The sequence below is a fragment of the Vigna unguiculata genome, chromosome 11 (genome assembly GCF_037176805.1).
Source record: "Vigna unguiculata cultivar grain cowpea cultivar isolate G323 ecotype 2 chromosome 11, ASM3717680v1, whole genome shotgun sequence".
In the NCBI taxonomy this organism is placed as follows: Eukaryota; Viridiplantae; Streptophyta; class Magnoliopsida; order Fabales; family Fabaceae; genus Vigna; species Vigna unguiculata.
This window is the reverse complement of record NC_140802.1, coordinates 42,636,943-42,773,221: the sequence shown is the minus strand read 5'-3', so window position 1 is coordinate 42,773,221 and position 136,279 is coordinate 42,636,943. Positions and strand designations below refer to the sequence as shown.

Sequence of the window (136,279 nt, the reverse complement as noted above, 5' to 3'; positions counted from 1 at the left end):
TTTCACACTATTATCAAACATCTCATTGTTATCCTGTTCAATGAAATTAATATTCGAAATATATTGAATTTATTAATAATGTATTATGTTTATTTAATATATATATATATATATATATATATATATATATATATATATATATATATATATATTATACACGAGAACATTTTGTTTTTCAAGACATCGTTGATGTACCACCAAACTCCGAAGACAGAACCACTTTGATTTGACCCAAGTTATAAAATATCTTTTTCTTTATCTCTAGCTATTTATTACTAAGTAATTAAGGTCCGAAAAATGGTTAAATTAAATTTAAATAAAACTAATTTTATCTCGAAAGCAGTTCAACTGAAATAAACTATATAATCATTTATGCAGAGGTAAAACACTGCATTGCAAATCAAGTTAAAAGAATTTCTTGAACTACCTTAATCACTTGACTATCATAAATAAACTCATTTTAAAATGTTTTCAATTTCAAATACTACGTTTTAGTTTATAAAGTTTTATTTAACATCAATTCCGTTTTTATAGACTAAATAAAAGAAGAAGTCTAAAATTTTCTTTTACGTATTACACTGTTTGATCTCATATCCTGTTTAACTTTATCTAGCTCGTGAGTTTTATTTTATTTTGAAAAAAAAAACCATATTTCCACTAATAATTTATAAATTGTGAAAGCAAACGAAAGTGTTGTGTCTCCAATGAGACAGAAGTGGCCGTAGTTTTCTTTTGTTGGCTTTGGTTGCTGATTCTCGATGGATTATGATAGTTAATTAAGACATGATTCAGTTAAAACTAGTCATTATGTCACTTTCATGCACAATTTTTTTTTTTCAGTTTATCATTGATGAGAATCACGTGTGAGATTCTAACTTTGGTATTCATTGAAAATATATAAATGAAAAAAGTAAATACTATTTAAAAAGTTATTTATAAATTTATTGTTTTAAGATTTTATATTAATTGTTTTATGTGAAATCAGATCAGTGTTTGATAAATGTTGTGTGCGGTGTATGATATTTCTTCTCAAACATTGTTAGAAATAATCAAAGTGTGAGTTAAAAATATTACATTAAATATAGTAGACAAAGTTAAACACTGTATAAGAATAAAGATCAATAACACTATTGTCTTAATATTTTGAAATAAAAATTGTGTTGAATGTCTTATATGGTAATACTAATGTTATATATATATATATATATATATATATATATATTTATATATCAACCATAATCTCTCAATGATTATAATCATGACCCATATGCCATAAAAATATAACCTATCAAATATGTAAAATAAGATCATCAATTACAAAATTATATATATTTACAGGAATTAAACAAAGAGGTATTTAATAATAGATATTTATTTATATGGCAATTAAAATAATAATTAGTGAGCATTATTAATTGGTGGAGAAAAGGCATTGTGCTTTATTTTTATCTGGACAGGACATCCTGATCCAGCTATAACATTTCTCATAATTGTTGATAAGTGGTGGAACATTTGACACCAATGGTCCCTTATTTTTCTTTTAACACCTCCACTAATAATGCACCTCTTTGGGGAGACACACCCCTACATGGTTAAGCAAAAAATCTTCCATCAAAACCTCTTTTCTTCATCACTTTCCACCTCTCACTCCCACGCATCATTCACACAATAAACAAAACTACCTTGCAAGCAACCCTCTGCATCATTCACAGTTTTTAATAAAACTTCCCAAGATTTCACCTCTCGGATTTGCCACAGAAATCTCCAACATGCCTCTGAACAAAATCCTGCACCTTTCGGATTAGTCTAGGAAAAAGGAATCTCTGTTGTTTTTTTCACAGATCCAAACCCACGTGTTCACATCATAAAAACAGCTCATGTTATTTATTCGTATAAATATGATCGAGTAGATAGATTTTTTTTCATAAAATTGCTTTAAAAGTAATGATTATAAGTTGGAGTTGTGGATACATAAATGTATAAGGTGACAATCGGTATAAATGAAAATGTAAAGTTTGATATATAAAGCTGTGTAAAATCCAGAGATGTAACAGGTTTACACAAGAATAGTTTGATTTGATGGACATAGGATTTATGAGTAAAAACTATGAAAAGGTGGGAAGTTTTGTGAAAGGTGTGGATGCAGGAATTGATAGTGAGGTAAATGAGAGTGTGGAGAAAAAAGTACAGAGGCATGTGTAATACCAATGATGTCTTGGTTTGACGCGAGTGTGGTGAAATTTGAGTCTTTGTCATTGAAAGGGAAGGACATAGGACATGCCATGTTATTAATGCAAATTAATACAAATGGTAAAAACACCGGTAGCTTTTCATACCAAAGTATAAATCAAGAAAGGCATGTGATGTACAAACCATGCATATGTATGCTTGCAACACCAAGACAGTTCAAATGTAAACCCCTCATCTTTGAAAAAACTTTCATATCATAAAATAATTTCATAATATAAGTGAATACAAATTCTAATTTATCTTTCATAATAATAAGAGAATAATGATGATAAAATAAAGAATAAATGTTTTTGTCCGATTAAGAACATGCTTATTCACTCTATTCCCGTAATAAAGAAACATATTTTCATTTATGAACTCATATAGAGAGTATAAATGTTAACAACAAGTCTTTCTTGATGAATACTCTTTAATATTACTTGTTTTGAATAATACATAAACTAGTTATAGAATGACAACCTCCAAGCGCAATCTCAAAGCGTAATCTCCAATTTTCAATTACAAATTATTCTCCAAGCTCAATTTCCTCTCTTCGCAAATCTTAATTGATGAATAAGAACCTCCACCACCTAAGAACCTTAATTTTTTCCTTTCTCACCAACCCTAATTTTTCCCTATCTCTCGACCACTCGAATGCCCAATTTCAGTTTTTCACTCAAGGATAACTCTCACTGCAGTAAACCCTCAATTCAAACTTTTTAATTTTTTTTACTTAACTATGTTTTATCTTTTTACGTGATTTATTTTCTTTTATTTTCCTAAAATATAACTAACGAAACACTATGTCAACGTGTGTCATCATATATTAAAAAATTTGACACGTAATTCAAACAGTTTCACTGTGTCACTGTGCCGCTAACAATTTTAACATTGTTTGTCAAAAGGACTCGATTGAATGCAATTTTACAAAAATGAGGACCAAATTGACCAAACAACGAAAATATGGACCAAATTGAATAATTTTGACAAAAATAGGGACCAAATGTATATTTAAGCCTAGATCCTTTTTTTTCACGACCCTTCAACTACAAACATTGAATACAACTACTACCAAATCATAACTAATGAACTTACATGTCATAATCATTACTAAAATCACTCTTAACCTTTGCAATCCCCTAACATAATTAATATAACATCTTATTATTATATGCAACTACTCACATATTTAAGTTTATCTAATAGTAAATTTGATTTTTAAACTTAATAGTTTGAAAAAACTCATCAATTCACATTATTTATTGTCATTCTTAAATAATGAAAAATAATCATCCTGAAGATATATAGGGAAAGAGTCTTTTTAATAATAATTTCGTAAGAAACATGAATAAAATAAGGGAGATACAATACCAGTCAAATATGAGTCCAATCAATATAAGAGATTATCATCACACCCAACTCAAAACAGTAAGATAATGGATTTATGAGTCTTCGTTCTTACATGATACTCAATTTTATTATTTTTATTTAATGTGAAATTTAAACTCGATTTCCAACACTAATAATAATTTAGACTCATTTAATCTAAATTAAAATAAACAATATATTATCACCATATTTCCGAAAAAAAAAAGAGATTATTTACTATTTGTTCCATTTCACAACAGTAGGATTTTGATCACGTAAGCCAAAACGTTTTTCTTTATCCAATTTCTAAAATTGTCTTCTTAAAAACGAAATGTAATACACGTGTTCAGACTCTACACGTGTGTGATCTAACATCAATTTTTATATCATTGATTATTAGAATTGGTTAATGTTTAATTTGAAGAAGTCTAGTATTGAACTAAAATCTTGAAATATTTGATATCTGGGAATAATGATTTCTTAAAAACAGTTAAACCTGATATTATGATAAACTTAATTCTGTTTTATTATTAAAAAATATAACTAGGAATATTTATGCAAGTTGTGCATATGTAAAAGAATGATGTGTTAAACATATTTTTATCCTTTAATTTCTGGTAAAAATTGAAATTATTCATTTTTTAAAAATTTTGTCTAATTTAGTTTATCAACTTTAGATATGTCAGAGTTTAATTATTTTAAGCAAAATTTGTTAAGTTTATTTGACATTTCAAACGTATTTTATGATAGTATTTGAGTTGTTTATACTGTTTGATAATTTTGTTTTCATATTAATTAAGAAACTATCATAAAACGTGTTTGAAAAGTCAAATAAACTAAATAAAATTGGATTAAAAAGACTAAATCCGTGCATTTTTAAGGTTAAATAACTAAATTGGACCAAAATTTTAGAGAGTTACTACTTTCAATCTTCGTGCAAAGTTAAAAAATCAAAAACATATTTGATTCAAAAATAATTAATACAATATTTTTATTAAAATATTTAATTTATTCTCTCATTAAATGATGTAATAGGAGTAAAATACGTGTTCTTGACAATGTTTTGAGTATAACTTTATACCCATTTTTTTATGAGAATTTTTTGTGGATAACTTAATATTGATCTTCTTACTATAATCTCAAGCCAATATTATTATAATAAGGTTTTAAATTGTGATAGCAGTTGTAGTCGCCATTGCGTTTCAATGCTGTTCGATCACGTAGTGACCAAACTTTTAAACTTTAATTGCTATGTGTTCTATGCTTAAATAAACTATTGAATTGTTAATGTATGTCGTGGACGCGATGCACACATTTGACAGTATTAACAATGTTATTTTAAAGAAATAAGAATGTTTTCATATATATAATACAATGACCGACCAATTTACAAGTTCTTCAACACATGCAAAACACGTAAAACGTTAGTATACTCAAAGAAGAAAACACTTAACTGAACACACAACGACATTCTCCAGACAAAAGAAAAGAAACATGTTGACACGCACTGATCCGAACCATAGTTTATAATAACAACAAGGATCGTAACAGCTACTATCATTTACTTTCAAATCCTTCCGTCACATATGACAAAACAAGTGCTCACCCCAATAATATGTCGGCAACATTTTTTTATCCACAAAGCAAAAAAAGATAGTTTTTTATTTTTCATTTTTTTTATTTTTTTTAAATATGCAAAATTAGACTCTTCATATATTTAACTTTAATAGGTAAATTTTATTGAATGACATACTAAAGCTATGAAGTTTAATTATTTGGTTGGCCCAATTGCTTTAGTCAGCCCGGCCCAATAACGTTATAGTTATCTCTTTGAATAAAAAAAAGGAGAAAGGATTTGTACAGTGTGCGAGGTTGGAGAAGGTAGAGAAAGGTTAAAGGTGTTAATTAGAAGCAGGTTCTAGAAGAGTGTGGTTTGAGCAGAGAGAGTGGTGGAAGATGTCGATTGTTCCGATGAACCAGGACGAGGGAAACGCCTTCAATCTCTTGGCTCAGTGGGATCCGTTCCTCGATTTTCCTCTCCCTCCATCCATCTCCAACTTCTTCCCCGGTTTCGAATTCGGATCCGGGTCGTCGGTGAAGACGCGTGTGGACTGGAGGGAGACACCCAGAGCACACCTGTGGGAGGTGGCGCTTCCCGGCTTCACCAACGAAGACGTGCTGGTGGAGCTCCAAGACGAGAGGGTGCTCCAAGTGAGCGTGGAGAGTGGGAACTTCACGACCAGGTTCAAGATCCCCGACAACGCGAACCTCGAACAACTCAAAGCCAACATGCGTCACGGGGTTCTGGTTGTAACCGTTCCCAAGGTTCACCAACCGCTTCCCCCACCGTCTAGTAGGAACATCAGGGTCGTTGAAATCGACGGCACCGACTGAACCCTTCACAAGACAACCTCAGTGAGCAAACTCTGTCTGTCTCTTCAATTTGTTCACTGTAAAAGTCCAAACGTTGTTTTTCTCGTTGTCTTTAACCATATCGTGTGGGTGTATGTGTCGGATACAACTCTGTTTTGTAAAACGTGTGCGATACCCTGCTCTGTTAAGTTAAACCAATGTAAATATTATATATATATATATATATATATATATATATATATGTATATGTATATGTATGCGCATGTTTGGAAAGTTTGGAAATGGATGCTCTATGTTTAGTACATGCTTAACATTGCAAACAAAGTTTATGAAACTGACATAGTTTTTTTCAGCGTCCTTAAATGGCTAATTTAAATTAACCTGCTGGAAGCAACAATCATAAGCCTCCAGTGGTATTAGCATACCCAAATGGTTTGTTGATTACGTTCATCAGAATTTTAGTTATTTTTATTCTGATAAACTTTTTGGACGGTGAATCCCAATGTACTAACAATAATTTCTCATTTTTCGTGATTTTATTTTTTTATATTGTCCTGATAGAAAAATGCACTTGGGTCTTGGGTCTTGTTCACTCAAAATCGTGTTTCCTGTATTGTCTCCAAATGAGGGAGTATGATACTGATATTGATAATGATGCGATACCGTATTGCATAACAAGACGGCATTGATGAACGTGTAGACTTTAGGATAAGCCTGCGTGAAAAGGCAATTGGAGAGAAGATTCTAGGTTGATGTGTATCAATTGGTTTTGTGTTTCTTCTCTGTACTTGTAGAAGAAAATTCGCATAAATGCTTGTAGTTGACTCTAATAAAAGGAAAAACATTAATTTACAACTTTCCTAACATTACAAATTTAGACCTCACTTTTAGTTATTTCCGTTTTCAAAAAAAGTTTTCTGGTCTTTTAGAAAGAGAAAAAAAAAACATACCAACGTCCCCTTGAGAGGATTTCCCTTTTCTAAAAGGGGCTTCTCTCACTCCTAAACCTTCTCTATCTCCAATAATTACCCTAATCAAAAGTATGAAACGAATTTCGATATCTGTTTCATAAATTTTCATGTTTTTTTGTGAAATAGATTTTGGAATCTGTTTTAGAAAAGTATGAAACGGATTCTGAAATCCGTTTCACAAAGAAAAATTAAAATTTGTGAAACGGATTTTGAAATTCGTTTCAGAAATGTATGAAACGGATTCAAAAAAAAATTAAAATTTGTGAAACGGATTTCAGAATCCGTTTCAGAAATGTATGAAACGAATTCTGAAATCCGTTTCACAACAAAAACATTAAAATTTGTGAAATAGATTTCGGAATCCGTTTAAGAAAAGTATGAAACGGATTTCGAAATCTGTTTCTAGAAAAAAAAATTAAAATTTGTGAAATAGATTTCGGAATCCGTTTCATACTTTTCTGAAACGGATTCTGAAATCCGTTTCACAAAAAAAAAGTATTAAAATTTGTGAAACGGATATCGAAATCTGTTTCAGAAAAATATGAAACAGATTCCGAAATCTGTTTCTAAACAAAATTAACATTAAAAATGTGATTGTCGTTGATGTCACTGAGGGAGGGTCGAAGGTAGTGTGACGAAGGAGGTTGAGCTGGGGGAGGCCCATGGAGAGGGCGGGGAAGTGGGTGGAGGAGGCGATGAGGAAGGCGAGACCTTCACCGGAGGGGCAGGAGGAAGAGGAGAGGATGGAGAAAGAGAAGTTGGAGGAGAAGGAGGCAATTGGTTTGGAGGTGAAGAAAACAGAGAGTCAAAAGGGTAATTATTGAGGGTACAGGAGAAGGTTTGGTGTATGGAGAACCCCCTTCTAAAATGAATGATGGAATAATTTTATTTGTTGAAGAGGAAATTTATAATTAATTTTTCAATGAATTTATGATCATTTGTTATTGATATGCAAGGGTTTATTTTTTTCATAAACAATTAAATTGGTTTACTTTTCTTTTTTATATTGATCACTTTTGAAAAGTCATCTAATTCTTTATATCTCAAATATTTGTTATATATGAATCGGAAGGAGTATTATATATTTGGGTTTGATTATGATGCATTAATGAATGAATTGAAAAGGAGTAAGTGTTAGTATTTGATAGGGACAAATGGTAGACAAATCTAATCCAAATTTAATGTTAATTGATATCCAAGATTTGATTTGGCTCGGTTGCACCAATGAAATCAGTGTTGCTTCATTCTTACGACTCCTAACTCCAATAATAGCGTCACAAAGATGTAGTTAGGCGCGAAGAAGAAAGGGACTCCTAAGATTGCATTGTTTGTGGTAGTGCTTTTCACTTACACCATGCAAATTTTGAGTTGTGTTAGGTGGTCTTCGACCATCTTTTCATGTTGAAAACTAAATAAAAGGTTAAATATCTTCGTGGTTTTTAAATTTAAATGTGAAATTATAATCTATCATTATTTTAAGTTTTCATATATATCTTGATACTCAAATTTAAAAAATAATACGTAAGATAGTTTTTTTTTTTAAATATTAAATAACTTTTCGACTGATATTTAAACCGAAGCATTTCAAATGTTATACATTCCTCAAATCTCAAACAACATTCTAACCTCTGTTTAACATACAAAAAGAAATATTTACGATAATTGTTTTAAGAGAATTATATTTATTATTTTTTAAAATTTAAAAATCAAATTATATCAAAATTTAAAACATGAATAAATTTTAATTTATGTCAAAGTTTAAAAATTAAAAAATATATTTAATTCTTAAAGAAAATTTAATAACAAGTCCAAATCTCAATTAAAATATTTTTTTTATGAATATGTTAATATTATGTGAGAAAAGTATATGAAATGTCAACAACATCTGATTAAAAAAAAAATTATGCATTTTTAAAATTAAAAAAATAAATTGAATCAAAATTTCTAAAAACAACTTATTTTAAATTTTATTTAAAAGAACCGTAAAATATTTAACCCTTCTTAAAATATACAAGACTGAAGGATAAGATTGTGAAAACAGTATAAAAAGATTACCCTATGCCAGCTTTAAATGTTAAAAATTTCTGCCTTCAAACTTGGTAACCTTTTACCAGCAAAAAAACCATACTCATATCTCTTGTTGTTCGCTTTATGCTATCACTAAAATGAAACAGCAAGTTTGTTTTTTCTCCTTCTTATCAACAACACACTGATCTGACCAAGTCAAACTCTTACAACTTCAACATCTGCAATGTATTTAATTCATCGTAACAAATCAAATTCATCTGTCTCGCTATATCTATTCTATTCTATTCTGAGCGGAACAAACTTTGCTTTATATTATGAATGAATATAATGTTTCACTTTAAAAATAATCTATCTGATAAAATTAAATTCTTCGATCTAATTATTAAATAACAAAAATATTATTTGAAAAAAATATCTATAACATTAATAGGTTATACGACAACTCATAGATCCGATATTATGCCGCTAATAAATTAATAAAATTGATTTACTATTTTTTTTTCTAGCCACACTTTTTATCATCATGTCTAACAAGTTAAAGGGTAGTGAATGACTTAAAAACTCATTTATTCTTTCATTCAGTTATACCTTGGTCAAGTTCATCATTTTATATAGAATCAAAAGAAGAGTTCATAGTTTGTTTCTTAATTAAAATACAATAATTAACTTGTTAACTATCTATAATATTAGTCTCATGTAAAAAAAAAAACAATTAAAATGCATTTTTAAGAATTTTATGATAAAAAACAATTGAAATGAAAAGATTGGTTGACATTAATTACTGAAATCTCTAGTATGACAACAAATCTTAATTTGAATTTATAAGAACCTTCTCATATTAATTACACAAGAAATAATAAAATAATAAACAGGACTTTATCCACACAAAACATGATGAAATAGATGTTGGACGTACGTAGCTATTTATCCCCAACATCTCCATCATCACAGAACCAACTCAAACTTTTTCACTCTTTATTACTACTTCATCAGTTTTTACAGCTTCTTCTACTCTGCAACTCAAGGTGATTATTTTACATTCACAGATAAGATACTCTTCACCAACCTATTCAAGGCATCATAGGAAGAACCACCTTTGACAGCTACCTTAATTTGATTCTTCAGTTTCAATGCTTTCTGCCTCATCTCCTTTCCTTCAGAATTCACCATCAATCTTCTCACAGCCACTTCTATTTCATCCCTTTCCATCACATTCGACCACTCTAAACCTACCTTCCATACATGGCTCAACAACCTCGCATTCACCCTCTGATCCCCAAAATGAGGTTGGCACATCATTGGCACTCCTTCACACAAACTCTCCAACGTAGAGTTCCAACCACAATGGCTCCAAAACCCTCCCACAGCTTCGTCTGCCAAAACCTCACCCTGAGGTGCCCATTTCACAATGCAACCCCTTTCTGCTATGGCCACTCTAACATCTTTACACAGTGATTCTACCCATTCTGAAACATCACTGATTGTCCCTGGTCTAATAACCCAAAGGAACTTCTGTTTGCTATTTGCTAACCCACAAGCTACTTCTCTCAGCTCTTTCTCTTCCCAGCTTGCTATGCTTCCCAAACTCACGTACAACACCGATTCTCTTGCTTGCTTTTTCAGCCACCCTATGCAGCTGTAATCTTCTTCCACAAAGCTACTACTGGAAGAATCTTCTTCTGCAATCATGTGTAAAGGGCCTATGGGGAACAGACTCACTTTGTACACATGGTGTAGCCTGTACAACGACTCCTCTTCCAGGCAATTCACTGTGTTGCAGATAACACCCAAAGAAGGTGTCACTTCCATTGTTTTAGCTATCTGTTTCTGCATATCACACGAATTGAACATTGGTAGGTCTTTGAATCGGAGTGGTTCTAGTTCTGGCACCAAGTCCAACGACATAGAATCTGCATGCAACGTTGAAACCATGGTGATGATCGACAAATTAAGGGACAAGAGTTTCTTTTCATTGGTTCTTTAAATTTTGGAATCATCATCATTTGGAGAAAAGTCAAATTTTAGATTTTTCTATGTAGAGTTAAACTTTTACTGGTCTTACTTACCGCACTCTAAACCAATTACTTTCTATCTATGCTTATGTAGAATACTACTTTTAACTTCAAATCAGTTCAATTATTTTCCACGTTAGCTCAATTATACATATCATTTGGCTAAGTGATAGGAGTTTATGATAATGAATACCTTGCAAGGGAAGGCAGCCACTGGTTTGTCTCTGAACAAATGCATGATAAGTGAGAAAATTAGTAGCACTGGTGGTTCTGAGGACTATGTTGGGTAGTTTCAGTTCTCTGGCCACAGAATCAATGGAATACATTAATCCATCGTAGATGACGCAAGCAATCTTTTCATGGTTTATCTTTGCTTTCTCAATCTGATCAACCAGTACCTCTTTGATTGGAGACACGCAGTTTTTATTTAAGGTTGCAGTAATATCTACAACATTCTTGGAGGAGATGTGAGTATCAGATAAACCATAGAACAAGGGAAGAAAACAAAAGTTAGGGTGGTTAGAAGGATCGGGGGAATTGAAATGGGCATGTGCCACAGTTATGGAAAACCCTTTTGAATGAAGGATGGTGGCTAGCTGAAGCATCGGAGTTAAGTGGCCTTGAAATGGTGGTGGTATCAGAACCAAACGGTGCCTTTGAATCTCCACCATTTTTCTAACTTCGACAAGAGTGTTGTGTGTGTGCTATGAAATTGGCGTGAAGAAACATATGGGTACTACCTCCTTATAAACAATTTCAGAGGTGCATGTATCTTTCACATAGTGAAAACATTGTCCCTTCTGTGTCTGTATTGACTTGTAATCAACGACTTCGAAACTTTAATCACCAATTCCACAGAATGATTCTCACACGCAACACCTATTACCTTGGTTTCAACGAGCCTATGCTGTGAAGGTGTACGACTCTGAAAACTCATGTTATATTCAGTCATCAAAATTATTTGACCAAACCTAGTCTTGAGTTGTTACTATCTAGACTGGTACAAGTAGCATCATGACTCATTTATTTAAGACCTTGTACGCGACATTGACATTCAAGTTCTGGTCACATCAATCCCGAATTTACCCAACGTTTGACCCTGTGTTTCACGATAGATGTTTGGAAAACCAAATTCTTACGTGGGCATTTAAGTACTTATGATATAACTGTTGAATTGATATAATTAATTTGCCTTCCAATCTTAATTAATATAATTTCCATGCATGTATATGAACATGATATCCTCTTTCAGGTGTTCCAGGTGTCTGTTTTCCATTTGGTTTGATCCTCTTTTCCACCGACTTAGTTAGCCCTTCATAATTACTTTGATTAAGGTGTTGTTTCAATAAGGTTTTAAAGTAAAGGGTGTTTCCTTACTTTTGTTATTTTCATAATGATGTTCAGGATATGACGAGGATTTCTCGATCCATTATTGCTCGTAGAGCTTTCCACCATGCTGATAGAGAACACACAACAGTCACCTTATGCTCGAACGGTATAAAACTTTACGAGTTAAATTTCATTTTATATTTTAATACATGCAGTTAATTTTAATAGCCTGAAATTAGGTTCAGCACGTGCTGTAGAAAATTCAACAGGAGGAACCCTAATTACAACCTCTAATAGCTAAGTCTGACAACAATTTGTCAAATTTCAAGAAGTTAATTACCACACAAATGTAATTTTCTTTTAAGTTATTGTATGTAGATTTGAAATAATGATGGGGAGATTACAATGAAAAAGTTATACTCTTGGATATAACTTTAAACTCTCTTATTTTCAACTATGTTAAAGTTGTGCACGACTTTTAATTTTTTTTTATTAAAGTTGTGTTTACTTGTACTATTTCTGTTTTTTTTTATTTAATTTGTTATATTTTGTACATTTTTTTCCCATTCAAAGTACGATTATTAAAGAAAAGTTGAAGCTATATTTGCAGGTATGACTTTAATAAAAAAAATGAACAACTGAATGTTGAAAAAAAGTTAAAGTCATTGTATGAAAACTTTTGGAAGTATGACTTACTCACATAACTGACTATTTTAAAATCTATTTATTCTGTTAGTTTAAAAAAAACTACACTTCGTGTTGTAAATTTACTATCCTTATTGCACAGTATATTTATAAGAAATATCAATATCCAAAAAATAATATATCATTTTTTTATGCACGATTAAATTATTTACTATATTATAGCAATATATGAATTACACAGTAATAACAACAGCAAAAGTAATACATTAGTTATTGAAATGAGTATCAATAATCATATTGATGGGTTGCAATGATGATGTCAACAACAATAGATACAAACACAATTATGATAATTATAATGTATAATTATTTTTTAAAATATAAATTTTTAGATTTGTAATAAAAGTAATTTTATTAAAATTGATTAGGGATGATTCCAGTAATTTACGTCACTAGTATGTACAGTAAGGGCTTTTGGTCCCGGTTATTTTTGATATTCTGTTCCGGTTCCAGAACTTAGACATATTAGGGTGAGGCCAAAAAGAATAGTTTTTGGCCTTGGATGTGAACCGAAGCCATAAATTTACTCTTCTGCCTCAATTCTAATGTGAACCGAAGCCATTGTGTCAAAAAAAAATTAATTAATTAAAAGCTCGCGACGACACATATGGAGCTCTTGAAGCAACGATGGTCGTGGTAGCGTCTGCAGTGGAGGCGTTCTCGTCGTGGTAGCGCGTTCGTGGCGGGGCTCGTGCCTCATGCACAACAGCAGTTGTCAGTGGTGGTTTGTGGATCTACAGGGATCGCGACAATATTTGCAGATCTGGTTTTTTGATTTGTAGGTTTCGCTATCGCCGATCTGGTTTGCGCAACCACTGATGGTGTTGTGTGAATGCGAGAGAGCTCACGATGGTAATGGCACTTCTTCTCTTGCAGTGTCTCTTTGTGACAGTGCAATGGTGTGTTTTGAACCCTAAATCTGTGAACCCCAAAGCAACACAAAGAAACCAAAACGCAAAATAAAAAAACGCAAAAGGAAACCCATTTTTCAAACTCACCGACAACGAGAGGCGCCAATGCAATCGGCGACAGTGGATGGCACGACGGAGGCGGCGACGCGCGATGGAACTAGACAGTGGTGGTGGTAGAGAGTGCAAAGGGTTCGCACAGAGAGAACTGTGAGAGATGATGAATAGTGGAAAGGGTTCGTGAATTGAAAATTATAACAGGCTTTATGGCCTCGGTTCAATTAATAACTGAGGCCTAAAGTATGTACTGCCTCAGTCCAATAATAACCGAGGCCAAAACATCTGACGCTGGTGGCATTTTTGAAATTTTATAACAGGCTTTATGACCTTGGTTCAATTAATAACTGAGGCCTAAAGTACTTACTGCCTCGGTCCAATAATAACCGAGGCTAAAACATCTGACGCTGGTGGCATTTTTGAAATTTTGGTTACTAGATTGCCTAATAGGCTTCGGTTCATTTGTAATCGAGGCATGAAACTACTTACTGCACCGCTTCTTAGGAGGAAAAAAAGTTCGACAAAATTGCAAAAATGTCACCGTCTCCTTATAGACTTCTATTCCGCTATAACCAAAGCCTATAAGGCGAGTTAAAAAGTCAAATTTGCACTAGTGCATGTGTGTGTGTGTGTGTATATATATATATATATATATATATATATATATATATATATTATATATATATATATATATGGGCGTCCAAAAAATTGGTATCTGCATAAAAAACTCGCAACGACTAAGAAATGGATAATGAAAATGGATACTCGTGGATAATGGGTACGAGTATTTTTTATATTCGCATGTTAACGGGGTGAGTACAAATATTATAGTATTCGTACCGTAGATACCCCTATTTGCTATACTCTAATTAAAATAAAAAAAAATAAAAAAATATTAAAATATTAACACATTGATTTTGAATGAGTTAATTTTATCAATTGGTTTTAAAACATCTCCATTTATTTGTAAACTGTCATTCAACACTATTTAAATAAGTTGCTTGACCTTTGTTTGAAATTTATAAATGTTATACATTGTATTTTTATTTGAATTTATAGTTCAAATTTGTTGTTAAATATTATTATTTTTATGTAAATACCCATAGATATCCGTGAATATTAAAAAAAATATGCGGATACCCGCACGAATATAGATACGGGTACGGAATGAATATTTAGCTAGCGGATAAAGCATGAAGGAACTACTACTCGTACCCTCCCTTCCCCGTTGACATCCCTATATATATCTAACTCTAAAATTTCATGTTTCTTTGAAGTTAGAAATAAAAGAATATCTTCAATATCTATTTTTAGAAGAAAATTATAGAAAATTAGTAGAAGATCGTTTAAAGCATACAATACTTTGATACGATGACTTAACAAGTATTATCATGATGATTTTGGTACAGTGAAAGTTTTAACACTAATAACAATAACTATGGTGATAGAAAATATAAAAAAAATTATAACAAAAGCAATAACTATAGATGAATTAATCTTCCCGTTTCAAATTTTAAATAACTTTAAAATAATAATTTGCGCAAACCATTTCATTAGAATTAGATTGTGATTGATTTAAGACTGCCTTTAAAATTCAACACCATTTTACTAAAAAATAACATCATTTTTTTTCACTCTCCACCTAGCATGTTAGTATCAATTATAAGTACTTTTTATGTGGGATTTTGGAACATATAATAATTTATTCTATATATTAGTAAATAAATATGGTCACCTTATTAACTTTCTCTTTTAACCCAAAAGCTTTCTCTAAGCCTATGGCGGACCGTTCTACTGGTTTTACTGCTTGAACACCTTGTTAAATTTTCAAAGAATTTAATTAATTTATTAAAAATATCATAAACTAATATTTAAAAAGAATAGAAGGATAAGATGCATTCAAAGAACTCTCTCATGTCCCACTTAACTCTTATCCTTTGCTGTAACAATCAGAGCTACCAAATAGGTCAATAACATGTTTCAAATCTGTTGAGTTCATTAGTCAAAATATAAAAAGTATGTTTGACTTTTCTCCAAGTTATCTAAATGAATTTTTGTGTAAATCTTTATGTTTTAACTTTTTTTTAAAAGGATGTTGTTTAACATTTTAATAATATACAAAATATTGTAATTAAAATATTTCAAAATCATTAATAACACCAACTGAACTTTCATTACAATTACATATAGGTAACGTTCAATGCTCTCATTTCAACTTATTATGTCTTTTTCATTTCTAGTGTCGATGAAAGTCTGTGAACTTTTCTAAAAGGCAGTGCATGTAATTTATCTTTTGACAATGTTCAAGTGGTATAGAATATACAAGTCTTTGTTTCAAATCAGATAATTATTCTTTATTTGCAACAATGGCCATCAGATAGATAATCATTCTTTATTGCTGGAGATAATATATTTTAGTGTTATGATTATTGTGAAATTCTCAAAATTGTAGTGTTGTCCGTCGTTGGAAGACGTGACTTTTATGACTTTAAAAATTTTAGATAATTTAGTTTATTAATATTTACCAATTTTTATTTTTAAATAAATATATGTAATTTTAGTTTTAATTTATTACTAATATTAAATAAAAAATTTATTATTGATAAACATCTAAAAGTCTAAAAATTAAGAACATATAAACAATATATAATTCAATAGAATTTGAAGAAAAAAAAATATTTATTAAAAACCGTTACCTATATTATTAACAAACATAAATTAAAAAATATGTTCATATCAAATAAACCAAAAATTGTATACCTCTAAGACTACTATTAAAAAAATATGAAATGAAAATAAATTATTTTTCATGTATACGTTAAATCGGTAAACGTCAAATTTAATTTCATACCGTATAAATTTTATTATTTATTTTTTTATAAATATTTTTTTTATTATTTCATACAATTAACAGAAGTTAAATAAATTATTCTAAATCATTTATATAGCATTTTATATTACTTTAACATCAGAGATATTTTGGTAATTTCATTTTTTTATCTATTAAATTTTTTTAATGTCACATCACACAATCTAATCACAGACTGGTCACGAACTTCACTCTCTAATCCACTCTAAAATCTAAAATCACGTCCTAATATCTCTTAAAAAGAACATCAACTTTACCCTCTAATTTCATCTCAAAAGAACACCGCATAAATTCCGTAAAAAAGATAGTATACAATTCATTCTCAAATTCCCTCGAATCTATCAATTTCCTCTCCCTCAAACATGTCAAAGTAATCACACCTATGAGACTAAGAAATTATTGTTGGCCAAAGGTGAAACTATTGTTGCTCTAACTGATAACGCTTAAGGTGTTAATAATTGCTTAAGCAGGAGTGAGACTTATTTCCTTCTTTTCTCTTTTCGTATTTATTTTATTTTTTAATTAATAGTTATCCTTCATTATGTGTTGTATATGTTGATGGGATATTTGGTGATTTTCTTTATCATGTACAATTAAGATAGTAATATTTTTAGTGAAGTGTTAATACATAGAATTAAATTGTAAATTTAAAATATAATTCAAGTAAAAATAAAGAAATGATTTATGTACTGTAAACATAACAGTGTCCATATCATTATGTATTTTGTTATAAATGATAACAAGGATTTCTAACACAAGATTCAAATCATAGCATCAAAAGTTGAAATTTAATCTTTATTGGCTAGAATACAATGAATTATTGACTTAAAAAGCAATTGCTTCTCGTACCCCTCAAATTTCGACCCGCACCTCCTTAATTGTGTGACATATTAGGCATAACTTTACGTATTGCCAAATTTAACTATTTTTTTTTTCTTTTCTTTTCGCTTCACCTGGTCTTTTCATTTTGCATTTCCATTCTCATTTTTCACTTGCTCCTTCTCCCTCCATTTTTATCCCAAATCATTGTTCTTTGTGGCCTTTATTACAATGGTGCTACTGCATTTAGAGAATTCAGAGACGAAATTTGTGATAGACCATTAGGATTACGACGGTTAAGGTACGAGATTTTTGTTATTTTATAGAATCATTGCCAGAGAAATTTCTACAAGATACAGCAGCTCCACGAACCATTGTCTCCTTCATGAAGGAGATTAGTTTCAAATGAAACTTAGAAGGATAAAATTGAAATTTCAAAAAATAAGGGGGTGCAAGTATAAATTGCTGAAGTGCACGAAGCCGTTGTCTAAAATTTCTGATGTGGCAGTATGAATATAAAATATAATAATTGCTGACCCACTCATTTTTTTTTTCTTAATCTTTCTTAAAATTTTATCTTAATTTGTATCAACAATTAAGATTTGGTGTTACATTAAAACTGATTTAACATATTTTAAACTTTATTATTCTTATGCACTATTGTTTAACAAGTATTTTATTTTATTTTTCACCATTATTTATTTATCTTTTAATTTTAGATGACACGGGGTCTTATTAGTATTTATGTATCTAAGCACATAAAAAAAATGTATAAACACTTTTATACAAGAAAGATAAAAATATTTGTAAATATTTATTATCAACAAATAATGAATATTTTATTATTCAAATATAAACAAATTGATTACGTATATCATATTATCATTATCAACAAACTAGATGCTATCGCGTCTGTATGTACACAATTTTTGATTTTGTATGATATTATATTAGTAGTTGATGATATTACAATGTTATTAAGTTAATAAACAAAATAAAATTATGTTTATAAAAAATAAAATGAAATGTATATAAAAGTTATGAAAAAATAATTGTTATGAATAAAAAAAAAGAAAGAAAGAAAGAAATAATTTTATAAAAACTTGTAAAAATAATCGTTAATTTTTTAAAATTTAACAAATAATTACATCATGAAAGATAAAGTTGAAATTATGAAAAGTGAATACAAAATAAAATTCTCTTTATATATAATATATAATATATAATATATAATATATAATAATTATAGATATCCGATGCGACAAAAGTCAGTACACAAAATACTTTTTAATCAATTATGTATTCTTCTAATTTCAAATTAAACAAAATTCAGTGATAGCAGATAAATTTAATTTAATTTCAATGTCAACTTCATATTCACGTCGCTTCTTTATTTATATAGTGAAAAATATAAAATTTGTCATTAAATATGAATTACAATTTTTTAAAGACGCCTAAAATATTTAAAAATATTTAATCATCATTGCAGAAATTTTCTAAGGGGATGGATCGCGCCCTTTTAGTGTACTTTTCATTTAAAAAAAAAAAGGAAATATAAAACAATGGAGAATATTTTTTAAATGTGGAGAAAAATATTTTCTTATTGAGAACAAAAAGCTAATTATTTTTAGGAGTTGAAGTTATTGAACTATTTTTATCTTTATACCCAAAATTAGAATGTGATAAACTTTTATACTCTTTAATTATGGCTTCATAACCTTCATGTTATCTTGAAAGTGTTTTATGCAAATTTCTCAACCTCTATTCAAGGTTACAACATGTAAATTTTATGTTTAAACCCCAACTATAAATGGAAACGATAATATTTTTGAGAGGGCAAACTTATTTGGTTTTTTCCTTTTTCTTTTTTCCTTAGTAACAAGGGGAGTGTATTTCTATTAAAGGGTAGGAATATATTGAAATCAGATTTGTCTATTTAGTAAAAAAAAATGGCTAAGGCTAAGAATTAATTTATGATGAAACCAATTTAAAGAACATACACATATTTTAGAAATATAAATGGATGAAATACATGTATCGCACCTATATCGGATAAGACACGTATCCGATATGTCGATGCATTTGTTTTTTAAATAATAGAATACGATATATGATAGATACGTAATATATAAATATTAAAAAGTATACAAATTATTCTTAAAATTATAATAAATATATCACTATTATATGTGAATCCAAATTAAAACAATATGTTTTAAATTCTTCAACACAAAAAATATAAATTATTGTCATCATAAAAGTACCAGTACAACAAAACTCTTAAACAATGATCAATTTTAATAACCAAATATATGTTAGAAAGAAATTATTTTGGTAGTTAAAACCTTAATAACTAATGTCAGTGACCAATTTATAAATCAGTTTATAATAGAAACGATTTTAGTTATCAATTTAGAAATCGATTATAATTTTTTGAACTATTTTAGTTATTAATAATGTTTAGTTTATAAATTGGTACCAACCTAAATTGATTATTATAATGACTAACTATTTTTTGTCACTAAAATTAGATCGTTGTTCAAATATTTTCTTATAATCTAATATGATTTTATAAATTAAATACTTCATTAATAAATATCAATAAAATATCATAAAATATCAAAATATATATATATATATATATATATATATATATATATTAAATATAAATACGTGATTCGTATTAAAATATAGATATATCATAAACTATCGATATATCATAAACGTCATAAATATAAAATTGGAAAAATATAAATAATTATACGAGTAAATACAAAAATTGCACGCATAACGTTGGACGTTTCATATCCACGTAAAGTCAAGTATCACCGCAGCATTGCCAAATCAAAATCTTATTTAAATCTTATCTATAGAGATTTTTTTTTTGCAAAATATTTTCCCTATCAATATATCCAGATATTTAAGTAAAGTTTGAGCTAAAATAAATCTGAATATTTATATTAAACTTTTTAATATTTTTAAGGCTTTAACGAGATAGGATGAATTTGTTGAAAAACATTTTTAATATTCGAAATTTGAAATTAGAGCAAAAATATGCTTTTTATTTATTTAATCAGTTATATGAGAGAAAAAATATACATATCATCATGACTATATTTAAGGATCTAAAAATAGGATTACATTTCGTTAATGAAAAATGATATTTTGATTATTAAATTTTGACTACTTATTTTTATAACATGATGTGAAATTTTTTAAGTGGTTTTGGAATACTGACAATAAGAAAATGAAGAAATGGAGAACCACTTAAAAAAAATCACCTAAAATTATAAAAAGAAAGTTGTCAAAATTGAGTAGTTAAAATACCATTATTTTTTTATTTTTATTCTTATATATACGTTGGAATCAGTTATACGTTGTTTTCTCATTAAATAGCAACGAAAATAAACATGAATTTCCGTGTTTTTGAAATTTAATCACGGAAAATAAATGATATTTTGCAATTTGATAACTTAAGATATGTTATATTCGAAATGATTTTGAAATATAGAAAAGTAAGATGGTAAAATGGGCTAATTTGATTTGCTCAATTCTTAATCTGCTAAAAACGAGTCGGAACCGGCTGTTTCACCATTTTCTTTTCTTAAATATTTTTTATTTTCTTTTAACTTTTTTAATTTTTGTTTATAAAATTTATATATATATATTTATATAATATAAAAAAATATATTTTTAATTATTTTTAATTTTTAAATAAGTAAAACAAAAGACAGATTAACTGATTGAAAATTCTAATTCGACTCAATTTTTTTATGACCGAAAATGTGAACTTCTTTAACATGTTTATAAAAAAAAATAATTATTTAAAATTATCATTTCAAATTATAGAAAGGAGTAATCAAAATTTATTTATTAAAAAATTATTCTCTTTTAATTAATTAAATTAAATTAAGGTTAACTGAATTAAATTGCGGCGTTACAGTACAATTAGAAATAACGTTTGGTTATAGAGTAATAATATGTAGTACCAGACACTGTTGTACTACTTTCTTCTCTCCCATTGCATTTAATTCATCCAACACACTCAACCACATCTCTTTTCTTCTTCACTCTCACAAATCAATTCCAAAACCTAAGCTTTAGATGGATGAACACATGCACGGGATGGGAGGGATGGCCCCGTCGCCGCCAACCGCCAACGACACCATGGGCACCATGATGCACCACAAGATGATGATGCACATGACCTTCTTCTGGGGCAAAGACACCGATATTCTCTTCCAAAACTGGCCCGGAGGCAAATCGAATATGTATGTATTGGCCCTCGTTTTCGTTTTCGTCATTTCGGTTTTCGTGCAGTTGCTCTCGCACACCCGTTTCATCAAACCCGGTTCAAACCATGTCGCCGCCGGTCTGTTCAAGACCCTCTTGTTCGCTTTCAGGGTTGGTCTCGCTTATCTGGTTATGCTTTCAATCATGTCTTTTAACGGTGGCGTTTTCTTGGTTGCTGTGTTAGGTCAGACCTTGGGGTTTCTCATTACCACATTCGCTTTCAACAACAAATCGCCCCATGACGAGGGTTTTGATCTTCCTCCAATTTCTTGTTGATTAGCTTATCTTCTATGTTTTTTTTTTTTTTGAGTTTTTCCCCCTTTTCTTAATTGCCTGTAACATTTGCACATGTAATGAAATTGGAGGTGTTTTTTGTGTTGAAACCTAAATTACAATGGAGTGCTTGTGTTTATGCGAATAAGGCTGTTGATGTTGTTGTTAATGAGTTCATTCTGTGTTTGTTTATGTCTACCACTGGAACCAACGATGGTGACAATATAATGAACGTGGCAGCACGCAGAAACATGGTGGTACCACACCTTTATTATTTTGGATGATTCTGTTCTATCCATCCATGGAATCTTGTGAGTTTTTTCACCAAGTAGCATCTAAATTTATTACTGCTGACAACGATGACCAACTACACACTGTTCTTGATTATTGTTTGATTTGGTCAAGCATGTGTGTTTGGATAATATGGATGGGATGATTCTCCACAACGTTTGGTTGTTATTCTTCGGGGGTTTATGTTTCTGCTGAATGATGATGCTATCTGGTAAGTGAAACTTAGTTGAGATTGAATATTTATCCAAGATTTTTAGGAGTACTATTCGATCGTTTGTTCCCATCTCCCTCTTATCTCTACTATGGTATAAAAGATATACTTTTTTGTGCTATCGATAATTTAATTATTTAATTAAATTATTAGTTATATATATATATATATGTAATAAAATAGTTTGTTTTCATTTTGTATCTCCTATTGGTTATAACACGTCAACATTAAATATAATTAATATAAACATTAAATGTAAATGAGTATAATGGGCATGGAAAAAAAATTATTAGAAAACAGATAATGCTGCAAAAAATAGAGGTTGTTTCATTTTAGTTATCTTGTGCCGTGTATAAACAGATATACCTCTTTTAGCTACTTTTAATGCTATTGGCAATTTAATTTTTTATAATTTGTTATTGTATTCGAAGAGATCTCTTTTCTCTTAAAAAACTGTCTTTTGACAATATTATAGAAGGTAAGAGAAAAGAGAAGACAAATTAATTTTAAAATTATCTTTTTTATTTTAAATATTTTTTAGAGAATAGGTTTTTTAGTATTAGAGGTCAACTTCACCTCTGGAATATAATGCCATTGGCACTTTTATTTATTATAATAGTGTTATTGTATTCGAAGAGATCTCTTTTCTCTTATAAAAATGTCTTTTGAAAATATTATAGAAGGTAAGAGAAAAGAGAAAAATTAAGTTTACGATTATCTTTTTTATTTAAATTTTTTTAGAAAATAGTTATTTTAGTATTAGTGGTCAACTTCACCTCTCGAATATCACTGATTTCAAAAAGAATATATTTATTCTAACCAAAAGCTTGAGTGAGAGATAATTTGAAATAAATTTATCGTATGTTTAAATCAACTCTAGCTTACATTAATACTTATATTTATTTCATATTATTTGATATTATGTTTGTTTGTATGGTTATTTAAAGCTTAAATAATTATGATTTAATTTGCATTTCTTTTATATATATTTTTTTTCTTCAACGAAAACTTATTATTTGGTATTAGAGTTTTAAGAAAGCAACAAATTTCTATTTTTTTTTCTTTTTTGGCGATATTGGCGATGTAAGGTGTCTTTAATCAATCATTAGTCATCTATTTGAAACTTTGGATTGTTTTATTTTGGAGATAAGTATAAGAGCATATACATTGCTCATGTTCTTGTAATCGCCAACAAAATGAGAGCAAATGTTGAAGATTTGGAAGATGTTGTCATTGTGGAAAAGAGTTTATGGTCCATGACATCCAAGTTTAAGTTCAATTGAAAGATCCATACAGGTATGCATGTTGGTAATTGATGAGTTGCAAAGCAATGTACTCGTGCATGAATAATGCATGAGTAACATTGTCCTTGAAGAATGCACTCTGAAGGTGAGGTCATGGAAACCATTATTTGGATCATGAAGAAGATGTAACAATTTTGGATTTATAGGGCATGGAAGAAGCATGCAATTCTTTGATAAAGCAATAATGGAATGTTATGCTTGCCACAAGCTTGGTCAATTTCAGTGAAAATGCAACAAAGGAGTAACAAATTTTGAAAAAAACAATCAAGTGGATAAGGAAGAAGACATGTTCGTGATGGCATATGTTGAAGATGTTGCAGGTGGTATCAATTGAGGCTAAGTGGACTAGGTCATAATCAAATCGTGACACTTGGGCTGTTACACTCTTAAGTAAAAAGAGTTGTGTCCTGACTAATGGTTATAACTTTGGTTTAATGATAAACGCTAGATCTTAACAATTGGTATCAGAGCCAATGTCACAAGTTCGATTACACAACGTAGACGTGTGGTTTCTCAACTATAGGTATAGTAATCACATGAGTGAAAAAAGACAATATCTTTTTGATCTTAATGAAAAATTGACATATTCAATGAAGTTGGGAAGTAATTCAACCTTAGTGGTTAATGGAAAGGGTAACATCAGACTAAAAGGTAATGGAAATGTTAGCATCATTTGTGGTGTCTTTTATGTTCCAAAATTGAAGAATAATCTACTAAGTCTAAGAAAATTGAAATACAAGGGTTGAATATTTTGTTTCAACAAAGGCAATGCAAAAAACGTGCTAACAAAAGGTTTGATCATAAATGTCTACGAACATAATGTTTATCTTGTTTCTAACATTCATTTATTTTAACATAATCACATAGGACACAATTGTGGCATTGCAGGTTTGGGTGTTTAAGCTTCAAAGGCTTACAAACTTTGCAACAAAAAGAAATGGTGAAAGTGTTACTATTTTCGAAGTTGCCCTCAAATGTCTATGAAGATTTTCTTGTGGGTAAACGACATTGAGACTTGTTTTCAATGACAGATTTCTTGGATAGCATCCCAAATTCTGCATCTCGTTCATGTCAGCATTTGAGGACAAATATAAGTTAGTCTCAAATAGAAATAAAATGGACTTTATTACATTTACTCATGATTTTAACCGAAAAAACATGGCCTATATTTTAGCAAAAAATTCAAAAGATTTTACGTTTTTAAGAGCTTTAAGATGCATTAGCAATAAATGAGTTTAGAGAAGGATTGCATATACATCGTGGTGGAGAGTTTACATCTTGAGAATTCATCAATTTATGCAAAGAATATGGGAAAATTGCTTACCACAATAAAATGTCTTTTAGAAAGTATCCAATGAGGTGTTGCAGCGTTTTCAAATGAATTAAAGCAATTCTATTTAAGTGCAATGATTTCCTTATTTTAAACTTTGAAAGGATGGAAATGGAATTAAGGTGGAAAAAACTCATTTCAAACAAATTATAGGTTTTCATGTCATTAAAAAAGAGAGATTAAGCCCAAATTATTGAGAATGTGGGTTGTGATACATATTTTATTCTTATATTTTAATTTCTGTATGATTCTTGATCACTAAGAACTATATGACAGACTTTCAGACTTATCTCTAAAAGAAAGAAGCAAAGCCTAAAAGAAGAGAAAACTATATCAATGTTGACTCGTCATTGAATCCATGTAAGAAGAATTTCCCATTTATTGATCCAGTGTCTTCAATCTTTCTTTGCTTCTCTTGACTTGCGGAAACTTGAATAATCAATAGGTCCATTCTTGAGGCAGAAGCATCTCATTCTGCATATGTGATTGTTGGTTGCGTGATTGAGTGTTTTGTAGTGAATACATGCCATCACTGGTACTCACTAAAACATCTGCAAACATAAAACTAACATAGCAACTCAATTTCATTCATCTGCATATGTTTATTAGCCAAGTTAATTAAAGTCAACTATAATTTCCCTAACCTTAATCCAATCGAACATCATATCAATTAAAGTTGAACTAATGAGATATTGATCCAGATTTAAAAAAAAATTAAAAAAGAAGAATAATTCTTAATTTTTAACTAAAATTTGAATTTTAAATAATGAGAAGGAGGTACCCTGCAGGGGAGGGAAGCCATGAGGTTTAGTAGGTCCACACGTGGCAGCCATTTGGTCAAAGTGGACTTGCAAAGCCTGCACCACTCTTGCCGGTATCAGAACTGTGGTGCTTCCTTTACCTTTTCAAATCACAAACATCAAAGAAAAATGTTCATTTTTTAATTCAGCTAAATGCAACAACCAACCCAAAAGTCTCAGACATGTGAACCAAATACTGGAAACAAACAATCGGGTACGGTGAGATTCTACATCAGGATTCACCTAAGTCAACGACCACTGAACAAACAACGTGTGACGCAAACGAAGAAGCGCCAAAAAATGTTATGTGAACCGAAACGATACCTGGTCTCTTACGTGACTCCAACGGGGCACCAGTTTCTCCACGTGGCAAGAAAACACCAGTTCCAGAATACGATGAGCCTCTTGAACCAGTTTGATGCTGTGAACGACCCTGCTGCCATGGTGGACGAATCCTTCTTCCGTAATCACACCCAACGTTAACTCCTTTACCTTTCTTTTCAAATTGCTGTGATATCTGCCCTTGAATTTTCCCTACATATGCTGTTGAGTCCTGTTTCCGAGACAGAATCTCCTCTTGTCTGATCCGAGACGACTATAATAAGGAAACAGACAACTCAAAAAACTATGTTGTTGGACGACAGAATTGGTTGTATGAATTAAATTTAACTGAAAGATTAACGCTTTTAATTTCTCGAGAAACAAATAGAAAAAGGGTGTGAGTGAAATCAATGTGAATGTTATCTCACTTGAATAGCTCGAATTTGTTCCTGAAGGAGTGAGTAGAATCCAACATTTGAGGTCTCCAACCTCTGATTCACGTAACCAGGATGATATTCGGAACTGTCGCTTTCGTCCAGCTTCATCTTCTCTAACATCTTCATGGTATCATAGTTGCTTTCCCAACAAAATTCATGGCCCGTAGGCGATGGTTCCTGAGAATAATAAGAAGGAGAAGAAGAAGAAGAAGAACCTTGAGGACTCCCCTGGATTGAGCTCACGGTTGACGATTTCGTTGACTGCGGCGAAGTATTTGAGTCCAATAGCTTCAGCAAGAGAAAAAGACATAAGCAAAAAAAAAAAAAAAACATGATAAGGCCATAGCTAGAAACCTGGGGGGAAAAGCATTTTTTTAAAATTTGGAGACACTGGCATGGTAGAAGAAATAGGAAGTTTACCGAATCCAAATGATGATGAGGATGAATGGCTGAGAAATGTAATTTGTGTTGGTGTTGAAGCATGGTGGTGTGTTTGGCGTGTGGCTGGGTGGAGCAGGGGAGTGAAATGGTGAAGGATTGAAATTGACAGGGAATGAAGTTGAGGCATGGGTTTAAATCTGGTCCGTTGGTGTGATGGGTGTCACGTGATGATGGGAGAATAGCCATGATATGATAAAGGGAGAGATTGTAGTTGTGCAGGAAGATGATGAATGAAAATGATGAGATAGGTAAGGTGGGACTTTAATGAGTTGCAATTATGGTTGTCAATGATTACTCAGACAAGGGAAGAGTAGACTCTGTGTGTTTGTGCGTGCCCCCAAATAATAGCACAAAGAAGGTTTTAAAAAGGAGAGGAAAAAACAGGCAACATAAATTGAGACGAATTTTAGGTTAAAGAGATGAGACATGTTTAGTGAAACAGTTGGAATGGAAGACTATTGTGCAAGACTTAAAAGTTAGAGTCCACGTCTGCACTGGAAAAGGAAAGGAAGTAAGGAAGAGGGAAATTAAGGAATAATAATGGAACATTATTTCAAATGTTTCGGCGTTAATTAATGCTGAACTTTATGAAGCGTAGCTCCAACTGCAGAAAATTGAAGTAAACAAAACGGCGTTTATTCTTTGCTATTCTACGAAGGTTCTCATTTAGTGCTCCAATGCGATATACTTACTACTCATTATGTAGTTTTGACTTTTAAGTGATGGTCGAATATTTGGCACTAAACAAAAGGTTTAAGTTTAAGGTGACAACAAAATCACCCACTTTAAAGCACGCCACAATTCTAATTAATTGCAAACACTAAAAGCCTTCTATTTGTTGACAAAACGTGTATTGTGGTGGATTGGCCGTGATGTGTACTCCTTTAAGACTTGTTATTTGTTTTTATTCACTTTATTATGTATGAAAATGTGTCTAATGAGAAAAAATTATATTGTGAACAAGATTGACCTATGATCCAATGGATTAGAATAAACCTGCAGGAAGAAAAAGTTTGAATCATCTGCTGTAATTTAAGGTCAATAGTAATGACATTGATATTATTATTTTCTCACTTTGATCCTTATATTTATACAACTCAATATTAAAATTCTTTGTCGAAATTGAAATAATATATGAGCTTTAAAAGAGAAGGTTGAATAAAATATTAATATTTTTTTTTGCAAAAGTTTTTAAAATATCGATATGGGTAAATAGCCATATGCAATCGTCATTAATTTAAAAATGTTCATAGAATACTTTCACAAATATGTACAAAGATATAAAATAGTACAAGTCTATGATGAAAATATCATTGAAGACTTATTTTGTATTGATTTACTCAAGTTTAATTACGTTAATTTCTTGTTCTTTTTAAAAAACTCTTCGAGGTTATTATGTAACTAAAATATATAAATTTAATTTGGAATATCCTTTTTATTTCCTTCTAATATAAATAATACAAATTTTCTTTCTTTACACTAAATCATTTATAGCACTCATATGAATTTTGCAATTGTCTCACTTTTTATTATACCCAAAAATATTGTATAAAACACGATTAATAAGTCTCTACAATAAATTTTAAACTCACCATTATTTACATAAATTTACAGGTACGAAAGATTTAGAGATAAAAATTTATTTTTAATCTTGAACGCAATCGAGATTTGACTCTATTCAATTTTATATAAGTCTATTACAACTTAACTATATGTGAGTTTAGTTGGCTTTAGGTAAGTCTGACTTAATTAAGTTAAGGTGGACTTGACTCAAATGCATTTGAGGAGGTTCAAATTGGCTCGACAAAAGGTAGGCTTAACTTAACTCAGCTCGATGTGAGCCTAAAATCACTCAATTCATGGTGGGTTCGACTTAACTCAGCCTAACATGAGCTCAATGTGGACTTTACTCGACTCAATTCAATGTGAGTCTGACTCTACTTGTCTAATATGGAATTAACTTTATTAGGCTCGACATGGGTTTGACTTAACTTGATTTGAATTGATTGGGCTTGAGTGACCCTACTCAACTTGGTCTGAGGTGCATCTAACTTACCTTGATCTGAGGTGTGCCTAACTCGACCCTAGGTGGATATGACTCGACTTGACTCTTTGTGGGCCCAATTGACTTGGCCTGACATTGACTCAACTCGACTTGGCTCGATTTGGGTTGGAATCAACTTTATCCAACGTACACTCAAATAAACTCAACACAATGTGGACCTTATCAACCTTGGATTGACTAGAATCCAATCTAAATCAAGTCAAACTCAAATGACTTACTTGATTTAGACCCAACTCAACCTTGTTATCTTAACATAAGATCAACTTGCATAGTTCTACTATCTACCCGACTTGACTTTACCTATATGCTACCTAACTATGCCAGCATGAGTCGAGCCCAACTTGCACAATCCAACCTTATTTTTCCTATCTTGTGTTCAATCCTACTCAACACAACTTGAACTAAACCTATCTTAGATTGATATGAACTTGATTTATCGACCTAACCTATAGGTCCATGTCAACCAACTTGATATGGTGCTAACCAAACCTAAATTAACCTGGCAGGCCTTTTTCATATTAAATTTGAATTTTGATCGAGTAAATGTTTTTTATGTGCATCAAGATTTTTTTTAGTAATGTTTATTTTAATTTCACTTTTACATAAGTTTTTTACTTTAAAAAGTGACACATGGGTTGCTTTTGACCATGAATCAAGTTTATAGGTTGTTGTCATTTTGATCATGTGGATTTTTTTCATATACAAGCTTTTAAAGTTCTGATTCATATGGTCAAAGTCAAACCATGGATCAAGTTTATAGGTTTAATTCTAAGAACCATTTTTATTTGGATCAGAGTGAAAAAAAAAAGAAAGAAAAGAAAAAACTAAAAATGTTTGTTTGTTTTTAACATAGACATAAATAGACTATTTTTATCCCTTCTCCAAATAATGTTCTATAAATAATTTAAAGTAGTTTATTTTAAAAACTTTTACTTATAGTTTTAAACACTTCAACTAGCTTCTTATTTATTTACTTTCATTTCATTATATTTCTTAGTGTTAAATATGTTGTCCCAATCACACCTCAGGCGCACGTGACACAACCTAACCGAGTTTATTTCCCCAAGATTGTCAGCGGTACACGGCCAACCAGACTCCCCAGGCCGAGAGCCGAGCCCTGCTTACTAAGAGCACCTCCAAGGCCCACAAATGTTAGCGGTGCATGACCACCAACCAAACTCCCTAGGCCGAGGGCCGAGCCCACGACCAGTAAGGATAAGGGCGCCCCCAGAGACAAGGATGTCAGCGGAGCACGACCTTTATCAAACTCCCTAGGCCGAGTACTAATCTCCGCACACCAAGGCACCTAAAACCTGACGGCCCCCAGTCAGCAGCAGCCTGAGCTAACCAAGGTAGCCCCAAGTGACCAATCCCTCAGATCCGCATGGCCGAATACCGAGCCCCCCCTTACTAAGAAGAAACTTATCACCCATACCCGTAACCAACACTCATGGCATAAACAACCCTCAAGGGCTTATTGGTATTTTCACCCCATACCAGTAAACCCCAAGAAAGGTAAATAGGTGTTTGGGCCTCCAAAGCCCATTGTAAGTAGGACCCACAGGTAAAATAGTATATATAGCACGTTATCCCATGCATTGGTTACGCATTAATATATTCTCTGAAAATCCTGACATCACCAGTGCTAACTTAGGCATCGGAGTGTCTTTTGCAGGTCCCCTGCGCCGCCCTTCATATTTGACCGAAGTAAAGGAAGGCAACCAGAGACCAGATATCCGGATACCTCAACGGATTTGTGGACTATAGCTTGGCCCTATAAGAACAATTGGCGCCCACCGTGGGACCGACAAGTATTTCGCAGATCTTGGCGGTAACTCCCGAGATAATGGTATCCACAAGAAGCAGAGTAGCTGAAGTTCCTACCGAGGCACCAAATGCAGAAGCTGGGGACCCCGGCCCCGCGTCAGAAATATCGCGCATCCTGGAGGCCCAGGCCCGCATGCAGCAAGAATTCGCAGAATATAAGAAGAGAAACGCAGACGAAATGGAGGCTCTACGAGAAGAGAATTCCCGCCTTCGAAGGAGGATCGAGGCAGACAAGGCAACAGCGGAGCCCCACCCCACGCACTCTCGGGTAGAGGTCCCTCCTACCGAAGACGAGAGCGAATATAGGCCCACTGGCAACACTATAGGCGGAAACTACAGCTCCCTGGCCTCCAGGGGAAACCGCCGTCATCCCTTTGTGGACGGCATCACTGAAACCCCCTACCCCATAAATGGAAGGCACCTACCGTCACTTACGATGGCTCGACCGACCCAGATGAGTTCGTATCCATTTACACGAACCAAATTAGCTTTTACTCTACAGACGATGCCATCCTGTGCAAGTCATTTTCGGTGGCGCTTAGAGGTTCTGCATTGGAATGGTTCATGAGCTTGCCACCCTACACCATTGATTCTTTCACCACGTTAACGACAACCTTCACCACCCAGTTTGACACCAGCCACCGCCACGACCTCACAACAATCTCCGACAGGAGGAGGGAGAGCCGCTCCGGGTCTTCATAGATAGATTCGGGGCCATCGCCATGAAGATCAAGGACCTGACCCCCAACCTAATCTTAACCTACATGATGACTTCCCTTAGACCAGGACCATTCGCCGATGAGTTAGCCATGTGCCCACCCCTAGGGATGCAAGAGCTCAGGAAGAGGGCAGCCATGTTCATCAGGGTCGAAGACATGCGACGGTATCAGGACAACGTCCAGTCGGCCCCAATCCAAGCGGAAGCTAAGAGGCCCGCGAGAGAGCCAGTATCGCGTGAGCCAAATCGCCCAAGAGAGCGGAAGCAGTCCAGGTTCACCAGTTACGCACCTCTAAACACCACCAAGTCCCGTATCCTAGATGAGGTCTTGCAGGCGGCGTTAATCCCACCACCCCGAAAATTTCAAAATCCACCCAACGCGGACATGAGCAGGTTCTGCCGGTATCACCGCAACAACGGGCACACAACCGAAGAGTGTGAAACGCTGCGAGATAAAATAGAGGAGTTGATACGCGCTGGTCACCTAAGACATTACATACGGGGCAAAGAAGGAGGATCCCGACCCCGTCACGACAAATCCGACGGTAGGAACTTTGAGCGAAGGGACGAAAGAAGACCTGAGCGTAGAGAGCCGCAGAAAGAACCAAGGAGAAACCAGAATGACGAACATAGGGCGGCGAACCAATAGGAAAGACAGCCTGACGACAGACCCCCCCTAAGAGGAACGATCAACACCATATCCGGCGGTTTCGCTGGCGGAGGATGCTCATCTTCTTCAAGAAAGAGACACTTGAGAGCCATCCAATATGTGCATGCTGTAGCCAACAGGCCACAAAGGAGAATGCCCCCATCACATTCACAGACCTAGACTTCGCAGGAACTGATCCAAACCAAGATGACCCCATGGTCATAATTGTCGAACTCCAAAATTTCGCGGTAAAGAAGGTACTAGTCGACCAAGGGAGTTCGATAGACATACTGTATTGGAAGACCTTCCGAAAGTTGCAGATACCCCCGGAAGATTTGACACCATACGATGACCCCATATACGGATTCGCCGGCGAAAGAGTTCCGACCAAAGGTTACGTTGACTTGCATACAACCTTTGGTGAGGGACAGGGAGTTAGAACCATACTGATCCGTTACTTGGTCGTCGACGCCCACACCTCATACAATGTGCTACTAGGACGTCCCTCCCTGAACGCAATAGGAGCAATAGTATCCACCCCACACCTGGCTATGAAATTTCCCTCGCCATCAGGAGACATCCTCACAGTGCATGGCGACCAAAAGGCAGCCAGGGAATGCTACATGGCCAGCCTAAAGTTGCCTCAGCCCCCCCTCACGGCTCACAACATCGAAACCACTCCCGAAGGAGCTCTCTTGGTTGGAGACGACCTCGACCCCAGAATCAATTCTGATTCTCGTGTGGAACCAATGGGAGAAACAAGGCAGTTTCCCCTGACTCGCGCAGCAAATAGAAAAGGTACTCCTCGACAATGCTGATCTATTCGCATGGACCGCTGCGGACCTCCCCGGGGTCCATCCCAGGATAGCTTCCCACAAGCTATCCGTTTTCAAAGAAGCCAAACCTGTCTCCCAGAAAAAACACAAACTAGGAGAAGAGCGGAGGCAAGCCGCCAAGGCCGAAGCAGAGAAGCTAAGACTGGCCGAATTTGTGGGCGAAGCCCGCTACACAACGTGGTTAGCCAATGTCGTTCTGGTCAAGAAACCTAACGGGAAGTGGCGAATGTGCGTCGACTACACTAACCTCAACAAGGCCTGCCCCAGAGACGCTTACCCCCTCTCCAGCATAGATTGACTCGTGGATGGAGCAGCAGGGCATGCAATGCTGAGTTTCTTAGATGCATATTCCGGGTATAACCAGATACCAATGGCCTAGGAGTACAAATTAAAGACTGCTTTCATCACCGAGGAAGCCAACCTCTTTTACAAAGTTATGCCCTTTGGCTTAAAGAACGCAAGAGCGACATATCAACGTTTAATGGATAGGGTTTTCGAACCACTCCTGGGAAAAAGCGTCGAGGTATTTGTGGACGACATAGTGGTAAAATCCCCCGACCCAGTGCAACACTCGTCTGACTTGGTAGACGTCTTCGAGGCAATCCGAGCATATAACTTAAGGCTAAACCCAGAAAAATGCACCTTTGGCGTCAACGACGGCAAGTTCCTAGGTTTCATGCTCACACAGAGGGGAATCGAAGCCAACCCGGAAAAATGTCAAGCAATCATCAATATGAGAAGCCCAGTCACTGTTAAAGAAGTTCAACGCCTGGTAGGCAGGCTAACGATAATATCCCGCTTCCTTCCTAAGCTCGCAGAGAAAACCAGACCAATGATCAAGTTACTCCAAAAGTCAACAAAGTTCGCATGGGACGACACCTGCCAGTAAAATTTTGACCAGTTGAAGCAACTACTCACCACCCCACCAATCTTAAGCAAACCCACCCCTGACGTACCCCTGGTAGTTTATATTTCAGCATCCGACAGCATCGTCAGCGCGGCGATTGTCCAAGAAATCGATAACCAGCAACAACCCATTTACTTCGTCAGTCGCGTGCTGCAAGACCCAGAGACACGTTATCAAATGGTAGAAAGAGTCGCCCTATCACTTGTCACAGCAGCAAGAAGGCTTAGACCATACTTTCAAAGTCATCCGATAATCGTAAGAACCGACTGCCCAATCCAAAAGATCTTACAAAAGCCCGATTTGGTCGGTCGTTTGTCGGCATGGTCGATCGAACTATCAGAATTCAGCATCCAGTACGAACTGCGCGGCGCGATCAAGGCCCAATGCCTGGCAGACTTCGCCAATGACTTGCAAAATTATACAGCTATCCAGAGCCGATGGTGGACCATGCACGTGGATGGTTCGTCCAACCCGCAAAGAGCAGGTGCGGGCGTCGTGCTGGAAGGACCAGGCAACGTCCTCATTGAACAATCCCTACAGTTCAAGTTCAAAACCTCCAACAACCAAGCAGAGTACGAGGCGGTCATCGCTGGCCTCCACCTGTCCAAAGAAGTTGGAGCAAAGCGACTCATATGCAAAACTGATTCCCGTCTAACCGTAGGCCACCTAACAGGCGAGTACCAAGTAAAGGACCCCCTGGTGGCGCAATACTACCACATAGTCACTGATATGATCAGCTACTTCGAAGACTTCAAAATCGAACATGTACCAAGGGCAGATAACGCCAGGGCGGACCTCCTATCCAAACTCGCCAGCACGAAGAAAAAAGGCAAGTACAAGTCACTCTTGCAACAAACCTTGGAGGCGCCATCCACCGAATGTGAGCCCCAATGCATGCAAATCACAACACGTGACACCTGGATGGACCCCTTCATCCAATACTTACAGAGCGGGACCATACCTAAAGAGGAGGAAAAGGGTTGGACAAGAAAAGCGGCACGTTACACGCTGATTGAAGGGGAACTCTTCCGAAGAGGCTTCAGCACCCCACTTTTGAAATGTATCACCGTCGGCAAAGCCGATTACGTCATGTGAGAAATACATGAAGGAACGTGCGGATACCACTCCGGCCCAAAAACTATGGCAGCCCGTATACTACGCGCGGGATAGTTCTGGCGAACGATGATTGAAGATTGTACCACATACACACAGAAATGCATCCCATGTCAAAAGCACGGCTCGGTGTCACACCTCCATCATGAAGAGTTGCACCACATCTGTTCCCCATGGCCATTCTCCAAATGGGGTATGGACATAATCAGACCATTCACACCCGGGAAAGGGCAAGTCAAACTCCTCCTAGTGGGCGTAGACTATTTCTCCAAGTGGATCGAGGCCGAACCATTGGCAATAATAACAGCAAATCAAATACAAAAGTTCGTATGGAAAAATATAATATGCAGATACGGTATTCCCCACACAATAATAACAGACAACGGTCGACAATTCATCGATCGAGGATTAGCAGAATTCTACCGCAACCTTAAAATCAAGCACATAACCAGCTCTGTTGAACACCCACAAACAAACGACCAAACTGAAGCAGCCAACAAAGTCATTCTGGGCCAATTAAAAAAGCGCCTCGACAACGCTAAGTGAAGATGGCCGGAAGAACTGCTCGAGATACTGTGGGCATATCGATGCACACCACAATCGTCAACCCGCGAAACACCCTACAGCCTGGTCTATGGCACGGACGCTTTGATACCCATCGAGATAGGCGAGCCGTCAGTAAGGCAAGAGCACCACAACCCGGAGGTCAATGAAGCACACATGCACACCCACCTAGACTTGCTCCAAGAGAAAAGAGAAAAGGCCAGCATCCGGGACATGGCCACCAAGCTTAGAGCAGCAAGGAAATATAACTCTAAGCTAGCACCGAGATCATTCCACAGAGGCGACCTGGTATGGAGAATGGCAAGCAAGGCACGCAAACACGACGAAAAGCTCTCTGCTAACTGGGAAGGACCATATCGAGTCCTATAGGAAGTGGGTAAAGGCGCCTATCGACTCGAGCGCCTATCTGGTGAGCCCATACCCAACACATGGAACGTCTTCCACCTGAAGTTTTACTTCAGTTAAACGCATCTTTTCTTCTCTTTTCATGTAACCGGGTGTACTCTTTCCTACCTTGGCATTTTTCCCTAGGGTTTTGGCCAGGAAGGTTTTAACGAGGCATCCATCTTTTTCCCATTTTAATAATACGATGCAGTTGCACAACCATGTCCACGATTATTAAACTCCTAGCCACTCCCCGCACGGCTAATCGAACTGGAAAAACTGCTAAATTCCCAACCATTAACCTAAGTGCCGTTGGTCGAAACATCAAAACACTAATTCCCAACCACTAACCTAAGTGTCGTTGGTCGAAACATCAAAACACTAATTCCCAACCACTAACCTAAGTGCCGTTGGTCGAAACATCCAAAACACTAATTCCCAACCACTAACCTAAGTGTCGTTGGTCGAAACATCAAAACACTAACTCCCAGCCACTAACCCTTGTGCCACTGGTCGAGCAATCACAAATCCCTCAGCCACTCACCATCAGCTAAACCCAAGGCATGACACTGGCTGCCAGCACACAATTAAAGTAACGAACACGCGAATCAATAACGAGCAACCTAAAACGTCATCTAGGCGAATTTGTATTAAACTTTGCAAACAATTAAGTTCCACGCACTGCAAGAAAGATAACAAGAAATGCGAATTTGTATTAAACTTTGCAAACAATTAAGTTCCACACATTGCAAGAAAGATAACAAGAAATGCGAATTTGTATTAACCTTGCAAACAACCATTACAAACAAGTAAATCTAGCAAAACCAAAAACGACGACCTCACCCCAAATCATCTTATACATTAAAAACAAAAAACATAGTCGGCGACCTCACCCCAATTACAAAAAACACACGCCCTCAAGCGTCCAAAGGCGGGCACCGAACAACACCATCTAATCACCTTCATTAACAGCCCCCTCATCCAATTCAGCACCCCCTAGCAACTCTTCCTCCGCCCCCTCTTCATCTCCGCCATCCTCCCCTGGACCCTCAATCTCCACATTCGGCGGGGTTGTCGCCAACGTCCCTTCCTCCCCTACCACATCCGCTTCAAACGCGGCCTTCAGACGACCAATCTCAGCCACATCCAGCATACGATTATAATAAACGTCAAGATTAACATTAAACCAGCAATCGGTAACGGACACTTCCCTATACAAAAATTCCGCTTGTCGTAGCGCTTTCTGGAATTCGTTTACATGTTCAGAATAGATGGCTTGTTGCAGCCCATCAATTTCGTTCGCCGCTTCCTCTGTCGCGGCGTTCTTCGCTGCGATGGCCTCGTCCAACTCCACCTGCTTCGTAGCCAATTTCTTCTCAGACCCCAAAACACTGAGCTTCAACTTCTTCACTTCACCCTCTAGTTTCTTCTTCTTCGCGTCCCACGCCTTCCGATCGCGTTCCCCTTGCGCCTTCAAGCCGGCAACCTCCTCAACAAGTTATTTCTTATCACCTGCCGCCAACTCCTCTTGAAGCATGGTGTTCACCCTCCTTCCTAGCACGAGTCCCCGGGCAAGGTATTCGCTCAACGCCCTCATAACCAACCTTGGGTCAGCCGCCTCCACCACACCCACCTCCTCGTCACTCAATTTTATCTCCACACCCTTCCTCATCTGCACCTTGTTCTTTTCAAAGCCACCAAGATCAGGGTTACTAGAACCACTGGAACCCACACCACCAGTTTTTGCCAACGCACGCAATCTCTTTCGATCCTTCCCAACTCCCTTCAGCTTAGAAGGGGCCGGTTTTTTCGCAGCAGCAGGCGCGTACGTGTCAACAACCGGCCTTGCTAAGTTCGGAGCATGCGATTGCCCCTCTGCCTTAGCCGCGTTCTCCAGCTTGTCTCGAATCTTGGCAAACAGGTCAACCTCTCCCCCAACCTTCCTCGCATGATGCGCCATCACACCTACACAAAACACAATTTTTAGATTAGTCCAACCACTGCAAACGGATAGAAGTACAAGCTTACCACATAAATCCCTAGCTGGGTTATCAGTCAGGTAACAACACACAACCCACTTCCCCGGAACCTTCGTGGGGAGTCTCTCAAGAATATCCACCACCCGCCTACTCTCCACATCAAGCATGTCTTTAGATAACGCATCTAGGCGTGCAGGCATCTCTATCCAGTAGAACGGGAACCTAGGAGACCTACTTTCATCATAATACAGTGCTCGACCTCCATCGAGCAACCGGACCCGAAAAAACCCATCCTTAAACTTCTTGAACGATTGAGTAAACCCATCCAGCAACCCAACCTTAGGTCGGCTAATTAGCGATAGCCACGAAATCGGATCCCTCGGCCGAGTCGTATAAAAGTAAAGGAAACTCTCAGGGGTCGGCACTAGATAAAGCGCCTTGCAAATTAGCTTGAACGCTTGCAAACTACCCCAACTGTTCGGATGGAGCTGAGTAGGGGCGACGTTGAGCCTCCGCAAAACCCCCATTGTAAACTCGTCAAAGGGCAGGCGCACGTGTAGCTTCATAAACATACAAGCGTACACATAAAAGAAGTCGTCCTCGAACCCTTCACGACCATGACAAACCGAATCAATGCCGCTCACTCGCTCGATGGACACAGCATTGATATCGGCACCCCTCTCAAACAGGTACACGCTCGCCAGCCACGATCGAAGGAGACGCGACCACCTATATTTTGAGAAACAGTTCCTCACCCCCTCATGGACCCACTCATACCCTTCCCTCTTCGGCCACGACGACTCAGTGTGGGCCGCCAAAGCTAGCACTTGAATCTCCGGAATTTGAACCACTAGATGAGGTCGACATACCTTAGCAACCGGCCACGAAAAAGAAGACCGCACCCAAGCAACTCCGGAAACCCACTCAGAGAACAAACAACAACACTTCAACACAAATCCAACAACTACCTAGAATTACAGCGAAGACCACATTTAAAGGCCACAAGAAACCTTTTCACCTTCAGTAAAAAAGCAAAATTCCTAAGGGCCCAAGGCCCAGCCATCACATCACCTCGAAAATCACATCCAGCAGTCACATCACCCAACAGTAACTGCCTCGAACATCACGCAAGCGTGCACGGTCGCACCATTCAGAAACAACCTAGCGTGCACGGTTCGCAACTGGGCAGCCCAACTTGCTAGCATACATTCAAACCAACCAACCACATCCCACACAACGCGGTCAAATACATAGCGGCACAAGCACACAAATCCCCCTAGCAATAGCCGCTCAGTCTATACGTCGCCATGCTCCTCAAGACTGGGGGGCTGGTATACCCGTAAGACACCACACCTCCAATTAAAAATTGCATTCACAAGGGAATACATAGCGGCACAAACACACACCTAACAATAACCGCTCAGTCTATACGTCACTACGCTCCTCAAGACTGGGGGGCTGATGTCCCAATCACACCTCAGGCGCACGTGACACAACCTAACCGAGTTTATTTCCCCAAGATTGTCAGCGGTACGCGGCCAACCAGACTCCCCAGGCCGAGAGCCAAGCCCTGCTTACTAAGAGCACCTCCAAGGCCCACAAATGTTAGCGGTGCATGACCACCAACCAAACTCCCTAGGCCGAGGGCCGAGCCCACGACCAGTAAGGATAAGGGCGCCCCCAGAGACAAGGATGTCAGCGGAGCACGACCTTTATCAAACTCCCTAGGCCGAGTACTAATCTCCGCACACCAAGGCACCTAAAACCTGACGGCCCCCAGTCAGCAGCAGCCTGAGCTAACCAAGGTAGCCCCAAGTGACCAATCCCTCAGATCCGCATGGCCGAATACCGAGCCCCCCTTACTAAGAAGAAACTTATCACCCATACCCGTAACCAACACTCATGGCATAAACAACCCTCAAGGGCTTATTGGTATTTTCACCCCATACTAGTAAACCCCAAGAAAGGTAAATAGGTGTTTGGGCCTCCAAAGCCCATTGTAAGTAGGACCCACAGGTAAAATAGTATATATAGCACGTTATCCCATGCATTGGTTACGCATTAATATTCTCTGAAAATCCTGACATCACCAGTGCTAACTTAGGCATCGGAGTGTCTTTTGCAGGTCCCCTGCGCCGCCCTTCATATTTGACCGAAGTAAAGGAAGGCAACCAGAGACCAGATATCCGGATACCTCAACGGATTTGTGGACTATAGCTTGGCCCTATAAGAACATATGTTTTGGTCCCTTATCTTTCAGTAAATTTTGGAATTAGTCCATTTCAAAACTTTAGATCAATTTATTCCTTCATATTTCAAAATGCGTGGATTTAGTCCTCTTAATCAAATTTTGTTAAGTTTATTTGACATTTCGAACGCATCTCATAATAGTATTTGACTTAACATTAAAGCAAAAATGTATTAAATAATATAAACAATTCAAATACAATCCTAATGCGTACGAAACATCAAATAAACCTAACAAAATTTGATTAAAAGGACTAAATTCACATATTTTGAAAGATGAATCACTAAATTGGTCCAAAGTTTCAAAATTAACTAATTCTAAAATTCACTGAAAGTTAAGAAACTAAAACATGTTTAACCCTATTTCTTATTACTTATGTATTTTTTTTATTACTTATTTTAATTTTATAAAGACAATTAATTATTTTACTATGTTTAGGATCTTCCTAGGTTACTTTCTAATTTTGTATATAGTTCAAATTAAAAAGAAAAATAACATTATAAATTCAAATTCTAATGTTTCAGCACAGAATACAACATGAAAATAACGTATAATGAAAATTTTGAAAAACAAATTCAATCTAAAATTAGTTAAAAAGGATTTTTCTAAAAAAGAGCTTTTAACAATAAATTAACTTTAAAAAATTAACAAAATACTTTTTCTCTCCCATCAACTTACAATTTTAGGCATAAAAGTTAGATTTTAAGTACATAAAAGTACACCCTATTTTTTTCCGTAAATTTTTATTTTTATTTATTCGAAATCTTCATATTAAACATTAAAAAAAAAATACAATCTCATGTAAAAGAAAAAAAAAAGTTAATCATAAATCTTAAAATATTTACTTAATGTGTTTGACAACCTTTAGAAAGGAATATATTCAATTAATTTACAAAAATATCGTCGGTGCAAACATAATATTGTTTAAAATAAAATAATCATACCACCACTATCAACATTGATCACGGCTTAATATTTCATAAAACAATAATGCTATATTATAAATTATAACAAAAAACATAGAAAATAGAACTTTAATTTTCTCAAGTAAACTTTTTTATATCATCTCAATTTTGTTTGATGGTTTATCTTGCTCATGAATCTTGCAACAAGAAAAAAAATTCTCCCTAAATCATCTCAAATTATTTTTACTATATCTTTTTAACTGTTTTAGTGCTTTAATCTTCAATTTTCTGTCTCTCTCTAAATTTAATAGATAATACTTTTAAAATATATCAATGATAAAAATAGTTTTTTTGTTAAAATTTAAATTATTTCTATAATATATACACCTAAAATATTTGTTTATTACAAGTATCATTTTAACTAAATAAAAACAAAACATTTATCTCGTTGATGGATGGAACACATGTTTTGACTTCCGACACGCGTGAACCGACACAAAAAAAAGAAACGTTATCATAAATTGGACAATTCCTCCCAACCGTGAAGCTCCAACAAAACATTTCAGAAGCTCAGTGAATTAAATAATCAAAAACACCAGAATTTGTTGAAACGATGAGCAGTGATAGGAGAATCGGGGTGGCCGTGGATTTCTCTAAAGGAAGTAAGATCGCTCTCAAATGGGCAATCGATAATCTTCTCCGCAACGGCGACACACTCTTCATCGTCCACATCAAGCACGCCCAAGGCAGTGAATCCCGAAATCTTCTCTGGTCCACCACTGGATCACGTAAGCTTCTATTTTTATTCTACCCTTATAATAAATTCAAATAATTTTTGTGGAATTTTGATCTTTGAGTTCTGATTGTGGTGTGGTGTGATGTGGGTGAAGCACTGATTCCGTTGTCGGAGTTTCGTGAGAAGGATGTGATGCATCACTATGAGGTGGATTCTGATGCCGAGGTGTTGGACCTGCTTGACACCGCTTCTAAGCAGAAACAGGTTTTTACTGTTTAACTTTACTAATTGATTTCTCTGCTAGTGTACTTAGTACCTTCTTGGATTGAGTTCTTAGGTTTTGATTTGATTTTGTTAAGGTTTTTGTATTCATATGTTGATTGTTGAGTGTGTTTGAACTTTCCTTGAATACAGGTGACTGTGGTGGCAAAGCTGTACTGGGGAGATGCAAGAGAGAAAATTTGTGAAGCTGTTGGGGATTTGAAGCTTCACTCTTTGGTCATGGGTAGCAGAGGCTTGGGTGCCATACAGAGGTGGTTTTTCTTTTTCCCTCTAGTTTAGAGATAAGTGCATGCAAATAATGGTTTAATTGTTTAAATTATGTGTAGTTTCTTAGATTCATTTGCTGTTGATCTCTAATTACAATTTGAAATGTCATCTTTATAATACGTGTTTACCTTTAATACAAATCTTTATTACATTAATTATTGAAATGAAATTCAAATTGTAATGGGTCAAAAAGTCCAGATTCTCTACTGATGTTTTCGGTGCTGTGCTGTCTTCTGCTGAGTATTAAAATATACTGGGTTGGTATTTTAAATATCTTTCTAATATATTTTAAAACGTCAAAATTAGTGATAAGTGTATTATGAAGACACAACATAGAAACAACACAACAGAAATCCAGTAGAGAATCCAAATTCGGGATCAACACTCAAAGCTCCCAAAGAAGTGCATCTATGGTTTTGTCCCATGTTAAATGCATCTTGACTCATGTTTTGGCTCTACTGGTAGTCTTGAGTCAACTCCAAAAATGAGGGGCTTCATTGGATTTGTCGACACCTAATGTTCTGGAGAGAGTTTTTTGTCTTTAACTACAAACAGTATAAACATTCTCATTTATCTTTCCATTGAAAAAATGGATTCCCAAACATATAAAACAGAAAACAAAAACATGGTTAGAAATTTATAAGTTGTATCGATGAACAAACAGAACAGTGATGATCTAATGATGTTTTTCAAAATTGGTTGATCGTAGGGTATTGCTGGGGAGTGTGACCAATTATGTCACCATAAATGCAAGTTGCCCTATAACGATTGTGAAAGACTCTGCTCCTTCCACTATCTGATATGCTACTGAATTTGATTGGTCTTGCAATCGTTTGTTCCATCTTCATCAGTGACCAGACTGTGTTTTTCTCCGTTCTCTTCCACATGTGTAGTTGGGATAATGAACACACTTGAAGATTAAGGATTCGCCAAGCAAAATGTCTAGTGTTAGCACTCTCTTTTAAGTGCTTGGTTATGGCAAAAATTGTGCTTATAAATAAGCTTTGTGTTGGATCTGTACTGAACTTACAAGTGTAAATGATGATGTGGTGGTGTGAAATGTTTGATATTCTACTTGATTTTTGCCGTCTTTAGTGCGTCACAATGAAGTGTTTATGGTGATCTTTAATATGGTAGCTTTCTTTAACTACATATTCATCCCTACTTTTGTCAATCAATTTAACCACAGTATACTGTTTTTACCTAATAATTCAACCACAATATTCCCTATGTAAAATGCATATGTAATGGAACGAGGAAAAAGTTAATATTTTTATGTGGGTTATGAAATTCTTAAATTATTTAAATGGAAAGTCACGCATTCTATGTATGAAAAAACGGAAACACTTCAAATAACATGACGATAATCTACACGTTATCGGACTATCTATTGCATCCGAATAAAATCTGAAAAAGAATAAAAGCATCAATCAATAGTGGGTGACTATGAATTTATTAGAAATTAATGTCAATTGTGATGACACTTGTTATTTGTTTTTATAAAAAAAGACATCTCTACTTAAATGTTTTAGTTATAATAGTGAGTTGGGATCCTTTGACAATGGATTTTTTTAGAGTATCATCCTTCTACACTTATGTTTATTAAGTAATTTAATTTATATTTGAATTAAATACTTCAATTTAATATTTTATTGTTAAAGTTAGTTTCCATTTGATTCTTTTAAAAATTTGATTGTAAATGTATTTTAATTGATAGGTTGCAGATTTTTTTTTGTTAAGGCTCTTGCGGAGTTTGTGCAGCTTCAACTAATTGGTTGCGAGTTTTTGGTTAAGCTTCTTGTGGAGTGTTTGGATATGAAGTTGTTAAAAATTTAAAATAAATTAAAAGTCTTGTATTAATTAAAAAAAAGTTGGATAAACAACGTATAAATAGATTAGTTTTAAGTTTTAGATTAAAAATAGTATAGTAATCTTTTACATAAATTTGTTCATGACTCAAACTTCAATGCCACTTAAAAAAAAATCTTTTATATAAAGTTTGTTCACAATGTATCGACTCGTTAATTCCCCAGCGCCGCAAGCAAGCCTAATCTCCCCAGTGAATCGTTAGATTATCAATTTTTACCATCTTCTTGGACTCAAGGGTGGAGAAAATGTGATCATCTGTATCATTCTTTTACTTGCTTCTTAACAATTGATAACAATTGGTACATTACTGACATGGATGATGAAACTGAACAAAGAACATTGGAATATTTCAAGCTAAGTTCAATCAGTTTCAATAGCAAAAGTTTATCTCCATTGTGCAAGGACTCGGTAAACAGTGTAAACCCTCAGGAAACTAATCATCCCAAAACCACACATTGAGCACAAATCTTAAGAATGAACGCAGCCTCAATCCTTAATTCCTACAACATCTGTAGTCGTTTGATGATCCAGCTCCTTCAGGAACACACCCTGTGGCCTGCGAAATATTAACAGAGGTGATAAGGTTTTTTATAAGCATTACTCAGTAACTCCTATAAAACTAAAGTAAAAGACTAATTATTGAAGCCTTTTTTTTATCTTAAACAAAAGTAGGTTTGATCCTCAAAGATGAATAGATGGTACATAGTAACATAATCTAAACAACCAAAGTACCAACGTCATAACATATCAGAGGATAATAACTGGAATTCGATGGCATTGTCATATTTTTAATTTCTAATGACATACATCATGCCAAGTTAAAATCCAGTCATTCTTCATTGATAAATTTCTCCGCACAGTTTTCATTCAAATAAGCAAGTTTCGTGCTATCAAATTTGACAATCTTCTCATCATCTATATGATGGAAAAATTGACTACCCGATTACACTAACATAGAACCTTTTGACCCACATTCTATCGAATTAAACTCATTAACTTTTTACTGTGCCCGTAAGTCAGCTCATGAGCACAACAAAAACTCCATTTTTATTTTAAAGCAAATAATCAAACTCTCGGGATGACAGAGTGAAGAGAGTTCAAACCTCAGCGCGCGCCAAATATCTCTTGTGGTGGATCATAGATATTTGAATCAGGAAAAATCTCCTCAAAATCTTGTTTCACTTTGTTTCTCAAAAGAGGATGTGGCAGCAGTCCTTTCAACAAAATTCTGAATGGCAACTCGTCAGGTGGATCCGGGGAATTCTTCATGTCCTCGTATATGTTCATCGCATCCGCAGGAGATCCATAGTTCAAGAAGCCCCTTATGACTTCAGTATAAGTCTGAGAATCAGGGAACAAATTTTCCTTTCGCATGCTTTCCCACAATTGCAACACTTCGTCCATTTTTTTGGACCTTGCCAATGCAATGATTAAGTCCTTATAGAGGAATGTATCAGGTTTGTACCAATCTTGCTTTTGCATAACCTTAAACATCTGAAAATTCATTCACTTAATCACTTGTAACCTCCGTACAATAAGCAGTGCACAGCTATAATGGAAGGTTTAATACATCAGTATGTCCAAAACTTGAATTTTTAATGAGGTCCTTAAATTGCAATTAGATACTTTGTTATACAAAATTATATGAGTCACTGAAGTTAATTTACGATGATTCAAATACCAGAAAAATAGTAATTTCAAAAGAGTTAGGATACGACTATAAAATATTTTAGTTTAGGACCAGATTAAAAATTTCCAAATGGTTCAAGAGACAGTGATGAATTAAACCTTGTAATAGTTGTCATAAATAATCACTATAACAAACAGGTTCGGACTAAGAAGCATTATGACAAACAGGTTATGGGCTAAAAACATGAAAATTAAAAATGCAAAAGAATTTGAAGAGTGAAAACCTTGAGAGCGAGAGAAACTTGTTCTTGACGCTCAAGTTCAGTGAGAACGGCGATCATGTCCATCTTCAAGAGTCTGAGAACGTGAGATTTCATGAACTTTTGAAGCTTATCCTCGTCATCCTTAAACCTCTTCAAGCCCAATATCACAAAGAGCGCTTCTTTGCCAATGAGCTTCTTTCCCCTCCAAAGGGGGCCTCTGGGCCTTCCGTCGTGGTATTGCCTCCAACACGACGTCGTTTTCAATGAAGTAGATTCAACGAAGGGCAGTGGAGCTGAACCGTGTTCGATAAGTTTAGTAGTTCTCGTAAGCTGTCCCACTAATAAAGAACGAAAATCACAGATTTTCGGAACTTTCGAGAAGGAACGACTAGCCATCACACTGCACTGCCACTGAAATACTCAAACCAAGGCTATGTTTTTTTGGTGATGAAGCATTTTGTAACTCCAAAGGGAAACCAGGGATGTGATACTTTCACGGTAACTAAAAAATATTTAACTTATCAACTTTAAATAATAATATTTTAGTTATATTTATTATATATTTTTAATTTAATATGTATAATTATTGTTTTTAAATGGCTGTATTTTTAAGGCTATCAAATTCCTATTTTTTTTATGCTCTCCTTTGGTCACGACCAAAAGATAAAAGTACATAAATACTTAAAACACCTCCGAATTGGTTTGTTCGTGACTGTTATTAAATATTACTATATTCGCGTATATATTAGAGTCTGATATTTGAAAAATGCAATTAAGCCAAAAATAGTTGTAAAACCAAACACAATTTTCCTTTTCCTGGCAAGATGGAAATGAGAGAGAAGTTCTAACGTAAGATTCTTAGTAACTTGTTCTCCACTACTGAATAACATATTTGTTCCTAAAAAATAATCCTAATATCATTTCGCGTTGTTCCTCACTCTCAAGCAAACACAGCAGCAAGACACAATTTTTCAGCAACCTGCACGTTTCTTTTACGATAACATTAAGAAATATATAATTGATATAAGAAAAAAGATTGAATGATGCAAACAATTTGCAAGCCAAATAGCAAAGCAAAATTGAATAAAGCACTTGGAAGAATTAGTTTGAATTCGATCTCTTGATTTCATCAGCATTTTCCATCAACGATCTTTGAATCCTTGATGATAACATCATTCACTTTGACACCTTAAACATGGTTGAATCACGGATATTTTCTTTACTGGTTTAACGAGTGAAGGCATAGAGGACGAGAAAAACGTAGATTAGAAGCGCAGAGGGAACAAGAACGAGCAATGGAGCCACCGCGGCGAAAGTATGAGGACTCCCACAAGCAATGGTTCCCAACTTGATCTGCACCAAATCCACAAGAGCCACCACCAGAAACCCGCATCCGAAAACCGACCCAAAAGCCGAAACCAGAGTCCCCAACCTCAAAACCACCGTGTTAATTTTCGCAACACTGTGGACCCAGCTGTTGTTGTTATTGGCGCCCAAAACGTCACCATCGTCGACGTCCTTGCTGAAGTTGATCACGTTCTTGAGAGCCAAGGCGATGAGGCTTGAGAAGAGGAAGGAGCTGAAGGAGTACACGTGGAACGCGATGAGGCCTTCGGAAATGGAGGTTCCGGCGGCGCAGTCGGTGTTGTCAGCGTCTATGAGGGTGTTGGTGGTGCTGGTGGTGGTGATACCGAGGAAGAGGGCTAAGGTGAAGAGAGAATTGACGTTGACGATGCCGTCTAAGGCCATTATGTGAATTCTGGTGGTCGTCATCTTCCGGCGAGACACGTTGGACATTTCCGGTGATGAAACCAAACCTATGAAAGATAGCATTATATTTTTCTTCGCATAAAACCGCAAATGCGGTTTTGTTTTCTCAGCTCAGGGATTGTGTTTTTGTATTGCTTGCAAGCAACCATTTAACGAATGCGTTACTGTATGTCTGTTGAGAGTGGCGTATAAGCTTACGTTTGGAACCAAACCCAGTTAACTTGTTTCCTTCTCAAAACTGTGCAAAAAGAAAAAAATGTTAAAAAAAATAAAATTAAAAGATGAGCCTTTGCTTTTGTGTTAGAAAACAAAGTTGCAAGGGATAAATGTATGAAATCACAATGCATTCATAGCAATTTATTCTTCTTACCGTCAATGTAACCTCTTATATGTTTGACATTTGTAGCTTCGAATTCATATTTGAAATATATAAAAACAAAAATTATTTGAACAATTTCAGTGGATCACAAATTTGTGTTTGGTTTCGCTCAACACGAAACCAAATTTAAATTTATTTTACTATTAGCAATAATGATCATAATCCCTCTTTACTTAGTAGACAACACAAAACCCATGAAGAAAAGGGGAGAGGTACAACGATGTAAATAGAAAGAATGATGGTATGTAGTGTCTTTAATTTGTAGATCAAACTCTGCTAACCTATCGTAAAAGAAATACTTTCTAGTATAACGTGTTTGGAAACATTGAATCAGAAAGAAACTTGGGTTTAAAACAGAAGATATATAACATTGACCAGCCATTTTCCAGCTAAGAAGCCACATAAATACAACAAAATTGATCGTGAAGTATACACCTGTGATCACAGAAACATTTGCAGATCACAGCACTAATAAGATAATGCAAAAACTAAATTACAATTTCCAATTTCATAGACTGCTAGATTTTCATCCCATCCCCAGAACTTAAGTTACAACTGTGCCTTCTCAAGAAGGATCATCTCTTTCACTCAAAATCGATGCCCTTTGGAATCTCAATTTATCAATCTCCTTCCCTAGATAATCTAAAGTAGTGTCTGTAACATGGTTAGGGGTGCATCCAGCATCCAGCATCATTTTTAAGAACTTGTAAGCATCCTTCAATAGCCCTGCCTTACTGTGAACTTCAATCAATGTATTGTAAGTGACAACATCAGGATTTATCCCACAGCTCTTCATTTGCTCAAAGAGCTTATTCACCTCATTGATTCGGCCTGCCTTCCCCAGAGCATTGATGAGAGTGTTATACATAACTATGTCAAGATAACCTCCCTGCTTCAGTAGCCTATCAAGAACAGCACTAGCTAGATCAGCTCGTCCCATCTTTCCTAAACCTTGAAGTATCATATTGTATGTAGCTATATCAGTAGGGCAAAAATTTTCTCCCATTTCAGCCAGAACAGCCCAAGCCTCATTGAAATAGCCCTTTTTGACAAAAGAACTCATGATAGAATTATAAGAATAACTCACTGGACTCACACCTGCATCACTGAAAATCTCAAACAATTTGCAAGCCAAGCTCAACTTTCCCTTTGCCAAAAATATAGACAAGAAAGTATTCACCATATCAATATCAAAAGAATCCGGTCCTTTTTCTTGGACTCTTTGACCGCGAGAAGGAGAAAAAAGCTGGGAAGAATAGCCAGTAGAGCACATTTGATTGGCCAATTTATCCATGTGCGGCGATGATGACCACTCGTCAATCCCATCGAAGGAAGCTTCCTCCCCATCATTAATGTTGGTGTTATCCTGTGCACCACTTAAGAAGCTCATGATGTCACTAAAATCTCCTTTGGAAGGGAACATAGGTGAGTAATCCTTTTTCTTTCCAGGAGGATTCTTCATAGAAGCTTCCATTCCAGCTTTCCACTTAAGAACAGAAAGTACCAAATTGTTTTCCCTGATATGCTTCATAAGCCGGTCTGTCCAATCCCAGCGACCGTGCCTATGAATGCTAATCAGCAGCGATGTTATGGTGACAAGGTCAACAACAAAACCTCTGCTTTCCATTTCTTCCACCATCTGCAGCGCCTCCTCCAGTTGACCCTCCTTACAAAGCTGCAAAACAACAATGCTGTAAGTAATCCCATCCACAAATTGGCCCTTCTTCTTGAGGTCACAAAACATAGTATAAGCAGCTTCCGCCCTGCCATTCCTAAGCAGCCCATGAATGAGAATATTATAAGTCCAGCAAGAAGGTCTCACACCTTCTTGAACCATTTTCTCAAACAGCTGGCAGGCTTCAACAACCTTGGTGGCCTTAAAATGTCCATCCAGCAGAGAATTATAAACAAGCGTATCCGGAGGGAACCCATGGCTCTGCATGTGGTTAAAAACCCTTGTGGCATCACCCATTCTAAAAGTTCTGCAACAGGCATGAATTAGGTTTGTGTAGGTGAAGCGATCAGGTTGGTGAGCTGAGCCATTGAGCTCATCCCACACAACAAGCGCATCATCCACCTTGCCAAGCCTGCAAAGCGCAGTGATGAGACTGTTGTAGGTGCACAAATCAGGGGCAACCAACCCCTTGCCATCGTCCTTCATCTCCTTGAAGAGCGCGAAGCAAGTAGCCAAATCACCCCAACAACCAAATGCGTGAATACACACATTGTAACCCGACGTATCAAACGAAAACCCTTTCTTCTCCCTCAATTTTGTAAACACTTGCTTAAACTCCACCCTCATATCTTCTTTTCTCAGAGAAACCAACAATCGGTTGCACGCGATGGACTTCGAATCGACGGCGTCGAGGAGCTTGAAGAAGATGGATAACGCGAGAGAGAGTTGGTTTTTTGTCAGTAAAGCAGCGATGAGGGTATTGTAGACTGTGGTGGCATCGAGGTGAAGGTGCTGCACGTAATCTAATAATTGGAAAGCTAAGCTGAAGTTCGAGGAGAGAATGAAGGAGTGGAGGAGGAGGTTGAGGGAGTGGGGATCGAGAACGACGCCGTCTTGCGTCATGGAATGCAGGACGGAGGGGATGTCGGAGAAGAAGCCGCCGCCGGAGAGGGAGCGGAGGACGAGGGAGTACGCCGCCGCGGAAGGGTTGTGGTGGGAGCGGGTCCATTCGAAGAAACGAAGCTTTTGCGAAGGGTGAATCGATTGGTTGGAAAGGATTTTCAGAATAAGGGGCTGGGTGAGTCCGAGAGCGACGGCGCGTGGGAGATTAAGCGTTGCAGAGTGAGAGTGGGATAGCGTGTTGGTGATAGAAGCCACCACCAACACCTCTCCCAGCTGTTTCCATTGCCGCATTACACTCTCAACGGTAGTTAGTCGAACCAAAACTCTAAATTCCGTTTCGAAATCAATGCGTCGCCGTTTCGGCGTGTTAAGCCTTGGGCCCACCGACCCAACTAACCTATAAGGAATTGGACCAGGCCCAGTTTGCAGTAGTGGACACTGGTCAAACACTGCATTAACACTTATCGTAAAAATAAATAAATGTAAACATAAATAACTCTCATTTTCATGGCTTCATTCTTGTCCAACCACTTACACATTAGTAAATAAAATCCAACTGCTTTGGAATTGGAATCATTTGGTCTGGTCTAGTGGCAGAGTAAATAACAATAAATTTTTATTTTGACAAATTGTGTTGATTTAGTCAACAATTGAATAAGTTTATGAATACATACTATAAATATGTATATACTTGTAATTTATACTACCAACAAACTATAATAGTATATACACTTATGTCATGACAGATAACTCCATGTAACTTGATATTAAAAAAAGAAGAAGAAAAACTCAAAGTTTGATTTTGGTGGACAACTACTATTTAGACATATTTTATGGCACAAAATGGAGACAAGGGACCAACTTAAATAATTTGTTTTTATCAAGGAATGGTTAGTTATTTCCGTAGACATTGTTGGCTTTGACAACAATAAGTCAAGAGGAAACACAGAGTTTTTGTTTCTCTTTTAACCACTTCCTCATCTTCCTTTCTAATATTTCACTTAGTTTAGTTATGAAATAATGATAGACAATTAGAATGGTAAAGAATACTGAAAATTTTAAAAATAACGTTTAAATAAATAAGAGTATTATATGAGATTGATATTTCATTTTATGAAAATTTTAATCCTTAATCTCATACAGTTTAAATAAAATAATATATTTTTCATCAATGTTTTAAAATAGAGGAATCACGGTTTTAATCTATTCAACCTTATACTAAATTTACTTAATTTCTGCATTTTCAAATTATATATAATTTAGACTAAAATAATTTTCATTGTTGTCTACTTTATCGTGTCTATAAACCTTTAACTCTGACATACATAGGCACACATATCCTTAAACTTAGACTGACACAGGAGCACATGTTATATATGTACGTACGCGCGAACAGATATATACACAAGTACATACCATGTCTCTACAAACATATAATGTACGCTTTAAGCTATATCTATTTTAAATGCTTTGATAGTGTAAATCATTTTAAAAATCATCACTCTATAACAAATTTTTAAAATGAATTATAATTTATCTTATATATATGGATAAATGAAACACTTTTTTTTTTTACTATAACAACTGAAAAAGTATAAAAGAAATGTGGATTTGGTTTTAGTGATTAAAATAAAAAGTAATGTGATTTTTTAAAGTGCTTTTTGTATCTATTAAGTATTTTTTTAATTTTGGATCATAACGTATGTTTGTAAATCTGGATTTAATAAAAATGTTTTTATTTAATACAGCCTCCTCTGATAATATTATTTGTTGGAAAGTTTGAATAAAATGATTGAGATGGTGATGAAGTGTCGAATCCAAATAAATTTGAAAATAATTTGAAGAATAAAAGAATGAAAAGAAAATAATTGAAATTGAGATTACCCTTATTAAAAAAGGTTGTGATTGGTGAGAAGAGGGAAGAAGAGTATGAGGAGAAAGAAAGCACAGGAACAAAAAGGGAGTGTAACAGGGACACCCTGTCCTTAACGCACCACACCCCACCCTCCACCAGCCAGCCTGCCACACCCTACAACTTCATCACACGGACTTTGTCTTTCTCACATTCTTCAACACCACAAATTATAAATTAATAATAATAATAATAATAATAATAATAATCAAATGTTATATATACGTATATATTTATTTATTTTTCTTTCCTAAAAAATGAACTTATTTATTTGCGTTGGCGTTGCTTTCTCACTCGTAGACATTTCTGTTTTCTCCAGTTGGCCAATTCGGCCACTCTCCTTTTCCATCTCCACCAAAATCCCCGGCGGTTCCTCCGGTTATCCGAACCGCTCCGCTCCGGTTCCCCACCTTCTCTCTCTCGACTTCCCTACTTCGCTTAGTTAACGACTAAACACACTTCACCAAACGAATTTCGTTTACCAGTTCGTCGCCGTCTTGCGGTGAGTTCTTTTTCGTTACGATTGAGTTCGTAGAGAGATCCGTTTCGCCGGTTCGAGAATGTGTTTTTTTATGCGCGTGTGGCCACGCGCCGCTGTGCTCTCCTAACGGTTAGGTTTTGGATCTGGATGAATAATATGTGGTGTTTGGTGTTGGATCTGGCAGGTTTGAGAGATCGGAGGGGAGAGGAGCCATGACGCATCGAGTGGACCACGAGTATGACTATCTGTTCAAGATCGTTTTGATCGGAGACTCAGGTGTTGGCAAATCCAACATCCTCTCCAGGTTCACTCGAAACGAGTTCTGCTTGGAGTCCAAATCTACTATCGGAGTCGAGTTCGCCACCAGGACTCTTCAGGTACTTCTGCCTCCTTTTCCCTTGCTGATTTTCCGTAATGGACGCGTGTGTTTTTCCTGATTGATTGCATGCTTTTATGATTTCTGGATTTTGTCTTGTTATTTTCTTCTTTCTGCTTGGATTTCTGCCAGTTATGTGCATGTATATGTATTCGACTATGGTCTTTTTTTAGTCTTTGCTTTAAAGGATTGATAGAATAGCTTATTTATATCTCAGATCCTTTTCTGAGGAAATAAATAGCAAGGTTTTAAGTTGCGCTGGCGGCTTTGCTGTGATCTTCACGTTTCATGAATTTACGGACAAAAACCTTGATGTTGTGATCAAAATTACGATGGCAGAGTGTTTTTCAAAACCTCTCATGAATATAATGTTTTGGAGGAATGATTTTAGCTTTCGGTGTTACGATCAAATGGATGAGGATTTGGATTAATATTTTATGTAACATAATTAAACAGTTGTTTTAGCTTGATTTTTGTACCTTCAGATGAGATGGATTGCTTCTCATTTAAAAATTGATCAAGAAATTATATCATTGAACTTATGACTAATATTATATGGTCAATGTTGTGGAAAACTTTTGGTTATTTATGTTTGAAGTTTTTCTTAATTGGATGGATAGTTGTCAATGGAATGAACAAGGTTTTAAATGCAGTCGAGGTTGTTTTTTTGTCATGATCTTTTCATGTTGCTGAAAATTACAAACGCAATGCTAGTGAAATGCCCGTTGCATTAGGAGACTCATGAAACCTCAATCTTGCTGTCTGTCTTAATAACGGTTGCTGAAGGTTTTTTGAAAATCTTGATGCTGAAGGCTTGTTTTGTTACATCATTACTAATGGCTTTTTGTTTGTGTACAGGTAGAAGGGAAGACTGTGAAAGCACAGATCTGGGACACAGCAGGTCAGGAGCGGTACCGTGCCATTACCAGTGCTTATTACAGAGGAGCTGTAGGTGCTCTACTTGTATATGACATAACTAAGAGACAAACCTTTGACAATGTCCAAAGGTGGTTGCGTGAGCTGAGGGACCATGCGGATTCTAATATCGTTATCATGATGGCTGGAAATAAATCTGATTTGAACCATCTAAGAGCGGTTTCGGGGGACGATGGTCAAAACTTGGCAGAGAGGGAAGGTTTGTCATTTCTTGAGACATCTGCACTGGAGGCAACCAACATTGAGAAGGCATTCCAAACCATTTTGACAGAGATTTATCATATTGTTAGCAAAAAGGCACTCGCAGCTCAGGAAGCAGCTGGTGGTACCACACTTCCTGGTCAAGGTACCACCATCAATGTTGGGGAGGCATCTGGGAATACAAAGAAAGGCTGCTGCTCCACTTAGTGTGACATTTGAGGGAAGAGCGTTGGTAGCAGATAGTATTTTTCCCCCCAATTCTGTTTTGCCCTTTTCTCTTTTTTATCTTTTTTTTATTTTTTTTATTTTTTTTTTCTTTATGGGTGAGAGAGACACATGTAGATTACATTTACTCCATTGAGTTGCAAAAACAAAGTCTGTGAAATTTATAAAACAATAGTCTTGCTAGTTTCTTTGGATTATCTGTTCTGTTATGTGATAGTTTCTAATGAGTTAATGTAATATTTGAACGGCGGACAGAAATTGATGATATAGTGTGATGGTTATTGGTAATCTAACACTTCAGAGAGATCATATAAGATATACACACCTTCTGGTTTTTGTCGATACATTGTTGTTACAAGGCTAGATCTGTGACCTGCTTGACAGTGTATATGATAATCTCTTGCCAGTTCTTCTGCTCTTTGGCTGATTCAGTAGGTAAAATCAAGCACCTCGTTTGAAATAGATAATTACAAGCACCTCACTTATCAGGGAAGCAACCTTTTTGTCATTATAATTTAAATTGCAATGAAGTTGGAATTTTGTGTTGTGGAATCCGTACTGTCATCAAACAGAATGCAACTCCAGATTGCTTTCTAGAACGTCAATCTTAAGTGTTCCTGTATGACCTTAAAACATTTACATTTAGTTGTATTTTGATTGTTTTAAGGTGCTCTATTGCAAACTTAGGGACACCTGAGGATGATGTACAGCTCGAGCACTTTGGTCGTATTCTGTTCACAAGCTACAGTGTTGGTTACAGCAACACAATTTATTACAATATTATTTGTTCAGCGCAGTGTTTGTGTTTACACAAGAATTTGATCTTAATACAATTGTTTTGATATCTTTTTATTTCAACTTTTCACATTCCAATCTTCACATTAATATATTAACCGATGAGACGATATATCGGTTAAGAATAATGCACTTACATATTGATTGAGACGATTCATTCACGTAAGAAAGAATCTTAATTTCTTGCAACGAAGTCTAATTTCTTGCAAAATAGTTGGACAATAAAATATCGGCATATTAGTGGTTTTTATAATTGACTATATGCAGTGTATTTGTCTTTTGTTAGACAAATTGATAAATATTAGTAACATTAGTAGATTTCATGGAGACTCCTTTCAATTTTTTACCTCCTAAGAAGTCTATATATAAAAATATTTTATAACTTCACTCCAAAATGTGTTTGTCCATTTCACAATAAATTGTCTTGTGATATATATTTTAGTGTGTATAGCTTTAAATAACAAATCTACTAAGTGGGTCACCAAAATTTATTGTCCCCATATTGATTTAATTAAAAAAAAAGAAAATTATATATTTTTTTAATGAGCTATCCACTTAAAAATAATGTAATATTTTATTAAGTTTTTTTTAGAAATGGCAAAGCAGATCAGCCCGGCCCGTTTTGGTCCGTCCCGCTTTTTGGTCTGCTCCATAGTTTAATATCGGATTCACTTTTCTGATCCGTCCCACCTTACGGGTTGGCCCGCGGGACTGCAGGCTGACCCGCATTTGTGATGAACAAAATATTTTTTTTGTGTTAAGCAAAATAAAAACTTATTTTATTTTTTCATAATAATTGATATTCATTTTCTATCGAAATAATTTCAATTAGTTTACCTAATCAAAGATAACAACAAAGATTATGGCTAAAGTACAATAGTAACATGTCACCTTACAAGACATGTACCTAAAAATGCATAAAAAGATATTCCATATTCATGAACTAAAATCATTGTCTTATAATAATAATAATAATAATAATAAAAGGAACTTAAAGAAACAACGTGATGAATGATGTGAGAACTAAAAAACGAGAACATATAATTTTGTAAGTGGGCCAACCTGCTCCGCCTTGCCTTTAGCCCACGCGGGTTGTGGGGCGGGCCATTGCGGGCTACCGAGTTCAACATCTCAGCTTGCCCCACATTTTTTTGTGCGGGTCTGCGAGCTAGCCTGCCCCGAATTGCCATTCCTAATTTTTTTACAAGAGAGTACGGATGAATGTCTGTTGTCAGAAAAGAAAAGAAACTTTCAAGAGAGAATGAAAAAAAAAAAAAGGGCAACCAATGAATTTTGTGCAATTCTATACACTCGAGCTAATTAATTTGGAGAAAAGATTTTATACCACATCTAATATATTGGGTTTCTTATGTTGTTTAGTTAAGTACTCATTAAAGTTTTCTTGTATTATTATCCATTTTGTTAGTTAAAAGAATATATTTCTACTCATCTTTTGAAGTTCCTAAAGAACTTATGGTATACATGTTAATCATTATCAGTAGAAATTTTTACCGACTAGTTCAATAAGGTTCTTTTTTCATTTTCTTCCATATTGAAGTTTTTCAAGTAAAAAAGTTTTAGTATTTTTTGTTTTTTGTTTTTATTTTATACATCTTATTATTTTACATATTATTTATATAGAAAATATTTGATCTAAATTTTATTTTCACTTATTATTTTGTTATATTTCCATCAAGATGCAACTTGAACAATTGAAAAGTTAATGAAACTAGAGGGATAAACAGACAATTGCGGGTACAACTAAGGAAGGGCACATGATAACTCATCATAACGGTAAGAACATTGATAAGAACATGAGGAGAAATGTATGATAATCCACTTAACTAACTTTAGGTTTAAGGATTTTTATACATCTAGGGTTTAATATACATTATGTCGGTTAATGAAAGAGAAGACATGGATGGAACAATACTGAATCCTCTCCCTTTATTTCTCTGTTACCGTTTTCTTATTATGACAACTATGCAATTTCTCTGTACTTGCTACTGTTTAGTTGCTTACATTCCATGGTAAGAAAATTACCATTTTCATAATACTATATATGAAGATTTTTGTCATCATTTTCTGTGTGTTGAACTTGAAATTGTTATATTGGTGCTTCATCGTCATGGACAAAGAATACTCACATCAAAGAACTCACCACCACTAATGTAAAACAAATTTTAGAGCTCATTTCAGTCCAAGAATAGTTAGTTCAAAGGCACTTAACACTTTAACAGATTGAAACCTAACCTTTCTGAGGCTTAATAGTACATAAAAAATGTTGATAAGAAAAAGGAATCCATTGGAGTTGAAGTATAGTGACATGGTCTTGGTGAAATTAAAACCCTACAAACAACATTATGTTGCTCTTAAGAAGAATGACAAAAAAAAAAAAAAACTCAATTTGAGGTATTTTAGTACCTTTTTGTAATTGAAAGAATTTGACATGTCTATAAATTTGTTTTACCCCAAACTACTGGAATTCATCAAGTATTTCACTGTTCTCAACTTAAGCAGTGTAAAGGGAGCCACTCTCAACCATATGGTCCATTACCTATTACTAAAACCGTTATTTGCAACCGATCAACTTGGGAATACCACTTAGATTTACATAAGACTAATCGAGATCTCAACTTTAAGGATAATGTTGATTTTAATGGGGAGGAATTGTAACAATTGCAACTTCAACAATTTAAAGAATGAGGAAAGAAGAGGAAAGGAAGATGCAATTTCTGGTAGAGTCAAGGAAGGACACATAATACATATACCAGGATTGTTTTGATCATTGTATGTTAAACTTGTAACTATTACACTTTTCTCTGCATTCTTGTTTACCAATGACTGCCCCCCAACTTGACATCAGTCAAGCAAATCCTCATCTCTTGATGTTGTAGCTTTAAATGCATCATGGTGATTTCTTCATATTCATCCACATTATGCTCCTCTGTGTTATATGGAATCTGTTTTTACTGTTAAAGAGAATAGGGAAAGAAAGGATAGATGGAGAGAATTGAGGGACAGGTAGATCAGTTCATTCAATTTTCACATATAAAGAAGAGGGTTATTAATGATAGGAAAAAACAAATTGACAATTACTTAATTTTGGATGATGTTGTGCATAATAGTCTTTTGAGTAACAGAATTTCAAACTTCTGTCCTGTGCTTAGCAATTTTAAAATCAAACATGAAACATTTTTTTGTGCTGTCTTAATCTTTTAGCATATCAAATTCACTCTTAAGTCAAAATATAAAAGAATAAACCCCATTTTTTGAATTTTTTATGACTATGCATCAACCAATTATTCACTAGCAAAACAATCTAACATTACTCAATTTGTATGGTTACATGCTGTATTTGATATGTTTTTTCACAGTAGTGTTTAATCATGCCTAGTAAATCAATGGAACTAATGCCAGGCTCAGCAACTACATGGCAAGAAAGAACAAGTTTTCCAAGAGTTATAGCCCAAATGTGCAAGTCATGAACATCCTGCACTCCCTTGATATTTCTAATGCCACTTTCTAGCTTGCTAATATCTATCTCCCTTGGTGTACTTTCCATGAGAATGCCATAAAGATTCCTAAGCATGGGAAGGGTAGCACTTAAAGATAAAACAGAGAATATAAGAGTGCACACAAGATCAACTATAAACCACTTAGGTTTAGCCCATATTATGGCTCCAGCAATCATCACTCCAACAGATTGAATCATATCAGCCATGACATGCAAATACGCTCCCTGAAGATTTAGGTTCAAGACATTTGTTTTTGTGTGACTACTTGAAACCAGGGTAGCACTCTCTTCATCACTTATTATAGATAGCTCCTTATTCCCATGATCATGATGATGATGACTATGATAATGACCCGAGTCTTCATGATGATGATGATGACTATGATCATGACCAGAGTCTTCATGATGATGATGATGATGACTATGATCATGACTAGAGTCTTCACAACCATGATGATGATGATGACTGTGATCATGACCAATCCATGCAACCATGATAAAGTTAAGAACAAACCCAAATGTTGCAATTGCAAGCATGACCTTTCCATTCACACTGGCCTGTTGTAGAAGAATTCTACCAACTGCTTCATATATCAAATAACCAGATATCAACCAAATTAACTGAACAGATATAAGAGCCCCCAAAACCTCGAGACGATTGTATCCGAAAGATTGATGTGGTGTTGCCTCCCAACCAGAAGCCCACACTGCAAAGAGAGAGATAGAGAATCCAGTAATATCAGAAAGCAAATGTGCTGCATCACCGATGACAGCTAGGCTGTGAGCTTTTATTCCACCAACAAGTTCCACAACCATGACAATAGCATAGAAAACAATAAGACCACAAAGTTTCTTTGCCGACTTTGAAGACTCTTTTGATGTCACAACACTATTTTCATGTCCAGAAAAAGGACAGCCAGAACAGCAGGATGTCTCTGTCTTCATAGGAAGAACATCAAGTCTTTCAGATGTAATTGGTATCTCAATTTCCTGCATTATCCTCTCTTCCACCAAGATGGGGGCTTCCCCGTTATCCATTTGCTCCACAAATCTGGGTACTTATAAACCCTAAACAAAACAAGAAAACCATTTAGAAAAAGTCACCCCAAGGCTCAGTCTTTTGTTAGATTGCCAATACCAACACCAACACCAGCAAGAGCATTCAAAATTAATTCCTATGTAGAACCAGCCAGAATTAGGTAAATTGTACATTATTTTACCATTTCAAACAAAGCAATAAGATAAAATCGACATATTAGCAGGTCAACGATAAATTGGACTACTTCAATTTCAAGTGTGCAATCAAAATAAAATAAACAGAGATAGCATTACATATTAAGGGGCTTGTTGGGAAAATCAGTGAAAGTGGCGAAATCAAACGCCAATTACATCATAAGAGGAATGAGTATTTTTACATGTGACAAATTTGCGTTAAAAAAAAAGGATTTTACAGAAAAGAAACGGAGGTAAAATGATAAAATCAATAAACCATACCAGTAGAAGTGGAGCGGTGGTGGAACCGAGGAAATAGATTGGAAATTGAGAATGGTCTCGGGAATCAAGGGCTTAGGTCAGAGGAAGCGATAGAGATTGGAAGGGAAAGATAAAGGTATAGAAATGAAGAAAAACATGTCTACGAAGATGTTGATGTTGTTGATGGTGACAACAAATTTAACGGGATGTTGCCGTGGGACAAATCTCTCCGTGGAGAGTTTGCAATTGCCGGCAACAACCAAGTAAGAAACCAAACTACATGTTTCTTATGTAGATACCGTCCCTCACAAAATTAGCATCAGATACCATTAGACCAATACCATGCCAGACGTTACTTTTATTTTAGTAAACAATTTGTACGTTTCGAATGCTACATTTATGAATTGAAAGCTAGTAAATAGTTTGGATTTTTCTTTCCTTATAATAGAAAAAAATAAAGTTATTTGCTTTCGTATCTTGAATTTTAAGATCATATCGCATCTTTTAATTAATATAAATCGATATCCTTTTAATTTAAGAAATTAAGGTTTATAAATGTTACGATGATTATTACTTAAAAAAATTGATTTTTTTCACAAACAAAACTCATATATGTAATACATAAAATTCATTTACATATGAATTATTTTCTATGTATGTAATGCTGCGTAAATAACATATGAAATAATTCATATGATAAGTAACATATATTGTATATGAAATATAGGTAAGTTATGTAGGAATAAAATGATAAATAAATAGATACGAAATAATTGATAAATTAGTTTTGATATCTAGCCAACTGCAATCATCACCAAGAAGCCCACAAGATGCACCAAAACACCGCCGCACCGATTCACACCTGCACGCGTTGAAACAAGAGGTCCACAAACGTGGAGTTTCTTCCCCTCTATCAAACCTGCATCACCGAACAAACATCACGCACGCCATGACTCACACAAGAAACACTAAGCTCCTGCACCACCGCATAGGCCACCGCCGCAACCAAGGAAGACAAACCCTATCCTATATTTTCTCTCACGGTGTTATTTTCGAGAGAATATCATCCGCCACATAATTCTCAACCAAAAATTTTAACACGATGTGTTTATGGGTTTTAATTGAGTCCTTCACATACTTCCCTGTCAAGCTAACCGAGTATTTTTTTTTTTTTAAAGCCGTTAACGATATAAACCACCAAACTCTTGGGTCTTTGGACCGAACTCTTAATTTTTCGAGAGAGGACTACCAGAAAAATTTAATTCACATAAGACACCATTCTCGGCCAAAAATTTTAAGATGATGGATTTATGAATTTTAATATTTATATAGTACTCAGACTTTCTAATTTTTACTCACCTTAGGTTCCCATGAAATATTATTGTTAACAGCAAATTTCATTCATTCTTACAATTTATACGATGAAGATTTTTTAAGATGAAAACAAGCACTAAGCACTGTGTTTTATTAATACCAAACAATAAACATCATGCATTCCAAAATACATTTAACATACTACACTTTCACTGCCAGATTGACAACTAATTGTGAATTCGAACACACCCTAACCCGAACTTAGGAAAGTCCAGTCTGTTAATTTATTCTTACATGACACAGAAAGCAATGCAATGACAGTGTGACTGATTTAACACAGAAAAACTAAGGCTAGAATACGTGGAGGCCATTCACAGTGAAGCCTCCATCAACATAAATGGTCTGTCCTGTGATGTAAGAAGCTGCAGGTAAGCAGAGAAATGCCACCAACGAAGAAACCTCTTCTGCCTCTCCAATCCGTCCCAGGGGGATTCCAGAAATCAGACCATGCCGAACTTTTTCCTCTTTGAAGACCTACAAGAACATAACATAATCATATGATGCCCTCAAACAAAACAAATCACAAGAATAATCATACACTAACGTTGACAACAAAAAGGTTACCTTTTCCCCAAGAGGGGTTCTAATTGGCCCCGGTGCAACACAATTCGTTCTTATGTTGTCTCTGGCCCATTCACATGCCAGATTTTTTGTCACTTGGTTTATTGCACCTGCATGCCAATTACATATATGCACCTTTTCAAATTACCAGCTACACTAATTGCCTAGTTTTTACTACTATCTAGCTAACTCTACCACATGGAATGCAATGAAAAATCACCTTTTGTTGCACTATAAATAACAGATACTATGTTTGTAGCTACAAGACCAGAAACGGAGGACATGAAAATGATACTTGCAGCTTCTGAAGCTTTTAAGAGAGGATGTGCAAGCTGGCTTAAATGGAAACAAGATTCAAGATTCGTATTCATCAGAAATGCGAAATCTTCTGCTGTGAAATCCAAGGTTTGTTTCGGTATGTTTGTTCCCACGTTGTTTACCTATAGAATCCGCACAAAATGTAAGCCGAATATCCGATAAAATAACAAATGAAAACACTAACACAAAAAACGTTCGTTACTAAAAATGGATTTCGAACTATTCCTCACAGTATTAACTTTTAACAAAAGGTTGAAAAACTAACTATAACTCCATGCAATTGAATTGAATGAATTACTAACAAGGATATTGAGTTTCCCATTGAACTGAGAGGAGACTCTAGCTATGAGTTCTTCTCTTTCTAAACGAGAGGCCACGTCACAGACCGAACCGGTTACTCTGTATCCTTTTGTAGTCCATTTGTTTAAGGATTCACTGAGTTCAGCTTCGTTTCGAGCACAAGTGTGTACAGTTGCCCCAAGTTGTGCCAACTCCTCCACGATAGCATATCTATGTGATGAAGTACAAATAATAACATCAGAGGAATTAATAACCAGAAACAGTTCTCATGCAATATCCACTTACTTTGTACTTCTTCTTCTTAATTACTAACTTTTATTGATGCAAACATTCTTACAGATTAACACAAAAGTTAAGCACTTTTTGCAATAGCTTTTGGTTTTGTTCAGTGGGAAGTTTGAAAAAAAAATGAAAAATTTGGAAGAAGAAGGAGAGATGATAGTAACCCGATTCCTTTGGATCCACCGGTGACCAGTGCTGTCATTCCTTGCAAAGACCACCTGCTGCTTTTGCTACCATTGTTTGTCTCACCCATTTTTTTCTCTTCAATGAAGGAGATGATAAGATGAATGAAGTTTTATTATAAAGAGCTTATATTTATAGTCATTATCATTTTCTCTGTGTACGCAGAAATTTAATAGTTAAAATGTAAGCCATGACAAAAAGTAATTTGATAATATTGAACTCGCTGAGTTTTCAAAACTTATCCTCTTCAACCTGATTTTGCGTAAAGCAAAAGTCTGACTTAATGTTTGATTTATTACTGTTGAGTAGCTAATATGATGTAATCAATGATTGACTTATTTTTGTGAGATCCGTCGCTTTTAGTTGTAGATCGACACAATATGTTATGTTTTCTTATTAAGGATTTAAGTGCTTATTTTCTTCATGAAAATATATGGGCTATCGTTTGTATAGTTCATATTGCATACATTTTTCTTTCTCGAAAACATGCACATGCAACTTCTTTCTTCCTCGACAATGATCCTAAGTGCAGTGTTGTTGAGAATAGTCTAAGTGTGAGTCAAAGTCCCACATTGGATAGAAAAGACAAAGTTAAACACTATATAAAAATAAAGACCCATAACAACATTACCTTAAGGTTTTGGGATTAAAGTGTCTTATATATATAAAACTAATGTCATATAACCATATAGAACCATAACTCATATATGTGACCAAAGGGGTCACTCATATATGAAAGATAAAAGAAAAAAACAAGGGACTCACCTTTGAGGGGAGATGTTGAGAATAGTCCAAGTGTGAGTCAAAGTCCCACATTGGATAGAAAAGACAAACAAAGTTAAACACTATATAAGAATAAAGACCCACCTTAAGGTTTGGGGTTAAAGTGGTGCCTAAGGTCTTATATGTGTAAAACTAATGTCATATAACCATATGGAACCACAACCATGTGTGAGTGGTTTTTCATGGAGAATGGTTATGTTTAAATGTATTTGTGTTTTACATTATTGTTAGTTGTTTAAACTTTTACTTTATTCTCTTTGAAAATGTGATTGTTATATTGGGGAAACTCAATAATATATCTCTTTGTTGCTGATGGATTCTTTCCCCAGTAGTTGTGAGTGCTTTTGTGATGGTTGCTCTAATTGTATGAAATTTTTGTGGGTCAAGTGCATTAAAATATGTTCTCTATATCTTTGTGGTTATTTTTTGATAATAAAAAAAAATACATAAGTGTTTTTATTATGACACTCCCCTTCCAGCGGAAATATTTCAGACCACAAGTACACTCATCTGAGCCGGTTTTAACCATCGGCTTTGATACCACTTGTTAGGTCTATAGAGGTGGTTTCATTGGGGAGAACAAACACCAATGAGATCTGAACCCAACCATATAAGGTAATGACACCACTCTCAACTTAAAACCTTAAGGCGATGAGTTTATGAGTCTTGATCCTTATATGGTGCTCTACTTTCTCATTTCTGGTCAATGTAAGACTTAGACTCATACTTGAATTCCTAACAATCTTCCCCTCAAGGGTGAGTCCCTTCAACCACATTGGTACACCCCCCTTCAGCGGAAGCCCACGAGTACTCATTTTTTGTCCATTTTTGTACCATCGTTCTTGTTCTTCTTAAGGGGACACGTTTACCTAAAACCCTTGTCAAGAAGACTTTCGATACTAGGATCATACATGCAATTTATTCAAACTTAATTCTTGCAGTTCCCGGGTAAAAGTTTAATTAGCATTTTTTAAATTTTTTATACAAATTATTTAATCAATTGTTTTAATTATTAATATCAGGTAACTAGATCGACTAATATAGCATATTAAGAAAATTATTAAGCAATAGTCGACCCTTAGATCTTATTGCAAGATTTTTTTTTTCAAAAAATAATCAAATTTTACGAAGACACCTAAAAGAGAGAAATAATAAATTTTAATAACTTGAGAATTATCAACAATTTTCACATTAAAAATCTTACATTTAGTCGTTATTTAAAAACTAAATGTGAGAGTTATTCATTTACAAGGAAAAGCTTATATATAAAGATCTTCTTCCCATAAACCGAACTTAGGAAAGTACTGTTAATTTATTCTTAATGACACAAAGCAATACAATCAGAGTGTAACTGACATAACACAGAAAATGTCGAAACGAGGCTACAACGTATTGAGGCCGTTTACAGTGAAGCCGCCATCGACACAAATGGTCTGTCCTGTAATATATGATGCTGCAGGCAAGCACAGAAATGCCACCAACGAAGACACCTCCTCTGCCTCTCCGATCCGTCCCAGAGGGGTTTGACAAATTACAGCATTCATAACTGTTTCCTCTTTAGAGTGCTTCAACAACACAACACAATACCATGATCTCCTCAGTCCACACAAAAAACAAAAACAAATCACAACAGTAATCATGCACTAACATTGCCAACAAATATGTTACCTTTTCCAGAAGAGGGGTTCTAATTGGCCCTGGTGCAATACAATTAGTCCTTATGTTATCTTTCGCCCATTCACATGCCAAATTTTTTGTCATTTGGTTCATTGCTCCTGCATGCCAATTACGTACAGCTTTTCAAATTACCTAGTTTTTACTACTCATTACAATCTCTAACCGGCTATGACGAAATATTATATATTTCTTGTTTTTATTTATATTGAGAAAGATATTATATATCTGATTCTTTTTTATTATTATCAAACTTTTTTTTATTTGATTTTTATTTTTCCTTCTAATAAATCAATAAACAGGAAGTTCTGATTGGTTTTTCACCCAAACTTTTCTTAAACTTTTCTTGTGTGTTTTTTGTAAGTATGATTTTTTTCATTTCTCTTGTGGCTTACACATGTCTAATAGGCTAACTCTACCACATGAAATGCAATGAAAAATCACCTTTTGTTGCACCATAAATAACGGATGCTAAGTTTATAGCCATAACACCAGCAATGGAGGATATGAAAATGATACTTGCAGCTTCTGAAGCTTTTAGGAGAGGATGTGCAATCTGGCTTAAGTGGAAACCAGATTCAAGATTCGTATTCATCAGAAATGCGAAATCCTCCGCTGTGAAATCCAGGGTCTGTTTCTGTATGTTTGTTCCAACATTATTTACCTAAATCCATTCACAAATATTAACGAAAAAGAATGTTTTAGTCCTACAAGTTGGATCCCAAATTTGTTCTCATTCTTGTCATAGTTAGACAAATTTTAAGATGAAAAGGTGAAAAATGAACATGTCATTACAAGGATATTGAGTTTTCCATTGAACTGAGATGAGACTCGAGCTATGAGTTCTTCTCTTTCTACACGAGAGGCCACGTCACAGACCGAACCGGTTACTCTGTATCCTTTTGTGCTCCATTCCTTCAAGGATTCACTGAGTTCAACCTCGTTTCGAGCACAAGTGTGTACAGTTGCCCCAAGTTGTGCCAACTCCTCCACGATAGCATATCTATGTGATGAAGTACAAATAATAACATCAGACAAATTAATAACCAGAAACAATTACTATATTTTATTGGTACAAACATTTCTTACGTATGAACACAAAAATTAAGAACTTTTTCCGCTAGCTAGCTTTCGTTGTTAATTGATAGCTAACAAATTAATAGGTATTTTTGAGTAACAAGTCTGAAATTCAGGAACAAAAAGTGAATGAAAAAAATGTAGAAAAAGAAGAAATGATATCAACCCGATTCCTTTGGATCCACCGGTGACCAGAGCTGTCATCCCCTGCAGACACCATCTGCTTTTGCTACCACTGTTTGTCTCACCCATTTTTTTTTTCTTCTCTTCAATGAAGAATATGATATGATGAATGAAGCTTTATAATATCTTATAATTGATATTTCTACCTTCTAAATGCTTAATTTGTAGTCATTATCTTGATGGAGAAAGTTAAGAGTTAAACGTAAGCCATAATAAGAATAGTTTGGCATTGATCCCTTGCTTGTACCGAATGTTTGGTTTATATATGTTATTGTCCAGTACCTAAAGGATTGAGAAAATGTAATCAATGTTTGAGATTTTTGGAGGATCCGTGTTATATTATTTTTGTGATATCCATGATTTTTAGTTGTCGATCAACACAATATGTTAACTTTTTCATTAAAGATTTAAGTTTTCTTCATGCGAATATACCGGCTTTCGTTTGTGGTTCATATAAAAAAAAAATGGTTTATATGTAATTTCAAAACCATTATTGTTGTTGTTATAGGCACTCTTCATTATAAAAACGCTTTGGGTTTGTTTCATGCGTTGCACTTTTGAAGAAAATGGAAGGGAATTAAGTAGACTTTGATGTTTTAGGTCTGAATGGGCATGAATTGGGATGAAAGTTAGATTTACATTACTTTCCAAAATTTGCCTTAGCTGTTTGGTGTCATAATATCACTTCAAATACATTACGTTTTTTTTTTTTTTTTTTTTCTGAACCTCATTATAGTATCAACCACCATCAACTTCATAGACCTTGTACAAAGCATTCACTTTCTTCATAGGTAAGAAAAGAAGCAAGTGCTTAAATTTAAAAGCAACAAAATTCATCATGTGAATTGCATTACCAATTTCATACCTTCAAATAACACTAATTGCCGCAGTACAATATGTTGAATATTGACGAATATGATTTATTTTTAAAATTAAATATTTTATGAGAAATTATAGATTTAAAAAATTATAGATTTGAAAAATGAAAAATCAATTAATATTTTTAATTATATAAAAGGAATAAATTATTTATCAAATATATATACCTTATAGGATAATATTAATAATTGTAATGTTAGTTGTATAAGTGAAAAGAAGTTTCTTAGAGTTAAAAAATAATAACAATTTATTTAAAATTCACAATGTTATTAATTGAAGTAGCGTTATTATCTATTAAAAAAATGTTAAATGAAATTAATGATCACAATTTAATAAATAATTTTGTATAAAAAATGTTCGAAAAATAAATTTTAAATAAAATATTTTATTTTTTAAGTATGTTTTAGATTTCTCAAACTCTTAAACCATCTTGTTTAATCTATGATCCATTATATTAAGCTAAAGTACGATACAAAGACAAATCTCACAAACATGCTTAAGTAAAGTTTTTCATTATAATATTAATTAATAGATATACTACAATTTCTTAAAACTTTCAAAATCAATACCTTTTTTCACTAATGAGATGAATAAGAACAAAAAAAAAAAAATCTCAACTCCAACAAAGAAAATAAGATATACTCTAGTCAAAGTCAAGTAATACGTATAGAACAACTTTTGTTTAATATTATTCCTAGTCAATACATCACACTAAACTAACAAGAGTTTGTATTTCTATTTTAGAAACCAAAACATCACCCACACACACTACTCGCACAGGCACATATACATTTCCTATCACACTCATTTATTATTCTCCATATACATCCTTTTATTTTAACATTAAACAAAGACAACAAGTACATAACAACCGACAACACATCAAATAAAAATATTTTGTTGGGTTATATATTTTTTCATATGTTTTGGTTATATATGGGTTATGGTTATAGTCATTGAGAGATTGTGGTTCCATATGGTTATATGGCATTAGTCTTGCACATATAAGACATTTGACATGAGTTTTACACCAAAACCTTAAGTCAATGGTATTATGGGTCTTTATTTTTATATAGTGTTTAACTTTGTATTTTCTATCCAATGTGAGACTTTGACTAACACTTGGGCTATTCCTAACAATCTCCTCTCAAGGGTGAGTTCCTTTTTTTTTTCTTTTTTCATATGGTATATTTCCCTTCAGGTGTATGGTGATTCATTTTTTGTTGTAGTTATGCGATCAGTCAAGTGGGCACTTTTTTGTGTTATGGTTATACGGTCAGTCATCCCGAACCATCGGCTCTGATATCACTGTTGGATTATATATTTTACGTCATATAGGTTATGGTTATAGACATTGAGAGATTTTGGTTCCATATGGTTATATGACATTAGTCTTGCACATATAAGACATTTGATATCAGTTTTACACAAAAACCTTAAAGCAATAGTGTTATGAGTCTTTATTCTTATATAATGTTTAATTTTGTATTTTCTATCCGATATAAGATTTTTGCCAAAGAGAAAGTTTAAAAAAATACAACAATAATAAGAGACCGACTTTTATAACAATAGACCTCAAATCAAACATTAACACAGTCAAAGTGCAAATTCAATAAGCACTGAAAATGTTACAATAAGCTTAAGTCAGGCTAGCTTATATGGAGGCCATTCACGGTGAAGCCGCCATCGACACAAATGGTCTGTCCTGTAATGTACGAGGCTGCCGGTAAACACAGGAATGCCACCATCGAAGACACTTCCTCTCCTTCTCCAAACCGTCCAAGAGGTGTTCGAGGAATGTAAGCATTTACAATCTTTCCCTCTTTTAAGAACTGCATTCGAGTTCAATACAAGCAGATAATAGTTAATCATAACATCAAGAACAATAATCATATATACACTAACAATTTAACTACCTCTTCAGCCGCAGGGGTTCTGATTACCCCAGGTGCAACACAATTACTCCTTATGTTGTCTTTCGCCCATTCACACGCCAAAGTTTTTGTCATGTGGTTCATTGCTCCTACATGTCAAAACACGCATACTTCACCAACTTACTCTCTCTGTTACTTCCACTGCAAATTTAACCCAAAACAAGTAATTACCTTTTGATGCACTGTACACAACGGATCCTATGTTTATTGATACCACACCACCAATGGAGGATATGAAAACGATGCTTCCAGCTTCTGAAGCTTTTAAGAGAGGATGTGCAAGCTGGCTTAGGTGGAAAGAAGATTGCAAATTCGTATTCATTACAAATGAGAAATCTTCCTCCGTGAAATCCAGAACCTCTTTCCATACGTTTGCTCCCACGTTGTTTACCTGAATAAATTCATACATAAGTGTGCTAACCCTAATCTCACAAAGTATAACTGAAAAACATTAATGCAAAAGTTAATTATCGAGCTTTCATAGGATGATTTTTTATTTTGAGGAAACTGAAAAATTAACTTCAATTCCATGCAATTGAGTTGTATGAATTACTGACAAGGATGTTGAGTTTGCCATTAAACTCAGAAGAGATTCTGGTTATAAGCTCCTTTCTGTCTGCACCAGACGTCACGTCACATACCGAACCGGTTACTCTGTATCCTTTTGTGGTCCATTCATGTAAGGATTCATTGAGTTCAGCTTCGTTCCGAGAACAAGTGTGTACAGTGGCCCCAAGCTGTGACAACTCCTCCACAATAGCATATCTATATACATACATATGAATGGTGAGAAACAAAATCAAAAATTCATGCAAGATCTACCCTCTTGTTTTCTGCAATTATTAATTACTATAGTTCATTGATACAACCATGTTTGCTTTTGTAGAAATCACCAAAATGTTACAAATGAAATGAAGAAATGTGGAAGAAGAAGAAGAAGGTAGTAAAGTTACCCGATTCCTTTGGATCCACCGGTGACCAGTGCTGTCATTCCCTGCAAACACCACCTGCTGCTGTTGCTTCCACTGTTTCTCTCACCCATCTTTTTTCTCTCTTCAGTGAAGGATATGATATGATGAATTTGCTGAATGAATCTGAATTCGTTTTATGTATTTATAATCACAAATTTTATTCCTTGTGGGGAATTTTTCCTTTCTTCTGTTTTGAGTCAAAACCTTGTATGTTGTTGATGCAATATCAAATACCAACTTTGCCTCTAGTCGTCATTGATGATATAAATTTAGTACACTGAATGCGTTTTCTATATTTACAATCACAACTTGATTAGTTCTGTAAGTATAAAGTGATGGCTGCTGAATCTCACTGGTTTTCAGAGTAGTTGTTCGGAATAATTCAAATATGATTTATAAAAATAAAATTGACAAAGTTATACGTCAATATAAAAAAGAAAGATCCGTATATTTATTGTTTTAATATTTTAGATGAAAAATAATGAAAACTTTTACGTGATGTGACATATATGTATAATTACTTGCATGAGTCTTTTGATAAAAATAAGGACAATGATATTTTAATTTTTTTTTAATTTATTATTTTAATCATCTTTAATTATTTATTTTAATTTTTTTTAGTGTGATATCATAATTGAAAAATGATTAAAATAATAGTTAAAAATAAAACAAAAAGATTAAAATATCAATATAAAAAAAATAAACCCATCCGTAGCCGACTGGTCAATTGTTTGAAAGTAAGTGAGTGTTATTTTCTCTTTCTTTGTTTCTAATCGTTTGTCATGTCTCTACTGTCTTCTTTTTTAAAGTTGGATGAGGATTCTTTGTCCTATTCTATTTCTGGTGGAGAATCTCTCAAACTTGTCAAATGCAGAAAGTAAATTATATTAGTTGTGTAAATAAATGCCCATCAAAAACCAAATCAGTTTAAGATCCTTATCTTGGAAAAATCAGACATAATTTGACTAATGTAAGAGTATAATGAGATAGATGAAGAGTATAGGCCATTAAATTAGTTACCACATGACATTATAAAAGTTGAGATAAATATTATATAGTAATAATTCAAATAAAGTTATTAATAACATAATAGTTAGGGTAAAAAAGTATAAATATTATTGATGATATTATAGACAGTAGAAGTACACTCAACCTTTCAAATGCATCTGTCCTAATAATATAAATATATATATATATATATATTTATCTTTCAACCAATAATTCTGCTTAGATTATATCTTTAAAGTGTAACTCTATTTTATTCTTTACGATTTCACTGAAATAAAAACTCTACCCACTTTTTACTCAATTATAAAACTTCTTAGGCTAAGTTTTCTTTTGATTTGTTACCACTAACTTTTTCTCTTCGTAAATTGATCTGCTAACAAGTTTTTTAACTCTGAATTACTTTAAATACATTAACCAACGTTCTTCTTGCTCGATTGTTACTTCCATCAACACTAGTTTTTTAAGAGGAAATTTCATCCATTCTAATAATCTATAGAGTTTTACTTGTCTCAACTTGAGTTTCACTGTGACTGAAACTATATTTGAAGTTGAAGTTTGAGTTTTAAGGTGAAAACAAGCACTGACTTTTATTACCATCGAACAATAAACATCACACATTCCCAAATACATTTAACATAGCGAGAGTTACAACTTATTGTGAATTCAAACACACACCCATAAACAGAAACTAGGAAAGTACACTCATTTAAATTACTCGTAACAAAACACAAAAACCAGTACAATGAGAGTGTAACTGACATAGCACAGAAATGGTGGAAACAAGGCTAGATATGGAGGAATTAAGATTCTTTGGTGGATTTTTTTGGTGTAGATATTCTGCTGTGCCTTTAAATATAAGAGGATGATCACTGATTTTAAAGTTCTAAAATATACTAAAAAGTTTTTAAAGTACTGTAGTATATTTTTAATGTTCAACAAACACAACACCAATCAGTAAAAAATCTGAACTCAAACATGGAGGCCCTTCACAGCGTAGCCGCCATCAACACAAATGATCTGTCCTGTGATGTAGGAGGCTGCAGGCGAGCACAGAAATGCCACCAACGAAGACACCTCCTCTGCCTCTCCAATCCGTGCCAGAGGGGTTTGAGAAACTACAGCATTCATAAGTGTTTCCTCTTTAAAGTGCTTCAAGAACAAAACACAATAACATGATGCCCTCAGTCCAGAGAAAAAAAAAACAAAACAAAAAACAACAATAATTATACACTAACAATGCAAACAAAATGGTTACCTTGTCCCCGAGAGGAGTTCTAATTGGCCCTGGTGCAACACAATTGGTCCTTATGTTGTCTTTCGCCCATTCACATGCCAAATTTTTTGTCACTTGGTTCATTGCTCCTGCATGCCAATTACGTGCACCTTTTCAAATTACCAGCTACAGTTGCCTAGTTTTTACTACTCATTACAATCTCTAACTAGCTAACTCTACCGCATGGAATGCAGTGAACAATCACCTTTTGTTGCACTATATACAACCGATACTATATTTGTAGCTACAAAACTAGCAACCGCGGATATGAAAATGATACTTGCAGCTTCTGAAGCTTTTAGGAGAGGATATGCAAGTTGGCTTAAGTGGAAACCAGATTCAAGATTCGTATTCATCAGAAATGCGAAATCTTCTGCTGTGAAATCCAGGGTCTGTTTCTGTATGTTTGTTCCCACGTTGTTTACCTAAATCCATTCACATATATTAACGAAAAAGAATGTTTTAGTCCTACAAGTTGGATCCCGAATTAATTCTCATTTTTGTCATAGTTAGACAAGTTTTAGTATGAAAAGGTGAAAAATGAACATGTCATTACAAGGATATTGAGTTTTCCATTGAACTGAGATGAGACTCGAGCTATGAGTTCTTCTCTTTCTACACGAGAGGCCACGTCACAGACCGAACCGGTTACTCGGTACCCTTTTGTAGTCCATTCCTTCAAGGATTCATTGAGTTCAGCTTCGTTCCGAGAACAAGTGTGCACAGTGGCCCCAAGCTGTGCCAACTCCTCCACAATAGCATATCTATATATATACATATGAGAGGAATGAATGGTGAGAAACAAAAACCAAAATTCATGCAAGACCTACCCTCTTACTTTCTGCAATCTTAATCACTATAGTTCATTCATACAACCATGTTTGCTTTGTAGAAATCACCAAACATTACAAATGAAATGAAGAAAAGTGGAAGAAGAAGAAGGTAGTAAAGTTACCCGATTCCTTTGGATCCACCGGTGACCAGTGCTGTCATTCCCTGCAAACACCACTTACTGCTTTTGCTTCCACTGTTTCTCTCACCCATCTTTTTTATCTGTTCAATGAAGAAGATGATATGATATGATGAATTTGCTGCATGAATCTGAGTGCGTTTTCGGTATTTATAATCACAACTTAGTTCTTTCTGTAAGCATAAAGTGAAGGCCGGTTAACATCATTGGTTATCCGAGTAGCCGATTGTTCAATTATTTGAAAGTAAGTTACAGATATTTTCTCTAATCGCTTGTCATATTTCTACTGTTTTATTTTTCGAAAATCATGAATGTGGACACTAGGATGAGGGTTTCGATTTCTGGTGGAGAATTTTCCATCTCCCTGCTTCATATTTTGTCAAATGTAGAGTCACGCGCATGTGTAATGAATGCTTTGATATAGAACAGAAAAAGTTACTGTATGATGATGTAAAGTATTATTAGACGTTCCAACAAAAATTGGACACTGAAAAGTCACCAATAACAGAAAATTCAGAGAGGATAAGAAGGCCAGAGAAGAAACCTTCTCTTCTCTCACTCTCCATTCTTTTCTGCTCTTGTACGAGGTGTCCCTTTCATGCAACCATCTCTTCCTCTTTGTTATCTACTCCTTCAATAATTTTTCACTTAGGTCTCTTACGCCATCAAAATCAAATCATTTTAAAATCTGCATCTTGGAAAAATCAGACACAATTTGACTTATGTAAGACTATAATGAGATTGATTTTGATAAACTGTGAAATATACACTATTTGAATAAGGCGATACACACACATTAAAATATATATACACACATTAACCACTGTATTATTGTCATTTTATTTATAAGAATTGAGATAAACATGTAGTAATAATTCAAATAAAGTTATTAATAACATTAATAGCTAGTGTAAAAAATATAAATATTATTGATGAGGTATGTTGGATTCAACTCGAACTCTATTTGACTTAGACACGGCTTGACCTGGATTCAACATGAACAACCTACTAAATTTGGTCGTGACCCAACTTTATTTATGTTAACCTAAGACCAACTCGCACAAACTGATTTATGAGTTGGTCTTTTTCAATGGAGCTTTTGATGTTATTTTGATCCTGTGAACTTTTTCTTATATAGCCCCAACTCACGTGGATCAAAACCAAATCTTGTGCACTAGACCAGATTGAAAACTTTATCATGAATAAAAAAAATGTCTTCAAAATCCTTTTGTTGAATGTTTGGAATGCAGTTAAAAGCCTCTTTATTAGAAGATGTATGCATGAATTCATAAATAATTATGATAGTTACTTTTAATCTCATGCATGTATATATTATAAATACATATTATGTAACTAAAAATTTACAATTACAGTAATAATTTCTTGATAAATTGATCCGCTAACAAGTTTATTAAGTGATTTATAACTCAAACTATTTTAAATACTTTCACAGACGTTGTTCATTTTTCACTTCCATCTACACTAGTGTTTTAACAAGAAATTTCATCCATGCTAACCTTAACTTGGGGTTGGGTGACTGAAACTATATTTCACATTGAAGTTTGAGTTTTAAGGTGAAAACAAGCACTGAGTTTTATTGCTATCAAACAATACACATCACACATTCCAAAATACATTTGACATACCACTTTCTCACTGCGAGACTCACAACACAACTAATTGTGAATTCAAGCACACACCCATAGACTGAACCTAGGAAAGCAGTGTTAATTAATTCTTAACATGACACAGAAACGAATACAATCAGAGTGTAACTGACTTAACACAGAAAATTTGAAAACAAGGCTACAACATATTGAGGCCGTTCACAGTGAAGCCGCCATCAACACAGATGGTCTGTCCTGTAATGTATGATGCTGCAGACAAGCACAGAAATGCCACCAACGAAGACACCTCCTCTGCCTCTCCAATCCGTCCCAGAGGGATTTGAGAAATTACAGCATTCATAGCTGTTTCCTCTTTACAGAGCTTCAACAACACAACACAATACCATGATGTCCTCAGTCCACAGAAAAAACAAAACAAATGACAACAACAATCATGCACTAACATTGCCAACAAAAATGTTACCTTTTCCAGAAGAGGGGTTCTAATTGGCCCTGGTGCAATACAATTAGTCCTTATGTTATCTTTGGCCCATTCACATGCCAAATTTTTTGTCATTTGGTTCATTGCTCCTGCATGCCAATTACGTACCCGTTTTCAAATTGGCTAGTTTTTACTACTCATTACAATCTCTAGTTAGCTAACTATACCACATGAAATGCAATGAAAAATCACCTTTTGTTGCACTATAAATAACGGATACTAAGTTTATAGCCACAACACCAGCAATGGAAGATATGAAAATGATACTTGCAGATTCTGAAGCTTTTAGGAGAGGATGTGCAAGCTGGCTCAAGTGGAAACCAGATTCAAGATTCGTATTCATCAGAAATGCGAAATCCTCCGCTGTGAAATCCAGGGTCTGTTTCTGTATGTTTGTTCCCACGTTGTTTACCTAAATCCATTCACATATATTAACGAAAAAGAATGTTTTAGTCCTAGAAGTTGGATCCCAAATTTGTTCTTATTCTTGTCATAGTTAGACAAGATTTAGTATGAAAAGGTGAAAAATGAACATGTCATTACAAGGATATTGAGTTTTCCATTGAACTGAGATGAGACTCGAGCTATGAGTTCTTCTCTTTCTACACAGAGAGGCCACGTCACAGACCGAACCGGTTATTCGGTATCCTTTTGTAGTCCATTCCTTCAAGGATTCATTGAGGTCAGCTTCGTTCCGGGAACAAGTGTGTACAGTGGCCCCAAGCTGTGCCAACTCCTCCACGATAGCATATCTATATATATACATATGAGAGGAATGAATGGTGAGAAACAAAAACCAAAATTCATGCAAGACCTACCCTCTTGTTTTCAGCAATTATTAATCACTATAGTTCATTGATACAACCATGTTTGTTTTGCAGAAATCACCAAACAATTACAAATCAATTATGTCCACTAGCCCTTTGTTGCTGTTAACGATTTGAAATTAAGTATAGAACATATATGTTGTAGGAATGAAAAATGAAATGGAAAAAAAGTGGAAGAAGCAGAAGGTAGTAAAGTTACCCGATTCCTTTGGATCCACCGGTGACCAGTGCTGTCATTCCCTGCAAACACCACCTACTGCTTTTGCTACCATTGTTACTCTCACCCATTTTCTTTCTCTCTATAATGAAGGAGATTATATGATAGATGAATTTGCTGAATGAATCTGAATGCGTTTTTTTGTATTTATAACCACAACTTAGTTAGTTCTGTAAGCATAAAGTGATGGCTGCTTAACATCATTGGTTTTCCTAGTAGCCGATTGTTCAATTGCTTGACATTAAGTTACAGATATTTTCTCTATTTCTTTCTTTCCCTCTAATCACTTGTCATATTTCTACTGTTTTCTTTTGTCCTGTTCTATTTCTGGTGGAGAATTTTTCCTTCTCCCTGTTTTTTGTCAAAACTTTGAAACTTTGTATGTTGTTGATGCAAGATCAAATGCCAACTTTGCCTCTAGTCGCCATTCATTATTTAACTGCAGTTAGTGCATGTTATACTAAATGTTCATTTTCGGGGTCATGACACCGATGCCGCTTATAGAATAAGGTTTATAATTTTTATTACAAGAGGAAATTTAACTTTTTCTATAATTACAAGTTAATACATCAATGTACCGTTAAAAGTTGCCTTTGGCATTGGTTATACCTCATGTACCAAATGAAATCAATTAAATGGTGTCATATAGTTGTGTTATCTTAGATTCTTAAAAAATTGTGATTAGCAAGGGAATGTGTGCATGATTAGTGTTATCATTGAGGAGAGTAAACTTGAATTTTAGAACACAATAGATTCTGTTTTTAAGTGAAATAGAGTTTTATTTGGAAATTTTATAACAAAATTTTATATTAAATATCAATATATATTTTTTATTAATGTTATCTTGATGACCACATCACAGGTACCAAGTTTAAAATGATTCACAATTATGTTTTTAATAAAGAATAATTGTTATCCTAAAAGGAATTAATTTTTAAATTTACAAAATTTTGTAAATTTAAACCACTTTACACAAAATTTTTACATATGATCTAGTATTATTTTCTAAAAAATTGAAAAGTTCAGCTATGAGTTACAAAAGATTCAGAGACCATAGACACCTAGTGGTTGGAAACTACCAACCAATTTCTCATCAAATACAGGTTATGTCAAACCTTTGCTTAAACCAGAACCATGTTGATCAGTAAACAGAGTTACCAAAATGAATGAAACAAGTTATTGGAAATCTTCCATGTTATAGCACAACCAGTACATTGCGGTTTAGTAAACAAAAATAATTGCATTTGCAGAGTCCAGAACCTTGGAAGTGCGTACCAGCGGTTGGTCAGAGGACTAACTCTTGAAAGCTTGACAGAAATGTAGAGAACCATGCCAAATGCTCCAGACGAATGGTGATGGAGAGGAAAATTAGTAAGGAGGGTGCATGATATAAGCAGCAGGTCTTAGAACTGCGTTGTTGGGTAGAAACCATTCACGGACATTCCTCCATCAATACAAATAATCTGACCAGTGATGTATGATGATGCTGGTAGGCAAAGAAACGCAACAACAGAAGACACTTCTGCTGGATCTCCTAGGCGCCTAAGAGGAGTTCTAGAGTACACTTCTTCCAGATAGTCTTTGTTGCTGAGCACCTAAAAGAAGAGGGTAAAGTTATATAACTTTGACATCTGGTCACTACATTAGATTTTTGTGTTTTAGAGCACCATGAAATGACATTAATGAGTGTCATAAGCAGCTCATTCTAACCAATGGTTACAGGATAAAGCAGAAGAACAACCTGCTCTACCATTGAAGTTCTGATGTACCAAGGTGCCACTGCATTACTCCTTATATTGTCTTTTGCCCACTCACAAGCTAGATTTCTTGTAAGTTGATTAATTGCCCCTATATATCAGAAAGAAAATAAACCTTCAAAATTTGATAAACTCATCAACATCACAGCATTTGTTAAACAAGCTGCAATACAGCATCGAGCATGCAAATTACCTTTTGTTGCTCCTTGAACAGACATTGACTTTAGCGAGACAAAACCAGAAACAGAAGAAACAAACACAACACTTCCCATTCCCGATGCTTTCAAATGTGGATATGCAAGTTGACATATGTGAAAGACAGATCCCAAATTGGTATCAATAAGAGTGGAAAACTCTGTACTAGTGAAGTCTGTCACCGGTTTCCGAATGTTTGTCCCTACATTGTTTATCTATACATCAAATTTATCAGGTTAGCAGGGACATCTACATTAATAAGGCTTACTAATCCAAAGTAAACCCCCAAGTAATCCAGAAACACTGTTGTAACAGGACTAAACATCTAGGGTTGGTAAAATAAATTATCAGTGTCGTGTAACCGATAGGCCTAACAATTACTAGAACAAACTCTGGTACTGTCTAATGAGTTGCTTTTGAGCCTTGAAGTTAGTTAATAATATAAGATTAGTCTCCGCTTCTATGCACCATTTTACACCATTATTCAATAGGTTATTTTTAACGACAACTTACAAGGATGTTGAGTTTCCCGTTGAAAAGAGAGGAAACAGACTCCATGAGCGCCTCCCTCTGCTTTGGAACTGATACATCACAAACTGAGCCAGTGACCTCAAAACCCGAATCATTCCATTTCTTCAGGCATTCAGTGAGATCGTGTTCGTTCCTGGCACAGGTATGAACTCTGGCTCCAAACCCCGTCAGTTCCTCCACAATGGCACGCCTTTAACATGTCTCGACAGAAATCACAAGTTAAATTATGATGAGATTAAAAGGGTCGGAATTAAAATGAAACACGGGTGTGAAAGTAGAAATGTTGATACCCTATTCCGCGAGTTCCACCAGTGACGAGAGCTGTCATGCCCTGAAGAGTCCACCTTTGCTGTGTGGACTGGCTCCGAATGCAATTGGACTTTGATTTTTTTCTTCCATGATTGAAAATGAAAGAGGTGGTAGTGCGGTTTGACGGTAATGGAAGATAAGAAGTTGGATTTATGAGGGAATTCATATGCATTTTGTTCTAATCACAGGAAAATCATGCCATCATGCCATCGGGATTGTTCTTTTTAAGGTAATTTGATTTTCTAGTACAGACAGCGTTATCTAGGACTGGGAAAACTTGATTCAAAGGATTCTGTGTGTTTATAGATGGCTGAGGTTTCTTTTTTTCTTTTTGGATCGTCTTGTGGAAAATTATTGAGCAAATACAACTTGAATCATGAGAGATTTTATATTTAATTTAACGAATTTTACTCATGAGTTTTTGCTAGGAAATTTTTGTTACTAACTTTTAATTATTATTCTTGTTTAACGAATTTCGCTATAAAATTATCATTTCTCTTACTGATAATTTGTAATTGGTTCAACTATTCTCCTTCAAAATTAGATCAAATTGCTTCCTTTCTCAGGATCAATCGCTCTTTGGCTCATTTTCATTTGCCACTAAAATACAGCGAATTATTGAAATAATTGAAAATTAACTCATTTTAAGAAGCAATGAGTTAATATATTTCTATTCATTCATTTTAAATAAAAATTGAAATTAATACTTTTTTAAAATTTTGATCTAATTTAATTTAAAAAATTAATGAATTCAATTTTTTTAACCAAATAATAGAGTTATTCTTAGGACAGAGAAAATAATATTTTTAACATGATAACCCGTATCTCACAATAAATCTCACACATTCCAAAATACCTTTAACATACTACATTCTCACTGTGAGACTCTGCTAATTGTAAATTCATATACAAACCCATAAACCGAACCTAGGAAAGTACAACCTATGAACTTATTCTTAACAAGACAAAGAAAACCAAGACAATCAGAGTGTAACTGAATTAAGACCAAAAGTGTCAAAACAAAGCTAGAATAAATTGAGGCCGTTCACAGTGAATCCACCATCAACACAAATGGTCTGTCCTGTAATGTAAGATGCTGCAGGTAAGCACAGGAATGCCACCAACGAAGCCACCTCCTCTGCCTCTCCAATCCGTCCCAGAGGGGTTTTAGAAATTACAGCATTCATAAGTGTGTCCTCCGTACAGTGCTTCAGGAACATAACACAACAATATGATGCTCTCAGTCCAGAGTAAAAAAAAACAAATGACAAGAATAATCATACACTAACATTGCCAACAAAAGTGTTACCTTTTCCAGAAGAGGGGTTCTAATTGGCCCTGGTGCAACACAATTAGTCCTTATGTTGTCTCTCGCCCATTCACATGCCAAATTTTTTGTCACTTGGTTTATTGCACCTGCATGCCAATTACAAACACTTGGATAATTTTTACTACTCACTACAATCTCTACCTAGCTAACTCTACCACATGGAATGTAATGAACAATCACCTTTTGTTGCACCATATATAATGGATCCTGAGTTTATAGCTACAACACCAGCAATGGATGATATGAAAATGATACTTGCAGCTTCTGAAGCTTTTAGGAGAGGATATGCAAGTTGGCTTAAGTGGAAACAAGATTCAAGATTCGTATTCACCAGAAATGAGAAATCTTCCGCTGTTAAATCCAGGGTTCGTTTCTCTAGGTTTGCTCCCACATTGTTTACCTTAAATCCATTCACAAATATTAACGAAAAAGAATGTTATAGTTCTGCAAGTTGAATTAAAAATTAGTTGTTTTTCTTGTCATATTTAGACGATGAAATATGAAAAGGTGAAAGAAAAAGCATGTGATTACAAGGATGTTGAGTTTTCCATTGAAGTGAGAGGAGACTCTAGCTATGAGTTCTTCTCTGTCTGCACGAGAGGTGACGTCACAGACAGAACCGGTTACTGTGTATCCTTTTGTGGTCCATTGGTTCAAGGATTCACTGAGTTCAGCTTGGTTCCGAGAGCAGGTGTGTACAGTAGCCCCAAGCTCCGCCAACTGCTCCACGATAGAATATCTATATACATATATGAGAGGAATGAATGGAGAAAAGAGAAATATATACAAAATTTCATGCAAGATCTACCCTCTTCTTTTCTGCAATTATTAATCAGCATAGTTCATTGATACAACCATGTTTGCTTTGTAGATATACTCTATGGTCTATCGTCAGACCATCATCGCTTGTTCTTAATACACCTGATCGATGATCCGACGGTAAACCATACAGCACAGCAGTAGAAAGCACCAAACAGTTACAAATAAAATGAAGAAAAGTGGAAGAAGAAGAAGAAGAAGGTAGTAAAGTTACCCGATTCCTTTGGATCCACCGGTGACCAATGCTGTCATTCCCTGCAAACACCACCTGCTGCTACTGTTTCTCTCACCCATCTTTTTTCTCTCTACAATGAAGAAGATGATATGATATGATGAATTTTCTGAATGAATCTGAATTCGTTTATGTATTTTATAATCACAAATTTATTCCTGTTTGAGAATTTTTCCTTTCTTATGTTTTGAGTCAAAACTTTGAAACTTTGTATGGTGTTGATGCAAGATCAAATACCAACTTTGCCTCCAGTAGTCATTCATGATTGACCTTGGGTAATGCATGTTATACTAAATGTTCAATTTTAATTAAAACACTTTTTCAGAATACAACAATCTACAATTTGCTTGGAATATTCAAAATAGAACTTTCTTTTACGGGGAAATGACACAGATGCTGCTTATAACTTTTTTATAAATGGTGTTAGATTCTTAAAAAATTATGATTTGCAAGGGAATATAAAGTGTGCATGATTAGTGTTATCATTAAAGAGAATAAACTTGAATTTCAGAACACAATAGATGCTGTTTTTTAAGCGAATTAGAGTTTTATTTTGACAAATTTTAAAACAAAAGTTTACATTAAATTAATATCAACGTATATTTGCTATTGATGTTATCTCGATGATCACATCACATGTACCAAATTTTAAATGATTCACAATTATGTTATAAAGATTAGTTCTTATCATAAAATGGATTAATTTTTAAATTTATTAAACTTTGTAAATTTAAACCAGTTTATATGACATATGATTCAGTATTATTTTCTAAAAAATTGAAAAGTTTAGCTATGAATTTCAAAAAGTTGAGAACCATGTCACTTAGAAGTCGTTGTTGGGTAGAAACCATTCGCGGACATCCCTCCATCATGATTAAATAATTTTTTTAAATATCTTTTAAATGTTTTAAAATTCGAATTTAAAATATCATATGATTAAATAATTGTTTTAAATATCCTTTGAAAATTCTTCCATATGCGTAACTTTCTTTCTGCATCCATGTGATGGTAGAGTTTGGATAACAAACGCGTGTTTCATTTTCTCAAACATGAAGCAATGAATAAACGAAACTGTGTAAACAGGTACAATAATCTTAAGAGGCTGCTAGTTTTCAAAGCATTTGTTATTAGAGCTAAAATATGTTAGATTGTTTTAAAATCTAAATCGAATTTAAGTTTTTATAATAGTTTATTTTATTGAAGAAAAAAAAGTGACGTTTTTAAGCTATTTATGAAACTTTTTTTAACCTACTAAAGTGATTTAGTAGAAGCAATATAAATAATAATTTTCTTTGTAATATTGAAAGAAACAAACAAACTAGTACATAAATGATGTGAAAATTAGATAAGATGTTATAAAGTTTGGTGATATGATTTTGATAACTTATCCTCTTGATTTATATTTTAAGAATGATTTATTGAGAAGGTTTTATATTAAGTAGACTCGATTCAATTTTATATAAATAATTTTCACCACGATATTTAAAATCTTAATACAATGAATTTTGAAATCTTTTTTTTATATATTGTTTTATGGGATAAATATATTTTTTGTCCATTAATTTTATGTGAAAATTGAAATTAATTTTTTTTCGTAATTTTAAATTAATTTACTCTTTCATATTTAAAAATGTGTGAAATTAGTCTTCTTAACTAAATTTTGTTAAGATTATTGAAGAGAGTCTAATTTCAATTTTTACTTAAACTTGAGGCAACAAAACATATTTAACTCATGTTTTATATTCAAAGTGATACTTAAACTCAAACCCAAAATATTTAGGCAACGAATTTGTAAGTCTTTCTTTCTTATATTTTGCTTAACTTTGTTATTTCTACTCGATATAACACCAAAACTTATAGTTGAATTTTTTGATAATAGTATGAGAGTTGAAAGTTTGTAAGTCTCTATAATCCTTAAGGTAAATAAGATTATGAGAATAGATCATAATTTATCAATTAAATATAACATGATGATTAATGATAGACTATAGACTTTATTAAGAAACAATTATTATAAAAAATATATTAAAATCATCCATTCCAACGATTTATAATGCTTACCTTAACTTGAGGTTGGACGTGACTAAAACTATATTTCACATTGAAGTTTGAGTTTTAAGGTGAAAACAAGCACCGAGTTTTATTGCTATCAGACAAAAAAACATCACACATTCTATAATACATTTAACATACCACACTCTCATTGCGAGAATCAACTAATTGCTAATTCAAACACAACCACATATTGAATCTACGAAATCACACTCTGTTAATTTATTCTGTTAATTTATTATTAACATGTTACAGAAACCAATACAATCAGAGTGTAACTGACTTAACATAGAGAATGTCGAAACAAGTTTACAATATATGGAGGCCGTTGACAGTGAAGCCGCCATCAACACAAATGGTCTGTCCTGTAATGTAAGAAGCTGCAGGCAAGCACAGAAATGCCACCAACGAAGACACCTCCTCTGCCTCTCCGATCCGTCCCAGAGGGGTTTGAGAAAGTACAACATTCATAACTGTGTCCTCTTTAGAGTGCTTCAACAACACAACACAATACCATGATGTCCTCAGTCCACACAAAAAACAAAAACAAATGACAACAATAATCATGCACTAACATTGCCAACAAAAATGTTACCTTTTCCAGAAGAGGGGTTCTAATTGGCCCTGGTGCAATACAATTAGTCCTTATGTTGTCTCTCGCCCATTCACATGCCAAATTTTTTGTCACTTGGTTTATTGCTCCTGCATGCCAATTAAATACACTTGGATAATTTTTACTACTCACTACAATCTCTACCACGTGAACTGCAATGAAAAATCACCTTTTGCTGCACTATATATAACGGATGCTAAGTTTGTAGCCACAACACCAGCAATCGCGGATATGAAAATGATACTTGCAGCTTCTGAAGCTTTTAGGAGAGGATATGCAAGCTGGCTTAAATGGAAAGCAGATTCAAGATTCGTGTTGATCAGAAATGCGAAATCTTCCGCTGTTAAATCCAGGGTCTGTTTCTGTACGTTTGTTCCCACATTGTTTACCTAAATCCATTCACAAATATTAACGAAAAAGAATGTTTTAGTCCTACAAGTTGGATCCCGAATTAGTTCTCATTCTTGTGATAGTTAGACAAGTTTTAGTATGAAAAGGTGAAAAAAGAACATGTCCTACAAGGATATTGAGTTTTCCATTGAACTGAGATGAGACTGTGGCTATGAGCTCTTCTCTGTTAACGCGAGAGGTCACGTCACAGACCGAACCGGTTACTCTGTATCCTTTTGTGCTCCATTCGTTCAAGGATTCATTGAGTTCAGCTTCGTTCCGAGAGCAAGTGTGCACAGTGGCTCCAAGCTGTGCCAACTCCTCCACAATAGCATATCTATATACATACATATGAATGATGAGAAACAAAAACAAAAATTCATTCAAGACCTACCCTCTTGTTTTCTGCAATTATTCACCAGAATAGTTCATTGATACAACCGTGTTTACTCTGTAGAAATCACTATTTTGTTGTTAACCACTTGAAATTAAGTACAAAAAGTGGAAGAAGGTAGAAAAGTTACCCGATTCCTCTGGATCCACCTGTGACCAGTGCTGTCATTCCCTGCAAACACCACCTGCTGCTTTTGCTTCCACTGTTTCTCTCACCCATCTTTTTTCTCTCTTCAATGAAGGATATGATATAATGAATTTGTTGAATGAATCTGAATTCGTTTTCTGTATTTATAATCACAAATTTTCTTCCTGGTGGAGAATTTTTCCTTTCTTCTGTTTTGAGTCAAAACCTTGTATGTTGTTGATGCAATATCAAATACCAACTTTGGCTCTGGTCGTCATTGATGATATAACTTTAGTATAATGATTGCGTTTTCTGTATTTATAATCACAACTTAATTAGTTCTATAAGCATAAAGTGATGGCTGCTGAATCTCATTCGCTTTCTGAGTAGTTGTTCGGTATCATTCAAATGAGTTATAAAAATGAAATTGACAAAGTTATACATCAATATAAAAAGAAAGATCGGTAAATTTATTGTTTTAATATTTCAGATTAAAATGTATAATCTCTCGTACGAGCCCCTCAATAAAAAATAAACCCATCCGTAGCCGACTGGTCAATTGTTTGAAAGTATCAAAAATATTTTTTGACAAATATTTTGATGATAAAGTAATTAAATAGAGTAATTTTTTATTTTTTTATGGAAGTTAAAAAAATAAAGTAATAAAATTTTGGATTTTTTTTTTTACAAAAATGTTGATCGTCAAAGTTTGTTAAACTAAAGTATTTTACGCTGTTAGAATAAGGGGATGCCTTAATTTTAGACATTTTTGTTTCCTAACTAATTCTAAAGCTATCCCATTAAAATTCATTAAGCTTCTATCTCATATTTCTATGAAATGATAAAGTTAAATTACATCAGTTTAACTTACATAAACTACTACCGTCACTAATTTTTAACATGATAGTTTGTTCTCATACTTCGTTATTAAATTAAAAGTTCTTTTCATAAATTATTTATACAAAAACTGATATTATCTAAAACTAATTAGTATCCATGCAAACATTAATCTTAGTATTGTTGTCAAGTATTCGAATATATATGCGTTTATCGTTAAAATGAAATTAACAAAAATATGCAGTTAGTTTTTCTAAAATTAAGGTTGTATTGGATTTTGTTTTATTTTTAAAATTAATTTTCAAAATGCAATTAAATAATATTCCTATTGGTGGAGATAGTAAAAACTTCAAAGTAGCGCGTGACATAGATAGAGAAAGGTTGGATAAGATTGAAAAAAATATCTCGATTATTTTTTTTCTTTAATTAATTGTGATATTTGTTTTCTGCTGGTCTTTTCGAAATGTCTTTATAAGTTTTAATCTTATAATTAAATTAACTAAAAGAAGCTAATATAAGATCTGGAACTTAATCATACTAAAGTTATTTTTCAAAATTGTCCTCAATAATTTTCCAATTTTAATAATATTAGATATGAGAAGTTAATTGCTAGGTAGAATAAAGCCATTTTAAAATTTCGTTTCCAAACTTAGAAAAAAAATAAAAAAGAATAAAACTAACTAAAATATTAGTTTCATTGTCATAATAAACTTTCAAATATAAAGATAAAAAGTTTTTGAGAATTTTATCATCGTAATGAAAATTGATTGGACTTCTAAATTTTGTATAGCTTGTGATAGTTTTTAGGTTTTTTTCCAATAAAGAAAAAAAAAACTCGATCCTTTGAAAAATATCTTAAAAAGTCATATTGACCTCTTTCGATGCAAAGAGATAAAAGAAGAAGAATTTCTGTGTGATCCTATTAATTATAAGAGTTTCTGTCTGTGACAGCTAACAATTTACTTAGATAATAGAGAAGAAAATTGTGAAAGAAACTAATTTTAATTTTACCATAAATTAAATATAAAATAATTTGTTACAAAGTAAACAAATATTTATATGTCACTTATCTTCAAACCTTTGACTATATAAATGGATTATAGGTCATGTGAACCTTTAATATTATGTACTGAACAATATGAAAGAGTTTTGATAAGTCTTTTAATGTAGTGGGATTTAACCAGAGCTTAAGAAAGTGACTTATTATCTACTTTGAACTTTTATCCTCCAAGTTTTATATCTAGTTATCTATTATATAAAGTACTAATAAATTTCAATTCTATTTAATTTTTGAATAAAAAAAGTAAAAATAATAAAGATATAAATACTTGTTCATACTTTACCAATCTGAATTGAAAATCATTCTCTGGAAGAGAGAAAGACGATGTTAGATTTTTCTTCTTTTACATCCTCATGATTTTAATATGTATAACAGATTAGAGTTATAGTAAATTAAGTTAAGGAAAAAGATTATGTAATATTACAAACTATTTTGACCTTCACCACATACATAAGGAGTACAAATTTATCATATTCAAATCAATTAATTATTTTCAACAATTTCATATGGCATTTATATAATACATTATACTAACTAGCAACCAGTATTAGGAATATATTGACTTTATTTTCAAGAATATCATAAATTTATGAAAGAAAAAAAAATCACTGTAAAATATATTTTTCCTATCAAAACTCAAACTCCTTGAATATTTTCCAAATATAAGTTTCTTACACAACCAAAAATATTTTACCAAAAAGTCTATATTATGTACTCAAAGATATTAAAAAACAGTATTAACCAACTTTATTTACCTTTAACACTTGTTTATCCAAGCTTAAACTCTCAAAATCACAACTGCATATCACAAAAAAGTTAATCTTATATATATAAAATCTCTAATTAACAAATCTAAATATATTACTATATATGTTCTTAAAATAATAGAGATTGACCTTTATGCAAGAAACATCACATGCAAACTCAAACTTACAATCTTTCACATAAAATTAATTTAAGAAAAAAAAGTAAATGAAAAAAAAAAACTTACTCAAAAATAACTTTTGATCAGAATAATGTTCTACTTTCTACTAAGATAATTCATATATATGAAAAAAATGAATAATTTATCTCAAATTAAAATAAAAAATAAATAAATAAATAAGTTTGTAAAAATAATGATTTTTTAAAATAAATTTTGAATAATTACATTTTTTATTTATACACCTTTTAACTTAATTAATAAAAATATTGCGACATATATATTAACCTAATAAGTTTTACTGTTACACGAATTAACTTAATTCCTAAAAAGAAAGACACGTATGAAGCAGATATTTTCTATGATGTAGACTTTGACTTTAGAGTATATGTAAATGGTCCAATATAAAATTATATGTTCTACATTACTATGAACTTTGACAAAGTCTACAAAGGTATTATGTACAGTGACAATCTGCAAAATATTCGTTATACATCACAATTTATTCGATTTTTGTTGAACATCTTATCTTCATCCTTCAAATTTGCTTCACCTTCCAACAACATCAACACCTTTCTATTTTGAAGTTTGACTTTCTCCTAAAATATCATGTAGTACATGTCAGTTTACAAGAAAAGAAACAAAACTATATATTCAAAGTTTGGGAGCTTCATTCTCTTAAATTTTTACAATTTCAATTTAGACACCCATATATTGTTACAAGTCCTACATCGACTAGAAATAAGACAATTTTATAGTATATAAGTAAGGTACAAACCTCACTTTTCAAACTGATTTTGTAGAATTGAGTTAGACTTAAAATTCATTCCTAATCTAATATGATATCAGAACCACCTGACATTTTGTCCTACCCAGGTTACCCTAATTAATTTCGTCTGCATTTATACATATGCATGTAGATGTATACTGCATCAGCATTGATATATACATAGTAAAGTTTGAAATCTAATTGGAATATTAATGAAAAGGTTGTAGCAGTTTCCAAGTGGAAGACGTTCATGGCTGGCTATGTTGTGTTCTATGGTTTTCCAGCTATCAATTCTTTCCTTTTATTGTTTCATATTTTGCTTCGAATTTAATGTTAAGGACGGCTAAACAACACTCTCTTTCACTAAAGCTATCAAATTTTAAATTAATACTATTACTATAATCACTTCTCTTAGTTGTTAACATGCATAGATTAAAACACCTTTGATCTATTTCTAATTCAATTCTATGCATAAATTAACCCCTCATTCTCTCTGTATTTTCTTCTAACTATGTTGTTAATGTAAAATATTTATTGATTTTGTTAATATGAATATTTGGAAAAAATCTTGCTAATCAGAATATATTCTTCTTTTTTAATCGGAATTCAAGATCTTAATTAAAAAATCTGACTCCGGTTCCATTTCTCGTCAACAACACACACACACACTAACAATCATTTTTATTTTACTTGGGTGGCTACCACAAATATCATTGCAAACTAAATAGTATATTAACATTTTAATAAAAGTAACTAGTTTTAATATGGGACGGGTGAATAAAATATTCAAAATTTCTGACTATTTTCTTAATCAAATGGTCATATGTCGTAGACAATTGCGTGATTTCTAAGGTGACCTTTTCATCTTGGGAGAGAAACCAATCTGACTTAAAATAAATATTATTTTACTCTCACAAAACATTTGTCCTCTTTGTCTTAACTTTCTTCATTTGGATCTTTGTAATAAGCTAGAACAATTATTACTTTTTTAAGTAATTACTATTTGAAAAAAAAAAGTTAGCTTCTAAACTATTTAATAATTGTTAAAGAGATTCTCAAACTAAAAATAATAATTCAGTCCTTAATTGAGTACTTTTCTTTCCAATTAATGTCTCCAGAATTTTTAAAACTGCTACTAAATATCATTTTCTGTCAGTTTCACTGTCAGAAACTAATCTATGTAGACTACAAAGGACGTTTCCACATTCATTCTACATGTAAAAGCAACATTCTGAGAAGTTCCTTTGGCAGAAGAATCTTTTTCTTACATTTCAATAAGAAAAAATGTTAGTCTATTTTGAAACTAAAATCATTGGAGAAAAAAAAACACAAAAAAAGACTGCAGAACTGCTTAAAACAGTTCTAAAATTTGATTCATCTATAGTAAAAGCAGTGAAGTATGTTTTGTGATCCATCTAGAAATTAGACAACTTAGAAGAGAAGTCACATAAGAGGAATATACGGTTAAACGAAGCTACGTATAGTTAATTAAATACATGGTACAAGTTTAAAAATGATTGTTTGACAGTAACATGAATTGTGAGTTTGTGAGACAACATTTGAATCTAACGTAGGCCGAAAGCCAGAAGCCAAAATGCAAGTTGTCTGGAATATATATATACTTGACCCAGTAGTTTTTGAAGCCTTAAGCTATTTTGTCCTTTGCAACAACTCAAGCTGTAAAACATATTCAGGAAGTTACATTCTCATTACATTGCACTTTCATAAAATAATAATTACATGAAAGCAGGCCTTTCTATGTATAAAACCACCGCTATCTGCTTTTGTTGACCATCTCTTTTCCTATCTACACACTATATTTTCATTCTTTCTTTCTTTCCAAGTTGAAACTGATCCAAAAATGGAATCTGATCATCATCATCATCACCAACATCACCAACAACCAGCAATATCTGAAAATCCCTCTGATGGGGAGGACCAAGGTGCAACTCACGTGACATCCAGATCCTACGAGTGCAACTTCTGCAGGAGGGGCTTCTCCAATGCACAAGCACTTGGGGGGCACATGAACATACATAGGAAAGACAAAGCCAAGCTCAAGCAACAACAATCTTCAAATCAACCATCTTTCGACAAGGTTGTCCCCCCACAGGATCAGACCAAGTCTGGTGAAGAACGCAACACGCCAAAATGGAATTGGAATGTGTCTCAAGAAGAACATGAACATGAACATGCCTCCTCGAGAGGTTCTCACACAAGGCACCAGCTTCCGCTCTTCGAAGAATCACCAACCAGCAGTGAAACAGTACTGAAGCCGCAAGCTCAAAATACCACTGAAGGAGCCTTGTTATCTACCCGAGATTCATCGTTGAAGTTGGACCTTGAACTCAGACTGGGACTTGAACCGCAGGATTCGTCACCAGAAACGGGTACAAGAAATTTTTTTTGAGTTCGATCTTTGGGACACTGTTGTTTGTAGATGTCCACGAACCCCCTTTTTTTTTCCTTGGTGAAAAGAGCTCATAAACTGTTTGATTTTGTTCTCGCGAGTTTACCCTTTGAATTAATTTTATACATGGTTGTAAAATTACTACTTTTATACAACATTTTCTGCTTTTCTGCAAAATATGTATATGATATTTACTGCTTTGTTCTGGGTACAATTTCTGGGTCTTGAACTAAATTCATTGCACCACAAACCCTATATAGATCTAGTCTGTTCATATATATTCGACTCAGTACACACAAGCAGCAATTGATGATACCCTTGTCTGATGTATGGAAATTATGCTTTTCTAATTAATATGATGTTGGTGATTAAGGAGTTAAGACATGAATATCATCGATAACCTCGTCAGAACAAATTAAATGTGTATTTTGTTTACATACAAGATTTTATTCTCGATTAGAACCAAGTGATAGCCTTGTTCTCATCAACCACTTAGTGAATCGATAAGAACAAGGCAATCTATTAGCTGTATACTTTACAGTATCTTATATACTTTGGATTAATCTACTTATTATACAGTTTATTATACATATATAAATTCTAAATTCTCTCCATGGACACTTCATTCATACTTAATGAATCTATCATTTTAACTTTTCTTCATCCATAGCTTCTTCATTATATCTTTATGGTTCCAGAAAATGCTAAAAGTTATCGTTCTCTGAATATATATATAGCTATAAATTGTTATCTCCACTTTTATTATGTGTGATTTGTGTAATAGTGTGATATGTCTCAGTGACCACATTTTGTTTGGCAACATTTGACCTAGTGATAGAATACCAATGTGCACTGAATAATTATTTTAGAGACATCAACCTTGTTCTTGTTTTAGGACATTAACTTTACCAGTCAGCTTCACAGTTCTTTTTGTAAGTTTTTTGTACAAATGTTTCTAGGTGCCCATAGTATATGATAAAACCTATAATTTATAAGCTTAGAATATTCCATTTTTGTAAGATACTATATATGCACCTTAAACACGATTATTACCTTGTCTCTTCACATCAACATATGATTATTAACATAACTCATCACCTAAACCTATTCAACTAGATGACATAGAAACCAGTCCGAGTCCATGATCAACATTATTAGAATTATATATGCATATATTGAAGTATCCTAAATATTCCACTTAATATAATTTTTTTGCTATAAAAAAGACATTCACAATGAAGTTTTTTAACTTTTTATTTTTCAAAAAAGCATTTATATGAAGGACTCACATCTCAAGGATGTACATAAGTACTTAATTTTTCTTCTTTTTTTTTCTTCAAATGCAAACATTTACTTTGGAGTTTGTAGGTATTAATATGAGATTATCTTGTTGAGTTTTGTTGAAGATGGATCATTATACTTCAGAACAATACAACTGAATCCTTAACACCTTAATTTCTACCGCCATTTTTTTTTCTTTTTACAATAAAGAATAAAATTTAATTAAGTAGAGCACTTGAAGGATCCTTTAACTCTTATACAAAAAACACACTGTTGATACATAGTTTAGCAAGAAAGAACCATCAACCAAAACTTACTTAGAACAAAGAGGTAACCTTAATATATTACCATGACACTAGAGCATATACAAGAATATAAACAAAATATATATTATAGTGGAAGTTGGGGTTTTCTAATAAATCTTTCAAATTTTACGATTTCAACTTTTTCATATACTCAATATTATATATACTGACATTAAAGATTTAAATTGAATTTTAAAGTTAAGCAATGACATTTAGACTTTACATTTTTTATAAAATATATTACCATTACTATTATTATTATTATTATTAATATTTATTTTATTATTGTGAAGATAATTATTTGTATTTTTATATAAATGTTATATTTTGTTTATTCCTCTTAAAAACATTTATATAATTATTATTTTTAATTTTGAAACAAGATGATAGTTTTTTTGCTTTTGCTATATAATTTTATCACGAATGATTTGTGAATTAAATATTATTTATTAAGCTTTCTTAATATGATAAAGAAAGAAAGCAAATTCGTGATCCAAGTCTATTCAATTATGTGGCATGGCATCCCACATTAATAATCAAGCCCTTTACCATTTTTTCCTTACCAATTCTAAATGAAGAAACATTACCACTTATTATAACTTTTCCTTTATATCCTAAGTAAGCATTGACTTTAAGAGGTTTTTTAGACAATAAGTCCAGAGATGATTGTTGTACATTATTGTCGATCTTGTTAGAGATCTCATATTCATCACTCACATGTCTCACATCACAAAAATTCTTGTAAATGTTTAATATTTTGGTCTAAAGTTTTAGTCAAAGTGTCATTTAATGTTATTGTCAACAAGAATAGAGACAAGACTACATTGAGTTGGGAGCATTAGTCTCCCTTTGATTACTACAATTTCAATCTTTTTATATGTTATAATGAATAAACTGATATTGAGAAATAAATTCTATTTTTGTAATTAAAAAATATTTAACTTTTACTTATTTTGTTTTTCCCATAAAATATTTTCATTACAATTATGGTTATATAATGTTCTTTCTTTTACATAAATGCTCTATTTTATTTTAATCTATGATGCACTTATATGATATGTGTATCGAATATAACACGTATCCGATATATTGATATATTTATTTTCAAAATAATAAGATACGATACATGATAGATATGTAATATATGAATATTGAGAAATGTACAATAATTCTTACTAACATAATAAATATATGATTGTTAATGTGTGAATCTAATTTTCCTAATTAGAGATTAATTATTTTGGTAGTCAAAACCTAGTAGTTAATGTTAGTAACCAATTTAAAAATCAATTCATAATTGAAATTATTTTAATTATCAATTTAGAGACCAGTTATAATTTTTTAGAACTATTTTAGTTGTCAATTTGGTCACTGACTAATTATTTTCTAATTTAAAATAAATTATTTAATATAATTATTTTTAAGGTTTTATTATTCGTTTCTTCTTCTAGAATTTTATTATGAATGATTTATGACTTCAATTGTTTATTAACCTTTGTCAATGTGATAAATTTTATTGTAAACATTATATATAATAAGAGAGAAAATTCATCATCCAAAGCTTATTCAATTATGGGCATCTCATATAACAATCAAGTCTCTTTTTAACCCTTTTTTTTTTCAATTTTTACTACCCTCATATTCAACTATTAGGAACGACAAGAACAACACAGAAAACAGCTAAAGATTTTTAAAAACTAAAATAAGCTTAAGAATAAAATATTTTTATTTATTAAAACATATCATAAAATTTATTTTTAAAATTTTGTATTTAAATTAATACCAATAAAAATTAACTGCTAAAAAGTTTTTTTTTTCAAAATCTTTATTATTCCGGAAATGCTATTTATAGTTATCAATGTTCATCTCCACTTCACATAGTTTTTTATTTGCCTAAGAGTAGGATCTGTCTTAGTGACATGTAAGAAATATGAGTTCTAAATGCAACTTAGACCTTCAAGCATTCACTATAACTGGAATAAAATCAATAAGAGAAAATTTTGTAGTGAATCAATATTTCAGATATATACGACAGCCTACAAGAATATAAAGTCACATATAATCATTCGTTTTCCAATCGTTATCCAATGTTGACTTTAATATATTAGAATTTTTACAACTCTTTGAATATTTCATATTCATTATTCACATATCTTGCCTCACAACAATGTCTACCAATCCTCTTATGTTTTGAAGAGTGTAGGTATGCTAAAGTGTCATGAAGTGTGAAACAAAGTTCATGAACTCTAACTATTTATCAAAGTGTCATGATGTACAGCAGTTTCACAAAGTATTATAATTTTTACACGACATTATGTAATTATTGATGAAATTTTATTAATAGAACAAAATTTTATTTTACAAATTAATCTTATCGATCAATTTTAGAATTTTTATTATCAACGAATATTTTTATTAATAATTTAAAATTTTTATTATTAACATATATTCTTGTCGATAATAGAGTCAAATTTTGAAAAATTGATGGAACATATGAATACTCATCTAGGTGACACAAAATTAAAATGGAGTAACATTCAATGTTGGATCAGTTTATTCTATATATACAACAAGTAATAACTTAAGTCAAAAAATAAGAATTTACAAATAAATTAAAAGTATATATCAATTAGTTGTTATATATATATATATATATATATATATATATATATATATATATATATATGAAAGTAATTATGATTGTTAATTAATTACAAGAATTCGCAAATATGACAACACATGTAGCTTGACATAAATTGCTCAAAACAATTAAGTAGTCAAGGACATAAATAATAAATAAGAATCATGTAAAGTAACTTTAGACACATTTGAACAGGAGAGATAGAAATGTCATTAAATAATAAAGTTGTGATAAAAATGTCTCAATTTAAAAAATGTCAAAATTATTCATTGATAAACTGATTGTGAAAGGGTTGGCTTCATGAAAGAAAGGTTAACACTCAGAACATTTTAATATTATTGTTAAGTTATTTATTTACGTGTATGATAGTCTCTTTGCTCGTTCTTAAGATTGAGGTTATTTATTGATTTTCTGTCATTTGTTTGTATTCAAAACTAGAGACTATGTATTGTTAAACTATTTACCAACTTAGACGATAATTTATTCGTTTGTGCTCAAGATTAATTAAGAATTATGTAGTGTTAGATTATTTATTGACGTTTTAATACTAGCCTTTTAATGCTAATGCAATAGTCGTCATATGGTCTTTTCTATCTGGGCCTTATACAATATAAGAAATTTAAAAAATTTGTTAAACTATAATTTTCTATCAGAAAAATGAGCTTGTAATAATAATTTTGGTTTCTAAATTTGCTTATACGAAAATGGAAAAATAAAAACACTACAACAGATAATTCTACCAACTATTTCTTATCTCTGTCTAAATATAATTCGAGACCAAAATCTCGTTGATCTTCTCAAAACTTTGCCAAACATGTTAACTTGAAGATAAAATCAATTTCCCCCCTTTGAATTATGATTTGAGAAAACTATAAAGAAAAAAAAAAGAATAATCTAAAGACGCACAAGTTGTTCATGAATCAAGAGAAAACAGAAGATAAGGGAAAACCCTTTTATTGTTTTCCCAGAAAACAGGGTTCTGAACAAGTACAACTACATAGAACTTTACAAGACAATACACATGCAATCAAATTATCTACGTTAACAAATACTCAAACAACACAGTTTTATGCCGTGCAAGATGTTCCACTTCCTCTAGTCATCATCAACATAGATAGTCTCTTGTTTGAACAGGCCACCAAATACATTTCTAACCTCTTTTGCTGTCTCTGCCTTCTTCGGTTTTTCCTCCTTTGCTTTACTAGCAGCTCTTCTCGGAGGAGTTTGTTTAACCACGGCTTTGTTTGGTGCGAGGTTCCGAGCCTTGGCCTGTCCCCTTACTGTGGCTAGCTGAACCTTTGGTTTCTCATCCTCCTCAGGCTTTTGGATTGAAGTAGTAATCTGTGTGCTCAACTTTTCCCAGGAAAACCCTGCACCAAAGTCTTTTGCCTTGTTCAACAGGTTTTCCACCGAGGCTCCAGCTGCCTCTGCCTTTTCTTGTGCCTCTTGGGCCAGACTAGAACCCAGTGCTTCTTGCTGCGAAAGCTTTTTCACCTCTTGCTCCAACTTCTTTGCTGATTCAGCTGCTTCACTGGCCTTTTCTGCAGCCACTCTTGCCTCTTCCTCTGCCTTTGCTTTTTCCTGCGTTTCATAATAGGCTTTCCTTCTTCCATCCTCGGGAATAGGACTGCAAACGAACTCTTCATAAATCAGACAGAAATACATACTCATCTTCCTCAGAAGGAAGCAACTAAAATATCATTGTTCTGCTATAGATGAAAAAGAGACACAACTAGCTATACATGAACTGTTTTACCTAAAAAGTTCATCCACACGCTTCAAAGGGGCATTCGGATCCGAGTACACTTTCACGACCTATTAGATTGAGAGAGAGAGAGGTGTATTGGTCAACCGAAAGCTTCAATCTTTGTAGCTTTTACATAATCCGTAAAAGAATATACCTTGTTTTCTGCTACCTCAGTATTGGCGAAGACATCAGCCACCAAAGATGCAATCTTGGACTTGGCCACCTACATCATTTTCTAAAAATCTATTACCCACAGGTATGGGGAGAAAAAGGGTGGGGAGAAAAGGAAACAATATCATTCATCGCATACATTACATTACTTTATAGTCGTTCGCACTAGTGTTTCCCTCGCCCAAGACGACCACATTGTAGGAACTTTCGGGTGCGAAATCATCGGTCAAACTTGTCTTGATGAAAGTGTATTTGACGTCAGTTTCAATAACTTTCTGCAGAAACTCTTGTACGGTCAAGGGTTGAGACCGGGAGAAGAGATTGTTGAAGAAGGAGGAGAGACCATCCAGTACATTGTAGGTTGAGGCACCGGCGGCGTTCTCGTCGTAGATGACAGCCACGTGGCCAACTCCGGCCAACTGTGCTGCCTCAACCACCTGCAATGCGTCTATTGCAGACACCTCTGCTGTTGGACCGTTCTCTGCGGAACTAATGGTGACAACCACTTTGCTGGCGTTGCCTATGGCTTTGGCTATTGAGTCAGCATTATCAAAGCTTGATTGCACAGCATTCAGACGCTTTGCCTGCTCATTTGATATAATCTGTGTATTCACCATGCATGCATTAGTTTCCGAAATACACTCCACAAATAGAAATTTCATAGAGTAATGATATATAATTGTATCTCTCTCTTCTTCTCATATTATATTCTCCTCGTCGCTCATTTACTACCTATCTATTCACCACAGATTAGTGTCAACAAATATTTTTCCTGTCGTAAATGGTAAACAAATGTCCATTGATTCACGTCTAATACTAGTGATTTCTCCGGAGTTTTAGCACATGTCAACAAATACGCTTTCTTGCCACATCAGATCCAGTTCATTAAGTAGTCTTAAGATGAATAAAAAAGTGTGTTTCAATCTAAATATGTTATTTGCCAATAGCATTTTTTATTAGTATAACTTTCCATGGTACTGATCATTTTTTGTGTTTGACTAGCAACAGAATTTATGACGTGACGTTCTTAAAAGATCGTCAACAGTCGTAGTCTAAATACTTGAAAATGAATGCTGTTACATTATTATTATAATATTTGAGTAATTAATCACCATATTTTAAGATGATGTTGTAAACTAAACCCGCATCACGGTAAACATGTTACAGATCTCGCTTTTCATGGTGATTTGTGTAATGGCGAAGCTGATCATATTCTTCTTTTAAAAATTACAATTACGTATGACAAATAAACAAGTAATTTAGTAGAAACAAAAAAAAAAAAAGTTTGGTAACTGATCCAATTAGGCAATTAAATTAAGAAGGTTAGTGTTTGAAGTTTGACCTTGTATTGAGCAGCAAGACGAGCCAATTCCTGTGCAGAGGCAAGTTCGGGGACTCCAGCTCGAACACTAAAACCTTCCCTAAGAAGCTTCTGTGCAATGCGAATACCAGCCTGTCCTGTAGCGCCGGCAACAAAGACGGTAGAAGGATCCTTGCGCCTTGCATTTCCAAATGAAAAGCCTGGCGAGGAATTGTTGGATGGAACTGGGATCAAGGAAGTGACATCAGGTATCTTTCCGAAGTCCAAACGAAAGGGGTTGGAATTGGAAGAGGCATCTTTGTCTTCAGGAGAAGAAGAAGAAGAAGAATCATCTTTGGGTTTGCCTATCCCAAATGATGGGAATGATCCAGACTTCTTGGCGAAGACTCTGAGCCTTGGGTTCCGGAGGGTGAACCTTGAATGGGGGGTTGTGGTTAGGAGGGATGAATTGGACATCATGGATGGATTTCCAAGGTCACCCTCGCCTTCAATAGGAAGGAGTGTACGTCTTTTGGATTCTCTACCTCTACTCTACCTCCTCTCACCCTTTCAATCACTGATTTTTTTCGTCTTCTCACAATTATCTCAATGGGAGAGGCAACCGGCGCCTAGCCAATTGCATCCAGCCACGTACTCATACTTTATCCTTTGCGGAAATATCCAACACCAAACGTTCCCAACAGCACAGAAAATGACGTTCCCATTAACACACATGATCATGAATCGAAAATCGTATCTCCTCTAGCACTGTTTTTGTCCATTAACGCATGCACTGTGCTGGTTATGGAATTATTTTACACTGAATTTTGGATAAGGGTATAGTGTACCAACCCAATATAAGGTGGCAAAAGCTTTCATATGCAAACAGCTGTGGGCTAAAACAAATATTTCGAAACTTGTTTTTTCTTTTGTGAACCATTTACTTATTACAGACACATGAATGTGGTCTATAGATGAAGACAAAAAAGAAGTATATATGCATATAGTAAGTTTCGAACAAAATAGTGTAGGACGGACTCCATCCCTTGACTATCAGTTCCAATACTATGGTTGATAGAAAATCGAAACTGAGTTGGTAGCTGCAAATAAAAATGCGTACCGGGGGCTAACTATTTATGCATAAAGTGATTAGCATAACAAATTTTATTTAACGATAAACAACATTAATTAGTTGTAATATGATTTGCTCAACTCCTGGAAGCATCTCTTGCATGGGGCGGGTAGACTCGCCAGATATGTTAATTTATCACTTGAATAAATAGCTTAATATTGAATATCGTTCAAAACGAGAATAGCACTATGCTTCTACGGTTACTAGCCCAACTAAATTTATATAAACTCCAAACACATGACGACATTTAAAACATTTTCATAATATTTTCAAAATGATAAAATAAGTATGATATAATAGTTTTCCGTAAAAATATAAATTAAAAAGCATATATACTACATACAACTTAATTGTATATCTCCAAAATGGTCGTGTTACTACTAGAAATATCCCTTATCATAATTCACGGTTAATCAAAAACATAGGCTACAACTTTAAACGCTACGTTACTTTCACAATATACAAAATAATTTATTTATATTTTAAAAAAAAACAAAAATTGCATCAAGATACACACCCATTTTTTCAAAACTTAAAACCTTTTATTCGCGTCGTGTGCTCGTAGAATTCACGCCACACGGGGAACATAGAGCGTTGGAAGTTCTCACAAGCAAAGGGAAAAAACTAGGTTTTGGATTGCAACCAAGGTAAACCTGGAAACAAGTACTCGTATCATAAAGTAAAAATAAACAAGGCGTTAACATCGCAACGAAGCAGAGAAATCCGAGGCAATCAAATCGCCCTACACGAAGCAACCATGACCCACAAGACGGTAATAATACTTTAAGAGATATCGCCAACTTCTTGCACACAATCAAAGTAGGTAAACGACCACACATTTGTACAACAAATCATACAGCTACATCAAACTCAATGGACCCAACAAATACGTCAAGGAATAATTCTGGGAAACCACCCAGGAACAACTCCTGATATGCCAACGTTAATCATGAAAAATATACAGCGGTAAAGAACCACCTGTGTTATATACAACAGATTTACCTATAAAGCTCTTCTAGAACTAGAAAAATGGCTAAAAGAATGAATACTTCACCTGAATTGAAGTTCAAAATAAAGATCTGCACATGGTCTTCTCACCGAGTCATCTAGAGTTGACATAAAATTCATCTACCAATTGACCAGAAAGCTAATTTAGTATAAACCTCATTAATAATATTACCAAGACCTTCAGGATTAATCTGGTCTAAATAGGAAACTAGTCAACATTACTAAGCACATCAAAGCCATAGGGATAAATAGAGAAAAGAAACGTGGAACAAACCAAAAAACAATAGAAGATAGAACCAAGATGCACCACCCAAAAAACATGAAATTCCCAACTAAGGGGAGACAAATATTACCAGTAAATATAGGGCAATGTCTGCATAGAGTTGTACTCAACAGATTTGCTCAGTAAGCGTCATTTATCCATTTCCGCTGCCAGCATTAAAGATAAATAACATCAAACAGTTACCAAAAAATAAACAAACATAACATTTGTAAATGGGAAGTTCCTAAACAAACTAAGATATTTCTCAAGTTTTTAAAGCATAAAACAACTTAAAAACTCAGAAGTGATGCATTAATTATTCATGCCCCTCTTTGCTTTGAGGGATTCAAGAGCCTTATTCCGCAATTCAATCTCAAGCTTCTTTTGCTCAGATGGTGTCTCTTCACCATCACTTTGATGATAATCTCGTTCAGCTTCCTCGTCATCTGAAATATTGTCTGTTTTACTCTTCAGCTTCAGCTTCTCTGCACGCCGTTCTTCCCTTCTGCGACGCTTCTCTTCCCGTCTTCGACGCTTATCCTCTTTCCGCAACTTCTTCTCCTCCTTTCTCCTCTTCTTAGCCTCTTTCCTGTCCTCTACCTCAGAATCATAACTATAATCCTCATCAGAAGACGCATATTTTTTCTCAGACCTTTTATGCCTTTTCCTGTCCTTTCCCTCTCGTCTATGTTTACCACTTTCCTCAGAAACAGAATCATGTGAGGCACTCTGATTGCCAATATCATCTCTTCCACCTAATTCTGGAGTGGCTTCGGATTTGTGGTGCCGATCACTACTTTTGGAATAATTTGAACGGGATTGGTCCTTGTCATCTGATTTTTTAATATCTACAGCATATGATTCACGAGGCTTCTCCCTTGAAAAAGTTTCCTTGTTAACTGAGGGCTTTTGTTGAGAAAGAAATTCATTGCCTTTTCCAGAAGACTTATCCCTGCCAAAGAAGTTTACCAATGTCAGATATGTATGCAGTGTAGAAGCCAACCATCCCAATAGTTAGAACAGCTGCAGTGAGCCAACCATATTACCGTTTTATCTCCCGGCCTTTCTTATTCCAATCATTGTTATGCTCAGAAGCTGGATGACCTGCATCCCTTTCAGGAGAGAACTCATCCTCATGACCATATTTTGCAGGTGAACCTTTTCTCGTACTAGCTGGGGAGTGTCTTACTATCTTTTGTGATAAGTTTACTTTAGGATCTCTCCTTTCTCTAACAAAACAGACGTTAGAAAATGAGAGCACAGAACAAGAAAAACAATAAATGAATCAATAATAGTAACTTGTATTCAGTGTTACCGGTCGGATTGATATCAGATAACAGAAAATACAGGGAACCCCACAAACCATTATGAAAAAATATCAAAAAACATATTGGGTTATGGTGGAAGCATTGTGGTAAAATAAATATAATATATACATATTGACAATTAAGAAAAGCAGAAAAATATTTGTAATGCTAAAAAGAATAAAAGACAACCATATAATTAATAATAATAATAATAACAATAATAATAATAATAATAATATCATGTCTAGAAATCTAAATAACAACAAAATCAAATAAAAAAACATTACCAAATTCAAGCGCTAAACTTAAAATAACAAAAATACTAATGTCCTAAATTTCTAGTTATATTTTTTATGTTCTTAAGTCACCTTGTTCAGCTGCCATTAGGGTTGCTAGAAAATAGATGATTAAATGTTTCAGATATCTAAAGAATAATTAGAGTGGAAAAGGAAAAAATAAAATAAAATCAGAGAGTGCTGTGACAACCGGCATAAGTCTACCACAGCACATAGTCCACTGAATTCACCATGGCAAAGCCATGGCTGCTTTTCAATAACACTGCTTGTATTCATAAAAAAATTAAACCAACTAGCTAAACAGTTTTATAATTCAATATCACACCTGGAATAGTATGTTTCCTCTGCTTCATCTCTAGTCTGTGGGCTTTCATGGCTAGGTTTCTGGGTTCTTTGTTTCTTTAAAGGACTCAAGCTTCTTTTATTGGATAACTTTTCTCTTTGTTTCATCGTGTTCCCATGAGGACTAAACATTTGCAAAGACCAAAAAGTAAGTGTTCATAAACATTCAAAATCGTGGAGAGGTAAGAATATAGATCAAAGTCAAGAAAAACTACCTTCTACCTTCACTGCTGGTCTCACTTCTTGCTTCTGCAGATACAGATCGATTTGGAGATTTCTCTGGAGTGGACATTGACTCTTGTGATTTATAGTTCAAAGCTTTGCCTCTTCGTACAGACCCCACAGGACTACTCCTGAACATTTTATAAATTTAAATTTAAATGCAGAACAAATCACGTTCAAACTATCACTACTTAATTTTGCAGTCCCTCACAAAGTGTGGGGTCATTATAAAATTCCCAAAGTTGAAACTTGAAACCAACTTCAAAATTGAATACGAAATTATGTCTTTGAAATATGTCTTTCTTAAACACTTTATTATTATCGAATTAATAAATATGAGGGCCAGAGACAAAAACAGACGGCAATATTATTCAAAAGTCACTATACCTGACTCTCTTTATAGAAGACTGCATGGGACTTCTTTGTTGTCTTTGAGAACTTTTCCTATTTGGAGAGGTTGATACATGTTGTATTGGAGACTGAGAACTCCATTCATCTCGAGGAGACTTCTGAGGGGAGATACTTGGAGATCTATTCTTGCTAGGAATAGGTGATCTGCGTTGTAATGGGGATGGTGAGTGTGGAGGAGTTCTACTACCATACCTTCGTTGTATGGGGGAGGGGGATTGCATGGGAGACTCTGATCTATTCCGAGCACTGATTGGTTGAACCCGACGCACTGGAGAAGGTGATCTATGTCGAGTGATAGGTGATCTTCGTCGTCTAGGTGAAGGTGATCTTCGTGGTCCAAGAGGTGATGGTGATCTATGTCTATGACCTGGTGATCTCCGCATTCCAAGAGGTGATGGGGATCTATGTTTGTGCCCTAGGGATGGTGATCTATGACGACGACCAGGAGATGGCGATCTATAACGACGACCAGGAGACGGTGATCTACGACGTCGCACCAAAGGAGATCTATGTCTTCTTGCAGGAGAAGGTGACCTACGTCGTCGCACTGGAGAAGGTGACCAACGCCGTCGCATTGGAGAAGGTGATCTTCGTCGTCGCACCGGTGAAGGTGACCTCCGTCGACGCATTGGTGAAGGTGACCTTCTACGTCGATAAGAAGGTGAACTTCGATGCACGGGGGAATGAATTCTACGTCGTATAGGAGAAGGAGATCTATAACTTGAGCGAGATCTGGATCTTCTCCTCAAATAAAGTGACCTCCTATGAGGAGAACGTCGTGGTGAATGCCTGTGAGGAGAAATAGATCGTCTTCGTGGAGAATGATGAATCTTTTCATGAGAAAGAGAGCGTCCTCGAGCTGCTGGAGACCTAGACATACTCTTTGACCTGTGTCTACCACTAAACAATATACACCCATTAATACAAAATGACAAATCTAAATTAAAATATATTGCACAGTATAGTACTCATTAGAAGATTAATGGGGTGGGAAAGGGAATGAACTAAGATCCAACAGCTGACCAAGTTTCATTTAATTAGCATCAAATTTGGATATCCTGAATATACAAGCATACCCTGAATAACTTCGGGAATTTGAAAATGATTTGCTCATTGACCTTGAGGGTGAGCCTCTGCATGAAATAACAAACATAACGTATTGATAACCTTCCAATTCAATACAAAAAAGGAAAAGTGAAAACTATATTAGCTTTTAATAGTTACCGATGAGGTGAAGTAGAAACTGCAGGTGAATGTGGGGACCTGGAAAGCCTATAATAGATTAACAGTCAATTAGTACATAAGAATTCAACTTTAAAGTTTGAAGGAGCACAGTAATGTTTGTGTAGATTCTCTTCACTCAAACACCAACCAAATACTCAAATAACAAGTAAAGCCTCAGAAAAAAAAGTTTAAAATATATTTTGCATGGCGTGATTGACATTACTTGATAAACTTTAAATATGTAATTCCAACCACATCCAACGTAATATTCAAACATCACATTTCACGCACATAAATCAATATTCATAATGCTAGAAGTTTCAGTAACTTTATGCAGATTACATTGTGATTTATGTTAATTAATATAGGCAATTAATTTTAAGGTTGCCAATTGTCATGAAAAAATATGAGCACTAATAGGATATAGCTTAGGATTTAAGAATGTTTTTCTAAGTTTGTTGGCCTGTTAGACGGGTTTATACTATAAACAGACCTTATATCTCGATTGGGCGAATTCATGCAAGGGTTCTAGGTCAAATTATAATAACATACACCAAATATAACAAAATAATAATCCACTGACTGTGAGAACCAAAAGAAATCATTTTATATTCTGAAGCCTAACCCATAGGTGAACCACTATAAAGTAAAACAAATAACATAACATGTAATTATTAAAAGAAAAAACAATCCAATTCACCTGCTCCTTGCCCTGACACCATTCCTCTTTTCAGGTTCCTTCCCATCTCGATCATATCCTGAATCCTTCAACTTTGAATTTGGAGCTGATGCAGTATCATTATCCTTGGAATCAAATCCACCGTCCTACAGTAGTTTGAGGTAAAGGACATGAACCCAAATAATTGCAGAAGCTAGCTGAACGCCATGGAAACACAAATGAAAGTTAAAACCAAAATCTCAGCTCTATAAAATGTAACTCCAGCATGTACAGAGTAGTATTACCAGTTTCTTAAACCTCTCTTCCAAAATTTCTCTACCTTCCTTATCCTTTTTCCTCTGAATTTCACTGGTTATCCGATCATTTTCAGCCTAAAACATCCACAACAAAAACCCTCTTTTTCAGAAACCCACAAGGGTAAAGAGAAAAGGCATTTTGAGACAAAAATGAATAGCATATTGAGCCTCAATAGCACCTTCTTCTTCAAAAGTTCTTCTTCCTTGGCATCCAAGAATTGCTGAGGAACACCACTGGCATTTTTCTGTGCACTGAGAAGAAGTGTCCAAAGTTCTTTCATGAACTTTCCAGTGTTCTTTTCCATAAATCCAGTAATTTGTATTTGAACTTCCTTCCCGTTCACTTCCTGCGTCATAATAAATAGAATGTGACCAAATGGTGAAAAATTAAAGCATAAATATGTCAAAAAGTTGGCAAAAAACCAAGGAATACAACAAAAAATGCATGACTACATGTAGTTACTGATGGTTCAATTTAAGGAGGAGTAAGACTTCTCAATCACAACCTAAAAGCGTATAGATGTTAGGTAAATAAATATAATATAATTTTCAAAAACACGCATTAAGAGGGGGTAAAACAAATTACAAAGGTGAAAACGCTTCTTAATCTCCGTGATTAATAAAATAAAATTACCTTAGCATCCAGAAGACTGTGTATAAAGTTAATAAGCACTTCATCCTCGAAACCAAGAAGCTCGGTCACCCTTCTGGTGACCCAAGGCTTAATTACTTCCATATTCACCTTCGTCATGTCCACCTACAAATCATGCATCAAACATATTGAATTGAAACAAAAAGATGCAAACAGAAAGGAACTGACTACTAACTAGTGCAAACTTTATTCATCAAGTTCACTTAAACGATAACCCTCGTCGCCCCCAAACAGCAAAAAGCGTTTCAGCAAACCCTAAAAACTACAGATAAAATTTAATCAAGGAAACAGACCAGATGCTCCAATTCCGGTGCAAACTTCTGTGATTTCATCAGCTTCGCTTGCTTGTTCGAAAACCGAGTGTCCTGGTCCGCAGATGTGCCCTGAATACAAAATTCAACAAAGCTAAGTATCACGCTGCGATTAAGATGACAATTAATGGGAAAACAGAGAAGATCTGAGAAATGTTGAGATAAGTTAGGAAGGATTGAACAGGGGAAAGAGTTAATTGCAAGCTCAGAGGTTCCGCTATACTAACTCGAAAGAAACCTCCCGACATCTTCTGATGCCAATCGTTTCCGTACGGAGAGAAGAGTGTGTGACGGAGATTGCGAACGAGAACCCACACGCGGAGAAAGGTGGATTCGGAGCAGAACTTAGGTTTAAACTACGGCACGCGCCGATACACCGATATAAATAGGGGGATAGAAGATGGATAGGTTCTGATTCTCAACACTGTGGTTGAGAAGAGAAGAGAACCGAGTTCCAGAGTTGGAGCGCAGACTCGCTATGCTTCCCCTTAGAACTGTGTTGCGTTTCAGAACCTACTCGAAGCGTGCCCTAATTGCACTGACCCAATTACAAAACCATCCCTTTAGTGTGCAATTACAATTCCACCCATCGGTGTGTTTTTCGCTCTTATAGAGATCTACTGGTGCGGATAGATAATTAATTAATTGATTACAAAAGAAGAAATTATTTTTCTTGTTATTGCTCATGAAAAAAATGTAAATGATAATAAAAATATTATTTGACTGATAAAATATAAGGAAAAATATATTTTCTTTTTCTTTAATTTTGTTACCTTGATTTCGATTTCCATACTTTTAAAAATGAATTAATTAGTTTTCAAATGTATAAAATAAAATTAATCCTTACATCATCTTTATTATTGAATAGTAAATTTAGATGTAAAAATAAATAAAATAACATATTTTAGAAACATTTAAGTAAATTAATCGATTTGAAAATACAATAACGAAATGTAAATTTGAAAAAAAAAATCTTCGAAACAAAAAAATCTGTTTTCGGAAATTTAGAGACACGTTTGGTGCTGGTAAAAACATTGAAAAATAACACTTATGTTGTTTAATATAAGTAAAAACATACGAAAAATAACATTCAAGTTTAACTCATAATTGTTCTTAAAGATGAAAAAGGCTGCAACTACCTATGCAATTGTTAGGTTTCTTGACTCTGTTGGATTTAGAACGCAAGCTTCGGATTACCGGATTACCTCTTTTTAGGTTTATAAAGAGAGGTTTTATTAGAGAGATAAAACCCTTTAATTATATCTGAGTACAATCACATAAAATATTAACACCATTTTCAATCTAAAACCTTAGGACTTTAAGTTGAAAATGATATTAATACCTTATATGATTCAAGGTGTATTGGTGTTGTATCTCTCCGGTCGTAATTCCGCCTTATAAAAATCCTAACACTAAGTCATTGATTATTTGAAAAATATCTTGGCTACTCTGATCGTGCTCCATACATCACTTCACGGTTCGTACTGCATATTCATACCATAGCCTTATACTCTACCTTGTTTGTTCTAGCTGCCTAGCATGGCGTCAACTACTCTCTCCAACTTCGGACTCTCTCTGTTCAACCCACTGCACCATCAACGGAAAAAGAGGCCAAAATCTCTACTCTCATCTTCTCGCACCAATCCACGCCTTGTTTCTTCCATTAACGATCATTTGGCGCTCACACGTGTCACATATCCGATACTCCAGTCTCATTCTACTCCCAAACGCAGATTCCACGTGAGGACTCCCCCAAATTTTCATCAAAGTTTGATGCTTTTAGTCTAATTTGGCTAAATATTCATATGGGCAGGTCGGAGTGCAGAAAGATTATTCTGATGGGGAAAGCTCTGAGACGCTTGTTTCTGACGCAACATACCAAGAGGAATTTTCTTGGTCTTCTGTAATTCTTCCGTATGTTTTCTGTCACTGTTTCTACAAAGAAAGGAGAGACGTTTTGGAGGGAAAAGTAAAAAATTGTCGCTCCATGAATGTGCGGACGAGAAAAGCAACCTATATATCAATCCTACTTTAATAATCAAAAGTTGCTAATTTTAAAATGTATAATAATCTGATTTCATGCTCCAATTAATCAGTATTTTATTTCAAAATTTAGGTTTCTGTTCCCTGCATTGGGGGGATTATTATTTGGTTATGACATTGGTGCCACCTCCGGTGCTACACTCTCACTGCAGGTAATTTTGTTATTCTGTGTCCTTAAATTATAATTTAATACTTTTTTAGTAAACTTTTCTATAAACATTTGTAGAAGAAGAAGATAAGAAAGTAAAATACATTGAACTTCTTCACATTGTAAAAATCAACTTTTTCATCTTAGCTTTCGTAGAAGTTAATTGAAAAGTTTTAATTTGATTTTAGCATTTTCATCTTATCTCTTTTTACTCTTAGTGCAGAAATTTAATCAATGATTTTTCATTTTGTTGATTTCTATCCAGTCACCTGACCTTAGCGGAATAGCATGGTTCAATCTTTCTGCCATTCAGCTTGGACTGGTGGTATGATTTCAGCATCATAACTGGAAAACCTTTTGCAATTTCATGGAAAAGATTTTTTTCATCAGTACATTAGAAACTAATTGCTACCATGAAATATAGGTTAGTGGTTCCCTGTATGGGGCTCTTCTGGGCTCACTTCTTGCGTATGCTATAGCTGATTTCCTTGGTAAGAGCTTTTATTAATTATATTATCCGGCAACTGAATCTTCTTTAGATTGGTTCTTATTGAATCAATTATGTTTGCTAAAACCCTAGGGAGGAAGCGACAACTCATAGCTGCAGCACTGTTGTATATAGTTGGTGGTGTGGTTACTGCATATGCACCAGAACTTGGTGTTCTCTTAGCAGGAAGGCTGCTTTATGGACTTGGTATAGGTTTGGTAGGCTACTCTGACCAGTAATAGTTTTTGCGATGTGGATTCTTGCATAATCTTACAGGTGCATTGTATTACAGGCCATGCATGGGGCTCCTTTGTATATTGCAGAGACATGTCCATCACAAATCCGTGGTACCCTAGTATCATTAAAAGAACTCTTCATTGTCCTGGGAATTCTGGTATTGCATTGTCTTTTATGTCTCTTATCATTAAAGAATTTACTGTGGTGACACGGAACTCACCTTTTTTGTTATGCAGTTGGGTTATTTTGTGGGAAGCTTTCTGATTGATACTGTTGGGGGATGGCGGTTCATGTATGGATGTAGTGCTCCAGTTGCTGTATTAATGGGGCTTGGAATGTGGACACTCCCCCCTTCTCCTCGTTGGCTGCTTCTCAGAGCAGTGCAAGGGAAAGGTTCTTTTCAAGATTTGAAGGAAAAGGCCATTGTTTCCCTGAGCAAACTAAGGGGTCGACCGCCTGGTGACAGAGAATCTGAGAGACAAATAGAAGATACCCTTCTCTCATTGAAGTCTGCCTATGGACAACAGGAGTCAGAGGGGAATTTCTTAGAGGTGTTCCAGGGTCCCAATCTGAAAGCTTTCATAATTGGTGGAGGACTAGTCTTATTTCAACAGGTAGGTCAATTTTGGTGCAATGAGGTGAAACTTTGTGAAGGAAATGTGGTGAAACTTTTCTGTTTTTTTGTCTGATTGGTCACCTTATTACAATAGATAACAGGTCAACCAAGTGTTCTGTATTATGCAGGTCCAATTCTTCAGGTACACAATCCTTATACTCATTTCATTTCTACTTTATTGTGACTGAAATCTGTTCTTTCCATCTTGCTCACTACATATTGTATTCTGTCATCAATATCCAGAGCGCTGGATTTTCTGCTGCATCTGATGCTACAAAAGTTTCAGTTGTTATTGGCTTATTCAAGGTATACCTATTTAGATTTGTCCTACCGAGGAATGGGGATCATTTTGTGACACTGATGATAATTTCTGTGACTGATCGTGCATGTAGTTACTAATGACTTGGATTGCTGTCCTAAAAGTTGATGATTTGGGGAGAAGGCCTTTGCTGATTGGAGGTGTCAGTGGCATTGTAGGAATTCCACCTCATATTAAACTAAAAGATTCTTAATACTCTGCAACTTGTCGTATGCAAATGGTTATTTGGTTTTCTTTAATTTCTGCAGGCCCTCTCTTTAGTTCTCCTTTCTGCTTATTATAAATTTCTTGGAGGGTTCCCACTTGTTGCTGTTGGAGCTTTACTTCTTTATGTTGGTTGCTACCAGGTAAATGTCTCCTGGTCAACTTTGGTCATTGGTCCTGCTTCTTTCACTATCATATTCAACCTGGAGATGAACTTCTTCTACAGTATTCATTAATTTTAGCTATACATTTTGGATACTAGAACGAACATAGGTTGACATGTATTCAGAGACCTCTGCTTCCAGAAAAAGCTCCTGGCCACAAATCAAAATTCTGACTTAATGCTATTGTTTATGAGATCAACTCGATTGATCCAAATACTGTGGTTATTTATGTCATATTGCATCTGCATTGCAGATATCATTTGGGCCCATAAGTTGGTTAATGGTATCAGAGATCTTCCCACTTCGCACAAGAGGAAAGGGGATTAGTCTGGCTGTTCTTACAAACTTTGCTTCAAATGCTGTAGTCACTTTTGCATTCTCTCCATTAAAGGTTTTAGATTCTTTACTTTTGTTTTGTATTTCTATTCAGGAAAAATTTATCATTTTAGCATGACTGCTCTTGTAGTTTATAATCCGCTCTGGTTTCTGCTGCAGGAGCTTCTAGGAGCAGAAAATCTTTTTCTCCTTTTTGGGGCGATTGCTATTTTATCACTTCTGTTCGTTATCTTTTCTGTCCCGGAGACAAAAGGCTTGAGTTTAGAAGATATAGAATCCAAAATCTTGAAATGAGTGCTAATCTAAGATCTTTTATGTGATTGCTGCATATTTTGCTGACTCTCTCACCTTGCGTATGGAATTTGATAGCCATGACAGCGTTTTCAGTAGACAATGTGATTTTTAATCTCTAACCATGATACTCAAATTATGGTTTTAGTATTCATGATTCAATTGCCACGAGGGTTCCCATGCTAACGGATGACCTATAACTCGACACAAATCTTTCAATACATTACCACAGTGCTAATGTTTTGCATCTGTTCTTTCTTATAGTTTCCGTCAGTATGGCTAACATTTGCGTATTTGGTGGATATCATTTCATGCGAGAAAATATACCGTGGAAATTTCTTTTGCGTGCATGTACGCTTGAATTTTCTATTTACATATGCATGGCTTGACATTTAAGCCTGAGTAGCAATAGGTTCTATTTTCATATGTAAAATTAAAACTAAACGTAGATTCTGAAAGAAATTATATTTGAAATCACCTACACTTGTCTGACACGTACTTCTCCCTACCTGAGTCCTCGTTAAATTCACAGAAACAACTAATGAAGTTCGCAAATATAGTAAGTAAACAAATCCTCGATGACTACTGGTACTCGTGAGGTGAAGTGAGTATGAAAAAGTGGAAACTTTTCTTATTCATTCTCGTAAGAATATTCTGTAGAAAACATGAGACTGATTGTGTAATATGTAATGCAATACAAATTTACAACACAATTTATTACATACAAATTAAATTTACAAATATACTGAAATTACGCACGCTTGTCGGGTACATGCATGCATACGTAAAAATGCTGAACACAATATTGGGTAGGAAATACGTTATGGAGGCTTTCAATTTGCCTGAAGAATTCGGCCATGGTTTTCTTCCTGGGCCTCTGTAAAGTCTGCATTTTTAGAACAACAGAGACCAAATGCAATCAGATAGACAATATCATATTACAAAATTGCATGAAGAGGATACAGATAAGATAAGTAATGAAGTGGTATTGCTGTGTTACCTTGCTGGGCGTTGTAAGATACAGGGACTAGTGATGAAGTGCGAGAAACAGTGGTAGATGCTGTCATTTGAGACGAAGCACGAGAAGCATTGGAAGATGATGGCATTTGAGATGAAGCGCGAGAAGCGTTGGTGGATACTGGGCTCGAAGGTGACAAGCGAGTAGTACTTGGAGTAGCAACAGAAGATGCGTCTGCATATTTTGCAGGTTCCTCAGTTCGGAGCAAAGAAGTGACAGCTTCTCTGACCTTCTCCATCACGCCTGCATCACCGGGAGTTCTCCGGGGACTCATTGCTTCAGATATCACCTGAGACAGCGCCTTCTCATCTTCCCCCGGCTCCAGTTTGTTCAACAAGTACTCTTTCATGGACACACCCTTATCCCATATTTGCGCGGTGGGGCTTGTGTTCTTCCCACTCTGTGAAATACCAGCTGATGGTGCTGAAGTTATTGGAGCTGATGTAGTTCGCGGAGTGGTTGTAGGGTACTGAGAAGTTACTACTCTTGCAGGGGGAGTACGAGGAGTGGAAAACGACAAAGTGCTGCGAGTTGTTTTTGGTGCAAATGTTGTTGGTGATGATGACGATGATGGTGAAGGATGATGATCATGATGCTCTGAGGGTTTGGACACAGTGAGACCTAGAAGTTTGGAGGTTACATGTGCAGCATCTGGTTTTTCGGTCTGAATTGTTGTTGACAGTTTAGGTGCTATCGTTTCGGTGGTTTTCTTGTGTAGACCAGAATGAGTACTAGGATTAGTATTAACGTTAATATTAGTAACAGAAGCAGTGGTAACATGTGGGGTGGTGGTTGTTATTGTTGTTGCAGGGTGTGGGTGTGTTGTTCTCTTGGATAAGGAACGGTACAGTGCCCTTTCATGATCTTGTTCGACTACGTGTTTGTCACTGCTTGATACAACATGCTTCTCAGGGATCATAGGATTTGCTCTTGGACTTGGAATCTGCTTCGCGTTTGCTTTGTACCCTACGGGTGCCTTCTCTGATTCGTACACTGAGATGTTAACAATGTTAACAATGAGACAAAGATTTTAAGGATGAGGAAGAAAACACAAATGTTTGTGAAAAACAATGAATGAGGTGTTGTATGATGATGTATATTACTAGGAGCTCCGAGAAATTCAGCTTCCTCTTCTGCTCCATCACCTTCTGCACCAGTAGCAGATGATGGACTACTGAGATTCCCATCCTCGTGCTTTTTCTTGCTGAGGCTGTGGCGAAGTTTCTTGGCCTTCTCCTTGACTTTGGTGAGAACTGATTTCTTCTGATTCTGGGAATGATCGTCTTCTGCGTCATGAGAAGACCTCAACCTTTGGAAGAAAGGGGAGCTGGGGGAAGACAAGTTGGAGGAGGGGGAAGAGGAGTAGGTTGGTGAATGCTTGTTAGACTTGGATGACTCCCCTGCTTGAACTTCAAAATAAGAATCGGTTTTTCCATCTCTCATATTCAAACCAAATCATAAATTATAAACATATATCACATTCTAGATGAGATAATGCAAGCTTACCTTCAGCACACGTGCATGGTTAAAACATTATGGTATGAGAAGTGATGTTTTTTTTGTGAGAAAACGATTACCTCGGAGGAGTTGTTCCATGGTGTGGATGGCAGGGGGAGCTTTTGCAGTAGTTTCAACCTGTCTCTGGGGGCGTTCGAGTTGAGCCATTTTTTTGTGTATGAAAGGCGGAACACAATTTGTCTGAACCTTGCAAGAACTCTGCTTTTATATTTTGGTGTATCTTTGGACAATAAGAGGCAGAAATTGAACAGAAAAAACGAACCGTGGTTATGCAATTGGTTCCGGGGTTCTTGCAGTTTGCAATGTTGAATACCCAAAAACACACCTATGGACTCCTTTTTCACACGTGTACAGTAACAATTTTCCTTACTACTAAACCTCACAAATAACCACTCCTTAAATAAGTAATTTGACCTGGCTAGGACGAGAAAAACCATTGAACCTCTTCAACAAACTTAAACACTATATATCAGTTAAATATTTTTCAACTTCTGTGAGGAAAAAACAGACCAAAATGTCATATATAAGTAAGAACTAAAAACGTAAGATGTGGATTATTTTTGGGTATTAGTATTCAACTTTTTCGAAGACTTTTAAATCTTTCATAAGTAATTAAATAAGATTCTGTTGTTCACCCTGACAAAAGAGGAAAACTTGTCTCTTACATCCTAAATAATGATAATCGTCCTTCTAAAAGAATAACAATATATGCTAAAAGAACAATAAAGATAACTTTTTAATGATGGCGAATCTAGGTTAACCGTGAAGACTGGTTACAGAATCTCAAACACTATATAAAATATGACATGAAATAATTTTTTAGATAAATTATGTAAATATATAGTTGGTTGTACGTGGACATTCATGCAAATTTATATTTGTACTTATAGCGTCCAAATTGTCTTTATAACTTAAGGGCAGAGAACATTTCGACATAAAAAGAAAAGATACGTGGGTTACTGATGCATTATGGATCACTCAGGTAAAAAGACGAGTTACAGAACAACTAAGAATAACTAAGTGTAATAAGCAAAACCTAAAACGACCTAATCTTGCATATTTCAGACCCAACACTCTAGACCCATCTAGATATTATAAATAATATTGTTCACGAGATAAGAAATAAATCTCATTTATTACAATCACTTATATTTGTTGTAGTAATTAACTTGAGCGACATAATATCTTTACAAACACTCTCGCTCTCATGACTCTACATCCCCATATGAAGAGGACATCTTAACAAGAAGAACTGAAGAAGTTTGAAGCTCGACAAGAAGAACAAGATGTTTGAAGCTCTAAGTAAAGATCCAAGAGTGGAACCAAGTATGGATCTAGGATATCTCCGCCAGAGTAAAAGATTTGTTCTTAGGTACATTTAATCCTTATAAGAACAATATTTAAAATATGTTTTTTATTGAATTTGAATTTCATTAAAGATTCCTTCACTGATGTTGGCTTGTCGAGCAACCTTACGTCCTTTGACTCAAATTATATTATATCCTTTTGTGAGTATTTTGAAATGGTGAAACATGAAGGAGTTTCGTATCTCTTATAAGTATTTACGAAAGACACTTTTGTTGTTATTCACTGCCACGTGTCATGCTTGTAAGCTGCCACGTGGCACGATGATAAAATGACACGTGGCAGTTTTTAAAATTTTTTGAAAAAAAAATTAATTTTTTGAAAAAAAAAATAAAAAATAAAAATTTTATGGCTTGACACGTGTCCTGTACGGACACCGTGTTAACTCCAACTTAACGGAGAGGACCAAATTGAACCTTTTTAGAAAATTGGGGTACCAAATTGAACATTCCTAAAGTTCGGGTACCACATTGAACTTTCCGAAAAAGTTTGGATACCAAATGTATATTTATACTTGTTCACATGTAAGTTGAGAGTGGTACACCGTGTGTGGGACGAAAGAAACCCACTTACCTTACTTTGCAAAGTGTGGAAAATAAATTATAGTATTTTTTTTTATGGAAATTACACATTAAAACTACAATTAGTTTGAATATATTATCCAAAAAGTATTGGTCAACTATTTTATATTCATCCATTCTGGTACCTATGTCAATACATGTTCTCATCCATATTAAGATAATCACATTTTATTAAATTTATTAATTAACATAAAAAGTTAAACCTATATTAGTTGTTCTTGGTTCCATCACCTGTCTTCTTCTTTTGCTACACAATTCCTTTTACTATATTTATTATTTAACTTGTTCAAAATTCACAAGATTCTTTCTGATGTACTTATACTTTTTTTGTGTGTGTGATATTGTTCAAATGACACATTGTATTTCTTAAAACACAAACCTTAATTTCAATAAATCAAAAACACATTATATTACATATAATCCTTTATAATATATTTATCTATTGTTTGCTTGTTTTTAATACTAGAATGATTAACTCTTAATTTCAATTTCAATTATTCATCAGTGTAAATCTTTAATTTACTGGGTACATAAGACGTATATCTTCTATATTTTCTTTGAACTTCAATTTCCTTTAATTTGAAGAATTTTTATTTCGTCTGTAAAAAGTTTTTCCTTTCTTAATGGTTAGACTTGTTTAAATAATTACACAATTTTTGTTGTATGACTTTATTTAAACAGTGTATTGCATAATCCTCAATTCCATTGAACCAATGTTAAATTATTTCTATTATTTTTTATAATCATCTAAATATTACCTAATATTTATTATTATTTTATTGTAGAAATAATTAGATATATATAAAAAAAAAAAACGAGAATTTAAAATCCTTAGATATATCAACACAGGTAAAGATGCTAAAACCCTGAATCCCCATCACCATGACTGAACGGAAGAAACTTGATTTGGAGTGACAGAGGATAAAAGAAGTCATATGTTTTCAGAGTACTAATTTAGGATTGATTTCTGGTACCACAGTTACTGGTATGCTATGCATGGTCTCCTCAGAAGCCCAACATTGCTCAGGATTCCCGCCACAAATGGCATCATCAACCATCGCTTTTTCCGATCAGAACACCAAAGATATGCTGAACTCATTGACATATACGCTCGCGATCGAGCATTGCACCCCGGCAAGAAGCTTCACGCGAGCTTAATCACCAAAGGTTTCTCTCGTTTCAACGTAATTGCTTCTAACCTCGTAACCTTCTACGTGTGCTGTAGCCAACTCTCCCACGCGCGAAAACTGTTCGACAAAATTCCCACCACAAATGTCCGCCGTTGGATCGCCTTCATTGGCACGTGCGCTCGCTGCGGCTTCTACGATCTCGCGCTGGCGGTGTTCTCTGAGATGCAAGCCATTCCAGGGCTTACGCCAAACTACGTATTCGTCATCCCCAGCGTTCTCAAAGCTTGCGGCCACGTTGGGGATCGGATCACCGGAGAGAAGACGCATGGCTTGATTTTGAAATGTTCGTTCGAATTTGATTTTTTTGTGTCCAGTGCATTGATCGTTATGTACTCCAAGTGTGCGAAAGTTGGGGACGCGCGCAAGGTGTTTGATGGGATGGTTATGAAAGACACGGTGGCTCTAAATGCTGTTGTTGCTGGGTATGTTCAACAGGGTTCTGCAAATGAGGCACTGAGTTTGGTGGAAAGTATGAAGGTGATGGGTTTGAAGCCAAATGTGGTGACTTGGAACTCTTTGATATCTGGGTTTTCGCAGAAGGGTGACCTAGGAATGGTGTCTGAGATTTTTAGGTTGATGATTTCAGATGGGTTGGAGCCAGATGTGGTATCATGGACTTCTGTTATATCTGGTTTTGTGCAGAACTTTCGTAATAACGAGGCATTTGACGCGTTTAAGCAAATGTTGAGTCACGGGTTCTGCCCAACTTCAGCTACTATAAGCACCCTTTTGCCTGCTTGTGCTACTGCAGCAAGAGTTAGAGTTGGGAGAGAGATTCATGGCTACGCTTTGGTGACTGGGATGGAGGGAGATTTATATGTAAGGAGTGCTCTTGTTGACATGTATGCAAAATGTGGGTTCATTTCTGAAGCAAGGAATTTGTTTAGTAGGATGGCTGAGAAGAACACGGTTACTTGGAACTCCATCATTTTTGGTTTTGCGAATCATGGGTATTTCGAGGAAGCTATTGAGCTCTTCAATCAGATGGAGAAGGAAGGGGCTGCCAAGCTGGACCATTTAACTTTCACGGCAGCTCTCACTGCATGCAGTCATGTTGGAGACATTGAACTTGGGCAGAGGCTGTTCAAGGTGATGCATGAAAAATACGGTATTGAGCCACGGCTGGAGCATTATGCGTGCATGGTGGATCTTCTTGGTCGAGCGGGGAAACTCGATGAAGCTTATTGCATGATAAAGGCAATGCCTATTGAACCTGATTTGTTTGTGTGGGGTGCATTACTGGCTGGTTGTAGAAATCACGGGCATGTGGAGCTTGCGGAAGTGGCTGCTCTACATTTGATGGAATTAGAGCCCGAGAGTGCTGCAAACCGTCTTCTGTTGTCTAGCCTATATGCCGATGCAGGCAAATGGGGAAAGGTTGAGAGGATCAAGAAAAGGATAAAGAAGGGAAAACTCAGAAAACTTCAAGGCTTGAGTTGGATAAATAATTTATAACATTATAGGTCGGTAGGCCATAGGTTTTTGCTTCATGGAGAGAATGGTGCACCTAGAGATATAATTTTGGATCTATCCTCTTGTGTTCTTCTGAGGCGACATTTCCTTAACATACTCCGTTGGACCTAAGCAATTTCTTGTCCATATTGTTGCATCCTTTTTAGATAGATATTCAATACGATGGAAGGAAAAAGAAGACGAGTTGTAGTTCCATTTCATTGTCTAGATTAGATATTTACGAAGAAATAGATAGCTTGAGTTGCAGAAAAAAGGTGTTGAAACGGAAGTGCTATTCCACTCCTTTCATCGTTTATTCCACTCCTTTCATCGTTTAGGCATTTTCCTATCTAGAATGATAGTAAAAAGGGATGAGAACAACTGAAATGAATTTGAGTATCGACAGACAGAGGTAGTTGTTTCTATTTTATTATAAAAAATATTAAAATAACTTTACGATGAATTTATTGATTTTTTTTAATAAATATTTTAATTATTTGACAGTGTAATTTGTTATACTAATAATATAGATCCAAAAAATATTCAAATATGAAATGGTAACTTCACTATGTTTCATTTAATTTCATCTCATTATCGTTTTAATTGTCAACATTTAATAGGGAGGACAGGAATATTGACAGGCATATATAATACTTGTGAAAAATGTTTCACTTAAAGGAGTGACTAAAAGATATGTTGCTCTCCTGCTTTTCTAACAAAAGATCCGCTAAAGGCTATTTGGGCAACAAAAGCAGAAGTTCTTCCATTGCATCTCACATACTTGCAACGGAGCGAACCAGCAGGGAAAAAGTTTGGTTCTTGAAAACATGTAACGAATAATTTGCTTCATTCTTCACCAAGTTTTATTTTCAAGCGAAAACGACTTGTGGTCTACTTTTTGTATCTAAAGCATTACTCGGGACCCTAAAACTTTAATCTATTTTTTCCAAAACCTAATCCACTTGAAGCCATTTGCGCCTTTGTGTAAGATTCCAAGACCCCTGCATTCTTTTTTTATTGATTTTAAAAGAGAATGTCCCCATTGGATGCCTTTTCTCTTAATCCATACAAGTTTCCTTTAATTGACCTCCAACTAGGTGTCCTTGCACTTTGAATCTTTAGCTACTTTTTATCTTTTCCTTAAGTAATTCAATTCACAAAGCAGCTTAAGAAATTTATAAATTTAGTTATAAGACTTGTCACCTCTTAGGATAAATGATTCAATATATAAATGATAAGTTGCCCAAGAAGTAAATTTACCTACAATATGGTTCTTCTCAAAACACCTAATTATTTTGCTCAAAATAGACTTGTGCCTTACACGTAATCTTTAATCAATTGAACCATAGATGGTTAATCTTTGACCATTACCACCAAAAAGAAAGCAGTGGCCAAGAAGTGAGTTGTGTTATGGGTTAAACAAGAAATTTGCAGGTTGGGATGTGTGTGTTCTGCCTCTATATATACAAGGTACAAATCACCGTTTTACTTCAAGTGTACCATTTAACATAGAAACCTACAGCACCCAATTTAAGAAAATGGAACATCTCTATCAAACAAAATAACGATCATGAGCTTTAAGATAAAGCAAAAACATTTAATGCCAGAGCATGGTATAAATGTTTGCTGTCTGTTGTTCAGTCTCTCTTTTATTCAGTGGTTCTGAAAAAGAGATTTAAAACATTCAGGATTACACAAAATAATAGAACCTATAATTTATGAATCAAGAACTAGTTAAGAATTTACTTTAGAAACAGCTGTCTAGGCAGACCAGAAGAAATAAGCCAGAATTCTCGTAATTAGGTGACAGGAATTAGACATGCGTGCCAAGAAGTTTGCAAATCTGTGCACAGGGTACACACTACTGACTCAGATTGTAATCTAGCTCCACATCGTTTTCTTCATATACTTCCTCAATATTCCATTTGTATGAATTACAGGGTAACAGTCAATGCAGCTGTTCCCCTTCTCGGAAAGCTACTAGAAAAAATCAAGCGGTTCAATCTACAAAAAGAAAATCCATAAGTATATTTCACGGCTATAAAAGCAAATTTGATGGTATTAAAAATACAACCATTCACCACCACCAACAACTGATAATGTCGTAGAATCTAGGCAGCGCAATATAAATTGAAATGAAGATATGCACATCAAACCTCCTAAACGAAAAAGAAAGTATTACAGGAAGATTCAATGAATTATATTTCCCACATCACACAGTACATATTACTACCCTCAAAAATCAGTTCAAACACTTGTTCATATTTCAACTAATTTGAGACTCATGGCAAAATTTATGAGGACAAATTATTACAAGAACCAGAACTACTACATTCTGTGCTTTCAACTAATCTCTACGTGACAAGTAACTGAACATTTCAATTAATGAAAAAGAGCAAATAAACTTACCCATGTGCAGATCATTTAAAGATCATAGTAGTCTTAGATCATGTAATAATTTCTCTAGCAAGTAATACAAGATCACAAAATAATTTCTCCATGTAGTGGGAGCCATCGATTAATCATTTGCTTTGAAATTGATGTAATAAAGATTCAGTACCTCCAGAGGACAAAACAAACAACCGCACTTATTGCTAAGTTCTAACACAATTAACAAGCCAAGTAGAAAACAGAGCATTCAATTTGCTCTCAAGAAAGATGCAATTTAAACACATAACATGTTCCATGAAGAGTGTTGAAATTTCAATCAGTGATGGCTGACCTTAGAGGCTCATTTATCATTGGGAGCAAGGTGAGCCCAATCCCTTTGGTGCAGCATGTTGTAAGGATGGTAAGCTGAGGTGGCGGAAGAAGTAGGCATAGGGATTCCCATGTGGCCATGGGCATGGGGCATGCCGAGGACAGGCATGGACATCATGGGAGGGGGATAGGGCATGGACATCATGGGAACAGGGAGATGAGCATTGGCATGGCCATGGGAGTGACCATGGGAATGGGCACTGGGAGGAGCAGAGTCGTGCAAACTCTGAGGCACAGGCGTGGAAGCGAATAACTGATCCGATGAAGAAGGACCTTCGTTGGAGAGACCCTGCATCCGCTTCAGGTAAAGCCGATACTTCTGAAGATGACTCGCCACATTCTCGCGGGTCAACCCTTCCACGTTCATCAACTGCATAATCGTCTTCGGCACCGCGTTCTTGATCCCAAGGTGAGCCACCACGTCCACGAACCGCTTGTGCAGCTGAGGGGTCCACACCAGCCGCGGCCGCTTCACTGCCGTCCGCTCCGCCGAGTTCTCCGTCCGCACCGCCGAGTCCGCCTCCTCCGCCACGCACTCGATCTTCCGATGCTTCCGAGAGTCCGACCCCGAGCCGTCGCGATCGGTGTCCTCGTCCTCCTCCTCCTCCTCCTCCTCCTCGTGGTGGTGGTGGTTGTTGGAGGAGGAGAAGGCCTGGTGCACGCTCCCACCGCCGCGCAGCGTGGAGAGCGTATTGCGTGAGGCCCGGTTGACGTCAAGAGCGGTTCGGTGGGGCTCCGGCGATATGCTGAAGGCTGTGGCGAGCTCCGGCGGAATCAGCGGCTGAGAGAGAGGCGTGAGATCGTTAGCGGTGGGTAGACCCGCTTCCCACTCCATGACCCGTTCTTCATCGTACTCGCTCGTCTTCACCTCTTCCCCCATTCAGTTAGTTGTAACTGTCAAAACAAATTTAACCGCCTCTGACACACTCTATGTCTCCGACCCCAACACAAACACAAACTCAGATATATATATATATATATATATATATAAATATCTGTCTCTGAAACCCAAAAAAGTGTATTGGATTTAGATCCGAAGAGTGAAAAATTGAGAAGATAGATTGGATAATAGATAGAAGATAGAAGATTCCCGAAAAGGAAAACAAAAATTGGTTGCAACTGTGTGGTGAAGATATTTGGCAGATTCGGCCGTGTGTGGTGGCGACAGGGAAAGTGAAGGGGAGGAAGAGGGATAATGAATAAATAATGATATAGATGAATGAAATAATGCTGCTAATTTTTTTTTATGATTTTTAATTTGAGGAAAATTGTGAAAAGGAGAGAAAAAGTGCAATATCTTATTCCAGATGGGTGTTGGGTTGATGCCAACGTGGACGACTTAGCCAGATATTTTTGATTCTCTAAATATCTATCTCTCTTCTTTTCTTTATTATAATAATTATTATTAATGCTATTTATTTGCACATAATTACGATTTAACCACACACGTGCCTCTGCCTTGACCAAAGTGCTCTCTCCTCGTGCTGCCATTGTCACCACTCATATATAAATAAACAAATATTTTTCATTTCTTCCATATTTGAATGTATTGTACTTAACAAACTTATACACATCAATACGAATATTTTAATTGAAAAAATTTAATACAATATAAACTACAATTAATCCTTCATTTTTTCTTATAATATAATTGTAACTTCCGCGTTTATTTTTAAATTTTAAACTTTTATATAGTTTTAAATTTGTAACTTGCCTAAGAATGAATTAAGTCACGTCACGTAATTTAACTTTACGTGCAAGAGTTTGAAATGGTAATGCATTTATTTAATGTAACACCTTCAAATAATTAATTAGTATGCTTCTAAATTAGATTTTAGCATTATTATTACTATTATTTTAAATAAATCCAAATTATCAAAATAAACAGTAGCAAGTAATGTATACTTTAATAATAAAAAAATGTAAATAAATATTTTTTTCTATATTATGATAAATTTTTTCCTTAAAATATTTATATATCGAATGACAATCTGTTTTTTGTATTATAATATATAAACTGGGTTTTCGGTAAAATATTTACTAATTTACTTCAAACTTTAAAATTATGAAAAATATTTAATCAATAAAATTAGACCTAATACACTAACTAAAGTTTAGGCATGAGATTGACTGTTGCCTTATCCACACCCTTAAATATAGTGACAAAAACAAGAAACCACGTTAACTATAATTTGAAGTGACATAAATTAAAAAAAAAAAAAAAGTGCACCATATAAAATAATCTCCAGAGGTATCATTGGAAGAGTAGTTTACTTTTTGGGTATTCTTCAATATAACGATTATTACATCAATTTTTAATTTACCTTTTTTAAGATACTGTTGAAATAAAAAATATATATAAATTTTAAATTTTTAAACTTCAATATGATATTCCATAAATTCAAGTTTATATGATTGTACTGTGAATATAAAATTTAGGAAATTTTGGAGTTTCTTTTGATGTGCATTCGAACAATCATTTTGATAATATATGAGTATTTAAATAAATAAACCACAGTAATTTATATTTTCATGTATTAAATTTTAAGCTATTTTAAGACGGTATAACAAAATTAACGTTAAATAGACTCTTAATTAAATTACTAGCCAGTTAAGTTTAATTTTAATCAATGTATTTAAAGATTTAACTAAACAGTAATTGCCTAGGATTTTCACAAATAATGTGTCTACTCAACATGTATTTAACATACAAAAAAAATTACTGTAATAACTAAATTATTTAATTATTCATACATGTATTTATGATAATAATGGTAACTAAATTAGTGTAATAAATATTTTAATTTTCCTCTTCTTAATAATTAGAAAAGGGCATTGCACAGCAAAGGTTTTGTAGTTGTGGTGTTGGTGAGAGCATGTCACGTCAAGAAAGTAAGTTGGGGTTTTATGAACTTTTTTTCTTTCATGACAAATGAGAATGAGAATGCGTAAAGTTTCCAAAAGCTTGGTGGCAAACAGCTGGAAGGGTGATTCAATGGACGGTGTGATTGGTTTTGATTTTTTTCAGACGCGCTTTTTTCTATAACAAAACTGCGTTGATTGGTTTTATTTTTTCAGAACGCGCTTTTTTATATGGTGAAATGAATCGAACTGATTCAGATTCATGGAACGCGACTAGGACAGTCTATGCCGTCTTTTATGCAGAAGGTAACCTTGACAAAGTCAATCTGGCTAAACCTTACCAAAGTAAAATATATATATTAAAAATAAAAATAAAATTATACAATAAATATTAATATAATAAAAAATTATAAGTTTTTTTTTTTAATTTTATTAATACTCAAAGTAATGTTATCATATAAATGTAGCACTATACTATTTGTTCTTTTTCTTTAATTTAAAATCTTTAATTTTTTTTAAATTAAAAAATAAATTAATGTTTATTTTGTTAATACACATGTAATAATTGCAACAATTATTAAATATTAGACATAAGCACATACTCAATTATATTCATTATTAATGGAACTATTTAGTAGTAGAAATAAAGTTTTTGTGATAGGATCATTTTCAATTATACTAAAAGCGAATTATGTAAATATTTATTATATTAATATGATTATTTATTTTTAAAATTATAAAAGAACTTGCCTTTTAGTATTTTAATATTTAAAAAAAAATCCTTTACTTGGTGCCTTTTTTTGTCTACGTTATACTTTTATTTGATAAGGATATTTAAAGAACTTACTAAGTATAATGTTTGACTCATTTTAAAAATTAGAGTGATGCATAATAGTTTTTTTAAAATGTATCATATTTTCTTTATTTATTTTTTTGCCCATCATTTATTCTTTTCAATTTAATATCTTTGTATGAATAACAGATTCAATCAAGCCCCTTAATTTTAAAAATATAACGATATAATATTTTTGGTATGTTAAAATATCGTTTTAACACTTTTATTAGTTATGAATTATATTACCAGTGAAAATTATATCATGTGTAAATAAAGGCGGTTAATATTTGTTTGTTAATCATTTCATTTCGTTAATGATAAACATTAGTTTGTTACGGTTTAAAAAAAATGAAAATTTAATTATATATATTAAATTAAATTAAATAAATCCACATTGAGATAAACGGGTAATTAAGTTTTTCTATTTTTGTAAAAAGACTACAAAAGACTAACTGTACCATCATAGTGAAGTGGTTATATATTCAACCTTAATAAACTCTTAGTGCGTCATACATGACATTTTGAATAAAAAAGAGGTAAAATCGAAACATTAAAAATATAAATAAACATATAATCAAGTATTTATCTAGAATTTGTCGTTAGCATAATGTAATTAATTTTCAACACTGTTGTTAGTGTATAAATTATTGCAATAATCTTTTTGAGACATTAATTAATAATGTATAAGTATTTTAAGAGTGATGACGGAAATGCGTGGAAAACAATGAGTGGTTAGTTAGTGTGAAAGAGTCGCATTATTGTATTTGCAACTTGGCTTCTGCCACCAAGTATGGCCATTATAGAACTCATCAAATCTAAAATAAATAAATAAATAAAAATTAGTAGATAACGTTCTTTATTTGATGATGCGTGAAAGATGCAACTGCCACAAATAAAAATACCTCGCACATATAATTTCAAATCTTTTACTGAACGGGAATAGGATACCAAGTTTTAATCTCATGCCATCAAATATATTCTACTCAGACCAATAATATATCTTAAATCTTCCATCAACACAACATCTACGGTGGAATACAATCTTCGACGGGAGAGATAACCGCATCTAACAATTTCTCCACCTAGATTACAATTTAAATTTAATTTGTAAAATGTTGTAATAGAGATAGCCTAATGAAAGGTCAACAAAAATACACTAAACATACCATGTCCAAGCCGAGCCTACTATTATATGTAAAATAAATTCACTGACCTTAAAGTCATACCTTGAAATGCTTTCGATGTGTTCATTTTTAACAAAAACTTTATTTAGCAACTTATAATTTTTGATAGAAAATTTACACTAAAAGAAAGTAAATAAGCACGTAAATGTTATGTTTTGGTTAAAAAGTAACTTAAAAAGGACACATAACTTACACCAGGAACGTTGAAAACGCACTTAAAAAGTTTTTAAAAGTACCGTCTACAATATTACAATCACTTTGTTCCACTCCTTTATTGCGGAGGTTTATCCTACTTTTGAGATCCTTTATGCAAGTGCTGATTTCTTTTCCCATTTTGGACGTGATTGAAGGAAAACATAAACAATGAGGACTTACTATCGATATCAAAGGAGAAAAGGGAAAGGTAAAAGTTTCAACAAAAACTATACTCCTTGAAAGGGGAAAGAAAGTGAATAAGCATACATGAGTAGAAGAGAAGGAAAAAAATCTGTCCTCGTGTAGACAAGAACAGGTGTCCAGATGGCATGATTTTGTACAGTCACGTCGTAAAATTAAAAACTAGCTCAGCATCTTATAATCTTTACAGCATAAAAAGGCTTGTATAGTCATATTTCCTCTGCAGGGGCCTCAGGTATTGAGTCTCATCTCAGCTTAAATTCTTTGTATAAACTTAAAAGCTACAAAATGTACAGTTCTGCAGTACAACCGACAACTTTATTTCCAACTGGCTACAACCCATCTTCATAGATAGGAAATATAACCTCTTCATTTGGAAAAAGGAAGAAGAAGAAGAAGAAGCAGCAGCAGCAGCAGCTCACACTAGCCTCAGTTAGCTGTACAATATTATTTTTCTAAGCCTCCTAAGCAGGTTGGGGAGACTGAGCTGCAATTCTCCTTTCTGCAACAAATCATACACATAACCTTTCAGAAACTACATTCTAACATTTGGGACCATGATTTTTTTCAGATCAAAGTATGGTGTACCTCCAGCAGCAACAAGTTTCTCTACACGTGCAACGATGTGCTTCCCATACGTGTACTTCTTCAATGCATTTAAATGAACCTTAATCCGTGAAAGAATCAGTTCGCGTTGCTGATCATCACATGTTTCCAGCACCTTTTGTACAACGTAATTTGCAAACTGGTCTTTCATCATGGCCTGTACATACAAGAATATGATTACAATTTTGCAAAACTTCAGAAGAGTCTCCTCCAACATGGGACAAACCAATGTCAATTTCAGTAAGATAGGCAATGACAGTTGACAAAATCATTCATAACACTGACAAATAACAATTTTATTGAAAGAATTATTGGGGAGATATAAAGTGCCTTGTCCCAGAACTGAAGCAGTTATGTGACCAAAGTTCAAGACTGGAAATGTGTAAACTTTTCTGTTGAATCACATTAAGGAGACGTTGTATAGAAAAAGTAGGCTCCTACACTGGGCCTAACAGGATGCATTAGCATTGCCTTATAATTTTGCATCAAATAGTGGTAGAGGCATATATAAGAAAACCTGAAGAGGCTCGTTTTCATCTGTGGAGCCAAGCATCTCATGTACTAGTAATTGGCGCTCAGAAGGACCTCCAAAGGTCAAACATTTCTCCACAACATTGGATGCAAACTTCTGTTGACTCATCTGAACAATCTTGCCTGCTAATTCCTTTATTATAGCAGAACGCTCATGAGGCTTCCCATGCTCCAGAACATGCTGTTCAAAGAGAAAAGAAACCAAAAACCTAAAAATCAACCACATATACTAAACAGTAGCACATTCAGGAGGTAAAGTAATATTAGAATTACTAAGCAGTAGTCCGAAAAAATTATAAACCTGAACAACGTAATTGCCATACTGATCCTGAGCTAACATGCTAACTGCTCCTAGAATTTCATCCATAACTTTCTGCTGTGTTGTAAGATCTTTGCAATGTTCCAGTACTCTCTGTCGTGTAGAACACAATATTATGAGAAATGATCTCTGATAACATAATAAGAGTGGACATAACCAGTGAAGATATCGTACCTGTATAACCCGGCAACCATATGGATGGGTTGAGAGGGTCACAACTTGATCAAAAAATGTTGAGACAATAAAATGGATTGCATCTTCAGGGACACATTCAATACACTTCTGAATGACATGATTACCATTTTGATCACGTACACAGCGCATGACATTACCATCAAGCTCTTGCACCATTTCTATCTTCTGATCTAGATCAACAACTTCGATGGCCTAAAGAGGTATTAAAAATTGAAGAACAAAAGAAAATCGATATGATAACATGCTTAGAAAATTAGAGAGAGTAAAACACATATACACGTCAATTAATGCCACCTTATATTGTCCATACCTTCTGGATGACCCGGCAACCATACATTTGAAGGCTAAGTGTAAGAACATGGCCAAGAAGTTTGTTTGCCAATTCTCTTCTCTGGGCTACAAGTCCATGCTCAAAAAACTACAATATACCATATACCATTACCAACTATTTTTCATGAAAAAAAATATTAAATTACGAGACGAATAATTACCTTTTGAACAACATAATTACCAAAGACGTCAGTCATCAATGCAAGGGCATGTGGCATGATTTCTTGATAAACCATGTTTTTTTCTTCAGTAGTGGCCGTTTCAAGCTTTTGTTGAATAAATCGGCTACCGTATTGATCCGCACTGCCAAATGATCATAAATTAATAAAATTGTTTTTTCAGGATGGCAACATAAAATGATGCATAAGAAGATCAATAGAAAAAAAAATACCTGAATTCAACAACATGACCAGCAATTTCAGAAAGCTCAAAACACTTTGTTTTGTTGCTTTTAAACTCCTCCAAAAGAGAAGAAGCAAAACTTTCATCAATGTTCCCAGTATCTACATGCCAAGGTCCCATTACCCCAGCTAAATTCCTCATTCCAGAAGCAAAACGCATTTCATTGTGCCTAACAGGACTTCCAGATCCTACAGGAGAAGTGGATACCACAGAGTTTGCCATTGGACTTCCTGGATAAGACAACCCAACACCATAAGCAGGATTTCCATAATAACCATGAGGAGTGGAGCTGCCTGATTTACCACCCAATGGTACATTGTATTGAGATTTCTGAGGTGAGAGGATAGACCCAAGATAAGCTTTTTGAAGCTCAAGAAAACTCATATATGAATTGCCCAAGTAGTTCCTATCAACAGAGGGGTCATTAAGAGCACCAAGTTGTGCTGCATATTCAGATGTTCTCAGGTACTGAAGATACATAGGATCAACAAAAGGAGCCTGAAGAGCACTGCCTGGAATTTGATTTCCCATCCTACCAAGATTGTGCACATCAGATGGAGCAGCAGCTCGAGAAGCCAAACCACCTCCAAGAATTCTTGAGTCCATTCCAGGGGCTACCATTGCAGATGCTGCAGCAACGTTTTCAAACAAGGGTGGCAGATTACCAGTGCCAAGTTGGTTAGTCATCAAGGATGCCAATGCTGGATTTCCAGAGTACCCACTCAGATCATAGTTAGTATATGATGAATTTGAACCATCTAAAGGTTGGTACTGCGGTGGCAAACTACCTCCTCTACTAAAATGGGAGGTAGGTGATCCTTTGAAATATGAATTATTTGAAGGAACATTAGACTTTTGTAGCTCAACCTGCCTATCCAAGGACGGATTGCTAAGATCAGAACCGTTCCTGCTCTTACTTGCATTTTGCAAGTGAGCTGATTCAGATTTCTTTAAATAAGCATGTTGCTTCCCGTGATCTTGACCACCTTGCCTACCAAAAAGATATCTCTGGTGATTATCAACATCTGATTCAACCTGTGCTGACAAGTGGTTATCACCATCTAACATGTTATCTGCTGACAAATTCATCACTGACAGTGCTGCCACAAGATCTGCTGACTCGTTGATGTCAGATGAAACACTATTAAATCCATCTGGACCGGCAATAACTCTCTTGTCAGAAGGTGTAGCTCTGCCACCACCAATAGGTGTGATGCAGGGACTGGGTGCCCTAGCAACATGCTGTGGATCAGGAGTAGTGCTTCTTGACAAGGAAGATCCAACCGCTGCAGCATAAGAATATGAAGCTGGCAGGCCAGTATTTTGGGATGCAGATGATCCTTGAACATTTGATCCTGACCTCAGTCCATCAGTTGTCGTGGACTCACGACGTACATGAGCTAACTCTGCTTCAGCAGAACTAAGGATATCGTTGTCATCAAATGCATTACGACTGGCTGGACGAGAAGGAGGGCCTGTGACAGAGGTATTACGTACCAAATCATCCTGCACAATTACTGTTTTTAAATGACGAGCAAAAGAAAAAATGATATGAAAATAAAGAAACCCAAGAAAGAGATCAGAAAATATAATTTAAATTCAATACAGAAATGTTGACGATTGATATTAGTCAGAGAAACAAATATTGTTACACAAACTTTTAAAATGCAAAGGATGGAATACGAATAATTATCAGAATGTACAATATATTCAAAGTTATAGAAAAAATCACAGACTACAAAATGAAAATCAACACGAGTCACGTAAATACTCTGGATACGGGCAGAAGAAAAAAGCGTATGAAAATAAAGAAACCCAAGAGAGAAGATCAAAGCAAATATAATATAAATTCACTACAGAAATGTCAACAATTGATATTAGCAAGAAAAACAAAAGCTATGGCACAAAAACTTTTTAAATGCAAAGGCATACAAATAATTATCTGAACATACCATATATTCAAAGTTATAGAAAAATCACAAATTGCAAGATCAAAATCAACACGAGTCACCTTAATACTCTACATAACGATCTATCAAAATTAATGGGTGCAAGTCAAGCTTGAGCAAGAAACTGTAACTGTCAGTGAAAAGAAGGATTCATGAGACAAAATTTAGCAACAAAGACTCTCAACAAATTGGGTTGTAACAAGAACAGATATAGGTAATGCAGTTACATAATCTGTTGGCTGATGGCTGAACAGGCTGATGGGCATGAATACTTTGCAACGGAAAATCTGACTGTCACTTTGATTTAAATACTATATTTAATATATTATATAGAAGAATTGAATTTCAATGGTAATGATGTCATCATGTGATCAACTGACTGGAGATTGTAAAGTATGTCAATCTGGTTAACAATAAGTATTGCAGTTTACAGTACAGAGATACACAATGTATGCACTACAACATGCATTATGGCATACATGTATTGTATCTATACCTGAACATTACAAAACTAAACACAAATGTGGTTCAAGAGGCTACAATGTGCCTAAAAAAATATTTGGTGAAAGCAACAAGTCAACCAGATGTAGCTAAACAATCAGTCCAAATAATTAGAACCAGTATACAATTAAAAGGATAACAACTGCAGGACAATGATAAAGGATTGTCATAACTCTGAAATTTTTTTTTCATGAATTCAGTGTGTTATGCCGTCATCTTCCATCACGATAAGCACTATAAATAGCGAAACAGGAACTAAAATCCAAAGACCGACGCATGTCATCATTTAGCATTCCCTTAATCAAACTTGACTTCCCTCAAAAATTACCATCATTAATCAGAACTTGTAAACAATACCACACATCAGAATATAAAAATTCATACTCGGCATAAAATAAACTTTCAGAGATTATACCCAACCTCACAACATGAGCATCAATTAATCACATGTCAAAGATGATAACTCAAAACACCAAATTACAAAATCCAGGAAAAATAGAAACAGATGCAACACAGGGTCAATTAATCAACCAATGGCAGAAGAAGCAAGGCACCTGGAAAATTTCTGCAAAACTCTTTTGTTTGCTCAGCCCTATTCCAGGCAACCCAATCAGTCCACCACCACCCCACTCTGCAGTACCTCTTGTTTTTTCATTATCCACTTCACTCTCTTGTTTCCTCATGTTAAAACCCGGGGGAGTAGAAAAGAAGGATCTACCACCAGTATCGTCAGCCCTGTTCACTTTCCTCCTATCTCCGATTCCACCCACAACTGACGAACCACCTTTAAGCCTTTGTTGAAACCTCCAATCCTCCTTTGACAGCAAAGGAGGTGGCAGCCTAGGATTCAAATTCACATTGGAGTAATAGTATGTAAGATAAGCTGGATCAGACCTTAACTCTTCCTCGGAAGCAATCCCATTCACATCCTTAGCCCCATGAAACTCCGAAAAGGCACCGGCACCACCACCACCAGCACCGGCAACAGCACCACCACCAAACAACCCTCCCACAGCACTTAAAGAACCCTCCACGGTTGGAGGCGCTGATCCACTCCTAAATATATTAAGCTCTCTCTCACGATCATCAGCCTCTTGTCGGCGTTGCTCACGAAGCAACATCCCTATCTCCTTCTCCAGGTCATCTCCAAACGAGCCCTCGTTACTACCCATCATCGGTCTTCTTTCCAATTCAGACAACATTTTTCAAAGTCCCAACCTGATCACCACCCTCATCGCATAGCTAAACTATAACACAACCCACCACCAGAAATCAAACCCTAACCTAAGAAAACCCAAAAACTCACACGTTCTCCACCGCATACCGTAAGCCGCCACGCTCCATATTAACAACTTCACACAATTATAACTGTCAGTTACTGAGAAGAAATGAAAAACTAAAAAAAAAATCAAGCTTTCTGTAAAAACTGCACCGAAAGCTGAAACCCAATAATCAAACACAAAAACAGACTGCAAAATTCACTCTATGTTCCCCATAACTAGTTTCCATAATTATAGACAAGAAATTCCTAAAGGAACATGTTTCCCCAGTGGATAGTATATACAGAAAAAAATAGAAGAAAGGTGTGAAAGAACGGGAGAGAATAGATAAGAAAGAGTGAGAGATGTTCCAGTGAGATCAAGAGAGGAAACAGCGAGAGAAATCAATCCGGCGGCTATTGGTTCTTACAAGAACCCTTAGGGTTTTGTTCCATTTAGAGGAGGATTAAATACAGTTGATGATAGGAGCAAAAGAAAGCCAAACCAAACTAAACATTTCTATTTTTTCCTTTTTTGTTTTTGTATTTTAAGTTAAAAAGTTTGAATCTGAGAAATATCCAGAATATAATTTATGTATTTCCTAAACATTAGGGGTAATTGACCAAGTGATAACCGACTAATGCCATTGGCAAAGAAAGAGAAATGGTGTTTATTTGTTTTTGGCTCCTGTTCCCAAACCAGAAGCTTTCACACAGTGACACGTTAGTGTATTAGATTCTCTGCATCAGTAAAATATAGCCCAAAATACAGTAAATTTCGCACCACTTACCCCTATTTCTTCACTTTAGTTAAACTCTTACAATAGTAGTATCATCATTTTAATTTTCACATCTTCACTGTAACATATACTTCTAACACTCCTATTTCCTACTTTACATGCAATGGAGCTAACTACACTGTTTGGGTTTTTTTAAGTATGTTTGAGTCTTCCTGTTAGTAAGTCCAGTTATTGGTTTATCAAACACTTTTGTTATTCAGATTTACTTTCAAATACTAAATTCGTGTACAAATACCGTGTTCAGTAACCTAGTGTACATCAAAACAGAGGTTACTAAAAGTAGCTTTCGGATTCTTTTCCTATGTTATCAAAATGTTACTTTCTTCTAGTGTCGGAAAATGGAACAAGTATACTTTTTTTATTTTTCTTACATCTCTATTCAACCATTATAAAAGAATTCATTTAATGTTTTTTATAAAATAAAAACACAATTTTATTAGTGTTGTTGAGTGGTTGTAAAATATAAAATACAACATATTTGTCTTTTATTGCGTTTGTTTTAAATTAATGGATACAGTGAAATTGTAATAAGATTACATAGATAAAAAGAGGAAAATAAAGATATTTAGAAATAAATTTCGTGAAATGTTTGTAAATAATTTGATCAATATGATAATAAAAGGAATGTTTTAGTTGATAAATTTGTTAGATTCCAAATTTATCTTGTGGTTAAAATATTTATAAAAGAATATAATTATTATCATTATTATTAATATGATTATAATTATTGTTAATAATAATATTATTATATTTATAATACTATTATTATTATTATTAATTATTATTATTTTAGGAATATTTAACTAAATTAATTTGCACTTTTTATAAAATTCAAATGCTATAATTTGATTTCCCTAACTATTTATATTTAAA

General features: G+C 34.5%; 27 protein-coding genes and 1 pseudogene across 31 annotated transcripts; 9 read left to right on the top strand and 19 right to left on the bottom strand.

Annotated features, from left to right (window-relative positions):
* The first annotated feature begins 5,450 nt into the window (after positions 1–5,450).
* LOC114170529 (18.5 kDa class I heat shock protein-like) lies at positions 5,451–6,164 on the top strand. The gene has a single exon (XM_028056025.2). It carries the CDS (start codon positions 5,554–5,556, stop codon positions 5,989–5,991), a length of 438 nt encoding a protein of 145 aa, XP_027911826.1. The 5' UTR covers positions 5,451–5,553; the 3' UTR covers positions 5,992–6,164.
* A 3,601-nt stretch (positions 6,165–9,765) lies between these two features.
* On the bottom strand, positions 9,766–11,850 carry LOC114170528 (UDP-glucose iridoid glucosyltransferase-like). The gene is made up of 2 exons (XM_028056024.2): positions 11,175–11,850; positions 9,766–10,879 (listed from the first exon to the last, which is right to left on the bottom strand). Exons 1-2 carry the CDS (start codon positions 11,650–11,652, stop codon positions 9,999–10,001), a joined length of 1,359 nt encoding a protein of 452 aa, XP_027911825.1. The 5' UTR covers positions 11,653–11,850; the 3' UTR covers positions 9,766–9,998.
* A 9,808-nt stretch (positions 11,851–21,658) lies between these two features.
* On the top strand, positions 21,659–22,403 carry LOC114169002 (copper transporter 6 pseudogene; annotated as a pseudogene).
* Positions 22,404–25,560: 3,157 nt separating this feature from the next.
* Positions 25,561–27,750, bottom strand: LOC114170024 (uncharacterized). Of its 2 annotated transcripts, none has more exons than XM_028055492.2 (5): positions 27,349–27,750; positions 26,920–27,216; positions 26,495–26,765; positions 26,152–26,271; positions 25,561–25,935 (listed from the first exon to the last, which is right to left on the bottom strand). In XM_028055492.2, the coding sequence occupies exons 1-5, from the start codon at positions 27,553–27,555 to the stop codon at positions 25,913–25,915; spliced, it is 918 nt and encodes a 305-aa protein (XP_027911293.1). In that variant the 5' UTR covers positions 27,556–27,750; the 3' UTR covers positions 25,561–25,912. The 2 variants fall into 2 exon arrangements, with proteins under 2 accessions (XP_027911293.1, XP_027911292.1); XM_028055491.2 differs by having other exon boundaries at positions 25,561–25,921; positions 27,349–27,742.
* Positions 27,751–32,702: 4,952 nt separating this feature from the next.
* Positions 32,703–33,762, top strand: LOC114170406 (uncharacterized). The gene is made up of 2 exons (XM_028055883.1): positions 32,703–33,426; positions 33,524–33,762. The coding sequence occupies exons 1-2, from the start codon at positions 32,703–32,705 to the stop codon at positions 33,760–33,762; spliced, it is 963 nt and encodes a 320-aa protein (XP_027911684.1).
* A 1,895-nt stretch (positions 33,763–35,657) lies between these two features.
* On the top strand, positions 35,658–36,417 carry LOC146881917 (uncharacterized). The gene is made up of 2 exons (XM_085669395.1): positions 35,658–35,839; positions 36,033–36,417. The coding sequence occupies exons 1-2, from the start codon at positions 35,658–35,660 to the stop codon at positions 36,415–36,417; spliced, it is 567 nt and encodes a 188-aa protein (XP_085525521.1).
* Positions 36,418–42,054: 5,637 nt separating this feature from the next.
* Positions 42,055–43,928, top strand: LOC114170018 (universal stress protein PHOS34-like). Its single transcript, XM_028055484.2, has 4 exons — positions 42,055–42,352; positions 42,455–42,564; positions 42,715–42,833; positions 43,559–43,928. The coding sequence occupies exons 1-4, from the start codon at positions 42,178–42,180 to the stop codon at positions 43,647–43,649; spliced, it is 495 nt and encodes a 164-aa protein (XP_027911285.1). The 5' UTR covers positions 42,055–42,177; the 3' UTR covers positions 43,650–43,928.
* A 1,107-nt stretch (positions 43,929–45,035) lies between these two features.
* LOC114168895 (protein THYLAKOID ASSEMBLY 8-like, chloroplastic) lies at positions 45,036–47,103 on the bottom strand. The gene is made up of 3 exons (XM_028053865.2): positions 46,632–47,103; positions 45,822–46,212; positions 45,036–45,274 (listed from the first exon to the last, which is right to left on the bottom strand). Exons 1-2 carry the CDS (start codon positions 47,004–47,006, stop codon positions 45,823–45,825), a joined length of 765 nt encoding a protein of 254 aa, XP_027909666.1. The 5' UTR covers positions 47,007–47,103; the 3' UTR covers positions 45,036–45,274; position 45,822.
* A 474-nt stretch (positions 47,104–47,577) lies between these two features.
* On the bottom strand, positions 47,578–48,673 carry LOC114169094 (uncharacterized). The gene has a single exon (XM_028054117.2). The coding sequence runs from the start codon at positions 48,441–48,443 to the stop codon at positions 47,838–47,840; it is 606 nt and encodes a 201-aa protein (XP_027909918.1). The 5' UTR covers positions 48,444–48,673; the 3' UTR covers positions 47,578–47,837.
* A 428-nt stretch (positions 48,674–49,101) lies between these two features.
* Positions 49,102–51,772, bottom strand: LOC114170034 (Tetratricopeptide repeat (TPR)-like superfamily protein). Its single transcript, XM_028055502.2, has one exon. The coding sequence runs from the start codon at positions 51,626–51,628 to the stop codon at positions 49,325–49,327; it is 2,304 nt and encodes a 767-aa protein (XP_027911303.1). The 5' UTR covers positions 51,629–51,772; the 3' UTR covers positions 49,102–49,324.
* Positions 51,773–53,446: 1,674 nt separating this feature from the next.
* Positions 53,447–55,665, top strand: LOC114170035 (ras-related protein Rab11C). Its single transcript, XM_028055503.2, has 3 exons — positions 53,447–53,751; positions 53,915–54,107; positions 54,965–55,665. Exons 2-3 carry the CDS (start codon positions 53,943–53,945, stop codon positions 55,448–55,450), a joined length of 651 nt encoding a protein of 216 aa, XP_027911304.1. The 5' UTR covers positions 53,447–53,751; positions 53,915–53,942; the 3' UTR covers positions 55,451–55,665.
* A 3,900-nt stretch (positions 55,666–59,565) lies between these two features.
* Positions 59,566–61,605, bottom strand: LOC114170031 (metal tolerance protein B-like). Its single transcript, XM_028055497.2, has 2 exons — positions 61,275–61,605; positions 59,566–60,848 (listed from the first exon to the last, which is right to left on the bottom strand). The coding sequence occupies exon 2, from the start codon at positions 60,816–60,818 to the stop codon at positions 59,592–59,594; it is 1,227 nt and encodes a 408-aa protein (XP_027911298.1). The 5' UTR covers positions 60,819–60,848; positions 61,275–61,605; the 3' UTR covers positions 59,566–59,591.
* A 1,086-nt stretch (positions 61,606–62,691) lies between these two features.
* On the bottom strand, positions 62,692–64,413 carry LOC114169848 (tropinone reductase-like). The gene is made up of 5 exons (XM_028055174.2): positions 64,253–64,413; positions 63,809–64,016; positions 63,409–63,628; positions 63,192–63,298; positions 62,692–63,101 (listed from the first exon to the last, which is right to left on the bottom strand). The coding sequence occupies exons 1-5, from the start codon at positions 64,339–64,341 to the stop codon at positions 62,919–62,921; spliced, it is 807 nt and encodes a 268-aa protein (XP_027910975.1). The 5' UTR covers positions 64,342–64,413; the 3' UTR covers positions 62,692–62,918.
* Positions 64,414–66,195: 1,782 nt separating this feature from the next.
* On the bottom strand, positions 66,196–68,130 carry LOC114169851 (tropinone reductase-like). Its single transcript, XM_028055177.2, has 5 exons — positions 67,972–68,130; positions 67,524–67,731; positions 67,173–67,392; positions 66,723–66,829; positions 66,196–66,619 (listed from the first exon to the last, which is right to left on the bottom strand). Exons 1-5 carry the CDS (start codon positions 68,055–68,057, stop codon positions 66,437–66,439), a joined length of 804 nt encoding a protein of 267 aa, XP_027910978.2. The 5' UTR covers positions 68,058–68,130; the 3' UTR covers positions 66,196–66,436.
* Positions 68,131–70,402: 2,272 nt separating this feature from the next.
* LOC114169849 (tropinone reductase homolog At2g30670-like) lies at positions 70,403–72,063 on the bottom strand. The gene is made up of 5 exons (XM_028055176.2): positions 71,755–72,063; positions 71,359–71,566; positions 70,973–71,192; positions 70,784–70,890; positions 70,403–70,699 (listed from the first exon to the last, which is right to left on the bottom strand). Exons 1-5 carry the CDS (start codon positions 71,841–71,843, stop codon positions 70,517–70,519), a joined length of 807 nt encoding a protein of 268 aa, XP_027910977.2. The 5' UTR covers positions 71,844–72,063; the 3' UTR covers positions 70,403–70,516.
* Positions 72,064–73,340: 1,277 nt separating this feature from the next.
* Positions 73,341–75,277, bottom strand: LOC114169852 (tropinone reductase-like). Its single transcript, XM_028055178.2, has 5 exons — positions 75,009–75,277; positions 74,610–74,817; positions 74,259–74,478; positions 74,036–74,142; positions 73,341–73,929 (listed from the first exon to the last, which is right to left on the bottom strand). The coding sequence occupies exons 1-5, from the start codon at positions 75,095–75,097 to the stop codon at positions 73,750–73,752; spliced, it is 804 nt and encodes a 267-aa protein (XP_027910979.1). The 5' UTR covers positions 75,098–75,277; the 3' UTR covers positions 73,341–73,749.
* Positions 75,278–76,557: 1,280 nt separating this feature from the next.
* On the bottom strand, positions 76,558–77,867 carry LOC114169850 (tropinone reductase homolog At5g06060-like). The gene is made up of 4 exons (XM_085669032.1): positions 77,676–77,867; positions 77,325–77,544; positions 77,115–77,221; positions 76,558–77,012 (listed from the first exon to the last, which is right to left on the bottom strand). Exons 2-4 carry the CDS (start codon positions 77,473–77,475, stop codon positions 76,830–76,832), a joined length of 441 nt encoding a protein of 146 aa, XP_085525158.1. The 5' UTR covers positions 77,476–77,544; positions 77,676–77,867; the 3' UTR covers positions 76,558–76,829.
* A 1,472-nt stretch (positions 77,868–79,339) lies between these two features.
* LOC114169846 (tropinone reductase homolog At5g06060-like) lies at positions 79,340–81,313 on the bottom strand. The gene is made up of 5 exons (XM_028055171.2): positions 80,950–81,313; positions 80,642–80,849; positions 80,127–80,343; positions 79,918–80,024; positions 79,340–79,771 (listed from the first exon to the last, which is right to left on the bottom strand). The coding sequence occupies exons 1-5, from the start codon at positions 81,138–81,140 to the stop codon at positions 79,580–79,582; spliced, it is 915 nt and encodes a 304-aa protein (XP_027910972.1). The 5' UTR covers positions 81,141–81,313; the 3' UTR covers positions 79,340–79,579.
* Positions 81,314–81,794: 481 nt separating this feature from the next.
* LOC114169853 (tropinone reductase homolog At5g06060-like) lies at positions 81,795–83,498 on the bottom strand. Its single transcript, XM_028055179.2, has 5 exons — positions 83,332–83,498; positions 82,830–83,037; positions 82,479–82,698; positions 82,278–82,384; positions 81,795–82,176 (listed from the first exon to the last, which is right to left on the bottom strand). Exons 1-5 carry the CDS (start codon positions 83,409–83,411, stop codon positions 81,994–81,996), a joined length of 798 nt encoding a protein of 265 aa, XP_027910980.1. The 5' UTR covers positions 83,412–83,498; the 3' UTR covers positions 81,795–81,993.
* A 1,958-nt stretch (positions 83,499–85,456) lies between these two features.
* LOC114169847 (tropinone reductase-like) lies at positions 85,457–87,213 on the bottom strand. Of its 2 annotated transcripts, none has more exons than XM_028055172.2 (5): positions 86,929–87,213; positions 86,534–86,741; positions 86,184–86,403; positions 85,997–86,103; positions 85,457–85,893 (listed from the first exon to the last, which is right to left on the bottom strand). In XM_028055172.2, the coding sequence occupies exons 1-5, from the start codon at positions 87,015–87,017 to the stop codon at positions 85,711–85,713; spliced, it is 807 nt and encodes a 268-aa protein (XP_027910973.1). In that variant the 5' UTR covers positions 87,018–87,213; the 3' UTR covers positions 85,457–85,710. The 2 variants fall into 2 exon arrangements, with proteins under 2 accessions (XP_027910973.1, XP_027910974.1); XM_028055173.2 differs by having other exon boundaries at positions 86,534–86,855; positions 86,929–87,208.
* A 5,114-nt stretch (positions 87,214–92,327) lies between these two features.
* On the top strand, positions 92,328–93,072 carry LOC114170729 (uncharacterized). Its single transcript, XM_028056276.2, has one exon. The coding sequence runs from the start codon at positions 92,374–92,376 to the stop codon at positions 92,920–92,922; it is 549 nt and encodes a 182-aa protein (XP_027912077.1). The 5' UTR covers positions 92,328–92,373; the 3' UTR covers positions 92,923–93,072.
* A 5,015-nt stretch (positions 93,073–98,087) lies between these two features.
* Positions 98,088–100,978, bottom strand: PTAC16 (plastid transcriptionally active 16). Its single transcript, XM_028054291.2, has 5 exons — positions 100,410–100,978; positions 99,217–99,669; positions 99,051–99,119; positions 98,906–98,964; positions 98,088–98,776 (listed from the first exon to the last, which is right to left on the bottom strand). Exons 1-5 carry the CDS (start codon positions 100,845–100,847, stop codon positions 98,245–98,247), a joined length of 1,551 nt encoding a protein of 516 aa, XP_027910092.1. The 5' UTR covers positions 100,848–100,978; the 3' UTR covers positions 98,088–98,244.
* Positions 100,979–102,822: 1,844 nt separating this feature from the next.
* LOC114169241 (splicing factor PWI domain-containing protein) lies at positions 102,823–109,082 on the bottom strand. The gene is made up of 13 exons (XM_028054290.2): positions 108,737–109,082; positions 108,492–108,581; positions 108,181–108,303; positions 107,726–107,893; positions 107,535–107,621; positions 107,272–107,396; positions 106,572–106,619; positions 106,424–106,480; positions 105,324–106,247; positions 104,930–105,067; positions 104,698–104,838; positions 103,816–103,998; positions 102,823–103,721 (listed from the first exon to the last, which is right to left on the bottom strand). The coding sequence occupies exons 1-13, from the start codon at positions 108,755–108,757 to the stop codon at positions 103,082–103,084; spliced, it is 2,745 nt and encodes a 914-aa protein (XP_027910091.1). The 5' UTR covers positions 108,758–109,082; the 3' UTR covers positions 102,823–103,081.
* An 867-nt stretch (positions 109,083–109,949) lies between these two features.
* On the top strand, positions 109,950–113,613 carry LOC114168413 (Major facilitator superfamily protein). Its single transcript, XM_028053208.2, has 14 exons — positions 109,950–110,249; positions 110,323–110,423; positions 110,626–110,704; positions 110,966–111,025; positions 111,125–111,191; positions 111,281–111,405; positions 111,480–111,581; positions 111,661–112,038; positions 112,135–112,182; positions 112,284–112,346; positions 112,433–112,513; positions 112,608–112,706; positions 112,981–113,118; positions 113,223–113,613. The coding sequence occupies exons 1-14, from the start codon at positions 110,049–110,051 to the stop codon at positions 113,355–113,357; spliced, it is 1,677 nt and encodes a 558-aa protein (XP_027909009.1). The 5' UTR covers positions 109,950–110,048; the 3' UTR covers positions 113,358–113,613.
* A 424-nt stretch (positions 113,614–114,037) lies between these two features.
* LOC114168152 (uncharacterized) lies at positions 114,038–116,067 on the bottom strand. 2 transcript variants are annotated; one of them, XM_028052887.2, is made up of 4 exons: positions 115,950–116,067; positions 115,476–115,772; positions 114,355–115,365; positions 114,038–114,240 (listed from the first exon to the last, which is right to left on the bottom strand). In XM_028052887.2, exons 1-4 carry the CDS (start codon positions 116,035–116,037, stop codon positions 114,188–114,190), a joined length of 1,449 nt encoding a protein of 482 aa, XP_027908688.1. In that variant the 5' UTR covers positions 116,038–116,067; the 3' UTR covers positions 114,038–114,187. The 2 variants fall into 2 exon arrangements, with proteins under 2 accessions (XP_027908688.1, XP_085525577.1); XM_085669451.1 differs by having other exon boundaries at positions 115,476–115,781; positions 115,950–116,051.
* Positions 116,068–118,668: 2,601 nt separating this feature from the next.
* Positions 118,669–120,941, top strand: LOC114169404 (Tetratricopeptide repeat (TPR)-like superfamily protein). Its single transcript, XM_028054547.2, has one exon. It carries the CDS (start codon positions 118,829–118,831, stop codon positions 120,479–120,481), a length of 1,653 nt encoding a protein of 550 aa, XP_027910348.1. The 5' UTR covers positions 118,669–118,828; the 3' UTR covers positions 120,482–120,941.
* A 964-nt stretch (positions 120,942–121,905) lies between these two features.
* On the bottom strand, positions 121,906–124,459 carry LOC114169405 (transcription factor PCL1-like). 2 transcript variants are annotated; one of them, XR_003600930.2, is made up of 3 exons: positions 123,201–124,459; positions 122,225–122,482; positions 121,906–122,140 (listed from the first exon to the last, which is right to left on the bottom strand). XR_003600930.2 is itself a non-coding variant. In XM_028054548.2 (2 exons), the coding sequence occupies exon 1, from the start codon at positions 124,116–124,118 to the stop codon at positions 123,210–123,212; it is 909 nt and encodes a 302-aa protein (XP_027910349.1). In that variant the 5' UTR covers positions 124,119–124,459; the 3' UTR covers positions 121,906–122,482; positions 123,201–123,209. The 2 variants fall into 2 exon arrangements, 1 of the variants encoding a protein (XP_027910349.1); XM_028054548.2 differs by having other exon boundaries at positions 121,906–122,482.
* A 4,070-nt stretch (positions 124,460–128,529) lies between these two features.
* LOC114169778 (pumilio homolog 2-like) lies at positions 128,530–134,820 on the bottom strand. The gene is made up of 9 exons (XM_028055083.2): positions 133,903–134,820; positions 130,888–132,404; positions 130,658–130,799; positions 130,477–130,584; positions 130,146–130,358; positions 129,954–130,064; positions 129,639–129,833; positions 129,104–129,278; positions 128,530–129,017 (listed from the first exon to the last, which is right to left on the bottom strand). Exons 1-9 carry the CDS (start codon positions 134,548–134,550, stop codon positions 128,980–128,982), a joined length of 3,147 nt encoding a protein of 1,048 aa, XP_027910884.1. The 5' UTR covers positions 134,551–134,820; the 3' UTR covers positions 128,530–128,979.
* Between the last annotated feature and the right edge of the window lie 1,459 nt (positions 134,821–136,279).

Excerpts from the sequence above, each read along its gene's own strand:
- LOC114170529 (XM_028056025.2), top strand. The coding sequence starts at position 5,554 with ATGTCGATTGTTCCGATGAACCAGGACGAGGGAAACGCCTTCAATCTC.
- LOC114170528 (XM_028056024.2), bottom strand. The coding sequence starts at position 11,652 with ATGGTGGAGATTCAAAGGCACCGTTTGGTTCTGATACCACCACCATTT. Across the intron at positions 10,880-11,174 it reads TGGCTGCCTTCCCTTGCAAG|ATTCTATGTCGTTGGACTTG; the intron begins GTATTCATTATC and ends CGTTGCATGCAG.
- LOC114170024 (XM_028055491.2), bottom strand. The coding sequence starts at position 27,555 with ATGGCTATTCTCCCATCATCACGTGACACCCATCACACCAACGGACCA. Across the intron at positions 26,766-26,919 it reads AACAAATTCGAGCTATTCAA|TCGTCTCGGATCAGACAAGA; the intron begins GTGAGATAACAT and ends TCCTTATTATAG. Across the intron at positions 26,272-26,494 it reads GGAGTCACGTAAGAGACCAG|GTAAAGGAAGCACCACAGTT; the intron begins GTATCGTTTCGG and ends TGATTTGAAAAG.
- LOC114170406 (XM_028055883.1), top strand. The coding sequence starts at position 32,703 with ATGCTCATCTTCTTCAAGAAAGAGACACTTGAGAGCCATCCAATATGT. Across the intron at positions 33,427-33,523 it reads TCGCGCAGCAAATAGAAAAG|AAGCCAAACCTGTCTCCCAG; the intron begins GTACTCCTCGAC and ends CCGTTTTCAAAG.
- LOC146881917 (XM_085669395.1), top strand. The coding sequence starts at position 35,658 with ATGGCCATTCTCCAAATGGGGTATGGACATAATCAGACCATTCACACC. Across the intron at positions 35,840-36,032 it reads AAATATAATATGCAGATACG|ATGGCCGGAAGAACTGCTCG; the intron begins GTATTCCCCACA and ends CGCTAAGTGAAG.
- LOC114170018 (XM_028055484.2), top strand. The coding sequence starts at position 42,178 with ATGAGCAGTGATAGGAGAATCGGGGTGGCCGTGGATTTCTCTAAAGGA. Across the intron at positions 42,353-42,454 it reads CTGGTCCACCACTGGATCAC|CACTGATTCCGTTGTCGGAG; the intron begins GTAAGCTTCTAT and ends ATGTGGGTGAAG. Across the intron at positions 42,565-42,714 it reads CCGCTTCTAAGCAGAAACAG|GTGACTGTGGTGGCAAAGCT; the intron begins GTTTTTACTGTT and ends CCTTGAATACAG.
- LOC114168895 (XM_028053865.2), bottom strand. The coding sequence starts at position 47,006 with ATGGCTAGTCGTTCCTTCTCGAAAGTTCCGAAAATCTGTGATTTTCGT. Across the intron at positions 46,213-46,631 it reads AAGTTTCTCTCGCTCTCAAG|ATGTTTAAGGTTATGCAAAA; the intron begins GTTTTCACTCTT and ends ATGAATTTTCAG.
- LOC114169094 (XM_028054117.2), bottom strand. The coding sequence starts at position 48,443 with ATGCTATCTTTCATAGGTTTGGTTTCATCACCGGAAATGTCCAACGTG.
- LOC114170034 (XM_028055502.2), bottom strand. The coding sequence starts at position 51,628 with ATGCGGCAATGGAAACAGCTGGGAGAGGTGTTGGTGGTGGCTTCTATC.
- LOC114170035 (XM_028055503.2), top strand. The coding sequence starts at position 53,943 with ATGACGCATCGAGTGGACCACGAGTATGACTATCTGTTCAAGATCGTT. Across the intron at positions 54,108-54,964 it reads TCGCCACCAGGACTCTTCAG|GTAGAAGGGAAGACTGTGAA; the intron begins GTACTTCTGCCT and ends GTTTGTGTACAG.
- LOC114170031 (XM_028055497.2), bottom strand. The coding sequence starts at position 60,818 with ATGGATAACGGGGAAGCCCCCATCTTGGTGGAAGAGAGGATAATGCAG.
- LOC114169848 (XM_028055174.2), bottom strand. The coding sequence starts at position 64,341 with ATGGGTGAGACAAACAATGGTAGCAAAAGCAGCAGGTGGTCTTTGCAA. Across the intron at positions 63,629-63,808 it reads ATGGGAAACTCAATATCCTT|GTAAACAACGTGGGAACAAA; the intron begins GTTAGTAATTCA and ends CGGATTCTATAG. Across the intron at positions 63,299-63,408 it reads TATTTATAGTGCAACAAAAG|GTGCAATAAACCAAGTGACA; the intron begins GTGATTTTTCAT and ends ATTGGCATGCAG.
- LOC114169851 (XM_028055177.2), bottom strand. The coding sequence starts at position 68,057 with ATGGGTGAGACAAACAGTGGTAGCAAAAGCAGATGGTGTCTGCAGGGG. Across the intron at positions 67,732-67,971 it reads GGTGGATCCAAAGGAATCGG|ATATGCTATCGTGGAGGAGT; the intron begins GTTGATATCATT and ends TTCATCACATAG. Across the intron at positions 66,620-66,722 it reads GAACCCCTCTTCTGGAAAAG|CACTCTAAAGAGGAAACAGT; the intron begins GTAACATATTTG and ends GTGTTGTTGAAG.
- LOC114169849 (XM_028055176.2), bottom strand. The coding sequence starts at position 71,843 with ATGGGTGAGAGAAACAGTGGAAGCAACAGCAGCAGGTGGTGTTTGCAG. Across the intron at positions 71,567-71,754 it reads GGTGGATCCAAAGGAATCGG|ATATGCTATTGTGGAGGAGT; the intron begins GTAACTTTACTA and ends GTATGTATATAG. Across the intron at positions 70,700-70,783 it reads GAACCCCTGCGGCTGAAGAG|TTCTTAAAAGAGGGAAAGAT; the intron begins GTAGTTAAATTG and ends ACTCGAATGCAG.
- LOC114169852 (XM_028055178.2), bottom strand. The coding sequence starts at position 75,097 with ATGGGTGAGAGAAACAGTGGAAGCAAAAGCAGTAAGTGGTGTTTGCAG. Across the intron at positions 74,818-75,008 it reads GGTGGATCCAAAGGAATCGG|ATATGCTATTGTGGAGGAGT; the intron begins GTAACTTTACTA and ends GTATATATATAG. Across the intron at positions 74,479-74,609 it reads ATGGAAAACTCAATATCCTT|GTAAACAACGTGGGAACAAA; the intron begins GTAATGACATGT and ends GAATGGATTTAG.
- LOC114169850 (XM_085669032.1), bottom strand. The coding sequence starts at position 77,475 with ATGAATACGAATCTTGAATCTGGTTTCCACTTGAGCCAGCTTGCACAT. Across the intron at positions 77,222-77,324 it reads TATTTATAGTGCAACAAAAG|GAGCAATGAACCAAATGACA; the intron begins GTGATTTTTCAT and ends ATTGGCATGCAG. Across the intron at positions 77,013-77,114 it reads GAACCCCTCTTCTGGAAAAG|CTCTGTAAAGAGGAAACAGC; the intron begins GTAACATTTTTG and ends GTGTTGTTGAAG.
- LOC114169846 (XM_028055171.2), bottom strand. The coding sequence starts at position 81,140 with ATGCATATGAATTCCCTCATAAATCCAACTTCTTATCTTCCATTACCG. Across the intron at positions 80,850-80,949 it reads GGTGGAACTCGCGGAATAGG|GCGTGCCATTGTGGAGGAAC; the intron begins GTATCAACATTT and ends GACATGTTAAAG. Across the intron at positions 80,025-80,126 it reads TGTTCAAGGAGCAACAAAAG|GGGCAATTAATCAACTTACA; the intron begins GTAATTTGCATG and ends TCTGATATATAG.
- LOC114169853 (XM_028055179.2), bottom strand. The coding sequence starts at position 83,411 with ATGGGTGAGAGAAACAGTAGCAGCAGGTGGTGTTTGCAGGGAATGACA. Across the intron at positions 82,699-82,829 it reads ATGGAAAACTCAACATCCTT|GTAAACAATGTGGGAGCAAA; the intron begins GTAATCACATGC and ends AATGGATTTAAG. Across the intron at positions 82,177-82,277 it reads GAACCCCTCTTCTGGAAAAG|CACTGTACGGAGGACACACT; the intron begins GTAACACTTTTG and ends ATGTTCCTGAAG.
- LOC114169847 (XM_028055172.2), bottom strand. The coding sequence starts at position 87,017 with ATGGGTGAGAGAAACAGTGGAAGCAAAAGCAGCAGGTGGTGTTTGCAG. Across the intron at positions 86,742-86,928 it reads GGTGGATCCAGAGGAATCGG|ATATGCTATTGTGGAGGAGT; the intron begins GTAACTTTTCTA and ends GTATGTATATAG. Across the intron at positions 86,104-86,183 it reads TATATATAGTGCAGCAAAAG|GAGCAATAAACCAAGTGACA; the intron begins GTGATTTTTCAT and ends ATTGGCATGCAG.
- LOC114170729 (XM_028056276.2), top strand. The coding sequence starts at position 92,374 with ATGGAATCTGATCATCATCATCATCACCAACATCACCAACAACCAGCA.
- PTAC16 (XM_028054291.2), bottom strand. The coding sequence starts at position 100,847 with ATGATGTCCAATTCATCCCTCCTAACCACAACCCCCCATTCAAGGTTC. Across the intron at positions 99,120-99,216 it reads CTAGTGCGAACGACTATAAA|GTGGCCAAGTCCAAGATTGC; the intron begins GTAATGTAATGT and ends AAAATGATGTAG. Across the intron at positions 98,777-98,905 it reads CGTGTGGATGAACTTTTTAG|TCCTATTCCCGAGGATGGAA; the intron begins GTAAAACAGTTC and ends GTTCGTTTGCAG.
- LOC114169241 (XM_028054290.2), bottom strand. The coding sequence starts at position 108,757 with ATGTCGGGAGGTTTCTTTCGA. Across the intron at positions 106,620-107,271 it reads GGTGTCAGGGCAAGGAGCAG|GCTTTCCAGGTCCCCACATT; the intron begins GTGAATTGGATT and ends AATCTATTATAG. Across the intron at positions 106,248-106,423 it reads AATTCCCGAAGTTATTCAGG|TGGTAGACACAGGTCAAAGA; the intron begins GTATGCTTGTAT and ends TATATTGTTTAG.
- LOC114168413 (XM_028053208.2), top strand. The coding sequence starts at position 110,049 with ATGGCGTCAACTACTCTCTCCAACTTCGGACTCTCTCTGTTCAACCCA. Across the intron at positions 110,705-110,965 it reads GTGCTACACTCTCACTGCAG|TCACCTGACCTTAGCGGAAT; the intron begins GTAATTTTGTTA and ends ATTTCTATCCAG. Across the intron at positions 112,347-112,432 it reads TTGTTATTGGCTTATTCAAG|TTACTAATGACTTGGATTGC; the intron begins GTATACCTATTT and ends TCGTGCATGTAG.
- LOC114168152 (XM_085669451.1), bottom strand. The coding sequence starts at position 116,037 with ATGGCTCAACTCGAACGCCCCCAGAGACAGGTTGAAACTACTGCAAAA. Across the intron at positions 115,782-115,949 it reads CATGGAACAACTCCTCCGAG|TTCAAGCAGGGGAGTCATCC; the intron begins GTAATCGTTTTC and ends CTTATTTTGAAG. Across the intron at positions 115,366-115,475 it reads TGAATTTCTCGGAGCTCCTA|TGTACGAATCAGAGAAGGCA; the intron begins GTAATATACATC and ends TTAACATCTCAG.
- LOC114169404 (XM_028054547.2), top strand. The coding sequence starts at position 118,829 with ATGCATGGTCTCCTCAGAAGCCCAACATTGCTCAGGATTCCCGCCACA.
- LOC114169405 (XM_028054548.2), bottom strand. The coding sequence starts at position 124,118 with ATGGGGGAAGAGGTGAAGACGAGCGAGTACGATGAAGAACGGGTCATG.
- LOC114169778 (XM_028055083.2), bottom strand. The coding sequence starts at position 134,550 with ATGTTGTCTGAATTGGAAAGAAGACCGATGATGGGTAGTAACGAGGGC. Across the intron at positions 132,405-133,902 it reads GTTTTGCAGAAATTTTCCAG|GATGATTTGGTACGTAATAC; the intron begins GTGCCTTGCTTC and ends GTAATTGTGCAG. Across the intron at positions 130,800-130,887 it reads GGTCATGTTGTTGAATTCAG|TGCGGATCAATACGGTAGCC; the intron begins GTATTTTTTTTT and ends ATCATTTGGCAG.